This window comes from Arvicanthis niloticus, chromosome 6, assembly GCF_011762505.2.
Source record: "Arvicanthis niloticus isolate mArvNil1 chromosome 6, mArvNil1.pat.X, whole genome shotgun sequence".
Taxonomy (NCBI): Eukaryota; Metazoa; Chordata; class Mammalia; order Rodentia; family Muridae; genus Arvicanthis; species Arvicanthis niloticus.
Window position 1 is genome coordinate 64,988 of NC_047663.1, and position 144,179 is coordinate 209,166.

Consider the following 144,179-nt stretch of genomic DNA (forward strand, 5'->3'; position numbering starts at 1 on the left):
ATTATTCCCATTAGACTTTGTGGCTCTCCTCTCCCTAACTACAGGGTAGAGATCCATTAGATTGTTTGTAATGTTATCCCTAGTACTTAGAACTGTGCCTGGTACCTAGTAGGCTCTTGGTAAAAATTTCTAACTAAATGGATCCTGTAGTTGATTTGAACATGTGACATCTTCAGTCCAGATCCTGCTGGCTCCCATTTACTGAGTGCGTGAGCCTGGACTGGTAATGACTTCTGGTGCTTCATTTTTCAGCTGTATATGATGACTATAGTATTACCTACTTCATAGCATTATAGTGAGTAATTGAGTTAATTCATGTTAAAGAACATAGGTCTGAGTTTTCTTTCTTTCTTTCTTTCTTTCTTTTTTTTTTTTTTTTTGGTTTTTCGAGACACCGCTTTTTTTTTTTTTTTAACATTTGTTACAAAATTTAATAATAATTGGTAAATTACTATGTGATTGGCTGTGTTCCAGAACTCTTTGCTAAGTGGTTTCCCATTTAATATTCAAAAGCACCGTATAAATTCGGCACACTCAGAAACAGGTTTGTAGAGATAATAGTACTTGGTTGGGTCACATGGTACAAAGGAACCAGGATATTTACTTACTTCTCTTTGATTCATGACCCAGGTCCTAACTCTTTTGTGAGCTACATTTTAAAAGGACAAAGTTTTGCATATATTTGTAAGTGTATGTTCCTCCAAATTACTGGCAGTTTTTCATTATTTCTGCCTAAGAAGATGTTGTCTGATTCATGGAAGCTGTAGTCACGGGCGTTTGAAGGATGCTGGGATTTGGACTCCAGGCCACATGAGCAGTGAGTTCTTTTAACCCGGAAACAATCTGTCTAGTCCCCAGAATTGTAGATTATAAAGTGTTTAATATAGATTTAAAAGTGGACATTAAGGGAGGAGAAACACATGCGAGCGTGATAGGCCTGAGGGAAGGAGAGGTAGATGTGGGGAACGAGCTATGTCAACTAAAGACAGAAGTGAGTCTGGGTCAAGAAGAGATGATGGGAAAAACCTTTAATAAATAAAGTAAGTAAGTAATTTAAAATGACCTTATTTTATTCTGTGTATGTATGTCTATATGTGCTCATGTTCATATATGGAGGTCAGAGGACAATGAGTGGGGAGGTTGTCATTCCACATGGGTTCTGGTGATAGAACTTGGATCCTCATGCTTAATGACAAGTGCTTTAAGCCCCTTTAAAAATTACATTTATTGGGCTGGAGAGATGGCTCAGTGGTTTAGAGCACTGACTACTCTTCCAGAGGTCCTGAGTTCAATTCCCAGCAACCACATAGTGGCTCACAACCATCTGTAAAAGACTCTAATGTCCTCTTCTGATATGTCTAAAAATAGCTATAGTATGCACATATAAATATAATAAATAAATCTTTAAAAATTACATTTATTATTTGTGTGTGTGTGAGTGCACAGGAGTTGTATATGTGGATGTTGTAGAAATTATTTAATCTCAACTCAGGGGTTCTACCCTGCCTTTGGCCATTTAGTTCTCAGATAAAAGACACACACAACCTTTATATTTACAATAAGCCTTAATTAGCATAAGAGCAGATATTGATCCTCTAGCTGTTATGTCTCTATCCCAGCCAATAATCCCACTTTATAATTTGCCATGTTTTGTCTGGGCTGCTCTTAACTCCAATTAGCCAACCCACATGGTCATTATTTTACACTCACCTAACTATGGCAGCTTCCTCCCTTTATCTTCTTTTCCCCTTCTGGTTCTCCTCTGATGCTGGGGAAGTCCTGGAATGCTAAAACTTGCCTCTGTCTCTTCTGCCCAGGTATTGACTGGTGGCATCTCTATTCACCAGTCAGAAATAATTTGGGGGCAACATCACATAGCATCTCTTGGGTCTATGTGTGGACTCTGTTTTCTCTGGGACAATCAGGCCTTGGGGGCCTGCAGTTAGCATTACAATACCTAGTGACAGACTAAACTCAACAAATGGTGGTCAGGGGCATCTGGTAGGAGTCAGGTTTCTCTGTAGGTTCCAGGTATTGAACTGATTACATGAGGCTTGGCCACAAAAACATTTAGCTATTGAGCTATCTCACTGGCTCATGAAAAACCTTTTACAGGCTACTTTGATCCCGTGGGTCTGCATATGTGAGCTTACATGTATGGAGGCCAGAGGACAAGCTTGGGTGTTACTCTTCAGGTGCCATCCGCCATTTTTGTGAATCAGATTTTTTTCATTGGCTTGGAATTGGACAGGTAGGCTTGGCTGGCTGGCTAGGTGATATTCATCTCCATGTGGCTTGGAACAGACCACACCAGACCAAACGTTCCAACTGGGGTTTATTCAGGAGATAGGGCAAAGGTGGCAGGGGAGAAGAAGAGGAAGAAGAAGAAGAGAGAGGGGTCAGGGGTTCTGTCTATTTATATGGGTGGTGACGTAGCCTCTCTCAGGTAAGGAAGGGAGGTATCCAGGTGGATTCTGGGAATGTATGGCGGTTGCCTTGGCAAAGATGTGGGGGTCACCTAGGTGTGATGTCACTGGGTTTGGAGCCTGATACCAACACCCAGGGAGGACATGGAGTCTCTGTCTCCCCAGCACAAGTATGTGCCACCAAACCAGGTTTTGTTATTGTTGTTATTATTACAATTGGCTTCTGGTGTTTGGACTGAAGTGTCTGTCCCCATGGCTTTCCATGAGAGCAGGGGTGGACAAAAAATGTCTGATTGATATGTGTGTCATATGTGATTGTACTTGAGTCTAGTAGAAAAGTGAACCAGATTGTTGGTTTCTGGCTTAGTCTTGCTTGATCACACTCAGGGTTTAAGAGGAACTTGAAGGTTTATACAACAAGGGTTGTATAATTCTCTAAACTCCATCTTTCTTACATCTGAGATTACTAAGAATGTACTTCATTTCATTTTTCACTTTTAGGCACAGTCTGAATTATGTAGCTGAAATGTGGAATAAATTACTAACACTAAAATTATTAAATGTTCTTAAGTTTATTTATTAGGGCACAGGCTAAGCTATTGGAAAAGACTGTAGATTCAATGCAAACAATATTGAGACTTTCCTCTTGCCTGTGGTAGTCCAGAGGTAGGCAGCTAATCCACAGAGAGCATCATTTCTCTGGCTGTTCAGGGTCACAGGTTCCTCTGTTTGCTTAGCCATTCTGTAGGGATTACAGTAGAAACTATTTTACTTTACCTTAGAGAAATGGCATAAGGAGACGACTCCTAGCTGGCTAGCTGCACCCTAGGACGGTTCTGTCATTCTCAGCAGACTGAGATACCGAGGAGGTCCATTGCCTCAAGCCGAGGATCCCGGGGTTCTGCCAAGTGAGCTGCACACCCGAGGAAGTGGGCTTCGTGGTCATTTTGTCATGAGAGACTTTGTTTATAGCTTAATTAGACAACACATCACATCTAGCACATCTCAGAGTTGGATGCTGACAGCTTTCTCAGTCTGCAAGGAGGTCTGGGTCACTTTGAGCCAAGATAAGCTATTGCTAGTGAAACAGCAGCTGGTGAGAACTAGAAACTGTGGGAAATTTTTTATTCTGCTTTGCCTTTAAAAGAAGTTGAAACGTTGAATAAACTGTGCATTGGCTGACTGGGCTGTGTATCTCCTGTGTCCAGGTTAATGCAAACCTCACTTGGGAGACACACACACACACACACACACACACACACACACACACACACCAGCTAATTTTGATGTGCCTTGACTAAGTTCAATGGCTGGACATTCTAATCCTCCTGATAGCTAGCATACATTTCTTTTCCGTATCCCTGGTTTAATACCTTTAATATTTATGTTCTATCTTTCCTTTCCTGTTACCTTCTGGGCACCTCCCCCCCCAATAGGGTCCTATTCCCTTCCCACCTACATTGTAGGATGCTTTCCTGCAGCTGATTCTCTTCTTCCCCTTTCTCTCCCAGTCCCTTGCCCTCACAATCTAAAAGTCCACCTCTGTCTTTCTGCCCAGCCACTGGCTATATGGCAAGTCTTTATCATTGAAAGAGGGGGTGGGGGGAGGGCAGGAACCCTCAGGTCTGGAAGTGCAGCTTTTTGGAAGCTGAAATAAGACAAAGCATTAGCACCAATTTCTGACACTAGACGACAATTTACAAATGCATTCTTGATATTTAATTAATCAGCTTTGTGTAAGAATATAGGAATTTGATTCTCAGTACTAGGGAGAGTAAAAATAAAGAAGAATATGGCAGACATTTTGCCTATGGTCTCTGTTCATATGTTACTGGCGAGAACTTAGTCATGCATACTCTTGATTTGAGAGGCACCTAGGAAATGTGATTTACATCTGCCAGCTCTGTATCCTATTAAAGATGTAGGAAATGTGAAGGAAAGATAGGAAATTAGAAGACAATGCCATTTTCTGTTTGTTTTTGGTCTAGATAGCCTTGTTATTTTGGAAAGGAATGGGAGGTTTGTGAGGTGGAACACCCTCTTTCTAATGCCATTTGGAAGTTTGGGGATCATCAGTACTACTCTTTGGTTCAGTAGGTCTCTGCATGAGCTCAGAGAACTTGTGAAAGGTCTTGTGTTTTACTTGGATTTATTGTAGTGAGAGCCCACAGATGAAAATTACCCAAGGGAAGAGATACCTTCATGTGGCACATAGAAGAGCTCTATAGGGGAACTTTGTTTATTCTTTCAGAGTAGAGTTTTGACAGTTTTATGCAGGACTCCAGGAAGCTTTATTATTTAGAGTATTTATTGGATTGGAACACTTTAGATAAAATGACAACTAGCATGGTTGATCATTATTTTGTAGGCCTTCAGGAAGTTGTAAATACATGGTCTGAAGTTAGTGCCACAGATCATATTATTAATGTAATATGACTTGATACACCCATGTCCCCATCAAAAGAATGTTTAGTAGCAAATTCTAAGGATGTGTAGAATATTTTCTAAGTAATTCCAAAGGCCAGTGTGGCAAACCAGCCCCAAACTCAGGAATGTCACACATAGGTGACACCTGTTGCTATGACAACTCTTCATACCTTCTTGGAGCTCACTCCTCACACTCAACCTGGGAACTGCCTACATCACAGCCTAGATAAAAGGCAAACCTTTCCCCACCTTCGACCCCTTTTTCCCTTGTCTTTTCTCTGTCTTCTTTTTGTCTCTGTTCTTCCCCAATAAAACATCTACCACATGGAACTGCTTTGGCCTGGTGTGGTCTATCCTGATGTGAGCTGCCATCCCAACACAACAGCCAGACCTCTCCTTCTATAAAGTTTTTAATGAGTAGCCATGTGTTATGGACTGACAGGTCTCATTTTTTTTGGAAAGGCATAGAGAAAGTTTCATAATATATTTATTGCCTTAAATGCTTTTTGTTTTTATTTTTATATATACATTAAACTTGTATAAATCTGTTAAGGGAGTTTTAAAATTACTTTTATTTTTTATATGTATGGGTATTTTTGCCTGCATGTATGTCTGTAGCACATGTGTCACTAGTGCCTGTGGAGGTCACAAGTGGGCATCTGATCCCATGGAACTGCAGTTACAGGTGGTTGTGAGCCTCCATAAAGGTACTGGACATGAATCTTGGTTTTCTTAAAGATCACTCAATACTCTAAATAGTGGAGCCAGTGAAGAATTTTCTGTTGTTGTTTTGTTTAGATAAACACATGTACAGAATGATAGTAGACTGTAGAGTTAGTCAGGTTCAACTCTGTCCTTTAATGAAATGAGACTTAGACTTAGCTGACTGATTTTTAAGGTCAGTGACAGGACCAAGCTGACTCTCTGTCTTTGTGTCTTTACTTTTCAGGCACATGGAATAGTTGGAATTAGTCTAGGTGGACCTTGTATTTAGGGCCTATTTTCTTTCTTAGTTCTATTAAAAATATAACTACTAATGTGTCTACCACAGATAGATGCTAAATTTCTTGGTGGAAAAGCACCCATTTGTAAAACAGTAATATTTAATTTCTGTGTAAGGCGGGTGGTAGGTGGGGGTGTTAGTATTCTGTGTAAATTCCACCTCCACAGTTACCTGGCAACAGACAGATAGGCCTGGCCCACCATAAAAGGGGCTGCTTGTTCCCCCTCCTCTCTCTCTTGATCTCTTGCCTCTTGCTCTCTCTGTCTCCTCACCCCTTTCCTTTTCCGTCCCCCCTCTCCCACATGCTCATAGCTGGCCTCTAATCCTCTACCTCTCTCTCTCTGTCTCTCTCTCTCTCTGTCTCTCTCTCTCTCTGCCTCTACTACCCTCCTGACTCCCCTCCCCATGCCCTGAATAAACTCTGTTCTGTACTGTAGTGGTACAGTGTGTGGCTGGTCCCTCAGGGGAAGAGATGTCTCCTCATGGGCCCGCTGAGACATCCTCTTCCCCCTACCTCTTTACACCTTCACAGAACATACTCTCTTTATCTCTCTATCTTTTTATAAACACATCAAGAATTGTTTACACAAACCTGGGACAGGAGATTCTTGGTATAAAGCATTATAGTCCTGCCATCTAGATTGACAGAGAAATCAGCATTTGAGTAACCCAAGGGTAAACACTACACCGTGTACAAAAACATTATGCTTACATTTACCTTTTATGGGCAAAATAACAGTCCAGGCAGTCTCAAAATTCTCTTAGGCCTGTGGATTTGTGCTCCATTTATTTAACCATTTTTGAGTGCTGAACATGACCTTTGTAAATTGCTTTTGTGTTTGGTCTCTTATTGCCCCTGATCCCAAGAAAAAAAGTAATAGGCCCTATTGCATACATTTCATGGAAAGGATGACTGCCTAGCTTTGTGCTCCCTAGTCTCTTATTGGCCAGTCTCTGATTCATGCTTTTAATTTTCAGTCATTGAATACAGTATTTAAAACTGTGGTAAAGTGCTAAAGTGCTTACAGCATAAAAATGAACACATTTTGATGGTCTTTTTAAGTTTTATGTGTAAAGGTGTTTTGCTTGCTTGTATGTATCTGTTCCACATTCATGCTTGGTAACCACAGACGCTAGAAGACAGCAGTGGGTACTCCTGGTACTGGAGTTAAAGACAGTTGCAAATCACCATGTGGGTGCTGGCAAGGGAGCCCACCACAGTCCTCTGAAAGAGAAGCTAGTGCTCTTGGCTGCTCATCCATCTCTGGTCCAAACCATCTTTTACATGGTATGTTCAGTAACATTACTACAGTGTGCAACAGACATTACCACCATTCATCAGTGAATCTCTTTCATCTTGACCTAAGATGCTTCTGTTACTACCCCCAGTCCCAAAACACACTGTCCTATTTTCAGTCTCTCTTTAGTACTTGAAGTATCTGGTCTGAGTGGGATGGTAGAGTATTTATCTTTACAAATTGGTGCTTTTTCTTAGCATGGTATTTTCATGACTATGTTGTTGCATTTATTAAATTTCCTAAGTCTAAATAATATTTCATTGTGCTCTTCCCAGCCTTGAGCAGACTGAACAGACCTTGCATGCCACACAGGACCTTAACACCTAGGTGAAGTCAGCCTCTTTGTTTACACTTGGAGCTTCCTACAAGAACTTAGAGGAACAGACTGCCTGCTGAGCCTGCTTTGTGACATGACCCAGCTGAAACAAAGGATGGGTTCAGTGTACCCAGCCATTGTGCTGTTTGAAGTATATTAAATAGAAGGCTCTGTGTGTGTGAGTGTGTGTGTGTGTGTGTGTGTGTCTTTCATTTGTAAATTCAGAGCATTTTGATGGGTGGTGAGGATTGTGTGCTGTTGCCCCCAGCAGGGTGATTTGAGTAGTGATAATTATGATATTTAGCATATGAGTATTTGTCTACATGAATGTATATTTACAGCGTGCATGTAGAGGGCAGAAAATGTTGGATGTCCTGAAACTGGAGTTACAGAGGGTTCCAAGTTGCCTTGTGGGTGCTGGATACTAAACTTGGTCCTGTGCAAGAGAAGCAACTGTTCTTAAGTGCTGAACCATCTCTTCAGCTCCAGTATTTTATTTTTTCTCCCCAGAAGTTTAATTAAGAGTTTTAGTTAGCATACAAACTCATGGGATTTATCACAGAATTTCCACGCATACATATCATTTGTTCATGCCTCCCTCCAGCTCCTACTCCACTGTTCCAGTTGATATCTGTCATGGACCCCTTCTGCTTCCACAGTATTAAATCTGAATATTTTCTAGTTTATCTACTTTTTTTGTTCTTGTGCTTTTCATACCATATCCAAGAAATATTGCCAAGTCCACTGCCGAATAGTCACCTATTTTCTCTTTCTAGAGCTCAATAGTTTTGGTTTTATGTTTAAGTCCATTTTAAAATCAATTTTGAATTACTATTTATATATAGTGTAAGCTAATGGTCCACCTTCCTTTGCACGTGCTATCCCAGTTTCACCAACTCTCTTCATTTAAAAGAATGTCCCATTGATTTTCTTCTGGAGAAACCCCTTTAAATACAGATTCCCTGGATTCCACTACACTTAATGTCCTCAGTTGTAAGTAACTAAGTAGAAAACTGATGGTTAAGGTAAGGGAAAAGGTACTGAGAAGAGAGATAGGAGTGGGCTCACACCAAGCTTATCTCACCTTATCCTCGAGTGGCCACAGGTTGCTTTCTCTGCATTTGTGTCACATTATGAGTTATGTCATGTGACTAAATGTGCACACCAATTAACTCATTGTATATTTGTTTTAGCTAACAAGTATTTCTTGTAACTCTAAGTGAAGGTAAGGTAGCACTTTACATCTGGATGTGATTACAGTAATTGGATTGATTAAACATCACTCAGGGGCAGTTGCACTTACTTATTTTGGTGATTGGTGTGTTTAAGATAGGCTCTGGCTGCATAACTAGCTAGCCTCTGTTGGCTTGAACATAAAACAGATTTGTAATTTGGTTTAAGGCTAAAGGCTTTTATAAGTTAACTTTTATCCTTTGTTTTATCTCCTTGAACATAGCATGGTTATTGAAAAGGCTAATGTTCTCTACCCACTAATTTTGTTCTTAGGTGTTTCTCATTTGTATAGTTTATTTCTTTGTGTTGCAGTTGTATTTGTAAATTGACTGTAGAGTAAACAAAAGTGCTGTCATAGTGGAATACAGTTGCTCTTGCCACTTGCTTCTTACCAGGGTTACTTAGTCCACTTCACAGATAAACTAATGTGAGGTTGTTGGTATCAGGCTCCAGAACCCAGTGACATCACATCTAGGTGACCCCCACACTGTTGCTAAGGCAACTGCCACACATTCCCAGAATCCACCTGGCTACCTCACCTTTACCTGGGAGAGGCTCTGTCACCTCCCATATAAAACAGGCGAAACCCCCTGACCTCGCTCTCTTCTTCCATCTTCTTCTATTTCTCTCCCCGGCCTCATGTTTATCTCCTGAATAACCTCCCTCCCCCTAGGAATTGTTTGTCTGGTGTGGTCTGTTCTAAGCTGTGTGCGGACTTCTAATAGAGGTAGGGGTTAATTTCTGGGAAACTTGATTTGTTTACTTCTAGTTTGTTCGTTTTTTTCTAATATACTAACAAACTAGTATAGAGATCAGTATATTTGGAAGATTCTTAGACTCCAGTTCACATTAATTTAGTGTTTGTTAAAAACATGGCTCACTTTTCAGCCCCTCCTCTGGAGTTGACAGGCTAGTCTCAGAGGGGAAAAAAATCCCATTTGGGGAGAAGTAGCAGATCTTTGTAAATTTTGTTCTCCTCTGATTCTTAACTAATTTCCACTACTTGGGAAGTGTCTTGTCTTGGGACAATTTTGTATAGAAAACACAGTTTTAGTTTCCTATGGAGTTTGCTTGGTTTTGTGTGTGTTTTTTTTTTTTTTTTTTTTTTTTTTTCAGTATTGACACCAAGCCTACCACCTCTTGAATAGCAGGCAAGTGCTGCACTCCTGATCCATATCCATAGTCTTAGTATCTATCTCAGTGTCAGGCCTGTCTACCCTCTTCACTACACCATCAGTAAGGATTTTCATACTGCCTTTTCACAACAGAAACCCTGGTGAGCATAAGGTGCTCTTAAATGAGTTATCAAATGAATGACTATTTTGTATTTCTTACTTATTTTCCATTTATTTATTTATTTATTTATTTATTTATTTATTTATGTATCTATAACTGAGACTGTGTTCCTGTAGTCTAGGCTGGTCTTGAGCTCATTATGTAAATGGGCCTGGCCCTGAACTCCTGATTCTCATTCTACCTCCCAGACACTGAAATTATAGGTGTACTACCTGGCTTTAAATTTGAAGATATATTTTACTATTTGTAGAGAAATGGCATGAGGAGACTGCTTCCAGCTTGCTGGCTTCCAGGAAACCTAGAGTCTTTGTCATTCTGAGCTGACTGAGACTGAGGAAGCTTACTTTCTCAAGCAGAGAATCCTGGTGTTCTGCCAAGTAAGCTGCAAACCTGAGGCAGCGACATTCTCATTCCTTTTCCCATGAGAGAGTAACTTTGTTTACAGTTTAATAGACATCATGATGGGAAGCAGTGCAGCAAGCAGCAGGCTTGGCAGCTGGAGCAGAATGCTGGGAGCTCATATCTTCAGCCACAAAGCAGGAAGCAGAGAGAGCAGACTGGATATGACAACAGTCTTCAACCTCTCAGAGCTCACCTCCTGGGGCTTACTTCCTCCAGCAAGGCCATACCTGTTAATCCCTTCCAAATAGCACCACCAGATAACAAGTGTCTAAGTATCTGAGTCTGTGGGGGAACATTCTCATTCATGTGACTGCATATAGTTATATTTAATAGCTGTGACATACATATTAGCAGAATTCTCAAGTCATTTGCTTTTAAAAGGAGGTGTATAGATTCAGAGTTTGAACCAGTAGTTTTGTAATTGGAATCTCTTTGACTCTTAAGGGATGAAGTCTTTAGGACTGGCAAATAAGCTACTTAAGGAGAATTTAAGAGAAGCATGGAAATTCTGGGCTTGATAATGAGGACACCACTGAATACACATGCCTAGAACGCACATGCCTAGAACGCACATGCCTAGAACACACATGCCTAGAACGCACATGCCTAGAACACACATGCCTAGAACGCACATGCCTAGAACGCACATGCCTAGAACGCACATGCCTAGAACGCACATGCCTAGAACGCACATGCCTAGAACGCACATGCCTAGAACGCACATGCCTAGAACGCACATGCCTAGAACGCACATGCCTAGAATGCACATGCCTAGAACGCACATGCCTAGAGCAAGTTTAAAAGCAGAACTCTTCTGTCCGCAGAATTAGTAATTCTCAGTGTCTTTTACATGTGCCCCTAAAACATATAAATTGTCTTTCTCACTCCAGTGACTTAGTTGTGTGTCTTTAGCCATCTTTCATGTATATAATGTGTCATTAATACAAATGTCAGAAACAGAAACCAAATCAAAGGTGATTTCAAAAACTAAGAGTCATGTGTGTTGATAAAATACGTTTTAAAGATTCTCATAAATCTTACCAAAGCCAATTTGACTTTGATAGTGTACGTAAGGCTTCATATAATAGTCTTTGATATAAACTTACATAATTACAGAAAGCTATGTGAATATTGTATTTATGAACCATGATGCAATGATAGCTTAACTTGTAGCTGGAAGAATTGGACTTTGTGCCTCTTTTGATCAAACAATGACTTAACTGGCTTATGAGTTAGTCCCTAAGCCTGAAGCTTGAGACATGCCAGCATTTAGTAATCCTGGTGTTGCATGGTGTTGTATGTACAGTTAAGTGTACATACATAGTTGGCAGTTAAGAATGCCAGTGTTTTCTGTCCTCTGCCCCCCTCTTCCCTTCTCTGCCCTCATGGCTCTGTTCTTATGTCTGCCTTTACTCAGTCTGCAGGCCTCACCCCTCTCCCTTCTCCCAATAAACCTCCTTATACCTGACCTCTCGCATGTAGTAATTTCTCAAGAGCACGTCTTGGCATGGAGCTGCAGTAATATCCCCTTGCTGTATTATATTTCAGCCTCGTGTATTAAATTTGTTATCATGATAATCAGCCCCTTATGATGTGTTCTTTTAATGAACTTCTTGGGGGATACATTTGTAAGGTGAATGTGTGTGTTTTCTTGAGCGGCTAGTATGACACAATTTAAGAGCCATTTTAGGTCAGATGATAAAGGGAATATTTTAATAGATTGTTTAACTAGTTAACGGTAAAAAGAAAGTGACTGTTAGTTGGATTGATTGATGTTTTATGCAAAGTGAATGGTAAGTGTTGTTATTATTCAGGAGGGCATAGATTCTTTCTCCATTGACCCCTCTGACCCAGTTGAAAAGTTGAGAAGTGTTTACATACGAGGCTTAAATTTTAGGGAGCATGTTCTCCGGACAGATTGAACTGATAAAGCAACCTGAGATTAATGTATTTTGATAAGGTTTACTTGGCATTAATCTTTTGTCTTGCGTTAATTGGACATTTAAATTTTCAAATTTCCCATTTCCCTTTATAGAAGATCAATGAAGAGTACATTATGGTATAAAATTGACTTATTTTTTCTCCCCATACAGAAGTTCCACACGCTATGAGGCAGTGTTGCAGGAAGGAAAGAGAAAATGATGGCTGCTAAATAGTTGTGTTTTAATGATTAAAGATATTTACATGTGTAGATAATGTTTGTTATTTTTATTTTATTATATGGCTTCAGGTATAACATGTGACTTTATACACCAACTCTGTATTTTCACTGTTCATAAACTCTAACCCTTAAATTTTATTTTACTGTCAAGGATTTTGTCCTGAGGAAGTAGATATTCTTGCACAGAACAAATTAATATATTTTAGTTTATCTCAGCATTGCTAGTAATACTGAGAATTGGGAAAAATATGTAGGTATCTAGTACAAGGTGTTGTCAGTTAATCATCTATATAGAGTAAAACATTTTCTTTTTATGTGCCAATTTTTGAGAAAATACGGTGAACAAATAAAATTTTAATAATCAGTAAAAACCAATCATTTGCAGTTTGGACAACACATACCACTGTTGTCACCTGTAGCTTTACTTTAAAGACATGATAATCAAAACAGTGAAGCCTAATTATTTAAATAAAAAATTAATTAAATAAAAAGTGAGACTGTATTTATAAATCTGTCAGGGGGCTTTTAAGTTAATTGTGTGGCAGGGAGCTGTAACTGTTGTTTATTGTCTTGCCTTTTCTTGGTTGATTAGGATGAGTACACAGCTGCCAAGATCCAGATGCTGGAGGAGCAGATCTGCTATGCAGGAGGATGGGACACTGTCTGAAATATTTAGTGGAACACAGAGGTTGAATACATTTTACTTTTTTGGTGCCCAAATTTATTGTGAACTTTTTAGGATTAAGAAAAAAAATTGTTTTAATCCTCAATTATTTATAGTCTGTATTATTTACTTTTTTGTTGCTGTAAAAAATACTATGACCAAGGCAGTTTATGGAAGAGATTATTTTGGCTTGTGCTTCCAGAAGGATGAGACCATCATGGCAGGGAGCTGAGAGATCACATGTTAAACCCCAAACATGAACAGAGAGAGTGAACTGGAATTGAGGCTAGTCTACATACTATCCTCAGAGCCTGCCCCTAGTGAGGTGTAGCCTGTTAAGTCACCACTAGGGTTCAGATATTTGAGCCTATGGTAGACATACTCATTCAAACCACTACATTCCACTCCCAGGCCCCAAAGGCTCTGAGGCCATTGTTATAATGCAAAGTGTATTGAATCCTATTTCAGAAGCCCCCATAGCCTTCCACAGGCTCAACAAAACCCTATGAGTTCGACTAGTGAATGAATTTCAGCATACAATGGCACAGATATGCATTACTATTCCTAAAAGGAGGAATGGGGGCATAGTCAGAAAATGCTGGACCAAACAAGACTGATAATGCAGCATGTAATCACCGAATCCACAGCTCAGCAATTCCCAGCTGTGGGGCATGACCCATGTGATACCAGATATTTACATGACAATTCATGACAGTAGCAAAATGACAGTCATGAAGTAGCAACGAAAATAATTTTATAGTTGGGGGTCACCACAACACAAGGAACTGTATTAAAGGGATACAGCATTAGGAAGGTTGAAAACCAGTTCTCTAGCTTAATATCTGATATCAGAGGGCTTAGAGGACTCCATCCCTCCATCTTTTCTGCCTGCAGAATATATTTCTAAAAGGCTGGTTCCACTCCATGTAAGCCATTCTCCCTGTCAGATGTCTCACAGCTTTGGTGCCTCCAACATCTTGGAGTCTGTAGAGTGACCTAGGCTTCACTTCATCTCTCAGTGTCTTCATGCAGGGACTCAGGATTAGGGTTGGCCCTGAGGTCCTTTCTTGTGCATGCTTGTGATTTTCCCAAGAAAGGATCTGATGTTCTTTCTTGCTTGAGAAAGGGTACATACACAGCAGAAACCATTTGGTTTTGCCAAAGAAGTCAGGAGAGGGCCATATTCTAAGTCTGGAAAGGGTATCACTTAATCACCCCTTTGTTTTTGCTGTCTCTTCTACCAGTTCTATCTACTTTTCCTGGGTCTAATCTCTGCAGTGGTTGAGTAGTTTGTCTTGTGGGTTGGTGAAGATATCTGGAAATTTTAATTTATATGTAGTTTTAGCTATAAACTTCCTGTCTTAAGATTTATCTACTGTGATGGTTTGAATAGGAATGGCCCCCACAGGTTCATGTGTTTGAATGCTTGTCCTATAGGGAGCTGCACTATGAGGAGGTGTGGCCTTATTGGAGTATGTGTGGCCATGTTGGAGGAAGTGTGTCTCTGTGAAGGTGGGCTTTGAGGCCTTAATAGATGTTCAAGCTGTGCCCAGTGTGGACACAGTCTCCTGCTGCTGCTTACAGATCAAGATGTAGAACTCTCAGCTCCTTCAGCACCATGTCTGCCTGGATGCTGCCATGCTTCCCACCATGATGATAATGGACTGAGACTCTGAAACTGTAAGTCAGCCCAATGAAATGTTTTTCTTATAATAGTTTCCTTGGTCATGGTGTCTCTTCACAGCAATAAAACTCTAAGATACTTACGCACCCACTTTCTTTTGCACAGTGAGACTGTTCCATCAGTTTCTGTCTCTACCCCCAAATTATTTATTTATTTAATTTTATTTTCCTTTTTTTTATTCTAAATAACCTCTTTCTGAGTTTTCATTCCCCCAATCTAGATTCTTCCCTTTCTGATCATTTTAGCACTTGTCTTTGTTTATTGGGTATTACTCCCCAATTTTGTCTTAATTTTGAGTCTTCTTATGGTCACATTTGTGTATGTTTATCCCCACAGCAAATTGTTCTCTATATGTATGTCAGTATTACATCTTTTAAACCTGCAGCTGACTGATAAACGTTTAGCATTTAAGATCTCTGTTCATACACCACTGCAAAGTGTCTGTGCTCATAGTCTGTGAAGTGTGGAAGGAAAAGGGAGCTCTAGACAGAGGTGATGAAGGTGGTGTTCGGGGCAAGCAGCGTCTGTTATGTTTCCCAGGATAGATGGGCTGTGTGTGTCCCCTGAGGTTGCAGTGGACATGAAAATTCCATGATTGTCCGACATAGCTTGTTAATCCTGATGGAGGAGGATTGCTTCCTCTCACCCCAGCTTCTTTCCTTTTCTTTGTTCATCTCTGTGTGTGCAGGATGGGTGTGAAGTACAGCTCCATGTGGGCCAGTGTTGCACACAGAAGCATAGCCTCAGATAACGCTGTTCTCAGACAAAGCTGCTAGGTCTGTTTTAGAAGTCAGGAGAAGTAGATTCCACTTACAAACTCATTTTTCATTCAGAACTTGGGATTCGTTCCCCGCTTATCTCGCAGGGGTCTAGTGTGAGGATCAGATATGATCAGAAGTATGAAATTTCCTTAAAGAGAACGAATCCTAAGAAATGTTGCTTTTGCCTATGCTATCCCTTTGCTGGAACTGCACCCCCCCCTCCCATGTTCCCACTCAAAGAACATTGTGTATGCCTCTCCCCACAAGCCACTGTCATGTAGCCTTCTTCCCCTGTTAGCAGGGCCTCTCAGCACTCACAGTGGACAGCAGATGTCCACTCTTTCCCGAGACACAGACTGAGCAGGGATGTTCCCTGATGACACCAAGGTGGCAAACCCAGGATGGGCACTCTGTGGGTGCTGAGGAACTCTAGTGGCCGATTAACTTATGCAGGGTTTCCTTTGTTTCTGTCACACTCCCATGACATACTGGTCAGCTGGAGTGTGAGTGTGAGTGGCTGTTCTGAAGGGTAGTGTCTTCTAGTACATAGGAAAATTCCCAGATCATCTGTCCTTCATGATCACACTCAGCTTCATTACATGGATAAGAAAATATAAGTGTGCTTGCTCACTCAGTCAGTCAGTCAGTCAGTCACTCACTCACTCACTCAGTCACTCAGTCACTCACTAACTCAGTCACTAACTCAGTCACTCACTCGTTCACTCACTTGCTCACTCACTCAGTTACTCACTCACTTGCTCACTCACTCAGTCACTTACTCAGTCACTCAGTCAGTCACTCTCACTCTGTCATTCACTAACTCAGTCACTCACTCAGTCACTCACTCACTCATTCATTCACTGCATACCCTGTGCTCAGAGAACTACATATCTCCTGCCTGGGTAGTCTGGACAGCAGCTAAGGCCCTGTTTCTTCTGTCTGGCCCTCAGTCAAGTGTGCTTGCTTCAAGCCCATCTCTTCAGGAGATGGGTGGGGTGTGGGTGCCTTTGTCAAGGCTTTTATGCTTTGCAGGCTTGGGGAGGACTAGGAGTAGGAGGAGGAGGAAGAAGAGGAGGAAGAGGGAGGTGGCTGCTCAGTGCCTGTCCCTGCTGGGTCCAACCAACCATGGGTGTGGCTGGCATTTCCTCTGGCAACCGTAGGGAAGGGGCAGAGCAGGTGTGCACTGGAGTCTGGTCTGGCTGGGATATTAGAAGACCTCTTGAGACCAGAGCTTGAGGAATGAGTAATGCACAGCCACCTGGACACACAGAGGCTCACAGAGTCCAGGATGGACATTTGAGCTCTTTTATAGTTTCTGTAGATGGCTGAATCTGGAGGTGGCTATAGATGCATGGCCTGCAGAGGAGGCCAAGATGGTAGGGAGGCATCCATTGAGGTAGAGGCATACCAGGCAGGCAGTGGGCAGTACTGTGGGTGTCACAGATGTGTATGATGACTCTGCCCTGGGGCAATGATGCTCAGCACATAGCAGGGTGAGGAGAAGCCCAGTCAGAAGCCTGGCCGGTGGAGGCAGTAACAGGGAGGGAGCTGGAGGCAGAGAGTGTGAGTGTTCCTGTGCCTTCAGAGTGGTGTGTGCGTACAGAACGTGCATTCTGGGCACCTGTGGAGGAGGCATAGCCTACTGGGTCATGGTTGGGCAGATGTCCAATTTGATTGGGCCACAACTGGAATAAATTTCTGTTGACTCAGTCTAAAACTTTGGAAAGATTTTTTAGAACTGCTGGAGGTTTCAAGTGCTGCTTGACCTGAGGAAAACTCTTAGGAGATCTTGGGAGGACCGAGTGCTTTCAGGATGAACTTCCAGCTGGAGGCACCTTCACTGACTTCAGCCAGCCTGAAGAGGGAGGAGAAAAAGAACCAAATGACAGTTCTCAGACATGAAACAGGGAGGCCCACTCTTATGGGCACCATTAGCCCTCCAGTGGAGATGAAACATACATGAATACCTCTGATGGTTTCTGAGCAGGGCAGACATCTGGTACATTTCCATGTTTTTAACTGTAGAGCACTTCTAAGTGCTTCTTCTGTTCTGTCTCCTCCAGGTGACTCCAGCACCATCCCTGTAGCCTCAAGGCACAGTAGAGGGAACCAGGGATGAGGGACAGGAGACAGTAGACCCTGAAGTCAGCAGAAGGTTCCAGCTGCAAGTGAGTCATGATAGTATGTATAATATAGAACTTCAAGGGAGAGAGCCACTCTCTAGAAGATGCAGCCTGCCCTGATTTGTAATGTGAACTAAACAATTAATTCATCCCTTCTTAGAACTATGAGTGCTCCCACTGAGGAAAACCTTATTTGTTTTCCTCATTAGTTTTAGGAAACACACACACACACACACACACACACACACACACACACACACACACAGCAGATTTTTAAAAAGTATCTTTAAACTCCCTTTCCTTCTTCCCTCCATCCTTGCTTCCATCCCCCCTCACTGTGTAGCCTAGCATGGCCTAGAACTCATTGTCCTGACCTAGCTTCCCAAGAGCTGGGATAACTGGAGTATTGTGTGCCCAGCTTCACTTAGCTCCCCACTCTCCACCTCTTCAGTCATTGTTAGCCTCCATTGTGAATCCAAATTTCAGCTGTGGTTTTGTTTCCTTAGCAAATAGGGGAGTGGCCCCTGTGTAGGGAGTCTCCAGGTAGACTTCTGGAAGGTGGGCCTCTGCTAGCCACCACTCACTCACTCCGAAGGAGTTTGCTTGACAGTACTCCTATAGCCAAAGATGCCAAATGTGGAGTTTAGGACCTGGGTCGAGAACCTGCCCTCTATGATGGTTGCCCAGCCTGCCTATTTTTGGCCACCGCAAGCAGCACCTTGGTCTGCCCTCTAGTCTGGTTTCATGGCTAAGCTCAGGGCTGTGAGATTCTGCAACATCCTGTCACATACAGGAGTAGCCATCTTGAGACAGAAGGTATACACCTGGTAAGAAAAACATGGGAGAATGAGCCCGGTCTCACCTGGAGCCAGGGAAGTTCTGTAGAGGCACAGAGTGCTTGGCATTTCCCGGGAAGCCCTTGTCTCCTGGCTGCTTGTCAGATCTGGGATGCCGGCTTCTCACACTTACTTTTCTTGCCCTTCTTTGAGAATTCTGTACTTGCTGCACTCTTTTCTTTTTTTCCTTAAAAAAAAAAAAAAAAGCATGCGGGAGAGGGAAAGCTGGTCTGCATGCAGAGAGGCCCTCAAGGCAGCCTGTTTCTTCAGGCTCTTCTGGACCTGATACAATGCAGAGGATTGAGGGGACTGGGAGAGTAGCTTCTCAAATTCCAAATCTGAAAAACTGCAGCAGCCAGTGCTAGCCTTTCACTGTCTCTCTGTTCCCCCTGCTGCCAGGCACAGCTTCCCAGGCCTCACATAGGTAACTAAGCCCTAAGATTGCCACAGGCTCCAACTTTCACAAAGTACTCAAAGTAGTTTGCAAAGTAACCCTTGTTCTCACCTAGGCCTGTCCCCTCAACTGCTTCCTGAGTGGGCCACATTCAGGACCTTCCCCTACCAACTTCAAAAAGCTCTGGTCCAAGGCAGGGCCACAGGGCAGCTTCCCGCTCAGCCTGCTGTGTGGGCTCTGCATCACTTTGTTGGACTTTCATGGGTACAAGTAGAGCCAAGATAGGAGGCTGGTTTCCAGAGCTAGCTAGCTGGTGAGCTCTTGGGACCCCTGGGTGTCCCATCCATCCTGGTGTCTATGCTCAAGAGCCTGCCCATAGTGACCTATCTGTTACTAGTGGAAGGTTTCCTCAAGGAGATGGGTGTGATCACACTCCATCTGCTTTTGTCCTAGGACAGGGTAAAGTCCCTCTCTTCCTCACTGCATTCTTCCTCACTTCCCTCTCTCCATCCTTTATTACCACCCTTTGCTGATTACCTGTCCTGTCCAGAGTACCACCCCAGCCATCTTCCTCCCTGTTCCCCTAATTCAGCATCCTTTTACCTAATAACCCCACCCCTAACCACAAATCGGGACATGCTACCTCAGGCTCCATCTCGTGCCTTTTCTGTTAGACTGGAAAACTGCCAAGGGCAGCAAGTGTTTAAAATCCAAGAGAGGAGGACACTGGGCTTGGAAAGCTACCCAAGCCAACTGTTTCCTTTTCCATAAAACAGAATGGTCACCACACCTATGTAGTAGGGTCAGCCTGGTGAATGTAAGGGCTGATGAATTGCATTTTCCCTTATTAGTCTGATAGTGGCTCAGCCCAGGTGTCACTGTGAGACTTTACTGTAGCATTTACAAGCATGACCAGGGGGAGCAGGGCCGTGACACTGGACAGCCTTCTTCTCTTGCCTGCCTGTTAGCATCTGGCTGTCTGGTCCCAAGCCCTAGAGGTATATATTCATTTCTAATCAGCCACAATGATGGAGCAGTCCAGGGGCCAGGGGAGACTGGTGTGACCAGTGCAGGTGTGAGCTAGGGAGAAGACATGGGAAAAGATTAACAAGGTAGGGGCTAGCATGGAGACCCTTGGGAACATCTCATTCCACCTGAGATATAATGGTACTATGTTGTGTTCAGACCCTGTCTGCTCTGACTGGTCTCACCCGTGTTGGTTCACTTCATACATAACAAACCTGGGTATCCTGGCCTCCACACTGACAGGAGGAATGGTTGTCATCCAGGCATGAGTTGCCAGGGCAGAGCAGCTCTCCTGACTCTAGTCCAGCTGGTGGGTGTCCACACCAGAAGTAATGCTCTAAGAGAGAATTTGTAATCCTGCATCTTGGAGGTGAGGCTGAAGAGGACAGGAGGCATTAGCTTTCCTGGTCAGACTGCTTGGTATTCTCACAGGACCCAGCTCTTTGTTTTTTTTTTTTTTTTTTTTTTTTTTTTTTTTTTTTTGTTTGTTTGTTTGTTTGTTTGTTTGTTTGTTTGTTTCCTGTAGATCCCAGGACCATTGGTCCCCAACGGAGAGATGTTAGTCACACAGAGCTTTGCTGCTGGGCTCTCTCCTTCAAAAGGGACCCAGAAGAGTCAAAACAGATGTCAGAGTTATCTATCACCTCTAGGGTGGGGTGGGGCAAGTAAAGGTGAAGTCCCCCTAGTTAGAATCACTATCCCCCTCGCTGCACAGCCACAGCCATCTGAGTCTATCTGTGCCTCCAGTAACTTCCTCTCCTAAGTAGATTTTCTGCTGCCCAGAGGGAGGCAGTAGCACTCTTGTGTTTCCTCAAGGGCTCCCTCCCCCTTGAAGCCCAGGTTGAGGGTTCCAGGGTGTATATCTCTACTCCTAGGAAGGGCGTCATCCATCTAGCTGTCCCTGTGGAGTGCCTTCCAGAGCCTGAGCTCCTTGTTAGATGCTGGGAGCCTGGTAAAACTTAGCTCCCACACTGATTCATTGCACAAAGGAGAGATTCGGTCTCTGTCACCCCCCTCCCCCCCAGTCTTTTAGTTTTTATCATTTCCGAACAGTGGTGCCACCAGTTCAGCTATGCAGACTTTCACATAGCCCAGGAGAGGCTGTCTTCCTTGCAGTGCTTTACAAGAGGATCAAGGGCTGTTTTAGATGTTTCCCTGGCAGGCTTTCCTCTAGTCTTTTCTCTGACCTCTGCTCTGAGAGGACCCAGGTGTGACTAAAAGCATTGCTACCTTGCTCTACTGCTGGCAAAAGCAGTGCCCCACTTGAGCCGCCTGCCCCTTGAAGCCTGCTGTCCCACTTGGGAACTGGGAGGCAGGGTTTGCACAGCTGCAGGAGTCTCTTGGAGCTGCATGTAGAGGTGGCAGGGAGGGAGGCGTGCCCCGCGGAGGCCAGAGGGCGCTTTCCTACACCTTTCATCTGTGCTGCAGTTTCTCTACAGGTGCACAGTAGGCATTCCCACGTGTGCAAAAGCGTGGCATGTGTGTGTGTGTGTGTGTGTGTGTGTGTGTGTGTGTGTAAAGGTACCTCTTAAGACCATGTGCCCCAGGCTAGACAGGCCTGATGTTCATAGGGGGGCTGAAGCCAGCCTGGTAGTGGCTGCTGTTTTGTTTTCTTCCAGCCTTTTCCCCTAGATCTATCTTCTGGCTTCCTTGGGTTCTTGGTGTCTCCAGTTCTCTTCATCTACTCACTGCCCTTGCTGGGGCAAGAGACCATTGAGGTATTAGTTCATTGCCAGCCACTGAGCCCTCGACATTTAGAAGGGCTCTGGCACACTAGTTTAGACACACAAGGGGACCGCTAATGCTAGTGAAGATATTGTGTCACTGGGGAAGGGAGTAGCTCCCCTACCGGAGCCAGACAAACCTTGACCCCATCAGTCGGATGCAGAGCAGGGGGTGGGGCCCAGAGACTGGTGATGGGGCTCTAGGCAATTTCAGAGTCTAGAGTCAGAGCTAGGATTTAGCAGGGCAAGCCCAGCTGCAGCTGCAGCAGTTCCCGAGGCTTTCTGCCCGCGGCCCACCAGGGCATTCCAGAGCCGGCAGAGAACAGAACAAGGGAGGCCTTGTGCCTGCAAGGTGGTGGGGCCCTGGGCTGGAAGAGGCGTGCCTGGGGAGCCAGAATCAGGTGCCCTTTTGCCTCCAGTGCTGCCTCTGGCCGGTGGTGCAGCCTCCCGAGAAAGAGCAGTAAAATTGCAGTCTCTCCAAAGAAGCCTAGTTATGTAGGCAAGCCAGCTCCCCAAGCATGCTTATAGCGGTGCCGCAGAGCCCTCCAGGGCCAGCGGTCTAAGGCTGGGAGTGGGGTGTCGTCCCAGAGGCAGTGAACCCCCGAAGCTGGTTGGTCTGCTAATGCTTTCGGGTGCAGAGAGGCGGCGTGCGAAGCTCCAAAGCCTGCTTGCTCAGAACCCGTACCCTATCGGGGTGCCCCCTCCGTCCCACTCTTGGAGCAACGTACCCCTTCCGCCCCTTGTGCCCCCAAGGAATGAGGCGAGCAAGGAGAGATCGAGTAGCAAGGATTCTTTGATCCACCGGAGTCCATCTTTGGACAGCAAGGGCTCAGACTTTGCCAAGTCGTCCACCTCTGGCCGCCTGTTCGGCAGGGCTTCATTTCTGGTACCTTCGAAGGCAACGCTGGTTCACGGATCAGATCCGCACAGAGGCCGGCATTAAGACTGACAAGTACAATGTGCCCAAAGGCAGCGAGTATGTGGGTTTTACCTGGACCTATCCTTTGGTTCCTCCTAAAATTACGAAGTGCAGCTTGGCTGCTTGAAGCACACGATGTTCCTCTTCAATGTGGTATTCTGGGTAAGTCCTTACTGTTGAGTCTTCTGTTGCTTCTTCTCCTTGCTTCCCACACTATGAATATCCTCTACTTCCGCCTTGCACTATCTTACTCTTCTTTGCCGAAAGGTAAGTGCTTTTAAAAATTGCAGCGCCCTCCCAACCCCTGCAGCTTTCTGTTCCCTTTTCCCTCTTGTCCATGGCTGAATGGAGGCTGAATGGAGGCTTCAACTTGTCAGTCTTCCAGGAGAGACATGGTCTCCTAGAAAGATGGCAAAGTTTGCCACTGCCTTCTTCTCCTAAGGAAAGGCACACTGAAGTACCTGCACCAGGAAACCTGCATCTGTGGGTGTGAATCAGACCGAGCAGCTGTGCCCCTCCCTGTGTTGGTCCAGGACAATGAGGATAGTTTCTGAGTTTCTTCTATTGCTCCTGAAAGCAGGCACAGTCTAGCATGGTGAGAGTGGGACAAGGGTGTGGAGGTCACAGTCTCCTGCTCACTTAGGTGGCTCCCAGGAAGAGGAGGAAGCAACCATACAGGATGGGGGTGGGGGGGGAAGGCTGTTGCTTTTGAGGGATTGCTGTGGACTGGGCAGCCAGCAGTTTGGCAACACTTTCCCAGGCTCCAGGAGGCTCCAGGATGAGAAAAAGACAAAGGGAGATGAATTTTTCTAGAGAAAGTATCAGTGGATGGGCTGGCTTGGAAATATCCTGTTTTATGTGTGATACTGGTGACTGTGCATGCACAAGTACTTCCTAGTTACACAAACTGGATGAAAACTTAACTCATATCTGCTTCTTTAGTCCTCACTACTGCCCCTCCCTATCTCTCTTCACCACACCTCAGACTACTCAGCACAGATGTTTAGCTCATCCCCAGGCTCCATCCTGCCACTGGCTTGAGGCTGTCAGCTGCCAAGCATGGTCCATCAGGAGCCTGGGGGCAGGAGAAAAGACATCCTCAGGGAGGCTGCATGGCAGTAGTATGCATCTCCTGTGGAGTGATCAGGATGGATCTGGAATATGTTTACAAATAAGCCAAATACATTTATCTTTTCTACAAGCATGGCAGCAGTTTGTTGGTGCACCTGCCCTTTCTAGTGTGAGGTTAGAAGTTAAAGATCTTACAACCTGCTCCTAATTAGAACTCTTCCCTGGAAGAGAAGAGAATTTTACTATCCCACTACCTGTTCTAATTACTTAGTATTTTCAGAATTCCTATGATAAACCACAAACTAGAGCAAATCGAGTTTTAAAGACACATTTCTTAAATGCCACTACCACGTGACATGCTGAAGGTAGGTGCGGATCTTAGGAAGAATGGGGATTCTAGGAGAAGGGGAATGGTTCCTCGTGTACTTGCCAGTGCTTTCTGGGAATTGGAGGAATGTGGGGATGGTGGGTGGGTCCTCATGCTGCACTCAGGTGAGGACCTCCTCTAGGCAGGTGACCCTCAGCTTGATGTAGTGTGGAGCAGGTGAAAGTGCTGAAGGAGTGGAGACAGCTTAGCCCAGATTCAAAGCTTCCTCACTGGAACCAAAGGGGCAGGCACATCTCATTGTGGGGGGGGGGGGTAGTGCAGGGAGGGAAAGGGAGCATGGTGCTAAAGCCAGATTACTCACCACAACAGCTTGCAGCCAAGTTACAGAGCAAGACCTGTCATGGTGGCCTCCGTCACACACACACACACACACACACACACACACACAGACACACACACACACACACACACACACACGCTCACACACACACACACAGACACACACACACACTCGCACACACACACACACACACACACACACACACACACACACACACACACTGAAGAGTTAATCAACGTCTTCCCTTGCCTGGATCCCAGGCTCACCTGCTCACCCAGCTGCTGTCAAACCCAAGGGCAGCTTGCTGAGCTCTGCTGTCTCTGCATCTGGTCTCTACTCAGCAACATCCAGCAGGCATGAGATGCTGCAGTGTCCTCACCTAGAGTCTCGGGTACCAGGACTCAGACATCTTTTTACATGTTAACTACCCATTCTTTCCCCGTTTTGATTCAGGTCTACCTTTCTATTGATTTGGGTTTTTTCGTTTTTTGGGGGGTTTTTCATTACTTTTTAGCTTTATATTTGTGTATTAATTTTTGTCAGCAGTTGAATGCACCACCAACACTGTTTATAGCTTCCAGTTTTAAATTTTGTTTGTTTTTATTTTCTTTGTGGAATCTTTAGATACACAGAAAAACAAAAACAAAATTGCTAGGTTTTTTTTTTTTTTTTGTTAAATTGGACTTTCCCTGTTATTGAAAGATAGAAAAATCATAAGTTGATCCCCTGAACCCTACTTTTAAAGCAAAGACATAAAAACCTGTAAGTCAAACACTGTGTTGCCTCAGTCCCAGGAAATTAGCTGACCATTTGAACAGATGGCCCTAACTAAACAAATCTTAAGATTCATGGTGTCAGGATGCTATGGGCCCGAGATTAGCTTGGCCGGGCTTTGAACTAACAGCCCTGAGACAGTTGGTGCCAGGATGCTAAAAGTTTGAGATAAGCCTGACCCCCTTGAACTGGAGCTCATGATATATAGTGTGAAACTACTTCGAAATAGCCAATTATAAAGTGACACACCATGCATCTTAGGAATTTGAGATCAAATGTATCCATGACCTAGTGACCTGTTCTCCCTCCTTCCCCCTTCCCTAACTCCACTCTCAGCCTTCCCTCTTCCCTAACTCCACCCCCACCTGGTTTGTAGATGCCCCCTTAAAAGCTGTAAACTTCTTTTGTTCTGCTGCTGAATTCCGCTGCCCCTGCGCGGGCTTGAAGGAAAGACAGCCCTGGCTAGCCAGTAAACCTCTTGCAATTTGCATCAAGTTGTGTTTCTCGTGAGTGATTTGGGGTGCGTCTGCAGTTCTCCACGGATTGGTGAGGCCCTTTTCATTTGGGTTTTACATTTTGGTTCCCTGACCGGGAAACAGCAGCCACCCCCACACTCCCAGAAACAACCTTGGAGGTAAGGGGATCCCCAGTGTGAGTGAGTGAGTGCATGAGCCGGCCGGCGAGTCCATTGTCTGTTTGAGGTGTGTTTAAAATAATCTGTATTCGGTCCGAAATAATCTGTACTCGGTTTGGAGTATTCTGTAAAGCACCGGCAAGTCAGTTGTCGGGTCTGATTCTGTATCTGTACCTGTATTCTGTATTTGGGAAAGCGCTTTTTGGTTTTGCAGCTGCTTCACTGGTCGTAATGACTGGGAAGCTGTAGTCGGCAGACGTGCTTGGATGGCTACAAGCTGCCAACCCTGGAGACGTCCGGGGGGGTTAAGGAGGGCCAGAGGTGTCTGGTGAAAGCCTCCTATCTGAGGAAAGAGGATTGCGGTCTCCTTCTGAGAGGGGAGTCTTGCAACCCCCTTCCATCTGAGTCGGTTGTGTGGTTGGGGAGCACTCGGTGTAGCCAGTGTGTTTCAGGTTGTTTGGTTTCTGCTTGCTGTTTTTGTGTTTTGTCCTTGTTGTGCACGTGATGAGGAGACTCTTGACTGCTGGAAGAAGTTAGAGAGACTTGAGGGGCTGCAGGGCTTTACTCTGCAATATTTGGTGAAAGGAACAGAAAGTGAGAGAGAGAGAGAGAGAGAGAGAGAGAGAGAGAGAGAGAGAGCGAGCGAGAGCTAAAACAGTGTGCTCTCAGGCGTGTTAACAAAAGAAAAGGCAACACAGTGTTTGACTTACAGGTTTTTATGTCTTTGCTTTAAAAGTAGGGTTCAGGGGATCAACTTATGATTTTTCTATCTTTCATTATTTCATGGTGCCCTCACATCCTAACAATACTACGATGCCTGTTATAACATGGGCACTCAGGAAATGCTGACTTAAGTGAGGAGGAGCTTTTATGTTTCTCAAAGTTTTTATTCATGTATTTAAGACCTGAATACATGTGGATTATTATTCATGTTTGACACAGGACAGAACTCTAATTTTTACCCCCTGTGTATTCTAGCTTCATTGATTAGATATCTTCCTTCTACAGATACACAATACTACCTAGGTTTTCATATGTTCCTGGGTCTTTTTTTGTGTGTTACTATAACTTTCTAAGTCTCCATGGCAAGGCAAGTCTCTAGTTTTTCAAGAGAGTTTGGTCCTTCTTGGCCCCTTGTTCTTCTGCATAAATGTTGGAATCAGTTTAAATAGTTCTTACCTGAAATCAGTCAGTACCCTTTCCTTGGCATTTTAATTAGCTGTTCTTTAACTGAGTGTGTTTGTCAACTCCAGAGGATTTCATCTCTGTATATATTTGTGAATGTGAATTATGTAAATTGTATCCAAGTCTTTTGATCCATGAATAGTTCATATTCCTTTACACACTAAATCATCTTTAATGTCAGGGGTTGTTTTGTGATATTTGAAAGTCTTACCCACCATTTGTTAAGCAAAGACTTCTGAACTTTTCTCCACTTTGCCTAATCCCCAGGGTTTGCCTACTCTACCTGCACTGAGTACATATGGAAGTCAGAAGAACCCATAGCTACCCCTTGGCATGTTATGGTGATGGAGGGCATTACCATGCCACTTGATTGGGTATCATGTGGGTCGCTGCCTGGTCGACTTACCTGCTTCAGTACTTGATGAGAATAGCCAGGGCTATCTCATTTAGCCTCTGAGGAGATGAGGGCCTGAGGAGGAGGGATTTAGCCTTGGGTCACTAGGTTAGCAGTGGTGGAGCTGAGGTATGAATTCAGTCTGTTGAACCTTAAAAGCCCACATTCTTTCTTTGACCTTGTCCCGGAGGTCATCCTGATGTAACTCTCCTCCCCAATTAGCTTCTAGTTGTGCTTATCTTGGGTTTGTGCTGGACAATGGGTGGTCCTGTAGTGACAGGGGTGGTTTGTACACATGTGGTATGATTCAGTTGACAGCTTGTTCTCTCCTTCTCCCAGCCCCATTTCCAGAAAGTGGGATAAAAAATTGCTACATATGGTCTTTAGGGACTTTTGTAGTTGTCAGTTGTATGCAGTATAAGCTTCACGAGAAACTTTGTGCTTCTTTATGAGAATATTCAAGACAAAAAAAAAGTACTGCTTTCCTGTCTCCTCATGGTACAACTGCATGTCAGTTACCTCAGTACAGCGGGATTTGCTATCAGAGCTGTTCAGTTTTTGCTTTTGTGTTTTTGCCTATGACCCTGCCCCCACTGCTAACATTTACCTACTTGCCTTTTCAAGAGCTTAGGTTTGTCTTACAACTTTATTTTTCTCGCTCAAAGCAGTTCAGTGCATGTGTGTTGGTTCATAGCTGGACAGTGGCTACACAGTAGTGGTAGGCACAGGACATGGTCTGCTATGAGTCACACCCTTTAAGTCGCTATTTGGACTCATTGGAAGAGAGATTCCTTCTGGGGGTAAGACACCTTTGGCCTCAAACTGGCATAACCCTTTAGCCAACAGGATCCCCTTAGACATTCTCTTTGGGTCTCATCCTCCAGTAATTTGTCTGCATATTCTATCCAGCCACATGCACTTTTGGGTTCTAGAAAGGACCACTGCCGTGGGCCAAACCCCTCGCTCCCCCCCCCCCCCCCCGCTAGGGTTTCTCTGTGTAGCCCTGGCTGTTCTGGAACTCACTCTGTAGACCAGGCTGGCCTTGAACTCAGAAATCTACCTGTCTCTGCCTTCCAAGTGCTGGGACTAAAGACTGTCTGGCTAGATCATACTGTTTATAATTACAGGTTTTGCTGGTAAATGTTACTTTAGAGTGGACCCTCATACAGTTTTTAGAGTTAGTCTTTAGTATATGCAAAATGTTCTTCAATGTATCTTTGCAAATTTAATTTCTTCGACTTTGATCACATATACTCTGAGAAACTAAGAATGTTAAAAACAATAACAAAATCACTGCTTTTTAAATCACTAGTTAAGAAACTCCTTAATTTTCTATAGCACCTTACTCACATGGGAGAAAGTGAAGGAGGAAAAGATTGAAGTAATTACTATTTTAATTCTTATTATTTGGTCTTATTATTTGGTGTCTTTGTTTTCCTCTGGTGTTTGGTTTAGGACTTAGTGGTCCTTTCTGATTCCTTTATTAGTAGGGAGGGGCTGACTGCACAAAGACCCTTAGCTTTTGTGGTTGTGAGCCTTCTGGGTCTTTTGTCTGGGCTATAGCCTGCAGCATGTGTATTGATCTTAGGCAGCCTGCAGTGTAACCATTTGGGAGAGTTGGTTTGGCTGGCCTGTGCCCTCTTTAGAAGTGTGTGGGGGTTGAGGGGGGATATTGGAAATCAGAGAGCCTGCACGGGAAGGTTGACTTAGGGCAGAGATGCAGAGATCAGCTCATTGTGTCTGGGAGAAAGCTTTGGAAAGATAGCTGCTGTTTTTTCAGATGCTGATCCCCAGTAGTGACAGCTGATTCTCTGGCAGCCTTGACTTTGGGTCCCTGGTTTTTCTTTCAGGGAACCCCAACTATGTTGTGATATTGGCGCCACCTTGTGTCCCAGCTCAGGGTTCGGAAGCTACCTGTGGTTGCCTAGGTTTGCTTGGAGCTTGGGGAGGGAGCCTGTCAGTCAGCTCTGGGTAGACGACTTAGACTCATTGCATGCTTAATTTCCACCCTGATGCAGCTTTAGAGTGAAGCCCTTGTTGTTTATTTTGTAGGGAATGGGGGGCGGATTTTCATCTCAGCATAGTTCGGTTCTAAGCTGGACATAAGGTGCGCCAATTTGTTGCTAAACTTTCCAACCCTAATAGCCCATATATATAAATGACATACAATCCAAATATTTTAATTATATGTCATATGTAAAGATTTGGCAAATCTAATACAATACTAACTTATTTCCCAACGCTAAGACTCCTTATTACTTGTGGTTTCTCCCGGTCACGTGGTTCTGGTTCATAGTGGCTTCCTCCTCTCTTCTTCATTCTCTCTTTTTCTCCCTCTACCTGCCACCCTCTTTTGAACCTCCAGTCCCACCTTTCCCTGCAACTATCCAATCACAGGTTCTAACCTTTTATTGACCAATTAAAATAGAGAGAAGGTTTACATGGCATCACCTAAGTACATGATGGTCTGCTTGTGGGGTCTGACTTTTTAATACAAATCCAAATAATGTTAGTTATTTAAATGTGTGTTTTACTATATTTCTTACACAGCTGTTTCCCACATGTGCAGTTATCTAGTCTGCTGTAGCAGCATAGAACATGTATTGTTAATGGTGTATTTTCTTTACAGTAATACATACATTTTTTTTGTTGGATATGGTATTATTGATTATCTAAAGAGTCATAATGGCTTTACACAGGAAAGCTAATTGTCAGAATTTTGTTTTTGAGTCATGGTTTTATGTATAGCCCTCACTGTCCTGGCACTCACTTTGTAGACCAGGCTGCCCTTGAACTCATAGAGATCTGCTTGCCCTCTGTCTCTGAGTGCTGGAGTTTAAGTCCTGCGCCTGGCTTTATTTTTTTTTTTTTTTTTTTTTTTTTGTACTTAAATCATTTTGTTAACTTCTGGGTGTTTGGTGAGGGCTAGTATAATTTGCACTTTAAATATATTTAAGTGGGTCTTCACTTCCTGCTCTATCCTTTATCTTAACAGGCAGACTTCCTCTGATTTGGGACTAAGTAGGCTTTCTTTAATTTTTCCAGTTTGTGTTCTTCTTTCACTGGCCTTTTATGAGAGTTGGATGTACTCAGAATTGGCTGTCATAGTGCCTGAAAGATTCAGCCAGAGCCTGAGATAAGTAGAAATGAGTGGGGATTTTGTTTGATTGTTTTTGCATCTATTCTCTATGATTTTTCTATGTAGTCAGACCATCATTACCAAGAAGGCAAGTTGGCACTCGGGTGAGGACCTTAAGACAACATCTGGTAAGGCTGTAGTCTGACCCTCAGTCTGCAGTGGGAAATATAATTAGAGTAACTCTGTAGATAGACATTTGAAAGAATGAATTACTGGTGTAGTCCAGTTTTGGATATTGTTACTCATATATCTTTATGAAGACAAATGATTTTTTAATTAATGTTACTTAAACAGATTTTGTACTTATTAATGCTATTTAAAAAAACAAAAACAAAAACAAAAAAACAGGTAGAGTAGCCAGGATGTGAATTTAGTATAGCATTGTCATAGATCCTGCTTTTGTAAGCCTGTGACCATATATTTGCCTTTGGATATTTGGAGCATCAAAATACACATTTTTGTGTTAATTGTTCAAGTGTTGTCATTTTTCCCATAAAAAGTTTTACTGAGTTAATACTGCATACTTGATTCTTACATCATACCATCTGGAATAGTAGTAAGCCAGCTGGTTTGTGGTTGAATACAGGACTTCAATCGTATATGAGGTGGTATAGGGTTTAATGTGTTAGAAAATGGCTTTTATGAAAAGCAAATGTAAAACCAGGAGCAGAGACTCAGGAAAAACGTATTGTTCATTTTATGAAAAACATAATGTTATTCACATAGTAAATAAATGACAACTCCTATGTTAGAGATGATAGGTTCTAGTTAATCTTGTAGAGAAAGTTACAGAACACCAGTGGATATGCCTTTGTGTGCTTGTAATTTCAGTGCTTGATAAATGTCAGTAGAAGGCCATGGAAGTAGTAGGAAATTTAGACCCTATTTTGAAAATAGATTGAAAACAAGAAAACAAAGAAAATGTTCATGTCTTTAGTTTGGACAAGAATTATCTTTTGCTCAAACAAATGTAATGTTTATGGTTTAGCTTTCTAGTACTTAGGAGGGAAACAGTAAGTAACAGAGAATTTCTATTTTAAGCTTTTAAGTCAGATACGTTAACTTAAATTCGTATTCTTTAGAAATCACATAATTAAGAAGATTGAGACAGAAAATAAAGGGAAAGCCAATGAGCTGAGCATCTGGACTGTTTTCACCTGATATGTATAAAAGAAAACCCTCGAGGTTCGTTATAGTATATGAAATATTTACATACTATGCATATCTATGTGTGCGAATGTATGGATGTAGTGTATAGGTGAGATAATCTAGTTACACTGGCGTAGTTTCTGGATATGAGGAATAGGAAACCAAAGTTTCTAAAAATGATTAGTAAGGTATTGTTTAATCAAATGGCCGGCAGAAACTAGAAATTTCTTTAACATATTAGTTTTACGTTCTATAGAAACTTCTTGTCTGTTGACTGTTTTCCTATTACAGTGAACTGCACAGCTCTCCTAAGACAAGGGGGATGGACTGCATCTCCCTCACCACTTTCATCCTTGCCGACCCCAGGGACTGTGTGTTACAAGATAATAGGATGGTTTACATTTATTAAAACAGGACAGTTTGAGTTTATTGTGACATGTTTTTATCTTAACTATTACTGAAGAGTAAAAAAAAGAAACAATTTTACTAGTTTTTATACTAAATATAGAAAAAATTGCAGTTCATATAGGTGTTTGAAACTTAAAAATTTGCACCTGAAAATAATAGAAACCATATTTCTTTAATAAAGTTTAAGGAAAATAAATTTTAACATAATGATTAAATCTTATTTTAATTCAGATACACTATAATCATCAGTAAGGGAGAAATCAGGCTCTACACAAAGATATTGCGTTGAGTCTTTCTTTCAAAAGCTGAAATTGCTTCTTGTAGTTATGAAGGCAGGTATGGAGAAGCTAAGTGAGTTCTAGTTCTTAATGGATAGTCAATTCTTATATATTTATAGAAAGATTAAGTGTTGCAAGTTAATTCTATGATTTCCATATATTAAATACATATTATGAAAGGAAATAATTTTAGCCTGAGTTTTTCATTTTTACTACTATGTAAATAATTTTAAATAATATAATAATCCCTAATGATAGAGCCTCCAGTAAAAAACAAAACAAAACAAAAAAAACAACAAAAAAAAAAACCCAAAAAACAAAAAACCCCCAGGCATTGTCATGTTTATTTTCTTTTCAGGTATAAAAAGGTAAGTAATCAAAAGCTACATTTCCTTTCTTTTTATATTTTAATGGCATTGGTGGGAGCCTTATTTTTTTTTTTTTTACAAATAAGAAAAACTTTCCTCACAACTGTCCATGACTGCAGTTCTGGGCGGTTCATCTCTGTAGGACCCCAAAGGGCTGCTGTGCCCTGGCTGAGACTTTCCGTGTGCTGTTGTTTGCAGAGTAACATTCTGCAGTTTTTCTAAGAACAAAACATCCTGTTGAAGGATGATGCCCCAGGAAGGGAATTTACACTTGACATCCTGTGGCCCCCCCAGTTGAGTTCCTGCTTTTTCCTGAGTTTGTGTTTTTCCTTCCGTGGCTTGGTGTATATATTGAACCTGGTCAGTAAAGGCATTGGCATTCTCTCATAACAAATGACCCAAGTCTGAGTCTTTCTTTAATCCCCCAGGCCTATGCCTGAGCTTGGTACTGCAGGCAGGCCGGAGCTGTCAATCTCCTACACAGTTCTGTCTGACAGATGACAATTTCAGACTTTCCCAAGAAAGTAGGCATTCTAGATAATGCCTGTTGCTTAAATGCACACTTTAAATATAATGGAACACTTGTCACTTCCAATCTTGAAACTTTGGGGATACTCCGAAAGTCAAAAGTAAGGCTTTCATTGCACTTTCGGACCTAGTAATCTTACTCCCCAGAACAGTACAGTTGCCAAAAGTGCAGAGATCCATAAATCTATGTAGCTGGTGCTGTCCTCCCCTCCACATATCCCCAGCTCTTTCCCACACTCACCTTCTATCTCTGTGTAGTTACTATACTGTAGTGTATATGTCATATACAAAAATATCCACATTTGATAATGATGCAACTGTTTTGATAATGATGCAACAAAGAATCTAGCTTCTAAGTAATTTTAATTAACAAGAATCTCCCAGGACCTACCAGCATCTATATATTGATGTTCTGAATAACTAGCAGTTTCATTTCCTTCCCATTATTATTTAACTTTTAGCTTCAATTGAGGGCAAAAGTATACAAAAATATTCTGCAATTTATAATAACTTAATCTTAAGATCAATTAACACTATAGAATTCACTGTTTCTATTGACGTTTGTTATCTCTCATCTTTCTATTGTGAATAAGATATTTTCATTGCAAAGTCAATATATAATCTTGGTTTAACATGATACTTCTTGCAGTGTAGAATGTAGCAAAGAGGATTGCCTTGTCTTTGAGATAGAATGTAGCAATATGGATTGCCCTATCATTGAGATAGCCGATGTTAGCAATTTGTTATGCTTATGTGCCCTCTGACCTGCACATTTTGTTTTCTCTTGAGCTCTCTGGGTTTGTTTCACAAATAAATTTTATTGGTTAAGCCTAGGTTTTGTGAGGTTTCACTTGAATATTAGCACATTTTGTTCTGCAATTGTTATCAGTTACTTAGTTTACGGTAAACAGTTTAGATCTACCTATATCAGGAATGTACTTTATTTAAAAGTTTAAGAACTTATGAAATAAGTTTGCGATGATTTAATCAGTATTTTGGTGAGTAGTGCATCAAATTATGTTCGTGTGTGTTACTCAGAATTTGCATTGCTGTTGCCAGATACCTACGAATGGATTTATTTTGGCCAAAGATTTTGCAAAAGATCAGTCCATAGTCACATGGGCAGATTATACTGTGAGTTGAGGCCACATTCTGGAGGAGTTGACAGAGAGAGAACAGAGAATGAGGGAGGCCAGAAGACCTTGAAGTTCATGTTCCTGCCTCTTCCACTGATACCGCACATCCTCCCACAACAGCACATACAGCTGGCTTGACACGTGAGCCTGGTGAGACATTTTATATTCACACCGTAGCCATGTGTATTTGCTTTCCTGCATTCATAGAACATGATTTGCTAGATTAGAAAACCAAAACGTTTATTCAGTTTAAGTACTTTATTGACATTTTGGCTCCCCAAAAGTAATTTTTTGGTTTTAGGTACCTACAATATCAGATGCCTCAAAACTGAAACTGGAGATCCCATGTAACAGTCAGAAATGTTGAATGTTGGATCATTTTGTGTCTTCGAGATACACCTCTATCAAAACTTTCCAAAATAAAAAAGATAGTGGCCGAACAATCGTGGCCTCTAGTGTTTATGGTAAAGAGTGCTGTGCCTAGTGCTTAGGAGAGCATATGTTTAATATTTTAGTAAACTAAAATAGTAACACATTCTAAAATAACACATTTCTTTAGAATGTTACTATGTGGATTGCCAGTAGCACTGATACATCATCTCTTACGTATCTTTCTATTTGAGTTAGTTACTGGGGGTTTTGTTCTTATTTTGGTTTTCAGGAAAGATTGGTTTTTAGACAGGAATTTAACTGTGTAATTCAGACTTGACTGAACCTTGAAGCCAAGGCTGTCCTCAAACCTGAAATCCTCCTATTTCTGTATTCTGAGTGTTGGATTATGGGTATATACCATCATGCCCAATGATTTATCAGTACTTTAATTTTGCTGGGTTTTTACCTGGATGTAGTCCAGTATGGAGAATTGTCTAGTGTCTGGCAGCCTGAGGCTCTTTATTACTCCTGTCCTCGGTGTCCCAGTGTTGCTGAGCTTTCTTGACGGCATCCTCTGGCCATGGTGCGATGGATTTTCTTTGTTGTCAACTTGATGCACCTTGGAAGAGGGACTCACTACTGAAAACCAGCCTCTATCAGTTTGGCCAATGGACATGTCTATGAGACATTTTCTTCCTTGCTAATTGTTGGAGGAGAACCAGGTCCACAGGAGGTTGTATAAGGAGTCTGGCTGAACAGAAGTAGGGAACAAACCAGTAAGCAGCATCCTTCCATGAGCTCGGCTTTAGCTCCTGCCTCTAGGTTCCTGCCTTGAGCTCTTCTCTAGGCATTGATAGATGATGGACTGTAAACTGTAGGCTAAAGTCAACCCTTTCTCCCTAAATTGTTTTGGTCAAGTGTTTATAACAGGGACAGAAACCAGACTTAAATAAGCAGCAAGCAGCCTTAAAGAAAAATTGGCTGTAATTTTAGAAATCCTGAATTTCCAACTTCCCTTTCACTTGTGGCTCTCAACAGATTTGTTAACAATCCAGTGCTTTGAAACTGGTGTTTTTACTTCATACAGATTCTTTAGCTGTCTTCAGAGGAAAGATTGGCCTAGATTAGGTCCATCTATTTTACTAAGAGAAAATCTCTACTTTTTTTTTTTCAATGTGAAAAATGTTTATAAGCACTATATTGATCACACTCCTTCCCTACCTCCAACTTCTCTTCAATCCTGTCCACCTCCCTCACCACACATCTCCATGTTCTTTCGTTCTGAATACACTGAGTCTTGCATGATCTCAGGACCTAAGTAGGAATTGGCCTTGTTAGTATTGGGTGGGAGCTCTCTACATTTTTACATTAAGGTGACAAGAGTCAGGTAGAGTATTTTTAAATCTCTCCATTTCATTCTCCCCTCTTGTTGCAGCCCTTACTGCCCGTTCCGGTCCGAGGGTCAGGGTCTAGCGAGAGAGAGAGTGGGGATAAAGGGGAAGAGATGCGAAGAATGGAGACAAGACAGAAAGTCTGATCAAGTCTGGTTTATTGAAGGGAATTCTGAGCTATTTATAGGCTTTTGCCACGTGCCTTGTAGGCGCGTGGATACCACGTGCCTTGCAGGTGTTGATATGACGTAAGCCTTACAAACATCTATAGCGTGGACAGCACGTGTACCGAAATGCCTTGCAGGCTTGGATAGCACGTGCGCCTTATAAGCATGTATGACGTAGATAGCACGTGGACAGCACGTGAACTGCAATGCCTTGCAGGCATGACTACCACGTGCACCTTGCAGCTGGGGCCAGTAAACAGCAACACAAAATATGTGGGATATCAGAGTGTGCTTTAGCTGTTGTAGGCTATTGAAAACCAAATCTTTCGTCAGGGTATATGGTTCCAGATGGCTGCAAAGTTGATCTAGCCGCTTTCTGCTAAAGTCGGCTCCCAACAGGTCCCCCTTTTTAAATTTTTTTTCAAAAGGGAAGGCTGGGAAAACTTACGGAAACCGTGCCTGTCCTAGGTTGGAACAAAGGACCCCAGCCTCACTTAAGATGGTGAGGCCTCCCTTATTTTAGGGGCAAGGGTCTCGATATGCTCTCTTACCCGTCACTGACTATCCGGCTTAGCGCGTAAGTTAGGGGTTAATCCTCATCAGTCTTGATGACAGAGGTTTCAGAGTCCCCTACTTCCAGCCTGTAATAGTGGACCTGTATGGGTTTCATTTGAATAGTATCTCGTACAAAAGCCATCAGTTTGTTGAACCTTATTAACCCAAGAGACAAGAGACTTAGCGATGCCTGAACAGTCAGTATAAAAGCAACACTCTTTTTTAAGTGTAACACATAACTCCATCTATCAGAGGAGTAAAAAGTGTAAGCCTCTTCTATTCTGTTTATAAATGTCTTATATCAGAATCTAAATCTATATAAATACAAAACTGATCATAGCTTTGATTTAAAGAAAACTAAGGAAATCCCTGTTCCTGCTCTAGTCAATCTCAAACCCAAAAAACAACTATAGTAACTGTAGTAGTGGGTTTTCTCCTAATCTAAATTCCCACTAAATCTAAAACAATCTAGTTCCCCACTAAATCATAAGTCAGGGAATCAAGAGTCCAATAGAGCCACCCTGGAGATATGGGTGGTGATGTCTTCTTCAGCACTGATAACTTCCCAAGTCAGGTTTACTCGTTGATCTGTTCCAATTTGAAGGCAATTGTGAAGCATCTTTATGTTTCCTGTGAAGAAAAAATACGCTTCTCAGGGGGTTTCTCCTCCCTGGATTTGTTATTGTTGTCTATTTGTTTAATCAGTCTCTCTGGCAGCCAACGTGCAGCATCTGCAGTTTGGAATATATGCAAACAGAACCTCTTCCCCAGATAGGCACTGGGTCTGGCCCATTCCAGGTTCCAGTTAATGGGTCTTTCCAGAGGACTGTTGCAAATTTTTTTTTTTTTTATCAGGATGCCAGAATCTATCTGCAGCAGATTTTCCTTCAGAATCCAAATTTAAAAAATTTAAAATGAAGAGTGCATGATGAAGGATATTTCTGGGGGATCCCTTGGTAGGGTACCATTCCCCCTTTTTAATTTTTTCAAATTGACATTTAATGGTTTGATGTGCCCTTTCTACTATACCTTGGCCCTGTGGATTATATGGAATACCCGTTTTATGTAGTATTCCCAATCTTTCACAAAATTGGTGGAAACTGGAGCTTGTATAACCTGGGCCATTGTCAGTTTTTATCTGTTTAGGCACACCCATTACAGCGATTGTAGCAAGCATATGAGCAATCACATGCTTGCTTGCTTCTCCAGTTTGTAATGTTGCATAGATGAAACCACTGTATGTGTCTACACATACATGTATATATATTTGCTTGCCAAATTCATTATAATGAGTAACATCCATTTGCCAGATACTGTTTGGTATCAGTCCCTTTGGATTTACACCCAAATGAGGAACTGGTAAAAGTTTAACACATGATTGACATTGTTTGACAATTTGTCTAGCTTGTTCTCTGGTAATTTTAAACATAACACTTAAGGTTTTAGAATTAAGGTGATGTAACTCATGAGCCTTTATGGCCTGATCCAAATTAGATTTTTTTATCTGATAAAGTCACTGCAGCTATTCGAGTAGCTAGGTCTGCCTTGGTATTTCCTTCAGAGAGAGGACCTGGTAGCCCAGTGTGGGCTCTCAGGGTGTCCTATAAAGAATTTACACTTTCTCTTCAAAATTAATTGTTGGCACTGTAAAAACAAATCAGCTGCTTCTGAGGAATGCTTTATTTGTGCAGCAGTTTCTAGCTGAGGGATAGACTGAGCTATGTATGAGCTATCTGTATAAATGTTAATGGGTTGATTTGGAAATGCTTGAAACACAGCAATAATAGCATGTAATTCAACCAATTGAGCTGACACAGATGATGTAGCAAAAGAGATTACTTGATCCTTAAAAGCATAAACAGCTGTTCCTGATGAGGAACCATCAGTGAAAACTAGCAATGCTTCCTTGATAGGTTCATGTGCAGTACGAGATGGAAAAACAAATTCATGACGATTACAAAACTGAACCAATTTATCTGGTGGATAATGATTATCTGACCAGCAAATGAGGCACATGCAATAGGCCAGACTTCAGAATTCTGCATAAGCCAATCAACCTGATGCCTTGTATAAGGTTGTACTATGACATCAGGATCTTTTCCAAAATATTTTTGACTGTTATCTCTGCCTAACATAATCATATCTGCTACAGCTGCATAGTATGGATTAAGAACCTTCTTGGGGGATGAGGGAAGATGAACCCATAATATGGGTGCAGTTTGCCAAAAAACTGCAGTAGGAGTCAGTTTAGTGTTAAAAATAAGAAAATATAAAGGCTTAGAATAATTAATATGAGTTACAAATTGGGATGAAATAGCACTTTCTACCATCTGTAAGGCTTTTATACCCTCCTCTGTTAGAGCCCTGCCAGATTTAGGGTCAGGATCTCCCTTGAGAATATCAAACAGAGGCTTCAATTCTCCTGTTGTAAGTTTCAAATATGGTCTTAGCCAATTAATGTCTCCCAGTAGTTTTTGAAAATCATTAAGTGTCTTAAGGGAATCAGTCCTCAGTGTGGCTTTACTATTAATAATACTTGGACCATTAATCTGAAATCCTAAATAGGTATATGGGTCTTGTAATTGCACCTTTTCTGGTGCTATTTGTAACCCTGCAGTCTGTAAAGCTGTTCTAAGATCATCAAAGCACTGGAGTAACTGTTTTCCATCTTTTCCAGGTATCAAAATATCATCCATGAAATGAATCATGTAAATTTGCTTCCACATAGTTCTAACACCCTCTATGGCAGAAGCCACAAACTTTTGGCACAAGGTAGGACTGTTAGCCATACCCTGAGGCAATACCTTCCATTGATATCTTTTCATAGGTTCTCTAAAGTTTATAGAGGGAATACTGAAAGCAAAACGTTTTCTATCATTAGGATGTAAGGGGATAGTAAAAAAACAGTCTTTTAAATCTATAACTATTTTATAATAACCTAAAGGTATGGCCACCGGTGTGGGCAGCCCAGGTTGTAAGGCTCCCATTTTAATCATGGTTGCATTAACAGCCCTCAAGTCTTGCAACAATCTCCACTTTCCTGATTTTTTCTTAATGACAAATATTGGGGTGTTCCAGGGAGAGTTACTCTCTTCCAAATGCCCTGCCTGTAATTGCTCCTGCACTAGCAACTGGGCAGCTTGTAATTTTTCGGTGGTTAGGGACCACTGATCCACCCAGACGGGCGAGTCCCCTTTCCAGGTGATGGGATCCACACAACGTCCTAGGGGTGCAGCTGAATCAGTAGCCCCCATCAAAAATACCTCAAGCCTCTTCTTTCATTGTTACCATAAACCTCAGTAGGATGAGTAATTCCATCTTCACCTTTTCCTAATCCTTTGTCTGGGGAAAGCTCAGAGTTTACCATTTGAGCCATGATTACTTCATTAGGGCTGCACATAATCAATCCCAACTGGGATAACAGATCTCTGCCCCAGAGATTAATGGGAAGGCCTGAGATGACATAGGGTTGTATATTTCCTGTATTTCCTTCTTTATCTTTCCACGTTAGCACCTTAGAGCTTTGTAGTGGATTTTGACTTTGGCCAATACCCCTTAAATTGGTTAAGGTTGGGGTAAGAGGCCAGGTAGCAGGCCAATCACTTTGTTTTAGGATAGTCACATCAGCTCCTGTGTCAACCAAGCCTTGGAATGCCTTTCCATCTAGCCAGATTGTCATCATAAGTTTTTGTTTAACTATAGGCTGTACCCAGTATGGATCAGAGGAACCAAAACCTTGATCCCCTCTTTTAGGATTCTTATATTTGTGATTTGTAGGGTACAATGGAAGTAACAGTAGTTGAGCTATCTTCTTTCCTGTAGGAATGGTGACTATGTTCTGAATTGCCTGCACCATTACCTTAATCTCACCCTGATAATCATTATCTATAACTCCAGGAAAAATCTGTAATCCCTGCATAGTAGTACTGCTTCTTCCCACTATCAGGCCAAACACATTTGGATAGAGCCGTCCAAACACTCCAGTGGGTAAAGTCTGAGGTCCCATTTCTGGGGTTAATACTGTGTGGGTGGCAGAACTGAGGTCCAGTCCTGCGCTTCCTGGTGTTGCTCGACTAAGTTCAGAAAGGGATTGGTATTTGCTGGTAGGACACTGACTGCTCCATAAGCCTGTTTTGGCTTGTGTTGGTTTGGGGCCTGGAGCTGGCCCCTGTTCCCGTTTCCCTGATCATAGAAAAGGGTGTTACCTTGTGTGTCTCTTTTAGACATACAATGACTAGCCCAATGCCTTCCACGTTTGCAAATTGGGCAGAGCCCAGGCTGTTTTCTGGGCTGTCTCTGGCTTAACTCATTTTCTACTTTGTAATCTCTTGCAAAGTGTCCAGGCTTACCATATTTAAAACATGCCTTTCTGTCTTTATTTGCCAAAAAATCTCTTACAGATTTTCCTTGCATAGCAGCTGCCATAGCTAAGCCCTGTTGATAAGAGGGACCTATGTCAGAACAGAGTCTAATATATCCCGTAAGGTCTGTCTTTTTCCTATAAGGTCTAATGGCCGCTTGGCAGGCAGGATTAGCATTTTCATATGCAAGTTGTTTCACATAATCTACACCTGCCTCTGCATTACCAAAAATCCTCCCTGCTGTTGTCATTAATCGATGAACAAAGTCAGAAAATTGTTCATCAGGCCCTTGCCTGACTGCTGTTAAAGATGCACCAGGTCTCCCTTTACCGGGAGTTTACGCCAAGCCTTCATGGCTGCATTTTGAATTTGAGCATATAAACCTGGGTCATATTGCATCTGGTTATCACTAGAAGCAAATTGCCCTTCTCCTACTAAGGCATCAAAGGACCAACCATTGTCTGCCTGAATGTTTCTCCTAGCTGTCTCTTTACAATTCTCATGATACTCTGATTTCCAAATAAGATAGTCTCCACCACTAAGAACTGCTCTCACTAATGTATTCCAATCACTAGGAGTTAGCCACTCCTCTGCAACAGATTCTAAAATTGCAAGAGTAAAGGGAGCAGTGGCACCAGATTGAGATACTGCATTTTTAAATTCTTTAATAATTTGAAAATTAAACCCTGTGTGATGTCTCCAAGCAATCCCTTGAGCATCTCTGGTCTCTGATACAGGGAAAGCCTTAGCGTCTCCCTCCTCTGGCTGATCTGTAGCTGAACTAAGGCTAGAGGATAGGGACTGCCTTTGGACACCAGGTTGAGGAACGTGAAAATCCGGGGGATTTTCGCAGTTAGTCTCTTGAGACCTCTTCCCTGTCCTTAATTTCTGTAACTGGTTACTTAAGCCCTGATATTCTTTTTCTAACTCTATCAGTTGTTTAAGGGTAGTAATTTTGTCCTGTAACTCCTTTTTAGGATCTACAACCATTGTCTCCATTGGGGGAGCACTTGGAGGTTTAGGCACATAGAAAGAGGGCATTTCAGCGTCATAAAATTTAACTTCCTCTTCCTCTTGGTCAGCACAATCTGGCTCTGACAAATTGTCATCAACCTTTGGTTGTATTTTGGATTCTAACTTACGCTTCTTTTTATTTTGAACCAAAATGACAGCATTCAAGAACAAAAGCAGAAAATTAACACATGTGAGCAGCAAACAAAACCAAAACAGAGAGTTGAATTCAAGCTGACAAATTTCTTGTCCCATTTTCATTACCTTTCTCGAAACAAACCAAAACGGAGAGTTGGATTCAGGTTGACTAATTTCTTGTCCCATTTTTCTTACCTTTCTCAATGCGGCAGATTCCTGCGGCAACCAACAACAGATCCTTCTTCCGTAAAGTCCCTCACTGGGTCTCTCGTTCCCGCTGCCTCTTGTTGAGCGCCAAACTGTTGCAGCCCGTACTGCCCGTTCCGGTCCGAGGGTCAGGGTCTAGCGAGAGAGAGAGAGAGAGAGAGAGAGAGAGAGAGAGAGAGAGAGAGAGAGAGAGAGAGGATAAAGGGGAAGAGACGCAAAGAATGGAGACAAGACAGAGATTCTGATCAAGTCTCGTTTATTGAAGGGAATTCTGAGCTATTTATAGGCTTTTGCCACGTGCCTTGTAGGCGCGTGGATACCACGTGCCTTGCAGGTGTTGATATGACGTAAGCCTTACAAACATCTATAGCGTGGACAGCACGTGTACCGCAATGCCTTGCAGGCGTGGATAGCACGTGCGCCTTATAAGCATGTATGGCGTAGATAGCACGTGGACAGCACGTGAACTGCAATACCTTGCAGGCGTGACTACCACGTGCACCTTGCAGCTGGGGGCTGTAAACAGCAACACAAAACATGTGGGATATCAGAGTGTGCTTCAGCTGTTGTAGGCTATTGAAAACCAAATCTTTCGTCAGGGTATATGGTTCCAGATGGCTGCAAAGTTGATCTAGCCGCTTTCTGCTAAAGTCGGCTCCCAACACCCTCTCTTTACTCTCAAATAGGTGTGTATACAAATATTAGTCTATTTTCTTTGCTGAAGCATTATCACCATTAGAATTTACCTAGGTGAGATAGTCCAGAAAGCAATATTGAAAATATATTTTCATCTTTTGAAGTTGCTTCTTTATAGTAAATTGAAGATATTGGGAAGGAAGTGGGGTTTTAGCACCAAGACTGAAGACTATCAACCAATGTATACATTTATATATGTGTATACACATATATAAAATAAAATAAGTAACAATAACCATTTAACAGCAGGTGGTGGATGGTCTTAATATTATTAATCCATATCTCACATATGACATACTTGTACAGACTATGTTAGCAATAAAGTAAGACGCTTATTTGTCTTATCTTTCATGTTTTAAAACAAAGACGAAATGTTGTATTTTACAAACATGAATTTGCTTTTAGAAAAATATCCAGTAGGTTTAGTGTTCAGTGTTTTTCTATTGGTTGTTTTGAGTATTTACTTCAACTGATTTCATACATTAAGTAATTGCATGTATTTTTATTCCATGAGATGTATATGTTGCATCCATATATACAGTCTTAGAAGGATAGAATTAAAGATGCCTGAGTCTATTTATAAACACATTTATTAATCTTAGATATATTGAATTATGTTCATGGAGAGGGACAATCAGTTCAGTTTAAGTCCTGTGTATAATCATAAACATTATCAACTGGTTTTGTTCTTAAGTTTAAAACATACTGAATAGTATTAAGCTTGACTATTTTCAACTTGTTTAAGAACCTTTAAATCAGAGGAAGTATTTTTATTTAAAGCATATACAGGACATGCTTTCAAAAGCTGATTAGATTAACCATAATAAATTTAACTTGTACTCTTATTGAACATTTAAAATAATAAATGACAGAAAATAATATTACAAAAAGCAAGTATTTTGATTTCTCCTGGTGTTTATGTCTACAGAAAGAAAGCAGAGTCCTATCTGCTTTCTTCTACCTCAGCTTCTCCGGGTTATTCTGAAGTTAATCCTACATATATATTTTTTTCACTTATATCATTTGTCTCTAAATGGAAATGTCTAATGTCTATACACCTAGTGTTATTTACTATATTACCAGTGTTTACATTTCCCTGTCATAGAAGTGATTTGTTTCTGTATTTGAGGTACAAAGTCAAAAATTGAGGTAGAAAGTGAGGCAAATGCTTAATTTCATCACTGATTAATCAGCCTCTTGTAACTCTTTTTGGCCCAGGGTCTTATTATGTAACCCCAGCTAACCTAGAACTTGCTATGTAGACCAAGCTGACTGAACGCACAGATACGGACTCTGGATCCCCCTTCCAAGTGCTGAGATTAGATGTATACGGCACCCGTCCCAGCCGTACTACCTTTTAAATCTCAGGTTCTGTTGCATTTTTGTATTTGGTAATTGCGTGTTGCTTATTGTCTACTTAATAAGTATTAATATAATTTACATTTTTGCTTCTTAGCATATGTGATTTCTTTTTCCATTCCTTTAAGAGTCTCTTTTCTGTGAATTGCCTACTAATTATTTCAGCACCTTTTTTGTACAATTGCCCTTTGCAAAATATTATTTACAGACACCTAGCTGTGAAGACATTTATTTATTCATTTTTTAATACTGAATTACTAAATGTAAAGTATTTAGAAAATATTTATGTACTTAGAAATACGCACGCAGGCACACACACGGGCACACACAGGCACATGGAAGCAACTAGATTTATTGAGGAAATGAATAAAAAGAAAAGAAGGGCAGTATATAGGAGGAAAGGAAAGGGGGAAATGTAATTGTCTGAAAAAAAATTAAAAAGGACAAAAAGAAAGTACAGCCCTGTGCAGCACAAGCCCCTGCAGAACTTCACTGATCCTCTAATAAGGAGCATAGGTCACTTCAACAGAGATTAGGAGTAGATTGCAGGTAATATGCTGGTTTTTAAAACATAGACTGTTAGTTTTCACTAATAAATTTGAGGCATCTTACACATATAGCCAGAGTATCTAGACTTGTTTTCAAGTAGGGGAAATGAGCCATATTAAATCGTGACATGGGGATTCATCTAACTTGTTCCAAGAAAGTCAAGAATGTTACAAAGGAAAGTAAACGCTAAGAATCAGAGTTAAAAAGAAGGCAGAGCACATGGGATTATTGTTAGGAATTACACATTTATTTTGAATGATACATGTATGTTGAGCATGATCTTAGCATAGATGTGAACTTGGCTGTGAAATAAATTTGACAATGATGATCAGATCCTAATGTGGTAAGGCAAGGTCGTAGCATTAGGAGAGTATTACAGGAGCAATTAAAGATGGAGTTGCCTCAGATAAGAATTAGAATTGCTGGGATCACACAGGATCTGGAGCTGGTGCTGATAACAGTGGAATCCCCCGTCTACCTCTCTCCTTGGTCCTGGAATAGCACTACCGATCTCTAAGTAGCCTTAAGACATAATAAACCTTCAACTGCTCAGTAGTTTTTCTTATGAAACTCAAGTAAAAGGCACATAAGCAAAAAAAAAAAAAAAAAAAAAAAAAAAAAAAAAAAAAAAAAAAAAAAAATCTTTTTTGCATGAAGGATTCCAAAAATAAAATTCTCTGGGGACTGAGAAGAAAGAAAAAAAATGCCAGCTGATATAATGGAGAAAAATTCCTCCTCCCGGGTGGTTGCTACCCCAGCCAGTGTCAACACGACACCAGACAAACCAAAGACAAACCAAAAGACAAACCAAAGACGGCCTCTGAGCACAGAAAGTCATCAAAGCCTATCATGGAGAAGAGGCGAAGGACAAGAATAAATGAAAGTCTGAGCCAGCTGAAAACACTGATTTTGGATGCACTTAAGAAAGATAGCTCCGGGCATTTCAAGCTGGAGAAGGCAGACCTTCTGGAAATGACAGTGAAGCACTTCCGGAACCAGCAGCGGGCACAAATGACCGCCTCGCTCAGCACAGACCTGAGTGTGTTGGGGAAGTACCGCGACGGCATCAACGAGTGCATGAACGAAGTGACTTTCTTCCTGTCCACGTGTGAGGGCGTTGACACCGAGGTGCACACTCGGGTGCTGGGCCACCTGGTCAACTGCATGACCCAGATCAACGCCATGCATGACCTACCCGGGGCAGGCGCTGCACCCCCCCCCCCCCCCCAGGACCTGGCGGTCCCCAGCACTCGCCATTCGCGCCGCCGCCGCTTGTGCCCATCCCCGGGGGCGCGGCGCCCCCTCCCGGCAGCGCACCCTGCAAGCTGAGCAGCCAGGCTGGAGAAGCTGCCAAGGTTTTCGGCGGCTTCCAAGTGGTGCCGGCTCCAGCCAGTTTGCCTTCCTCATCCCCAACAGGGCCTTCGCTCACAGCGGCCCGGTCATCCCGGTCTACACTAGCAACAGTGGGACCTCAGTGGGTCCTAACGCAGGGTCACCTTCCAGCGGCTCCTCGCTCACTGCGGACTCCATGTGGAGGCCGTGGCGGAACTGAGGGGCTCAGGCCACTGTTAACTATAAACTCCCTAGCCCACCACTCTCTTCTGACGGACACTAAATATGAACTTGGATTTTAGGAAGAGATTTTTATAATTCGGTGGTTACTTTGTTGCTTTTTTTTTTTTTTTTTTTTTAATTCTGAAGAGTTACTTTTTGTAGAGGGCCGTATTAAGTGACTGACCACGCACTGCATTTGTATATATTTTATATGTTCATATTGGATTGCGCCTTTGTATTATAAAAGTTGAGATGATATTTCGGTTTTTTTTTTACACGAGATTTCTTTTTTTATGTGATGCCAAAGATGTTTGAAAATGCTCTTAATATATCTTCCTTTGGGGAAGTTTATTTGAGAAAATATAATAAAAGAGTGAAGGCTTTAAAAAAAAAAAAAAGAATTAGAATTGCTGAGAATAGTATGGCTCATAAGATTTTTGAGCCTGACATCTAAAAGGACGGGTTCATGTTAAAACAGTTGGAAAAGACTTCACATGTAACAGGTTTTCAGAGTCAAAATAGTTTATATACAGGAGTTTAGGTAGGGCCTTGTTAAATTTGCCTTAAAATATATTCGAAGTGGAGATGTCATTGTGGACAGTTAAAACTCGGATGTTCAGGAGAGAGGTCTTGTGGTGAACTATAGCTTTGATGGTTAGTAACATTTACATAATATTTAAAGCTGCAGGACTGGATGAGGAGGGCAGGGATGTTAGGCCTTTCTTCCAGTTCCTCCCTTACCTTCACTGGATTTCAGCTGCCGGAATGTCCTTTTGGGTGCTAAAAATTTAGTTGAACTTTTTCTCAATGCTTTTAGAATCATCTCCCATCCATAAATTTTACATTTGTCCTTCCCATCCTCTCCTAATTTATTTTAACATAATAATCTTATACATCGTTTCCTCAGAAGCTGGTTGTTCCTGTTTGGGTTTGTAGTGCACCTTTGCGTTACATGACGTAAGTAGGTGCTTGGGGTTGTGTTTATGAAATCTCTACTCTTCAGAGCTGCTAACTTTCTGTTGATTTGTTTTTATCTATAGTAGTTATGCTAGTTTCTCTTCATCGTAAGTTAAACCCTTGAAAATTGATGGGTGCACACCTTTAATCCCAGAAAGGGGCGGGAGAGCAGAGACAGGGAGATCTGTGAGTTCAAGACCAACCTGGTCTCTCTACCGTGAGTTCCAGGACTACCTGGGCTACACAGAGAAACCCCACCTCAGAGAAAGAAAAAGAAAAAGTGATGAATTGTGACTTTGTTCTTATTCACTACCATATTTTCCCAGGTTAGACCATGTCCGTGTCTTGGTTATTCCTCTCAGCTTGAGCATTTTCTTCACTTATCTCCTGTACATTTGTTTTATTTTTGTGGATTTTGTTTTTCCGTAGTGATTTAACTCATGGCCTTTTTCATGCTAGACAATTATTCTACCACTAACATACCTCCGAGTACCCATGTTTGCTTGCTTGCTTCTTTTGGGTATTGTTTATTATTACTTTGTTGTTGGGAATCTTGGGAGACAGGGTCTCAGTTGTACAAGCTGCAACTTAGAGTATAGGCCAGGCAAGCCTTCTAATTTCTGTGTTTGCCCCAAATCAGCTACATAGGTGTGCACTACTGTATCTGGACACATTATCTATTAACATTTTAAATATATTACCTGTATAATATACATCCATGAATTTCATGAGGCAAAGATCTGTTAAAATAATCCAGATTATAATTAATACTTGTATCAATCCTTTTTAGCCAGAAGTGTCCATAGAAATGTATTTATTACTCCTGGATTTCACTCTACAACGTTGCCCTCTAGTATTATATTTCGCTTTCTTTCTCAGAACACTTCCTCTTGTGTGCATTGTTAGTAGGGGTGCTAGCAAAGGGAGCATCCTTGTCGTCATTTCGTAGTAAATCTCATTAGACCTGATCCCATTCATCAGTGTCTCCCTGTCACGTGCACCTGCTTTACAGCCTATGGCTCATGTTTGCTAACCACTGTGCTCGCTTGTATACTAATGGACGGCTCTATAATAAATCTGAACATTTACAATCTTAAGCTTATGATAAATTAGTTCCTCTGGGTAAAATCATTCAGGACATGTGATTTGGCACATCAAAAGATGACCCCAAAAGGCCTGCCAAATTTTTATGAGAAAAATTTTAAACTCATTAGTGACAAATGATCTTGTCTCTTTATTTAAAGGAACTATCTGTGAACTACTTCAACAAGCTGAAAAGTAAATTTATGGCCCCTTTGCATAAGAAACCATATGAATTGCCAGTTAGTATTTGTGTCTTAAGGAGTTGTTTAAAACAGAAAAAGGAAAGATTTTTTTCTTACTGTAATTTTTTAGAGCATTCAATAAAATTTTGGTACAAGAAATGAGTAATTGTGATAACGTAAATTGGTTCTCATTTTTCTTGTGTCTTGTATAAGTCTAATATCTAATTAATATGCTAATATACTAATATGTAATATATTATATATAATATACTGATATACTAATGAACATTGGGTTGTTGTTGATGTTTTGGTTTGTCTTTTATCTTATTGCTCTCATATGTAAGGCCCCATTAGAATCTCTGTGTATGTGCTTTACAAGTTATTTAATTATCACCTTAAACTGTATATCTAAGACTAAAATAGCTAGATCTGGTAGTTAGTATATGTATCTGCATCCACCACCAAATTCTCTTCTATTAAGTACAGAGATTTTAGAGGCATCTTCAAAGGCTTTCAAGACCCATTGCCAAGCCATAGGTAGAGTTCTACCAGCCTTCCTGTGGGCAGCCTTTCTGAGCCAGGCCTCTGCAATTTCCAAGGGTTTTTGAGTCCCAAATGCTGCTTCATGTTTCTCAGCTCACACCCTGACCTGTTGAGTCTTTCTCTGTACTAAAAGTCTGATGAAAACTGTCCTCTGTTTATGAAATCCCCCCTCCCTTCCTAAAGGGTCAGTGTTAGGGCAGCTATAGCTCACAGTCTGTCTCCAGCAGTCTTTAAGGGTTAGAAGCTGTTTTAAGGAATTCAGTTTTAAAGTTTTTCTTCATTCACTGTATTAACCTTTGTTTTATGTTTTTTTTGGGAGGGGGGATTTTTGGTTGTTGTTGAGGGTTTTCTTGCATCATTTTGTTTGTTTGTTTTTAATACCAACAGATACTTTGAAAAAATTGAGCCATAAGTTATAGTTCATGAACTTGTAACAATACTTTGGTTTAATAGCCTAGTGGGCTTTTTTTCTAAGCAAATTTCTTTTTTCCCAAAAAAAGTGATGTGATTTAGTATATGAGGCTGGTCCCTAGCTTTCTTCCCATTGAACTACATAAATTTATATCACTTATTTTCTGGTGTTAAGGATTGAACACTGATTCCTGTGTATGCAAATAAACACTCCAATGCAGAGCTGTACCTGAGCTACTAACTACTGTCTTACTGTTACATGTTAGAGTTATTTAATAATATACTAAAGAACACTGGGTCGTTGAACGTTTTTGTTTGTTTTTTTACTTTAATGTTTTCATTAGTAAAACTCCATTAAAATCTATCTATATATGTTTTACAATTTATCTAATTATCTCCTTAGACTATATACCAGGTAATTTGTATGTTTTTAAAGCTCTTGATAGTGATCAAATCATTCTCATGTCTAATAAAATTGTACAGTGTGTCATCCACCCTAAATGAGTAAATAAAAGTAAAAGTTGTTATGTGCTGTTTTGTTTAATGTAATTAGTTCTGAATTGATTACCTAATTATTTGTTTTACCTAATTGTGTTAACTTTTCTCTTGTTTTATTTTCATTGTGTGTCTGTGTGATTTTTTTTGTTATTTTCACATATGTACATACATACACATTCTATGTATACATGAATTCTAAACATGGCCAAATATGTTACATGTATTTTTTTCTTTTCTCTATTCTCCTCACATAGACTTTAGGATACCTTATAGGTTTTTAAAAAAGTTTGCTTGTTGTAATGTTCGGGATCCAGGATCTTATAAATGATTAGATTTTTAACCCATCTTGAAATTATAAAGATATCTACTATAAGTACACTCATTTTCTTTCCGGATAATAGACAGGAGACAGCATTTCTGTATAGTACTTTGTAACTAGTGTGGTATCTTCTGTTCATAGTTTGTGGGTCTGTGGAGATAATGTGATTTGTGTAAGTCATTATGTTAATCCTGATGTTACTGAGTATCTACCTGGTAAACTCCTATAAACTAAACAAGAGACTGCAAATTTGCCAACAACACATATTACTGACATTGTAAGTTGAACTATATCCATTTTCTTACTATTGAACAGCAAAGTATTAAGTGAGAAAGCTTAAATGAACACTAGGATTGTCTAATACTGAATTGTTGTTTGAGACTGAAATTGTAGCCCACATGATCTTTCTGGTAGTCTACAACTAACCAGAATATCTCTTTAGTTAAAAGATTCAGTAAAAAAAAAAAAAAATACAGATTGCTGAACCGCATTAGTCTCATGACTAGAAATGTCAATGTTGGTGAAAGTTTATATTACTTTAATTTTTATTAATGTTACTTTTATTTTGCTAGAGCTTTAAGGCAGGCAGGAAAGTTGTTCTTGTTTGGAATGTATTGGGAGTGTTTGGTGGAGTGGCTAAGGAAGGTAGTTTTGTTTTTTTGGAGACAGGGTCTGTATTAGCCTCTGATCTCATCGTGTACCTAAGATGAACTTGAACTTGTAAACCTTTGAGACTCAATTATTTTGCTAGGAGAAACATCTGTACATGAATTCAAGTTTCTTTTCTTCTTTAATAAGAATTAAATAAAACCACATATTTGGTTTAAAATTATTTGCAAAGACTTCTCATTAATATTAAATTGATGTAGATACTTTTCATAATTAACACATTTCACTCAGGTGCTGATGAGAGGTCAGGAGTCAGGAATGTGCACTGTCCTTGCAGAGGACCTGAACTTGGGTCTCAGCACTCACATCAGAGAGCTTACAACCTCCTGTAACTAACTAGAGGGAATTCAAGTTCCTCTTCTAGCCACTGTGGCCAACAGCACACACAGGCACATACACACCCACACAGATTCACATATACATTAATAAAATATAAAGTCATAGCTTTGCGTTTACATTTTAAAAAACTACGCAAAGAAAATAGGCAAAAAAATGTTTTTTTTTCTTTCATTTGTTTACTGGAATATATACCACAGAGCTCATAACAAACATTTTAGTATTTACAGATTGTTTCTAAACAGTATGCTTCTGCTGATGTGTGTGATTCATCTAAGGTAAGTATCATTTTTATACATGAGGAGTGAAAACAGATCACTTATACTATTACCTTTTGTCCTGGATCTAACTTACTACAGCAGAAAAGTGAATATGTGTGGCTGTGTTTCCAAGGTGTCATATACATATACATAAATACTTAACTCTGTAGTTCAGTTACAGATTCACAGAACTAAAAGGAAACTAGTAAGAAAAGATTAAAACCTCTCTTTTTTAAAAGCATTAATATACTAATGTTTCTTTAAACTACTTGTAGATAGAGGGGAAAATTTTCTACCTTCTAAAAGTATTTCAGCTGAGGTAGACTTTCTGAAGAAGTGAAATATGTGAACAATGCAGATGTTTGCTGGGAGCCGACTTTTAGCAAAAAGTGGCTATCAGCTTTACAGCCATCTCAAGCCATATACCCTGACATGAGACTTGTTTTTCAACAGCCTACAACAGCTGAAGCACACTCTGATATCCCACATATCTTGTTTTGCTGTTTACTGCCCCCAGCTGCAAGGCGCATGTGGTATCCACACCTGCAAGGCATGCGGTTCACGTACTATCCATGTGCTATCCACGCATACATGCCTGTAAGGCTTACATAATATCCACACCTACAAGGCACGTGATATTCACACGCCTACAAGGCACATGCCAAAAGCTTATAAATACCCCAGATTTCCCTTAAATATAGGAGAATACGGGAGACAATGAGAGAGGACAATAAAGGAGAGAGAGGCACAATAAACAAGACTTGAGACTTAATCAGACCCTCTGTCTTGTCTCCATTCTTCGTGTCGCCTGCCCCACACTCTCTCGCTAGACCCGGACCTGCGGACCTGCAGAACAGAGCAGGCATTACAGTTTGGCCACACAACGTGGAGCAACTTGGTCGCTACAGATGTTAAAGCAGGACAGGTAGATGATGGGAGAAGTAAGTTATGGACTGAGCAGTACAGGGAATCTGGACGTGGTTAGGTATTTCTTTTTTGATAAATACTGTAATTTTTCTCAAGATATCCTTCATACATTTCTTTGTCAAACTCTCCTATAGTTCATTTTAATGTGTGTATGTTGCCAGTATGTTGCTTTTATTATACCTATATTTTTTCTTCATATTTCTTTAAATATAAATTCAAGAAGTTTGAGAAAGATGGTGAATCAGAGGTAAATATCCAAACTTTAATTTTTTCATTCACCAGTCAACAAATATTTATTCATAACCTTATCAAAAATTTCTAAGATTTTACTTTTAACTATGTGTATTTGCACTTCTGTATGTGGGTTTGTGCCAGAAGAGAGTATCAGAGTGGTTGTGTCCACCTGAAGTGGATACTGGAAACTGAACTTACTTTGTTTTGTCAAAATTAAGATGATGCTTAAAAAGTCTGTATACCTCTTTATTTAAGTTATTGCCTGTGTAACAAAACAATAAAAGATGTCTTTATTTAATAGTGAAAATTTGAATGCTCTGTGTTTTATTTGGCTATTTTATAATTGATTTAATTTTATCCTTGTAGTAGACTCCAGCATGGTGTAATACTGAAAGCTGCAGTTTCTGAATTATCTGCCATTCCTTCATATTTTCTCCTTAGGTAAGATGAGATTGTTTTAATTGTGCTTTTACTTAATGAAAGACTGAGCATAGAAGTATATTCTTGTAGTCCCAGCTGAAACATGAAGATCATCTGAATCTTGTTTAAGTATGATCTTGGACAACATAGTGATACCCATCTCCAGTTACCAACCACATTTTATAGTAGAATTGTGTGGAGGCTAGAACTTTTGGAATCAGTTCCCACTGATACTAAGAGATGACTTACTCCTTGCCTGTACTACTTTGGTCCCTCTGATGGACAGCTAACCATTCCTGCTTTTGAATATGTTATGGATATACTTTATGTCATTTGTTTCTAACTTGGTTCTAACATGTTTCCCACACTTCTCTATCACTGCAGACTGCCCTATCCTGGATGTCATCGTTTTCACATGAGCTGTAGAGGTAGGCTGGTTGCTGACTTTCCTGCTTCTTCCTGCCCATTCATTCATTCGTTTGTTTACAAGATCAGACTGTCTTTGAATTCTCAAGTCTCTTACCTTAGTTTCCTGAGGGCTAGGGTTATATATGAGTGCAGCCTTTTCAGGCCTTTTATGGAGACATTTATAAAAGAATATAATGTGCTTCCAGCTTCATTTTCATCATGTCTACTGTCTAAGTTTGAGAGTTATGGAATCTTGATAGATAACATTATCTCCACTTGGTAGATAACATTTTCTCAGGCTGAGTTAGATGCATCTGCCACAAGACAGCTCTTCTGGAAATGTACTGTACACCCCTTTCGTCTAATGGAAAAGTACAGCAAATTTTTTTGTCAATATAGGCCTAGCATATTGACTGGATCTTAAAGTTACTCCATAGTAACCTTAACCTTACAGTTTCTATTTATTGTACCTTTCTGAAGCATCAAAGTTAGCTAAAGAATAATCATTATATAATGTAGAAATCTTATTCAAAGTGAAATGCCATCTTATGTGCTTTAAGATTTAATTAAGTGGGTCCTAACATTATATATAGTTACTGTAGGTTGAATGTTTAATTTTTATGAAAGTGTTTAAATATTTGTTTTGGTTTTGCTATTTCCTAAAACTTCTTATCAACTAGTCAGCCTAGGTGGTCTTAAATTGACTGCTACTCATTATTTTATCTGCATTAAATAAAATTGAAAACTGATAAGAAGAGCTCTGCATCTCATGTTATATATTCATAGTGTCTCTTCCAAGACAAGCACAACAGTCAGTATGTGGTGATGTTTACTACAGCTTCGTGTGTGTCCTTAACATTTAAGATTACAGAATCATAACTAAAGATGAACCATTATGACATTATTCTTTCTCTAACCAGTTCTGGTCATATAAAATTTGATGTTGAGTCCATGTTTAGATTATCTCAGAAAACTAGGGGCTATTTTTTTTTGTTTGTTTTGCGTTGCCTTTTTAATGTATCTTATTGGAGATTCTCATTTTAATACGCTACTTGCGGTAGAAAAAAAATAGGCCTCCATTATGGTCAGTTGCCAGGTCACACTGCAGAGATTACTCCCATTAGATATATAGAATAGTGGTGATATCTCTTGAGACTTTGTGTGTCATTTCGGTAAGTTTTGTATGTATTATACCTGCATAGCAAATAATACATTCAAGTCCTTTCAAATCTATCTATCTATCTATCTATCTATCTATCTATCTATGTATTGCAATTTATGGTCAATCTTAATAAACTTTGTATCATTTGAAATCTGTTTGAATACATTAGTTTAGAGATAACTAAAATGATTAATGATAGGGTATTGGAGAATAAACCACCACCTTGTTAAATTTGTAACTCTTTACTTGAAGCACTTTTGTATTTCCAGAGCATTGAACACTAAGTGTTCCTATCTGTTGCGCTAACTGGAGCCTGACGTTGGACGCCAAACTGTCTCAGCCTGTATTGTCCGGCTTTGTGGGCCAAAATGTTTCGGCCTGTTCGATCCACGCTTGGCGGCCACTGTGTCTTGGCCCAAGTTGCCGTTTTGGTCCGAGGGTCAGGGTCTATCGAGAGAGAGAGAGAGAGTGGGGATAAAGGGGAAGGGACGAGAAGAATGGAGACAAGACAGAGATTCTGATCAAGTCTCGTTTATTGAAGGGAATTCTGAGCTATTTATAGGCTTTTGCCATGTGCCTTGTAGGTGCATGGATACCACGTGCCTTGCAGGTGTTGATATGACATAAGCCTTACAGGCGTCTATAGCGTGGACAGCACGTGCACCACAATGACTTGCAGGTGTGGATAGCACATGCACCTTATAAGCATGTATGGTGTAGATAGCATGTGGATAGCACATGAACTGCATGCCTTGTAGGCATGGCCACCACATGCGCCTTGCAGCTGGGGGCTGTAAACAGCAACACAAAATATGTGGGATATCAGAGTGTGCTTCAGCTGTTGTAGGCTATTGAAAACCAAATCTTTCATCAGGGTATATGGTTCCAGATGGCTGCAAAGTTGATCTAGCCGCTTTCTACTAAAGTCGGCTCCCAACAGGTCCCCCTTTTTAAATTTTTTTTCAAAAGGGAAGGCTGGGAAAACTTATGGAAACCGTGTCTGTCCTAGGTTGGAACAAAGGACCCCAGCCTCCTTTTCCCGTCCTTGGATACTCAATAGCCATTGGTTGAGCTCCTGTCTTAGGATGGTGAGGTCTCCCTTCTTTTAGGGGCAAGGGTCTCGGTATGCTCTCTTACCCGTCACTGACTATCTGGCTTATCGAGTAAGTTAGGGGTTAATCTTTGTCTGTCTTGATGACAGAGGTTTCAGAGTCCCCTACTTCCAGCCTGTAATATTGGACCTGTATGGGTTTCATTTGAATAGCATCTATCTGTTGTCGTACAAAAGCCATCAGTTTGTTGAACCGTATCAACCCAAGAGACAAGAGACTTAGCAATGCCTGAACAGTCAGTATAAAAGCAACACTCTTTTTAAGGGTATCTCACAAAAATACAGAATTGATCATAGCTTTGATCTTAACAAAACAAGTAAGGAAATCCCTGTCCCCGCTCAATCAATCTCAAACCCCAAAACAACTATAATAACTGTGGTAGTGGGTTTAAACAATATACCCCACTAAATCATAAGTCAGGGAATCAAGAGTCCAGTAGAGCCACCCTGAAGATGTGGGTGGTGCTGTCTCCTTCAGCACTGAGAACTTCCCAAGTCAGGTTTACTCGTTGATCTGTTCCAGTTTGAAGGCAATTGTGAAGCATCTTCATGTTTCCTTCATATTTTTTGCAAAGAAAAAATACGCTTCTCAGGGGGTTTCTCCTCTCTGGATTTGTTATTGTTGTCTATTTGTTTAATCAGTCTCTCTGGCAGCCAACGTGCAGCATCAGTAGTTTGGGAATCTATGTAAACAGAATCTCTTCCCCAGATAAGCACTGGATCTGGCCCATTCTAGGTTTCAGTTAATGGGTCTTTCCAGAGGACTGTTGCAAAATTCTTTTTTTGGTATCAGGATGTCAGAATCTATCTGCAGCAGATTTTTCTTCAGAATCCAAAGTTAAAAAATTTAAAATAAAAAGTGTCTGATGAAGGATATTTCTGGGGGATCCCTTGGTAGGATACCATTCCCCTTTTTAAATTTTTTCAAATTGACATTTAATGGTTTGATGTGCCCTTTCTACCATATCTTGGCCCTGTGGATTATATGGAATACCCATTTTATGTAGTATTCCCAATTTCTCACAAAATTGGTGGAAACTGGAGCTTGTCTACCCTGGGCCATTGTCAGTTTTTATCTGTTTAGGCACACCCAATACAGCGATTGTAGCAAGCATATGAGCGATCACATGCTTGCTTGCTTCTCCAGTTTGTAATGTTGTATAAATGAAACCACTGTATGTGTCTACACATACATGTATATATTTCTGTTTTCCAAATTCAGTATAATGAGTAACATCCATTTGCCAGATACTGTTTGGTATCAGTCCCTTTGGATTTACACCCAAATGAGGAACTGGTAAAAGTTTAACACATGATTGACATTGTTTGACAATTTGTCTAGCTTGTTCTCTGGTAATTTTAAACATAACTCTTAAGGTTTTAGAATTAAGGTGATGTAACTCATGAACCTTTATGGCCTGATCCAAATTAGATTTTTTATCTGATAAAGTCACTGCAGCTATCCGAGTAGCTAGGTCTGCCTTGGTATTTCCTTCAGAGAGAGGACCTGGTAGCCCAGTGTGGGCTCTCAGGTGTCCTATAAAGAATTTACACTTTCTCCTCAAAATTAATTGTTGGCACTGTAAAAACAAATCAGCTGCTTCTGAGGAATGTTTCTAGCAGAGGGTTAAACTGAGCTATATATGAGCTATCTGTATAAATAATAGTTTGATTTGGAAATGCTTGAAACACCGCAATAACAGCATGTAATTCAACCAATTGAGCTGACACAGATGATGTAGCAAAAGAAATTACTTGATCCTTAAAGGCATAAGCAGCTGTTCCTGATGAGGAACCATCAGTGAAAACTAGCAATGTTTCCTTGATAGGTTCATGTGCAGTACGAGATGGAAAAACAAATTCATGACGATTACAAAACTGAACCAATTTATCTGGTGGATAATGATTATCTATCTGACCAGCAAATGAGGCACATGCAATAGGCCAGACTTCAGAATTCTGCATAAGCCAATCAACCTGATGCCTTGTATAAGGTTGTACTATGACATCAGGATCTTTTCCAAAATATTTTTGACTGTTATCTCTGCCCAACATAATTATATCAGCTACAGCTGCATAGTATGGATTAAGAACCTTCTTGGGGGATGAGGGAAGATGAACCCATAATTGTCAGAAGCCAGGACCCTTGCCTCTTACCCTCACCCCCTACTTCTCTCCACCTGCACAATGTCTCCTGCAGCTTCATCTCCCTAGCAACCACAAGGTTCTGCTTGATAGTTACAAATAGATTTTTAGATGTAAAGCAGTGTACCGTATCTTTTGAAGTAAGCAGTTAGACCGCCATTGTTTCAGGGCACAGGCCGAGAAGATTCTGTACTTTCCCATCACCTGGATCCCTCTTACCCCTCCCTTTGAAAAATGTATTATAAATAAGCACTTGGTGCCCAAATATATGACTCTTGACAAGCATTTGCTTCCTTGAGTCCATTCTCTCTCTTGCCCATTCTTCCAGGTTGCAATCCTCCTCGTCCCTCACGAATAACCTAGGGCCCGCAGGTCGGGTCACATAATATGGGTGCAGTTTGCCAAAAAACTGCAGTAGGAGTCAGTTTAGTGTTAAAAATAAGAAAATATAAAGGCTTAGAATAATTAATATGAGTTACAAATTGGGATGAAATAGCACTTTCTACCATCTGTAAGTCTTTTCTACCCTCCTCTGTTAGAGCCCTGTCAGACTTAGGGTCAGGATCTCCCTTGAGAATATCAAACAGAGGCTTCAATTCTCCTGTTGTAAGTTTCAAATATGGTCTTAGCCAATTAATGTCTCCCAGTAGTTTTTGAAAATCATTAAGTGTCTTAAGGGAATCAGTCCTCAGTGTGGCTTTACTAATAATAATACTTGGACCATTAATCTGAAATCCTAAATAAGTATATGGATCTTGTAATTGCACCTTTTCTGGTGCTATTTGTAACCCTGCAGTCTGTAAAGCTGTTCTAAGATCATCAAAGCACTGGAGTACCTGTTTTCCATCTTTTCCAGCTATCAAAATATCATCCATGAAATGAATCATGTAAATTTGTTTCCACATAGTTCTAACACCCTCTATGGCAGAAGCCACAAACTTTTGGCACAAGGTAGGACTGTTAGCCATACCCTGAGGCAATACCTTCCATTGATATCTTTTCATAGGTTCTCTAAAGTTTATAGAGGGAATACTGAAAGCAAAACGTTTTCTATCATTAGGATGTAAGGGGATAGTAAAAAACAGTCTTTTAAATCTATAACTATTTTATAATAACCTAAAGGTATGGCCACCGGTGTGGGCAGCCCAGGTTGTAAGGCTCCCGTTTTAATCATGGTTGCATTAACAGCCCTCAAGTCTTGTAACAATCTCCACTTTCCTGACTTTTTCCTAATGACAAATATTGGGGTGTTCCAGGGAGAGTTACTCTCTTCTAAATGCCCTGCCTGTAATTGCTCTTGCACTAGCAACTGGGCAGCTTGTAATTTTTCGGTGGTTAGGGACCACTGATCGACCCAGACAGGAGAGTCCCCTTTCCAGGTGATGGGATCTGCACAACGTCCTAGGGGTGCAGCTGAATCAGTAGCCCCCATCAAAAATACCCCAAGCCTTTTCTTCTAGTGTTACCATAAACCCCAATAGGATGAGTGATCCCATCTTCACTTTTTCCTAATCCTTTCCCTGGGGAAAATCCAGAGTTTATCATTTGAGCTGTGATTACTTCATTAGGGCTGCACATAATCAATCCCAACTGGGATAACAGATCTCTGCCCCAGAGATTAATGGGAAGGCCTGAGATGACATAGGGTTGTATATTTCCTGTATTTCCTTCTTTATCTTTCCACGTCAGCACCTTAGAGCTTTGTAGTGGGTTTTGACTTTGGCCAATACCCCTTAAATTGGTTAAGGTTGGGGTAAGAGGCCAGGTAGCAGGCCAATCACTTTGTTTTAGGATAGTCACATCAGCTCCTGTGTCAACCAAGCCTTGGAATGCCTTTCCATCTAGCCAGATTGTCATCATAAGTTTTTGTTTAACTATAGGCTGTACCCAGTATGGATCAGAGGAACCAAAACCTTGATCCCCTCTTTTAGGATTCTTATATTTGTGATTAGTAGGGTACAATGGAAGTAACAATAGTTGAGCTATCTTCTTTCCTGTAGGAATGGTGACTATGTTCTGAATTGCCTGCGCCATTACTTTAATCTCACCCTGATAATCATTATCTATAACTCCAGGAAAAATTTGTAATCCCTGCATAGTAGTACTGCTTCTTCCCACTATCAGGCCAAACACATTTGGATAGAGCCATCCAAACACTCCAGTGGGTAAAGTCTGAGGTCCCATTTCTGGGGTTAATACTGTGTGGGTGGCAGAACTGAGGTCCAGTCCTGCGCTTCCTGGTATTGTTCGACTAAGTTCAGAAAGGGATTGGTATTTGTTGGAAGGACACTGACTGCTCCATAAGCCTGTTTTGGCTTGTGTTGGTTTGGGGCCTGGAGCTGGTCCCTGTTCCCGTTTCCCTGATCATAGGAAAGGGTGTTACCTTGTGCGTCTCTTTTAGACATACAATGACTAGCCCAATGCCTTCCACGTTTGCAAATTGGGCAGAGCCCAGGCTGTTTTCTGGGCTGTCTCTGGCTTAACTCATTTTCTACTTTGTAATCTCTTGCAAAGTGTCCAGGCTTACCATATTTAAAACATGCCTTTCTGTCTTTATTTGCCAAAAAATCTCTTACAGATTGTCCTTGCATAGCAGCTGTCATAGCTAAGCCCTGTTGGTAAGAGGGACCTATGTCTGAACAGAGTCTGATATACCCTGTAAGATCCGTCTTTTTCCTGTAGAGTCTAATGGCCGCTTGGCAGGCAGAATTGGCATTTTCATATGCAAGTTGTTTCACATAGTCTACACCTGCCTCTGCATTACCAAAAATCCTCCCTGTTGTTGTCATTAATCGATGAACAAAGTCAGAAAATCGTTCATCAGGTCCTTGCCTGACTGCTGTTAAAGATGCACCAGGGTCTCCCTTTACCGGGAGTTTACGCCAAGCCTTCATGGCTGTATTTTGAATTTGAGCATATAAACCTGGGTCATATTGCATCTGGTTACCACTAGAAGCAAATTGCCCTTCTCCTACTAAGGCATCAAAGGACCAACCATTGTCTGCCTGAATGTTTCTCCTAACTGTCTCTTTACAATTCTCATGATACTCTGATTTCCAAATAAGATAGTCACTACCACTAAGAACTGCTCTCACTAATGTATTCCAATCACTAGGAGTCAGCCACTCCTCTGTAGCTGATTCTAAAATCGCAAGAGTAAAGGGAGCAGTGGCACCAGATTGAGATACTGCATTTTTAAATTCTTTAATAATTTGAAAATTAAACCCTGTGTGATGTCTCCAAGCAACCCCTTGAGCATCTCTGGTCTCTGATACAGGGAAAGCCTTAGCATCTCCCTCCTCTGGCTGATCTGTAGCTGAACTAAGGCTAGAGGATAGGGACTGCCTTTGGACACCAGGTTGAGGAACGTGAAAATCCGGGGGATTTTCGCAGTTAGTCTCTTGAGACCTCTTCCCTGTCCTTAATTTCTGTAACTGGTTACTTAAGCCCTGATACTCTTTTTCTAACTCTATCAGTTGTTTAAGGGTAGTAATTTTGTCCTGTAACTCCTTTTTAGGATCTACAACCATTGTCTCCATTGGGGGAGCACTTGGAGGTAGAGGCACATAGGGAAAGGGCATTTCAGCGTCATAAAATTTGACTTCCTCTTCCTCTCAGTCAGCACAATCTGGCTCTGACAAATTGTCATCAACCTTTGGCTATATTTTGGATTCTAACTTACGCTTCTTTTTATTTTGAACAAAAAAGACAGCATTCAAGAACAAAAACAGAAAATTAACACATGTGAGCAGCAAACAAAACCGAAATAGAGAGTTGAATTCAAGCTGACTAATTTTGGATTCAGGTTGACTAATTTCTTGTCCCATTTTCCTTATCTTTCTCAACTCGGCAGATTCGTGATCACCTTCTTCCAGTAATGTCCCTTACTGGGTCTCTCGTTCCTGCTGCCCCACATTGGGCGCCAAACTGTTGCGCTAACTGGAGCCTGACGTTGGACGCCAAACTGTCTTGGCCTGTATTGCCCGGCTTTATGGGCCAAAATGTTTTGGCCTGCTCTGCTCCACGCTTGGTGGCCACTGTGTCTTGGCCCAAGTTGCCGTTCCGGTCCGAGGGTCAGGGTCTAGCGAGAGAAAGAGTGGGGATAAAGGGGAAGAGACTCGAAGAATGGAGACAAGACAGAGATTCTGATCAAGTCTGGTTTATTGAAGGGAATTCTGAGCTATTTATAGGCTTTTGCCACGTGCCTTGCAGGTGTTGATATGACACGTGGACAGCACGTGAACCACAATGTCTTGCAGGCGTGGATAGCACATGCGCCTTATAAGCATGTATGGCTTAGATAGCACGTGGACAGCACATGAACTGCATGCCTTGCAGGCGTGGCCACCATGTGCACCTTGCAGCTGGGGGCAGTAAACAGCAACACAAAATATGTGGGATATCAGAGTGTGCTTCAGCTGTTGTAGGCTATTGAAAACCAAATCTTTTGTCAGGGTATATGGTTCCAGAAGGCTGCAAAGTTGATCTAGCCGCTTTCTACTAAAGTCGGCTCCCAACACCTATCATCTAATCCTGAAAAATCCCTTTCTATGCAATGACATTATCTCCATTTTCCAACAAGGCATTCATGTGCACACTACTGAAAGTGAGTTGCCCAAGGTCACTCACTGGGTCTTTGGTAAAACCAGAAATAGAATCCAAGTCTCCTTACTTGCAACTCACTTCTCTATCCTCAATACAGTTTTCTATCCTCAATACATGGAGGTGTTGACAAACACAGGGAAGTATAGTTTTCTTGGTTATTGCCTCCTAAACAAGAATGCCACTTAGTCCTAATGAGGTGGTGTTGATTCCCAGTAGGATAAGTATTCATATCTATACCTACAAATATTAAATACTTGTTCTTGGATCTAGAACAAACATGAATGCTGGAAATTGCTTGTGAATTGAAAGAAATGACTGGAAATTTGATATTATGATTACTCACTATCTAAAGATGTCTATTAAGAATTTATACTTTATACACTAAATGTACTATTAAAGTTGTAAATGATTAACAATATTGTATTAGTTTCCTACTTATTTTCTTAAAGATTTCTATCAAATTTATGTTCTTGGTGATTTTATTTTTCTTAACTGTTGAGATTTTTGGAGTGACTATTACATTGAACTTTCTATTTAATTTTATAATTTTATTGAACAGGTGTATTCATGAGTGAACCTAACTTGCTTAAAATTACTCCACAAAGAAGAACCAGAAGAAAATTGATGCCTTCTCTCTTGAAAGTAAAGCATACTCAGAAGTGTACACTGTCTGAAAGTACACAGCTCAATGATTTCTTTCAGCAAAGAACTTCAGCCTATTGTTTATACCCTAGATGACTGCAAAAACTCTCTTCAAAACCTGTCTCCATCCTTAACAGGAGCTTCATCACAGTCTGCAATTGTAATGAATGATAATTCCCTGAGAGCACTGGTAGATTCTCCTCTCAGCAGAAGAGAGTGTAAAGAGGGTCTGCACTCTACATCTACTGTGTGTGATGATATCGGGAGCTTGAAGAATAAATTCCTGAACAAGAAGCACTAGCAAGCAGCAAAAGCAGTTTACACAGGTACAAAAGCAGAGTGCTTTACAGTCATTGCTTTTTCTTTCACCAAAGACTTTCAAAATGTTAACTTTCTCTTCTTTGCTTATATTGGAGGTTTATTTTATAAATCAAGTGTATTCTCTTTGATATGAAAGTTGCTTGTTTACTACATTTAGTTGAGTATACACTAACCCCTTTTTTAGATGACAAAGTTTATATTCTAACTTGATTGACCTTCCTTAAGCTAGAAGAGACCTTAAGAAGTATTTCATTTGTTCTCCATATTCTGATGCTGTGTGCCCTAAGCCATCAATGAAAAAGACTACCTTGCTTACTTATCAGTGAGGATAATCCACAGTTCAGCATAGTCAGGCTTTTAATCTATGATTGGATGAATGTCGTTTAAGCAAGCATTCAACTACATATGACATCTGATCTAAATACGGGAAGAGAAATCCCTCTCCATTTCTTTACTACAAGGAGTGCAGAAATCTATTGGCAGCATTTCTAACTGGTGTTTTTAAAGGAGAAAGAGTGCTGAGGGAATGTTTTCTTGTATAGAGGAATATTTTACTATATATATTAATATCAATGGTTTCCTTATTCTAGAAATGTAAATCACGTTTCTCTTCGCAGTGTAAAGTAATTTTGTTCTCTTTAATTCTTCATTCTTAATATTTAGGATTGAGTCTTCTTCATATTCAACTAAGGATGCTAGGCCTGCGTCAACAAGTGTGCCATCCTACATGGCCATGACTACTTTTGTCAAGAGGAAATGGAGATCAGTAAGGTATGATTAAGCATGGACTGTTTCAGTTTCTATATAAGATCATTTTTATGCTTTTATTTTCCATGACTTTTTATTATTGTTGGACTCAAATTCTTATTTAATTATCTTTACTAAGTGCTCAGTGAAGCCCTGGATTTGTATTATTGAAAGGAAACCTAAATGAAGCCCAAGAATTCCACTTGAAATTTATATAGAATATCCCATATTTTTAGGTTATTAAAAATAAATTGAAAAGTCTAGGTTCCAAAGTGTCACTTAATTCTTACTTTTATTCTGGTATTTGTCCTGAGTTTCTTTGCTCCTAATTTCTATTTCGCCATACACAGTATCTTAATCTAATCAGAACAAGCCACCAAGCAAGAACAATTACAATTGTCCTTCAGCTGTAGTGACTAAATAAAATACAACTAATACTTTGTTGAAGGCATTGGCAAACAACCATGGTAGCCAAAGATTTGAAAATGTAACATTCAAGAAAGCGACATGCTACAGGGAGTCAACTTTAATTTACCACACTCCCTTTATTTTAGGACTTGCCAGTTCATAGCATAGGACTGAACAAAAGGCACTTAATTGATTGGTAGGTATCCCTGAGCTTGGGACCCAAGTCATTCTGTGTGGTCTTTACTTTTAAGGCTTGCTATCTTCTAAGGTCTATTGAGAATCAAACTGAAAGTAGCTGCTAAAAGACCACTGTGTTAAGCAGAACATGACATTCTGGGGAACAAAGGTTTAAGATCAAAAGATATGGAAGAAGGAGACCTTTTGACCAGCCAAGGATTTTATTAGAAAATCTCTGAGGTGCTGTATCCTAGGAGTAGGACAAACTAGAAAGAAACCAGTTTTTGAAAGCCTGAAACAGATCTTAGACCAACTCAGTCTTTGATAAATTAAAGTGTTCTGTATCCATTCATCATGTGTCTAAACTAAAACTTCTAATTTCTAGAATATGATATCTGGCACCTATGCAAATATTTATACATAATATTAAGCCAAAATAATGGAATGTCAAGATACACAAGCAAATGGTGTAAAGAAAGAAAACCAACAAATCAGAGGAGCAGTGACCCACAGATGACAAGGATAAGGGTTAGCAAATGTAACCTATTAATTATAAACCACGATTCATTTCATTAGAGTAGATAAGATAGAACGTTGACCAAAGATCTATATTCTGTCAAAATTTATAAAATGATATTCTAGAACCACAAAGATAGAGTTTACTGAAATCTAAAACTCAGGTCAACTAGTTTAATGGATTAGTCACCGCAAAAGATAGTATGAGTGAACTGGAGAGTAGATACATAGGAAATGCCTAAACAAAACGGGAGAAAACAAACGTGTGAAGGAGACCTGTAGAACCCTACTTTTCTAGAAATATGTATTTTCAGTCTCCAAAAGAAAAAGTTGAGGAAATTTGATAAGATGATGGCTACTATTTTCCTCAATTGACAAAGACCATTAAGTCACCAATTTGAAAAAGTACTATAAATCACAAGTGTAATTAATACAAGAGTAGCCCATGTTTGTAGCCTATCATAGGTACAATCACAAACATACTAAATACGAACTAGTCTTTCTTTTACTATCCGTTTTTATTTCCAATAGAACAGAGAGAATAGTATAACAGGTAATGTTAACTCTTGCAAATTTCTTATTTTCTTCCATGGACTTGTTACATTTGGGCTACAGGACACAAATTTACAACTAGCATAGTTATTCACACTTCATAGTGTTTTCTCATAGTGACTTTAGAATCCTGTCTTGCCTTTCCAAAACACAGAACAAAGGAAACTTGAAGCATATAGATGAATTCATTTTTTTTCCTGACTGTCTATCTGTGCCACTTAACCAAGTAATACAGTCATCCCTTCAACTCATGGCTTTGCTTTCTGTGTTTCAGTGACCAGGTCTCAACCAAGATTTGAAAACATTAAGTGGAAAGTCCCAGAAATTGACAATTTGAATTGTCTTGCATGCCGTTCTGACTAGTGTGATATCTTGTGCTATCTCTCACATCCTACTCCACCAGGCATTCCTTAATCCGGTATATCCATGCCCTGTGTGCTGCCTCCTGTGAGCCGCTTAGTAGCCATTCTTAGAAGACCACCTGTCATACAATAAACAGGCCTTGGTGTTCAGATAACACTTATTTTGCTTAACAATTTCCTATGAATGGAAGACAACTGATTCTGGCAGATGGATTTTCCAAATACAAGTCATAACCTGCTTCCATTAGGCAAAAAGTGAAAGTTTATCATAGGTATTTGTTTAGTAAAAAACAAAGCGTATCTTAGTTTTAATCCCATCCCCTGATTTCAGGACCCCCCCTCTGTCAGTGCTGGAATAGGAGTCTGTGGGCCCGTGAGACTCCTGTCCTTTGCTCAGGTGTCAGTCTAAGTTGGGCAGTTAAGCTGCCTCACAATCTGTGTTCCCCACTGCAGCACTACTTTATAGCGTCTCGATTTTGTCATTCTTTTCACTGATTAATACTAACTTTTCTGAGTCTTTACATGCTCCCATGTTTTAACTCAGATGTTGCAAATGTTTATACCAAGAATGTTCTCAAAATGCAAACACAGTCATTATTACATACATGTTTTCTCAGAAATGTCATTATGTAAATTGTGTATTTGTGGTTATAAATGTTAATGGCTAGCACATGAGAAACCAATCCTGTGGATTAATATTAAAGAATATAATGTAGAAAGTAAGTTGACTGTTCACAGACTATTAGTTACTATTCTGTTACATTCCCTCTGGTATTAATAATTATATCCTACCGCTAACTAAGGTTAAAAAAGATTAATGACAGATGTGTACACAATTACTTTTTCATAACCTTCTTTCCCTCAATTAGATGAGCTTGAGAATAATAAGCTCTGGTATTTTTCACTTCGTAGGTTTCATGTACATATGTAGGGTATATGTGTTCTAACATAGCTTGAAAATATTAAAATATCTCATGTATACTTCATCTACTCTTCACAAATCGTTTCACTTTTTTAAAAAACAAAAATAAAAATTAGAACTTAAAAGCTCTTAATCTTGCAAAATATATCGAACTGAGTTTTATCTGATTAAATTGGGAATGAAATTTAATCTTAACAATATTTTAGTTTTTTTCAATCTTTAGCATCAGTGCGTTTTACTACTTTGACATGTCTCCACAGCGTGAATAACAAGGATGCTGATGTTCATTGTGGCAAAGCACCTGGGGAATAGTCTACAGAACTGCTACCTGGATGCAGTCACTTTATCTAAATTATATTAGCATCATTAAAGTCATAGCTAGATTTATTTTTAAGTATTTTTAGTACCTCCATTTACTTACACAGGATTGCACAATTGTTATTTCTGCATTTAATTTTATTATAAAATACAATACATAAATGAAGATAGTTTTGAATGCCTTAACTAAATTGTAAACTTTTCCCCACAAGTTCTACATCAAATGCTTCATTAAAACCTGATGAAAGTTGTGGATTTGCTGAGCGCATTCGACTGGATAATTCAAGTGTTAAACTCGTGTAAGAAAACAGACTGAGAGTGGGTATGTTCATCTGATGTTTGATTACATAATTAACGGTCATAGCACCTTAGTTTTCTGTTTTCATAGACATCTTTATATTTTATGGTAGGATAGGTATGGTTTTTATATATAATATAAAAGAAAACTTAAGTTACATTATAAAGCAGGTATTCGAGAGTGCACAAATTTTAAAGTAGAGACAGAAATCAGATCTAGATTTCCCAACTTGTTACTCTGTATATACCATTATTGTTGTATAGATTGTTTCATACTGCAAAAAACTAATAACTGAAATAAAGGTTAAATATATTATTATATCAATCATATATATATATATACATATTATGTGTATATTTACTTTTTTGTTTATTTTTGAGGCAATGTTTTAATATATAGTACAAGCTAGTTTTGAACTCCTGCCTCTGCTGTGCAATGCTGAGTTTACTGGCACATGCCACCATGCTTAACAACTATACTTTATAAATAAACTATATCCAATTGACATTTTTTCTCTCGGCCCTTATGTTTTTGAAATTGGGCCTCTGAGTCATTTCTGTAATTACTCTGTAGTCTCTACCATGTTCCTAGTGGTAAGCATATTATGACTCCCAGTGATAAGCTGAAAAAGATATTAATGAAGGACCAGATATACCCTCAATCACATGTGGGAAAGCCATGTGTCCATGGCAGCAGAAGGCTTTCTGTTTGACTATGTATGTATTGTGTCAACCAGTTCTAGACCACAAGGCCCAGCCAGACCTGTCTCCAGCACTATAATTCCTATGGCTTCCTTCAAAAACTACTGATTTATGAAGCATTCATCTTGTGCTAGGTCCTAAAATGAATATGAAGATTAATGAGAAGGTTCTTCTCTGAAGGGACTTAGAGCTCTTTGAATTTAGGGTAGTCTCATGAGATAGCATATATGCCTCTGGATAACATGACACCTTTTTCTTTATTTTTTTTCTCAATAATTTTGCTAATTTCTGTGATAATGAATGATGCTTGTTCACTTTTTCAAAGAATGTATCTATTGTATAGGTCTTAAAATCAGACAATAGGTTAAAATAGAATTGTTAAAGATAATGGAGTGTTTGGGGTACCAAGATAAATTTCATTAAAAATGGAATTATCACTTTGGGAGAGTAAATATGTGATTTTATAGACAACTATAAGCTATATATTTCTTTTATGAACTCGTATGCTGTTGTACTTGGTGCACAGATGTTTACACTTGCAATCTCTTCTTGGTGGCCTTTTCCTTTCGTGAATATAGAGTGTCCTTCCATATCTCTTCTGTTTAGTTTTAATTTTGTCTGTTTATCAGATATTAAAATTACTCACCTGCTTCCTGTTTGTGTCTATTTTCTTGGAATACTGCTTTTCATCCTTTAGGTGATGTCTATGATGGTAAGGGATATTTCTCAGATGCATTTGTGTATTATTAGTGGGAAATTGAGATCATCGATATTGAGAGTTATCAGTGAACTGTGCTTAATGATTCCTGTTACTTCGTTCTTTTCCTTTTTTGATTTACTGCTCTAGGATGATTTACTGTCTTCTTGGGTGTGGTTAGTCACCTTAGATTGAAATTTTCCTTCTAGTGCCTTCTTTGGAGCAAAAATGTTTAAATGTGGTTTTATCGTGAAATGCTTTTCTTCACCTTATTGTGATTGATAGTTTTGCTGGGTACCATAGTCTTAACTGGAATCTGTGGTTTCTCACTTTGTTAAATATCGGACATTTCATTTTCAAAGTTTCCATGGAGAACTCAGGTGTTAATCTAATAGACTTGCCTTTTTATGCCTTTCCTTCTTTCTGTATATTCTGTACATTTAGCATTTTGGTGGATATGTGTCATGAAATTTTTTCTAGTCCTCTCTGGTTGGTTGCTTCTATGCCTATTGAACCTTTTTTAGCCATCTCGACTTTTAGATTGGGGAAGTTTCCTGTAATTTTTAAAAAATAATATATATATAAATAATTTTTGTGTACCTTTGGTCTGGGATTCTTCTCCTTCTCTTTCTATTATTCATAGTTTTTTTTTTTTTTTTTATGGTGCAGCAATTTCCAGGGTGTTTTGAGCTTGTTTTATTTTAGATTTAACATTTACTTTCTTGGCTTGCTGTTCTGTTCTTTTGTTATTTTTATCTACCCTGTGTCCTATGAAAGTGTGGTGGCTGTGGGTCCTTGGTGGAGAGTACTTCCACATTCCTACCCTGTGTGGCTATTGGGAGTCCCTGATAGAAGGTATTTCTGTGGTTCTAGTCTAATTCATAAAAAGGAATGGATGAGAAGGAGAGGCTGAGAGGGACAGAGGGGAAAGACTATGGAAGCCCTGGTCTGAAACAAGGCTTGGAAACTTTAGGGAATTTGTTGTAATTTAAATTGGGTTAATTAACCATGAATTCCAGGAGTAAACTTGTGTCAATGAATTGTTATGGGTGGAATGAACAAGGAGTTTTGAATGACAGTTCTTTATATTTATTCGTTTTTATTTCTTCTCTAGGATCTAAATGAAGCACCAACAAAACAAATAAAACATGCTTAGAAAATTTAGAAGAAACACTTCAAAAGAAAATGTACAATAAGAAGAATCAATGTTCTTTGTGTGGTATTTGTTCCTTCAGAAACATATTTCAAGTCTGGGAAAGAAGTCCATCTAAAACCATTTGCTCAAATAAAATAATTTCAGCAAGCAAAATGAAACTGCTTTTGTATTTGAAGTAAATATAAAATTACAACAGGGTATGTTTCCCATTTCTCAAATATTTGGTACTCTTGAAAATCACTTAAGTCACCATGATGCCAGTTTACTCATGCTTTACCACAACTTGATGAGAACAATGTAGAAAAAAATGGTAAGTTCAATTGCCCTTGTTATTTTAAAAAAATAAGGAGACTTTAGACGTCATAATTATAGCTAAGATGTATTTGGTCTTCTGTTATGTGTCAATATTTTGGCTTAACCGTACACGTGATTTTACTTTCTAAAACTTTGGTGTAAAAATATAGATATATATGTCCATAACATTATAAATATTGTTTAAATACCTTCCATAAATCATATGCTAATCTTTTGTTACTTGATATATTAAAGATGTAGATTTTAAACAGTTTCGTTTTCCTGTTTTATTGCAATCCCTTGTATTAGTTTTTTTTATTAGCATAAGGTTTGTAAATATATTTTTCCTACTAGAACAAAATAATATGTAGTATCTTGACAAAATTTGTAAATAACACATAAGTTTCTTATAAATAGGAATGGTGAGAAAACATTTTAATCATTTCTGTTACTCTATGGATTACACAGAGCTACAACTTACTTACCTAACCTTGTTGACATGTCTCCACTGCAGCCCCAGTGTGTGTTCAGCCAAAATGGAGCCTGAGACAAAGAAGTTTCAGAAACACTCATCCCATCTCTAATTTACACATCGATAGTTTGTGCTGAGAGACTGAGCAAGCAGGCCTTGTCTCTGGATACTAGATCATACCCTTTGTCCAGTTATGCTTCTCTAGTCCATTCATCCAATAAAACACAGGTCTTGGAGTTTGAGTTTTTATTTATCAATAAGAGTCACATAAAGCTTCAGTTACGTGCACAAAAGAGAGTATTGCAAGTTTTGCACCTGAGAGGGTTGGAGGGATGGGTGCAGCTTTGAAGGAGGATGGTGTGGGGGAGGGTGAAGGTCTTCAGGGCAAGGTAAAGTAGGCATAAAGCTTCAGGGATCATCGCCTGGGCCCAGATGTCAGTGGTCTAAATGCTTTCTTAATAATATGCTCGGGAGTAGAATTTAGGGCCTCATGCAGCCAGACAAGAGCTCTACCTCTGAGCTGCACCCTAGCCCAGATGGCTGAAATCTTAGCATTGCCATTCACAGATACATTTGTCCTAGATAGAAGTGAATTATATTTTCATCATAGTTGAGTCTCAAAAGCTGAGCAGGCCGGTGTCACTGGTTTCAAACTTCAGAATGGCGCACTTAGAAAGAGGCCTATTAGAAATTCTGTGGAATGGTTTTTAAGCCTTGGCACAGATAGAGCTTGGCTCTGAGATCATTGCTGCCCCCTGCTGCTAGGATACAAAATCCTCCCCCTTCGCTGCCTTTGATAAGGGTGATGGCTGCAACTGTTTTTTGGGGGAGAAAGGAAGAGAATTTATTCTATACTATTCCATTGTGTGGTTGGTCCCTCAGGGGGAAGGGATGCCTCAGTATGGTACACATGACAGTTTAGCATAGAACAGCGTTTATTCAGGGCATGAGGAGGGGAGTTGAAAGGGTAATAGAGACAGAGAAAGGCAGAGAAAGAGTAGGAGTAGAGGCTGGCCATGGAGAGAGAGTGGGGGAGCAGGAGCAAGGAGACAGAGCAGGAGCAAGTAGGTAAGAAAGAGCCAAGGGGGGCAAGCAGCTTTTTTTAATAATGAGTCAGGCACACCTGGCAATTGCCAGGTAAGTGTGGGGTGGAGCCTACATGAAATGCTAACAATGTGACCCCTAGAGGTTGGGAAGGCAGCCAAAGGCTTCTTCCCTACTGCCTTCTGAAGAACTGTGGGGGCACTTAAACTCATCCCCATGAGAGCTGTCTTGAACTTCTCGCCTCTAGAACTGTAAGATAAGCGTTACATTGTTTCGAGCCACTAAGTTTGTAGTAATGAATGACAGAATCAAAGGGACCCTGAGGTGCCTAGTAAAAATGAAACCTCAGAGTTCCTCTGCCAAGAAATGGCTCTTAAAGACTAACTTTAAGGAATCTATCTATCTATCTATCTATCTATCTATCTATCTATCTATCTATCTATAGTATGAACTTTCTGACTGTCTTAGGGAGGCTTTTACAAAACAAAAATACCTTAACAAAAAGCAATTTAGGGGAGAAATGGTTCATCTTAACTCACAATTCCATATTACAGCTCATTATTGCAGGGAAGTCAAGGCTGGAACTTGAAGCAGCTGGTCACCCAGAGTCCCAGGCAGAGAGAACATGCACACACGCTTACTGCTCAGCTTGCTTTGTGTACCCATACAGTTCAGGACCCAACCCCAGGCCTGGTGGTCCTGGTCTTCTCACATCAGTTAACATAATGAAGACCAGCCTTCCACAGATGTGACCATAGGACCACAGGCCAAGCTGATCGGGACAATCCCTCACTGAGACTCTTCCCAGATGATTCTAGATGGTGTCAAGCTGACAACAATACCAACCACCAGAGGCTGGAGGACGGCTGGGCAATAAAGAGCACACGAAGCTCTTTTAGAGACCAGTTCCCAGCACCCACATCATCCTGCTCCCATCTGCCTACAACTCCAGCTCCAGGGGTTCAAAGCTCTTTATTGGCTTCTGCAAGCATGTACACACATGTGGAGTACATTCACACAAACATATAAAAAGTAAATCCTTTATAAAAAATAAAGAATAACAACCACCATGCATATGATCTAAACACTTTGCAAAATCCTAGCACACACAGAGATACTCAGATTTTTGTGCAAAAGAAAAAACATGCACATAAAAATACTAAAGGCAAATCCAGAGAAAGTGCCCACGTGACCTGAGAAAATGATTTCAGGCTTCAGAGAACTTCCCCTATCTGGTTCATCCTACCCCGATCCCCCCACGGTCCCCAGAGGCTAGGTTTCATTATGTAGCCATGAATTACCAGGAACTCTCTATGTTGACTAGGCTGGCCCTCAAACTCAGAGACTGAGCTGCCTCTGCCTCCTGAGTGCTGGGATCAAAGGTGTCCACCACCATACCTGGCTCTAATTCAAACATTCATACATTGGTAAACTTGGAAAAGTATTTTCACACCATCCATTTTGAAAAATAAGATTACCGGTGGGAAGCTCAACTATTTCACACAGTTCTTGGCTTAAAGTTTGCAAAATCTGGTTTTTGCTTCTTTCTCTTCTTCATCTTCTTTTTAAAAAAGCTTTTAACCTATTGACCTCAGCGTTTTTGCTACATGCATTGCTAGGATCAAATCCTTATACTCACATTTTCACCTGAGATGAATAACAAGCCACAGGAATAGTGTAAGTCTGGTCCTCTCTTTCCTGGAAAGAGGGCTTTGCTATAATGGTATAAACATAAGCAATGAGCCAGTGAAATCTGAGCCCTCACAGAGACACACATAAAACTAGTGCATAGGTAACCATGGCATAATTACCAGCATGTAAGCACTTTGGTAAAAACTTCCAATACACGAATATCCAAAATGTCACTTATTTGCCTAGCAAAGCCCTCACTTTGATATCTAGTATGGGGCAAGTGTGGCACCTGGACACATCTGAATCTGTGGGACAGAACAATGAGGCAAGTCAATTTCAACACATGCTGATACCCATTACTAAACTCTTGCTAACCCTGTGTCTTAGTTAAAATTTCAATTGTTGCAATGAAACACCATGACCAAGGCAAGTTGGGGAGGAAAGAGTTTATTTGGTTTGTGTTTCCACATTGTAGCCCACCACTGAAGAAACCCAGGGCAGGAACACAAACAAGGCCAGAACCTGGAGTCAGGATTTGGTACAGAAGCCATGGAGGGTGCTGCTTACCACTTGCTCTTCATGGTTTGCTCAGCCTGCTTTCTTATAGCACCCAGCACCATCAGCCCAGGGATGGTGCCATCCACAATGGTCTGGGCCCTCAAATATCAATCACTCACAAAGAAAATGCTCCACAGGCTTGCTTATGGTCCAATTAAGGCTCCTTTCTTTTCAGTGACTCAAGTTGTGTCAAGTTGATATAAAATTAGTCCTTTCCACTGGATAATTAATATTAATGCATAGTATTTGTAAGTTAAAAAAGCAATGTATTGAACATTCATAATTTCACACAGCAAAATGTGTGCAATAGTAAATAAATATTTCTCTGCAAGAGGCCTCCCTTCATTTATCTACTACAGCAATTTTCAGAATATAAATTATTCATACATTAGTTTTTTCTGAAACTATCAAAGTTGTTGTCTTCTCAGTAAATCTGTAAATAAGCAAAACCATTTTTAGTGAAATTTAATAAAAGCATAAAATTAGCTATCCTGAGTAGTTGGAAAACATGAGGAAAAATGTGAATAAGTTAATTTATTTGTAATAAAATGATGACTAACATGCATACAGAAAACAGTCCAATATAGTGACATTTTAAAATTGGCCCAGAAAATGTGCTTGTTGGTAAAGTAAGGGAAACAGGATCATTCCAAAGATTCCCATTCTTTCTCATTTCTTGTTTTTGCCTCTGTAAAGTAAAGCACCGGTTACTGTCCCTAATACACATTCTTTACATCTCCATATGTGACTGTAAAAACAACACACAAAGATAAAATAACATCCAATAAACTATTGTATACAAGACCCAAGACAATGATCCATCTACAAATGGAGTATAATCTCAGTGCAAATACCAGCATCTTCTTGTGGTGTTTGTTGGTGTAATATTTATTCTGAGTTTCTATATCCCAGATGGACTTGACTCTATCAGCTAGGGAAGAAAGGAAGGACAAATGTGGGGACACAGAAAAGTTGGAACTGGACAAATTTGGCTCTCAGATGGAAAAGCCTCAGTGCCCACAAATCCCCAACATGTTCATTAAGTACAGGTGAACAAAGAGATGGGAGTGTTGCATACTGCTGAATCCAGCAGGAAGGGTTTACAGTAAACAGCAGAATAGAGCAGATAAGATTAGCCAACCTCAGTGGTAAGCAGTCTGCAGGTCTTAAATATCTGAGGGAAGAGAGCTATGGTGGATGCACACATTTTCAACATTTCCCACCAGAACAAGAGAGAGGCTTTGTTATCCCTCTGGGCTTCCCCCAGGTGTAATGCTTTGCCTTTGTCCCATAGAGGTTCAAAAAGAATGGAAAGTCTATGAAATATATACTAAAGACAGAAACCACAGTGAAAGAAGCAAGTAATATGTGATTTGGGGTAGATGCTTTTGACATGTTCATTGATGTCCTTGACTTACAGAGTGCTGATAGCTCTCTGGCCTTAGGCTGAAGCTTGCCAGCTCCAGCTTCCAGATCAGAGGCAAGCCTAGGTGCTAAATCCCTTCAGTGCTCCCAAGCAAAAGTGTCTGGGGCCACATTTGCTAATTACAGGTTATTTTCTGCTGTTTCTAAATAGGGTGAAAGCCACAGAAGTTGAACTGTAAAGAATTACACACTTGACCTCGTATGTGATTAGCATTATTTGTTGTGGTTGGGTCTGGAGTAATGGGACAAGAATGGAGCGATTGCATTATTTAGAGCTTAATTGTAGACAAGTAATTACTTATGTACAAGCCTGGTGTGGGGTCAGAGAGGACTCTAGGAAAAATGCAGACGATCTGAAATCAAACTTTCCAAATCTGTCACTTGTACTCACTTCCTTAGAGCATGATAAAGAGACTCCACTGTGCATTTATTGAATGAAATGCTTTGGAATGTTAAATATCTTGTTCGGTTACTAAAAGCTTTCTAATAAAATATTATGTTTCTTGCCTCTTTCCTGTCTCCTGGAGAAGGCAGGCTTCACATATTTTACTCAATGCAGTATAATATTGTTACAACTAGATTTATCAGTTTTGGTCAGGTAAAGAGATTTTCTACTATTACCCAACTATTTCCCTTTTAAAAGACTAGATGTAATTAGGGAGTGAAAAGCTGGTTCATGGATAATTTTTTTTGTCTGATATGTTGTAGATGTATTTAGCAACCTCACTACACATGTGATACCAATAGTAGCCTCTTAGTTATATTGCCATACCAGACTGGTTGAGAACCTCCATAGTAATCCCTGCAAGCTTTTCCTTGAGAAATGATTACTAATGTGAAAATCTCTCTCTCTCTCTCTCTCTCTCTCTCTCTCTCTCTCTCTCTCTCTCTCTCTCTCTCTCTCTCTCTCTCCCCCTCTCTCTCTTGAGTGACCTCAGGATGGGATGTGTTGGGTTTCTCAGACTGTGATATGCATGGAAGTCACTTGGGGATCTTGTTAAAATCCTGTTCTAATTCAGGAACTCTGCATTGGTTTCTAATGTGATGCATTCTTAACAAGCTAAAAGTGATGCCACATTGCTGGTTTGCAGACTACACTTTGATTACCATGGTCCTACAGGATCCCAAGAGATTTATTGACTAACTGAATGAATGAATGAATAATTAAAAGCTCTGGATGTCTTTTGTGGAATGTGGAGGTCTTTTTTTTTTTTTTAAACCATGAACTCTGCGTGTATGAAACCTATTTCTTCTTGTTATCACTATGTTATAATATTAAGGAAGATTAACTTCGTTTTACTAAACAGTTTATATGTTTGAAACATGACAAAGATCTGTGAATAGGAAGTATTCTACATTTAGCAGTGCTTTAAAAAATGGCTAAATTTATTTTACTATTTTAGAGTCAGGCTATGGTGCCACAATTCTATTTTATCATCATCATCAACATGATCATCATCTTTGTGTCATTATTTATGCTCGAGTGCTTGCATGAGGTTATTTGTATCATGTGCATGCGAGTTTCAGTAGATGCTAGAAGAGGTTATAGAATCACTTGAAACTGGATTTACAGGTTGTGAGCAAGTCAATGTGGGTATGAACTGAATGTGGATCTCTAAAAGAGCAGTAGGCATTTTTAACCGCCAAACTCTCCAGCCCTCCCAGCATTGGTTCATTCAGCTTTTTTCTTCATCAATTACTCTGTGCACTGCATTGCTGTATAGCAGTTTCCTTGAGATTGAAACATTTTCTCCTTCAGCCAAGTTCTTTAACAGAAAGTGAACAACTCAAAATAGTTTCAGGAAATCCCTGAAACTGACTGGATTCACTAGGCTCCTCCCTCCCAAAGAGTAAGCTGAAAGTGACTCCGAGAGTCACTTTGCAGAAGAGAAGAAGTCAAGCTGCAAAGAAGAGTATTGAAGCTGCCTGGAAGAAGCAGAAGATGTTTGAGCTGTCTTCTTAAATTATTATTAATCATTCTATTCATTTACATCTCAGACCACATCCAGGTTACCCCCTCCACCAACCCCCATCCCACATCTGCCCTCCCCCTCCTCTTTGCCTGTGTGAGAGTGCTCCCCCACCCACACTCTCCCACCCCACAACTTCAGCAATTGGTATAGAATGACTGAGTCACCTGGTAAGGACACTCTCCAACATGTTGAGCACCCTGTGCACTGTGCAGAGTGCTCTAGGTTTCCACCTTTGTGAGCTGTCACCCATGCTGGGGTGGACTTCATTGATACAGCTGTCCTTGAATCATTTTGCTCCTGTAAGTAACTCCTCACTCATATTTCTGTAAGTAACCCCAGTAAATTCATTTTTCACCAAGTTGGATTTTGGTGATATCTGGATTTTGGTTTGTGGTGGGATTTCTATGTAAGGTGAGTGTTGCCTCTACCGAGGGAAAGAGAATCTATCTTCCTACAGGTACGCTGCTTAACTGCTTATATGAAAACATATGTGTGCCATTTGCAGCAAATGTATGCTTAGAGCTGTACGCATTCATCACGTGTATTTTCAAAGTAGTAAAATGCTGTGTTCGATGGGAGAAATAAAGTGCCTTGTAGCCAAAACTGCACATGAAAAACAGACTCCCTGAGCAAAACTAACTTGTTTTTACTGTCAACTCAGTGAGAACCCAGTTTCAAACGATCTTCCTTCACCAAAGGAGAATGATAGCCACTGCAGAACAATAAGGGTGACTTCCTTCAAAACTGAGTACTTGAGTTCTCAGTTTCTCAGTCTTCTGGGAAAAGGTCCTCAGTTCCTCAGTTAATCCACTGATGGATTGGCTGCAAGAAGTCCTAAGAACTTGAAGATTGATAGGGTCGTCTTTAAAAGTACAAGGGCATTTACTGCACTTTTAAACTGAAAGAAAGAGACATATCTACTATTAAATATTGCCGTATATGGAATCACACTATAGTGATGGATAGAGAAACTGCCATATTGGATGTGGTGTTTTGCATCAAGACTAAGGAAAAAAATTATGTGAGTAGCTCCCATTTCAAGAAAGTACTGAGTTCACTGGGATAAAATGTACCACAGTTCCCCATCTTGCTACTGTATCACTCATATACACTCATGCTACAGATAAGTCACTGGCTAGAGCTGATCACATGCCCAAAATATCTTATTTTAAGAAGCATTTGAATTCTCCCATTATACTGTGCCTCTATCTATCTATCTATCTATCTATCTATCTATCTATCTATCTATCTATCTATCTAGTATTTATCTATTGATCTATACAATGATAGGGAATACACCCAAAGCCTCACATTAACCATGCAAGCTCTCTACTACTGAGCTACTAGGCTAACCTGTAACTGATACCTAGTCACAGAAATGTCAATAGGATATATATACCTTACACTTTACACATGGCCTTTTAAGTCCTCCATGAATGATCTATAGAGAGACAGAGGATAACACAGCTATATATATTACAGGAGCATACAAGCATGAAGAGATTTACTATGTGTAAAATATTGGCATGATGTTTTGAACCTAATAAGGGCATCATGAATACCATGGAGAACAGACCACAGAATCCCTTCATTTTTGTTCTTTCTGAAAATGAAAGAAGTTATGCTTTGGTTTAATTGATTCAAAGAGACTGGGTATGAGGTGCTAATTAAGGGCTTGGTGTGCACCATGCTAAACTGTTTTCCCACTGTCCTTTTTGCCCTTTCTAATCAGAGCTGCCAGTCTGGGGCTTCCACTTCCTTGATGCAGGACAGCATTTCTACTTCTGCCCGCCAATAATGCTTTGTAATCTGAAATGTGAACAAGCTTCTCTCAAATGGCCTTTGAAGAGAGTCTCAGAAGTTTAGAACAGCATAAAAGTTCTTTAAAAGCTAATAAGGCCTTTGAACCATTTCATTTTAACCTTCTTGGATGTGATTGGTGTCCTTTGAATACATTAAAAGAAAGAGAGAAGATAATAGGCAAAATTTTCCACCCATGTTAAGAAAAGCCAAGAAAAGCCAAGTTGGAAATCTAAGTAAATACATACATATATCAGTATAAGTTTAAATGTCTATGTAAATTTGGGTAGATGGTTCTTCTTTAGATCCACATGTATGATTCTTAAAAACAAGACTACAGAGAAGTGGATGACCCAGTTGAGGTGTATGTTGCTTATTTGTTATACCGGCGACTGTTCTGCACATATGTTGTCTACTTTTATTTTATTTTTATACATACACATACAAAAGTATGCAGTATACTTATCCCATGAATGAGGAACGTAAATCTGAGGATACAGAATCTTTTTCAATATCTAGAGCTATTACACAGATAGGACAACACTCCCGATATAAGTTTTGTCAATGACCATGGACTGCTGAACTGCCAAGAAGATGTGTAATTTTAAGCAACAAAGAAAATTCCAAATTGTAGATGCCTTTTACACAAAGCAAAGTTATTGGTAAATGAAGAATGCCCGTGTCTCTCTTCTAGAGAACCTTCTTTCTAGAATCTGTTGTCTAGTTTTGTGACGTGTTCATGGTGTCTTGTTTCTATTACTGAAACTGGCTGAGGTTGGAATTTTCATTTAACTGTTCTTTGCTGTCATTAAGTTTTTATACTGCAAGTTATGCCATGGGGCAGGTTATATAGGACATGACAACATATATTTTAGACAGTATGAATAGCTATTGCTAATTGCATTTAAGATAAGCTTCTTATCTTAAGCAAAAACAATCTCCCCTACTCCCTCAAATAGTTTTTCTAAGGTCTCCTTACCTCTAAATTTTCAGACCATCTGTTGTAATGCTATCACTGTAGACAACTTTTGGAAAGGAGTTGAGGAAATCAGAGAAACATGAGCTAACACAGAATTAGACAAGCTTTCGTGTTTTGGGTAAATTTACAAAGATCATCTTATCTGACCTTGTAGAAAATAGTTTCTCATTATTTTCTCAGTCTTTAAGATGATTAAAAATTAATTTTAATTAAAGTGACTAGAGATTATCATATACATGCAAATGTGCATGTCTCTATAGAAAGAGAATTTAATGTGTAGGCTTATTTTTTTATATCTAATCAATTTGCATTATGGAAGATTGCAGGGCATGTATACATTTTGTTTTGAAATAAAATCCCTGAATGTCTAGACTTTCACTATACCTCATACTATTTCCTTTCTTTATCTAGAAAGTGATTGGTTACAGTCCCAAAATCTCTAGAAGGAGAGATGAGAAAGCGACGAAGAAGCAGAGAGGATAATAAAGAGCACACCATGGGAAGACAGGGTACACACCTTCCGTGGTGTCTCTCTACATTTTCTTTCTCCTTTGACCAAAGCCAAGCAGATGCTTTTTCATTTATATTACTTATACCTCATTTTAAAATGCAGAAAAATACTATTATGTTTATTACTGTAGATCTGAAACCGGTTTGACTCAAACTGTGAGTACAAGAAGGGCATAATATTAACATGATTATGTGCACGTATCAGTTTCACATGTCCAGAGCAGTTTGGGGACATATCTCTGTTGTTACAGTTTTTCTGGGCAACATTTCTATATGAATTATTACATAGCAACTAATCATATGGAGATGTTGGAAGTTTTATAATGAGAGATTAAAATAGTATACATAGTTGGCAATGGGATGGTCCTCTAAAGATTTAGAGGGTAGAAATCACCCATGACCATGTAATTAGAAAGGCTATAAGCCCTTCCCTGCAGCTGTCTGTACACCATTCATTTAATAGCTGCCAAGTCTTATTGGGATCAAAGACATGATCGTGTGCTCTCCCAGAATGTGAGAAGGGATATGGAAATGACATCAAAAAGTTCTTCAGGAACCATCAGAAATGAGCACCTTACAAACTCATTTGTCAGTGTTCATATTTTCTAACTTATTTTCATTTTACAATTTATGTAGAATTGTTGAAGATACTTCTAATACCCTGGATTCTTGAACTCTCCTGAGAATGGAATGGCAGTATCTTTCTGTAATTTAGGGGTAGAATTTAAAGAAGTATGCAGGTGAAACTGTGCAATGCATGTGCTTATAACTTCCCAAGTGGCAGCAGAGGATGGGGTTCCAGAGGAAGACAGTGGGACCATCCTGTTACTAATATGTCTGTATTTATAGACATACCAACCAAGGATGCAGTTTGGAATCCTTTAGTTGTGTTTACAATGAATTTGTCTCATATTTAGAATGGGAGCCAGAATGCATACATGATTAAATGCTGAGGGCTATATAGTTTTCAGAATATGAGTAATTGGTAGCTTTTCACTGTTACAGATGGTAACAACTCATTTTCCAGGAACAGAATCAATTTCATGAGTATATGATTATATAAAATACAGCTTTTGTGGATATTTTTATAGTTGTCCTTATGTGTTAGGGTATAGTGAAACAGAGACAATAATATACCTGATATATATTAAGACTACAAAAGATGGAGCTGGAGGGTGAATTCATACCAGCTTGCCTGTTCCAAACTCTCACCTCAAAAGTTCTGTTTCTATAAAATTCGAACATGGCAGAAATGTTTTGGTAAGGCATTTACTCAGTATTTGTTTTGCATTTAGGTTCTAACTGGTGAAAAGCCTTTTGGCTAGTGGCTTTTGACTTATTTCATAAATAATAATTTAAATAGGCAAATGAAGGTGGTATATATTGTGGAGATTAGCACCACTGCAATTGAGAAAGGCCCAGGAGACTCATAAAATACTTCTCTGTGAATATCAGTGATGGCATTTTCAAAGACTATCCATCAACTAAAGAGGAAGTGATGTAACCTCTAATGCTACAACTTTTTAATATAGTCTTTCATGTTGTAGTGATCCCCAAAGTAACATTATTTCAATGCTACTTCATAACTGTAATTTTGCTACTCTTGTGAATTGTAGTATGTAGTATATGATATACAGGATATCTGGTGTGATTCCAGTAGAGCTTACAACACAGGTTGGGAACCACTGCCACAGATGGACAACCTGTATTCATTCTCTGACAAGAACTATCTATGCATGTGTTAAAGGTCCCATTAAAGTTGAAATCATATTAGCCTAGTAAACCTACTCTCCTAGACTCTGAAGAACTCTTATCATTTACAACTGGTCAGTGGTTTTTAGGCCTTCTCTTTACATTCACAGAGGGAAAGAGAGAGAGTCACAGAGTGAGAGAGAGAGAGAGAGAGAGAGAGAGAGAGAGAGAGAGAGAGAGAGAGAGACTCCTGCTGCTATGATGTGAGCCATTTTACTTAATTGCTTAATTTTCAGTTGTGGTATTCTGCTGTAACCCAAGTTACAGTCTTTCCTGTTTCATTGCCCTTAGGATAGACATTTGTGTTCATTTCATCCAGCAAAAACTGAGAATTCCCATAAGGTCCATACAGTACATAAATTCTTATACCAAGACAAATAAACATGGAGAGATGTATATTCAGAATCAAATTATGTGTCAGTGTTCAAAAGAGAGAAGTAGAATCAATAGAATGAGATCAAAAATAGAGCCAATCAACAGACAGTGCAAGTGCAAGCTGGCTGAAATTCTCAGTGGAATACAGTCTGATCTTTTGAACTTGAGTTGTCTCTGTCTTCTCACACATATGCTTGCCATGGCATGTGAGTCATGCACATACAATATAACTCTAGAAGATATTCTATTCTGAGTACTGTTACATTAAAACTAACAGTGTTATAAATCCTAATGTCATTCATTTTATATTGACATACATATAATGCTAATATTACAATAAATGTATAGTATATGAATATATAAGCTATGCTGATTAACAAAAGTGATAGTCTCTTTTTAAAACCCTGTTAAATTTTGCAGAGAAGGCCTTTGGATGACATTAATAGAGTTTACAATAACGGTTTTTAAAAATAAACTTCTAAATAATGGCTTGTATACAAGCAAGTAAAAATGGAAAAAACATATATAGCAATATTTGAGTACATAAGGTCTCAGTCATCATTTCAGAAGATCAAGCCAACGAGAGCTGATGTGCTCACAGAATAAGGAAATCATTTTCGGGTAATGATATGTAATCACCCCATGCAAAAAAAAATCATCTCTTGAGGTTAGTTACAATAATTTTTCTTAATGTATCAAGATATTATGTGGGTCTAATATGTCTTTACCTTTTTTGCATCCTGCTGCTATTTTGTATATCCTTTGTTGGTCCTAGATATTCTTGGAGCTCGAGTTTGAAGTTAACTGTTTAGGTTTTATCAGAGGAATAGTTGAGATATGCTGGAGTATAGCACCAGAGGGAAATCTTTTCAGGCGACAGAGCTGCAAGCTGTAAGTTTGTCCATGCATTCAGTCCATACAGAGTTTGATATGCTTAAAGGCAGACACATATAGGGGGGACTGACGTGTTTGGGATGTTCAGAGGCTACAAAATGTAATTTTGGAAGACTGGAGAAATGGAAGTTTGAGGAAAAATCATGGTGGTAGTCAACTGGTTATGGACCCAAAGAATCAGAATGTTCTCACTTGGTGTTAACATCTATCAGAGAATGTCTTCCAAAGAAGACTGTTCAATACACAGACAGGGACTGTTTGCTATTCACAGAAGTTAAGAGTGAGTGCCTGATGTTTATTCATTAGGACTGTAGTTCACAGCCCAGAAGTCAAGCCTAGTGACTGATAACTATCTATAACTATCACCAAGGACCTGACATTCATTCATTTTGTCCTCCATAGTCAACCACACATGCACACACACACACACACACACACACACTACATAAAAATATGTGCTAATCCAAACAAATACATGCAGATGAACATGGATACACTCACAAATAAACAATTTTTAATAAAACAATTAACCAGAAGTGGGGTGGAAAGATTGCAAGGGCCAAAGGGTCAAGGAGTTTGCTGTGAAAGTGTGTCCCCTAGTGATGTCAGAAGATACATCCATAAAGTCTCACCAACAGACACAACCCGAAGGTGAGCTGAACAAAGATGATACCAGTGAACACGACAAAGTGAATAGGGAAAAGCCCATAAGGCCTCAGTCCTACACCAAGAACTATAGACAGCTAAGATATGCTAGAAGCAAAGGAGGTCCTCTTCCCTAGAAGATTGTCCACTGCCAAATGGTCAGCCCAGAAAACATACATGCATGTAATATTATGTGGCTGAGCAGGATATATATATATATACACACATACATACGATATATACAAATATATATACATATACATTATGTATTATATATATATATACATATACATATACATATACATATACATATACATATACATATACATATATATTCCAATAAAATAAAACCAAACTTAACAAAGTTAAGAAAAAACAAAACAAAGCAAAACAAACCACAATTAAATGTTTAAAGGGAGACTTGTCCTAGAAATCTCTGTGTGACTCACTCCTTTGGTACCAGTGTCTGTGAAATGGGTCAGTGAGCTGTTGAGCCATGCACCTGTGCTATTTCCTCTCAGTTTCAAGTTCACGTTTTTACCCTTGTGAAAATAGGTATAAAGACTTTAAGCATTTCCACTCTGCCTGATAGCACCTCACTGTTCTGTAAGTGGATCAGTATGGGAAGGCACTGAAGGAGGAAACAGGGTTCCTTCCTGGTCCTATTGTACTTGTTTGGCTGGCTCCAACAGATTAATGGCTCTTCCACCTTTGGCCTTGGCAGTACAGAATCTCCCTCTTGTGGTTCTGTAGCCCAGCAGTGTCTTCATGGTATCCCTCTCCACAAAGAATTTTCTCTAGAGCCTGGAAAGGAGGTTTCTTCTTCCATAAGGCAGGTGTTCAGTCAGCTCTGCCAACATGATGCCTACGGTCACTCAGTGAGCAGCAGACATGCTCACATGAACAAGGACATGATCTATGGTGTTACAAGGCCTCGTCTTGACATTTCTTTCTCATCCTAGAGGGAGGTGGCAGCCATTCCTTATACCTACTGTGAATGGACTTCATAGGGTTCTCTTTATTTCATGCTACTCACATACACACTCCAGGTTAATAATTCTCCACATTAAATGTTTTCTGATAAAATTACTGTGTGGTTTCTCAACTCTGATTGAAGTTTCACCACTCTATCATGGGAAAAGTGCAGGGAACCCTGTGTGAGCCCAACAAGAATGATCTCCCTTTCACTGCAAAGGACTTTGCTACTGGTATTTTAAAGAATTACTTCACTAAACTTCTCAGGGAAATCTAAACTGAAGGATTCTTTCTTCATTCCTGGTGGATTGCACCTAGTCACTAAATGGCAAGTTGGTGGCCATTAGAACATAAAGAAGTACACCTAGGAACCTGCTCAGTGGTAACTACAAACTCACATCAGCCACAGTTGCAATAACATTTCAGAATGCTGACATTTAATCTAGATACTCTTCCATAATTGTCTCTAAATTCCATAATTGTTTCTAAAATCTTTATGTATCATAAATTATTTACAATGAAACCTCAATTTTTCCCAATTTAATGTTTATATTGAAGCATAGGACATAAAATTTTTACTTAATTTATTTCACTTAATAAATTTTGATCCTATTTGTTCTCTTTTCCTACTCTTCCCAAATTCTCCCCACATTTTATTTATTTATTTTTCTTTTTTCAAGACAGAGTTTCTCTGTGTAACCATGGCTATTCTGGAACTCACTCTGTAGACCAGGCTGGCCTTGAACTCAGAAATTCACCTGCCTCTGCCTCTCAAGTGCTGGGATTAAAGGCGTGCGCCACCATTGCCCAGCCCTCCCCACATTTTAAACAATAATGCTCTCGTCTTTATTCTCTCTTCAAGACTGATGCATCTATTTCTCTTTTAGTTGAAGAGATCCTTCCTTCTCCTACTTACATAGCTCTCTTTATTGTTCTCAGAGAAACTCATCTATGCTTTAGTCTGCTACTCCTCAAAAATAGACAGAACCTCTTTCCAGAGCCTGAGACTGAAAATAGACTTCATATCACAAGAGAACTATGATGCCAAAGTGGATAATTAAATAAGCACCAGACATCATTGCTCTTAAAGTCAGTACTGCAGTCTGTAATGGAGAATCCCCTAAGAGTGGTTGCTTGAGAGCTGTGGAGTAGTCAGTGATGATGGTCATTTCTATAATGAGTAAAATTAAGAGGCCATTCTCGTGTCCTTTTCCACACAGGGTCATGTTTCATAGAGCTGGTTGGCTGTTTCTCCCATTACCTGACAGCAACTTCTCAGTGTACTCATTTAAACTTCTCTGAACACCATGGTACTTGAGGTTTCTATAAAACTGCAAGCATGTTATAGTTGTTCATTTATCTACTACGTTTTAAAACAGCAGTGTACTGTGAACATTTTTTGAGATGTCAGTGATTATATTTCTAAAGCATGATGTTAAAGAATAGACAGATGGATGGTCGGTGGATGGAGGGATGGATGGTTGGATGAGTAGACAGATAAATAGATAGATATATAGATATATAGATAGATAGATAGATAGATAGATAGATAGATAGATGCATGAATGTGTGAATGGATAGAAAGATGGTGGGTGGACGGATGATATATGTATGTATGAGTGGGTGGATGGATGGGTGGGTGGATTAGGAGAGAGACTGGTGGGTGGGTAAACTCGGACATTCCTTCTTCTAATAGCTCATAGGAAAAATCATTTTATTACCAGACTTCTCTACAGTGATAACCTATCCATCCTGAAGTGAGAACCAGTGGTCATAGTCAGCCCAATGTCAGTTCTGACTGAAGCTCCAGTCTTTGCCCCTCCCTGAGATGCACACCCTCCAATGGTTCACTTGGCTTCTGTCAGGCACCTCAACTTTCTTTTAGAGAATATTTGGAAATGCTAGACAAAAGGGCCTGGGCTCTGCAGTCATTCATGCTGATCTATTTCCTGAAAGTTTGACTGTTCTGAGGAATGTGTGTTTCTGTCTCTCTTTATCATTTCCACAATGGGAATACTGGAACACTGCAGACATTCTCTTGCTCCTGGAGACTGCAGGATTATAGGCCCAAAGCTTTTGAGTGATTCTTGACCCTGCGGATTTCATGCCCAGCATCCCTGGCCTGCTTTAGCTGTGCAATGCATCTCACTTGCCTCCTCTTGCAGGCACTCCTGAGATGGACAAGAAAGGCACCAAGGAGACACACTCAGTGAAGCCCTTGGTTTTCTGTGCTGTGCATCTCTCCAGAAAGGCAACACTAGTCTCAGGTAACAGTCTGACCTTGAGACTGTATATAATGTACAATGCATATAATGTAAAATGTATACAGTATAGAGTATGTACAAGGTACAAGGTATACAAGAGACAGTGTATACAAGGTACAGTGTACACAATGTACAGTGTATATAATATACAGTGTATACAATGTACAATGTATAACCTGTATAATGAAGCTGTTTCAGTTTTTTATGTAGAGTGGTAGACCTCTGCTCTAAAGAGTATTGCAGGGTGTGTCTTCTCCATCAATCCCAGTTGCCTGCACACCAAAATCTCATACAGGAGGACCCAAGGCAGGAGTGCTGCTCTTTCAGTAAAACAATGTTGTCCCACAGTTACCACACAAAGTGTCCCAAGGAGTGTGACAATGGTGCCTCTGTATGTGAACCAACTGTGGCTTGGATCCAGCCTGCTTTTTACCTGACACTCTCCAGCACCACAAGCTCCAGAATCCCAGATGCCAAGCTAGGTGAAGGGCCCATCATTGGGATCTGGAGGTAGGAAGAAATGAGTGTGAGTGGAGAAACCTGCCCACGAGCGACACGGTGGAAAGCACACATGCACATGAAAACACACGTGTGTGGTTTCCATGTCCCAGCAGGTTTTCTTAGCCTGGAACCATCCAGCTGGGATTCAAGAAGACAAGGAAGGTGAGAGACACTAATGACATCTGAAAGCCTGCCTTCCACACACACTGTAAGAGGATGGCTTTGAAAAACAAAGTGGGTCAGAGGACCCACTCCCAGGTGTGCCCTGCCTCAGGCTTTTGACATCACAATAAGATATCATCTGCAATGCTCATTTCTGAGAACCCCATGACTGAATTATGAAAAACAATGTAAAATAAAAACAAATCTAACAGTGTTTTGGGTTTACAGTTTTTTGGTTGGATATTCACAGCTGTACTTGGGTATATGTTCCCCCCTCCCCCCAGACTGCAGGATAGACAGTCCTATAACGACACATGAGTCCTTCCCTGACCCATCGCTAGGCTACTTCTGTGGCCAATATGAAATGGAACCAATGACAGGCTGTAAGACCATATCACACCAGCACCTGTTGCTTCACAACTCACCCTCCAGCAGCCCCAGGTGTCACAGGAGGAGGGGTCACAAGAGCAGTCTGTGTCTTTGCCACACTCTGACAGAAGGAATGCTGTGCTGTGCTGGCAGCACAGTGTCAAAGGCTGCCATGGCATCTGCTTCAATCCCAGTGAGTGCACACATGCAGGGATTCAGGGGTTCAGAATACAGTATGGTCAACTTCTGAATTTCTTTGGGCTCCTGTCACCAAATCTGACATCCCAGTGTGGAGTGCCAATCACTCCCCAACATGAGTCCATTCCCAGAAATGCCCAAGGGAGCCCACAGTTCACTAAAATGCAGTCCTATCTGAAGCACCGGAAAGTGCTGCTTATGAGTGGCCTTGAAGGAATTGAGGATACTGGAAGGATATGGTGCACAAACAGGGGGCCTTTCAAATTGCCCTGCTAATGAGCTGTGAAGATTGCTGTGGTTAAGAGCACACACTGGTCTTGCAGAGGACCTGAGTTCTTGTTGAGTATCTCACAACTGTCTGGAAAGAGATGCTGGGGATCTAGTGCAGACTTCCTGCCTCTATGGGTACCATACTCAAATATAACATTTCCCCCCGCCCTCCACTGCCCTCCATCATGAAGTCATCAGAGTCATCACTGTACTAATGTTAGGCTAAGGTTTCCTCCTGGAGAAACAACTTAGAGGGATTTTTGTTTTGTTTTGTTTTGTTTTGTTTTGTTTTGTGTGCTCTGAGGTTTTTCTATCCCACCTGTATTCAGAGCATGTCTTTTGGTTTAATTTTCCACTCATTTACCCACTTGGAGAATTCTCTCTATTCAAGACATATAATGACAAGCAAATTCATCACGGAACTCAGTGAAGAGTAATACATGGCTTTATGCTTTACTATTGGATTTTTGATTATTAATGATGCTTTAAAAAGTATATACATATGCATAAAACACAAAGGAATATACTATTTCATAAATATTCATACATAAATTTATATTTTGTATGTATTTACTACATTGCATTTTATACTGATTTAAATGAAATAGAAATATTAGTCAATGAGATCATTTTTATAATATGTAAATGAATTATTTAAATATTTTAAAGTTTAACCAGGTATATATCTAATCATTTAGGAAGTATATCAGTAGCAGTTTAAGAAAAGGTTGTTTTTGTCAGTCAATCTTTACATTACAATTGCAAAATGATTAAAATGCCAGAATGCTTGTAGACTTTACTTTTTCCTCTAATCATGTTTATTTTACAATAAACAGAAATCATATAGTTCTAGCCCATTTATATTAATATGTGATTAAGTGGTCATAAAGAAAGAACACAGTAACTGGAGAGCTCAGAATGAATACTTTTTTTCATCATCAGTATTATGGCATTAGAGCCATTTGCAGGTTTCTCATGATGGAAATTTTCTCACTTTCAACAAATAAGAAAGATTATCTCCGGTGGTGAATCCCAAAGCTAAAAATGACAGAAATGATCTCATGCATAGCAAAGTGGAATTTATCCAGTATGGTATCCCACAGTTAGGATACTTCACTCCCAACACTTTTCTTCTGATATGGATGTATAGTTAGTACTGCTGCCACATGATACAAGTTAATAGGAGGAGGTCCTGTTGGGTCCCAGTTCATAGTTCATCCACATTCAAATTAGACGGATGCAAATTGAAGGACTTAAATAAACATTTCTTCCTTTCAGCCTAGTAAGTTGTCTTCACTGAATTCCCACACAATCCTGTGTGTGTGTGTGAGTGTGTGTGTGTGTGTGTGTGTGTGTGTGTGTGTGTTTGTAAGTGGTCAGAATCCTGTCACTGGAGTGTCACTTGGACCTGTAGGGGAACTACTGATTGATTTTAATTCCATATGAAATTCTTTACAATGCAAAGGACTGAAGCAAGGAGTAGCCATTGGTAATCTTTCCCTTGGAATCACAACACTGTAGACAATTGTGTTATTTCTGTTCTCCTAAGAAAGCTTAGTTTAACATAGAGGCAGCAATAAACACGTCTTTGATTTATAGTCTGCCACAGAACTGTTGAATGTTAAAAAGATGACATAATGGTAAACATGTGATATTAATAATTGAATCACTACTCCTTTATGTAATTTTATATTTAATCCATAGACACCCACATATATTTTCATTTTGTGATTCAGAGTATTAAAGCATACTGAAATATCTAGGAAACTAAAACCTACAGTCATGTCTTGTTTGGTATTTGTAAGTGGGAAGTTTTAAGACATGATTCCACTGATGCCAAAATCTGTACATGCTCCGGACCTCTGTTATGCTCAGTAAATAGTTGGTATATCATTGAATTTTTAAAAAATATTTTGATCTATAATTTACTGAATTTAAAAATTCATAACTAAATAAATATGTGCTTAAAGATTTTTAAAAGGAAGTAAAAATCACATAAAGAAAAACTGAAGAGGTATGGTATAATTATTTAAACTAATTTTAAAAATTTTTATAAAAGTATCAATTGGGTCTCAAAAGGAAAAGTCATTTTTACTAGCTAGAAGCTGTATTTCTTAATTCCCTCTTTCTCCTTTTTTTTTATCTGAAGAGATGAAAGGAAAAATCCTTTGTTTGTTTTTTAATCATTTATTTATTTATTTACACTCCAGATTTTATTCCCCTCCCAGTCCACCCTCGGACTTTTCCACATCCCATACCTCCTCCCCGCTCCCTGTCTCCAAAAGGATGGCCCGACCCCCCACCCTCCACCACACCAGACCTCAAAACTACCTGGGGCCTCCAGTCTCTTGAGGGTTAGGTGCATCATCTCTGTCTGCACCCAGACCCAGCAGTCTTCTGCTGTATATGTGTTGGGGTCCTCATATCAGCTGGTGTATGCTGCCTGGTTGGTGCTGAAGTGTTTCAGAGAACTCGGGGTCTTTAAAGAGTTTCTGTTCTGTGTCATGAAGTGCTATGTGCCATAGATATAGCAGTGAAAAATAACAGGCATGTCTCAGAACTCATGCCCCTGTACTCTGATGCAGAAAAGAAGAGATGAACAAGTGAACAAACAGTCTCAAACAATGATATGTAGAAAGTTAAGTGTGTCTTGAGACATAACACCGTTAGTCGAAGAAACTGAGATTCTGAGTGCTGTACTTTTAGAAGCAGGGCCCTGCTTACCTAATGGAAGAAATGGTCTCAGAAATGATTGCATTTGCAGAAGGGTCTGAGGAAAGGGCAATGGGTTCAGGCAATTCTGCAGGCAAGGTGTGAACTCTTACTTAACATCCAAGGTGCTCAAATGTAGCACTTGGCACAGGAATAAAATGGCTTCCTGTTCAGCAAGCTGCCCAGGACCAGATTATGAACAGAAGTCACTACAGCATGACTGCTAAGCTCATGTGCCACTCCAGTAGGTCACAGCCAGCAGCTACACTCCCTGGACACCAAGACACTCTGCCTTCTGCTTCATTCTGTCTTTGCAGGAGGCATTTCGTCCATGAGAAAGCAGTAGTGCCTGAGGCTGGCAGACACATAAATAGGAGTTGGATGACATTAAAAGAGTGTGTACTTCTTTAAGTCCTGTGCCCAATATGGGTCTCCAGTTGTCTCATCCAAGGATCAAGAAATCCAATTCCTATGCATTTATTACCAGTAGTCTGCCCTCTACAAATACTTTATTTTTGACAGTTTTATACATGTATATCTCTTGATCATAGCCACCCCCAATTCTGCCCAGTACGTCCCTCTCATCTTCATAGCTTTTGTCTCTCGTGGGTTCCAAAAGTCCCATTGCACCATACTGAAAAGTCAGGAGCACTTGCTCATTCCACAACATACAGGGCACCTTACTCAGAGCAACAGCTCTGCTGTGCAAAATGAACTAGTGTGGGGTTCAGAGAGGATGGATACAGAAGCCCCACCTGTACCTGCTGCACTCTCTCCCTTTGCTTCTGGGCATGAGCAGGATGTGAGAGGCCTTGCCTGGTCTGCCCTTCAGTGGACAGCTCCCTTCCTAGGCCAGACTCAGGAGAGACAGCAGATTCTTATTTGGGTTGGAAACTGGGGACATGACTGAGAAGAGAGTTGTGGCTGAGAAGAGAAGCTGTGGTCAGCCCTGTGCTGAAACATGGTGCATTTAGGGAAGGAAGAGGAGGAGAAGCAGAAGTGTGATTTGATCCCAGAGGTAAAGGGAAGGTTTTACGGTCAGCGGAGGTCAGCTGCTGCTCTTCACAAGGGGATGAGGATGAGCATGGAGACGTGACCACTTACAATAGAGACCCCTGTCTTCTTTTTCAAATAACACGCTAGACCCCCCCTGTTGTGATAGGCACGTGGTTACTCAGAATAAAACCATATTTCCCAGCTTCCACTGCATTCCAATGTGGTTCTGTGTGGCCAGTGGAGGTAAGCAGATTTCCAGGAGTGACCTAAAAGGGATGGGCACACTTTATTCTGTAATTGTAGGGAGATCATGTAATGGCTGGATGTAGTGTAACTATGTGGAAGTGTAGCCTCATTGGAATCTGAGATGACCTTAGACTGGCAACTACTCAGGACACAGCAGAAAGACCATAGTGTTACGCTGCTCAAATGGATTTCATGTAAAATACATTTTTTCATGTTTAAATCATTTAATTGTGGAATGACACCATACTGTTTTTGGGATTAACAGTCAAACTTAATTCTAATCCATAACAGTATTCGACCTAGTAACAAAGTTGGAGGCCACACAGTTTAGGCAAAAGGAGATGATACAGATGATGATGTTGATGATGATGATGACGATGATGACGATGACGGAGGAGGACGACTACTACCACTAGTACTACTACTATGATGATACCTTCCTACACCTTTTGAGACAAAACTTGCCATCTGAACCATCGTGCTCTACTGGACTTGTACAGGATATAGAACTGCAGCCAAACTACTGACTGGACTCCAGGACTATTAAGAAAAGCACCATGGTCATTTAAAGACTCATTCTTTCCCAGACCTGCCTTAGTTGGAAGTTGATTTGAAGTAACTATAATGGCAAATGTCCATTTTTATCTCAGGTCTCATTGAATACAAACCCCATTTAGGGCTGCATTGAATTGTTTTTTCAAAAGTTCTATTCAATTTAAATTTTTATTCTTAAAAAGTTTTGGTATATATTAAGATGAAATTGAGATTTTTTTCTCATTAGATTAACCTTCCCACTGTGAAAGTTGAGAATTTGGTATTTGGGGTTGATACTGACAGTTATAAAATAACCTAGTTTACATGTGATAGTTTGTATTTAACTGCAACCAACAGTTATCAAATAACCTATTTTACATGTGATAGTTTGTATTTAACTTTTCTATTCATTATATATGGTTGTATTTATGCAATTTTTACTTAATAAAGTTTAAAGTTTTTTAAACACTTCACAAGTTCTGGTGTCTCTGTTGGGAGCCAACTTTAGCAGAAAGCGGCTAGATCATCTTTGCAGCCATCTGGAACCATATACCCTGACGAAAGATTTGGTTTTCAATAGCCTACAACAGCTGAAGCACACTCTGATATCCCACATGTTTTGTGTTGCTGTTTACTGGCCCCAGCTGCAAGGTGCACGTGGTAGTCACGCCTGCAAGGCATGCAGTTCACGTGCTGTCCACGTGCTATCTACGCCATACATGCTTATAAGGTGCATGTGCTATCCACGCCTGCAAGGCATTGCGGTACACGTGCTGTCCACGCTATAGACGCCTGTAAGGCTTACGTCATATCAACACCTGCAAGGCACGTGGTATCTACGAGGCTACAAGGCACGTGGCAAAAGCCTATAAATAGCTCAGAATTCCCTTCAATAAACGAGACTTGATCAGAATCTCTGTCTTGTCTCCATTCTTCGAGTCTCTTCCCCTTTATCCTCTCTCTCTCTCTCTCTCTCTCTCTCTCTCTCTCTCTCTCTCTCTCTCTCTCGCTAGACCCTGACCCTCGGACCAGAACGGCAGCTTGGGCCAAGACACAGTGGCCGCCAAGCGTGGAGCGGAGCAGGCCGAAACATCTTGGCCCACAAAGCCGGGCAGTACGGGCCGGGACATGTCTCCTGTTTCTTTTATGGTGTAGTAATAAAACTTGGATTGTGAGGTGAAAGCTGAAAGCAGGTGTCTAGGGCTTTACTCACCAGCTTAAGCCTTAGATACATTGTTCATATCAGTGATTGTTACTCTGTTCTGGGCCTCTGCAATGGAGTTAGAATGTTCCAGAGAGCATCCACTCCTTTATCTTGGGTTGTAGAGGGAGAATATACATGGAGTTTAGTTGAGCAGTGTCCAGCTGAGCTGTAGAGTGGTAGTAATAGACAAATGTATTGATGCACACAGGGACACTTGTCATTGAAGTTACTCTGTATTACTGTAAAGGGAACTCAGGGAGGTCCATTGCTCACTGCTAGCACAGACTGAGACTGACCCTGGAAAAGGAAACAGTATCTTCATAGTTTTGCCCAGATGTTGGGAGAGAAAATGTCTCAATTCTCTTTTGTCTATAGCAAAGAGATGATGTATAGAAAAGACTAAACAGAGTTTGTGGAATGGATCAGGTGGCAAAGAACTTGCCAGTAAGTGTGAGGATCCAAGTTTCACAAAGAACCCCATTAAGATAGATGGTGGGTGCCATGAGAAGGAAGAGACTGGGTTCTTTATGGCAGAGTGGTTTTCCATCTCATCTCTTTCCTCCAGCTCTCCTCCTTCCTTGGGAGTATGTTTTTTTTTTTTTTTTTTCCTAATCAGCCATTCTTGCTTTTTATGCAAATGGAAGTCTACAACTCCTCGAGGACAGAAGATCCTAGAAATCCTCCCAAGAGTCTTTTGAACCTTGTTACCATCTAATATCAGTGGTGTCCATTCCCAAAGCTTAATGTGTACACTTTCGTAAAGAGCATCACATGAGCTGGAGCGATGGTTGAAAAACCTGAAGCTTGGTGGTAGATGGGCGAGCTTACCCACTTATGATGTTTAAGTCTATATGTTCAGTTCTCAGGACCTGCAAAAGGAAGAAAAATAAGAGTTTGGAGGGGTAACATACATAATGAAGGAAGTTTTTTCAACGTCAAATTGGTAAATAGTAAAAACTACAAACTAAAGTGTAGCAGAATTTTCCCTGTCCAATTTAAATATTAATACAACAAGTAGCCTGTGATTGGACAGGGAAAAGGCGGGAGGAGAAAAGATTTGGAGAGACAGGTGTGACACAGGTGACAGAAAGGAAATGGAGGATGAACAGGACAATTCAGATTCTGCGTGGCTTTAAACATCCGCAAGTAGCCATAATATCATATAGGAATAGAATAATTGGAGTGAGTTGTTGAGTCTGGGTGGGCAGCTTGTATCATTATCATTTGGCCCTGAATTCATTCTGTGGGCATCTTGTGAACTGAGAATTTACTGATATATAAATCTGACTGATTAATTATAAGCGTCTAGAGTTTTGATTTACTGGCTTACTGGGATTTGGGATGGTGAAACACAGGGGGTGGACAGCTGAGTCGGGACAGGTGGCTCTGAGGCCCGAGAACCGGAGAAGGAAAAACTGCCAACTGGGGCTAACCAAGAGGCAGCGCGACTGGCAGGCAGAGAGTAGCCGTGCATAGTGTTGGAACTTGCCATTCATTTTTAATATTTTCTGCAACAGGTAATGAATCAAGGTGTTCGCAAGAATCCACTAAGTCATTAGCCTGAGTGTTAGAGTTTTATCTTTTTAAGTGAGTAGCTGGTTAGCTCTGTGACAGTCACATGGACTCAAACACTTCTTGAAACAAAGAAGGCTCTGAGGTATCCTGCTGTGGGGAGTGCAGGCTGCTCTGAGTCAGAGACTAGAGAATGAAAGCTGTCCACTTCTTGAGGCAGAAATTGATTGAACTGTGAATTTATAAAATTGGGATTATTTGCTTTTTAGAATAATTTATATATAGATTTTGTCTGAATCATGTGGGAAATTTCACCTGCCGTTTGAAACTATCACAAAGCTACAGCTTTGTGAAAATTAGTCACTGACCCTAAGCACAGCAAGCAGTGATCATTACCTGCTATGCTCAGGTATTAATTAATAATGTCTGTGGCTCCAAAGAGCCAAAGAGATAGATGGTATAACCAGATGGCTGCTCTAGACAGAGAGCTGAACAAGTTATATTGCTCTAATACGCCTTACAGGATACTCAAATTTTGTGTAACATGGGTTACTGAAATTTGAGGCAGCCGAACACAGGGTGTGGACAGCTGAGAAGGTACAGGCGGCTCTGAGTCAGGTGAACCAGAGAAGGGAAGACTGCTGACTGGGGCTAGTCAAGAGGCAGCAAGACTGCAGGGCAGAGAGCAGCTGTGTGTAGTGCAGGAACTTGCTGATTATTTGTATTATTTCTCACAAAACTAAATTTTAACCAAATAAAAATATAACACGCCAGTAAACAGATCATCCAATTAATATATAAGCACTTGATAACAGAAAAGAAAGTTAGGCTACAAGTGGGGGTGAGGAGGCTGGAGAGATGGCTCAGCAGTTATGAACACTGACTGCTTTTCCAGAGGACATGGGTTCAATTGCACATGGCAGCTTACAGATGTCTGTGCCTCTAGTTACAGGGGATCTGACACACCCACACAGAACTACATTCAGGCAAAACACAAATCAATGCTCATGAAATAAAAATGAATTATAATTTAAAAAGAGGGCTGATCATTATAAAATATTTAAAAACCAGGCATAGCCCCATGCCAAATGGCAGAGAAGGAACATGTGGAATTGTCAGACTAAAGAACCCTTGTTTATAACACATCCTTGTGAGCCAAAAAAAAAAAAAAAAAAAAAAGCTGTCACAGTATTCCAATAACCAAGAAACATCTGGAAACTTGCTGATGTCTCTATTCCCAGGATAAGTCCCAGACAGCCTGTCCACTGAAACCAAAGACTGCAATGTTATTATTAGCACTGAGGCCTGGCAGTTTAAGAGACCCATGGATGAGAACCATTGGTGGGTCACAAAGCTGTAGCTTGAAAATGCTCGTGGCTGTTCCACTCCACAGGGAGCATGTAGTCGACAGCCAAATTCAGTAAGGAGATGAAGTTTCCAAACTGCGGTTGTATTGCAGATGGCTCTGTTCTCTCACATGGTGTGCCATTCAATGTAGCTGGCCTTCAGTAAAGGCAATGTAGTCTTTGCAAGAGCCAGGTGGGCCTGCCAGTGTAGCCATGATGTTCCAGTTATGATTTCCATGTTCCAAGAACCTTGACAGGAGCCTCTGCCATAAAATCAGTCCCTCATCCTTTTGGAATATTCCATCATGAGTTTTGGAAGGACAAGTAGTGATCTGGGCAGTGATCATTACTGGGTCGGAAGAGCCAGCACACTGTTGACCATCAGTGGATAAAGTGCTTGCCCTATAAGCATGAGGACTTGAGTTTAGACCCTTAGCATTTGTGTGAGAAGCCAGGCATGGCAGCCTGCAGTCTCAGCATTGGGAGGCAGAGATAGGTCAGACAACCTGTCAGTCAGTGAGCACCAGGTTTAATGCACAAGGCATACAAACATACACTCAGGACCACACACAAGAAAGAAAAGTAAACAAATCTTTAGAGACAAAAAGCAAGATGAAAAGTCCAAAGGGGAACAGTTACATGCCTTGTAGCAGAGCTTATTTGAAAGCAGGACATGGTGGCCTCTGCCTTTATTGCCAGCACCCAGGACAAAACAACACAACCAAACAAAATGAAACTGGGTGGCAGAGATGGCCTAGCAGTTGAGGGTACTTGCTGCTCCTCCAGAGGATCCAGGTTCAGTTCCCAGCACCTACATGATGACTCACCACTGTCTTAACTCCAGTCCAAGAGTATGTGATGCACTCTTCTGGACGCTCTGTGCATAAACACATACAGAGAGAAAACACTCAGAAACATTAAAAACACAAAAAAATATAAATATGAAACAGGCTCAGAGGAGATAGCTCAGCTGTATTCACGCTTTTTTTTTAAATTGGATATTTTATGTATTTACATTTCAAATGTTATCCCTCTTTCCATCAGTATTAACTCTTTTTTTCCCCAAATACTTTATTTATCAGTATTTGTATATACATACATACTTATACATGTATACATATATACATACATATATGAACAATAATTAAGTAAGATATATTTGAAAAGTATTGGGGGTTGGGAAGAGTGGGAGGAAGGAGAGAAAGAAAAAATATGTAAATGCAATGCTCATATATGAAATTCTCAAAAAGGAATCCATTTTTAAAAAAATGTTCAACAGATTAACTTGCATTTTACAATATGAAAATAAATATGACCTATAATTATGTTGAAGGACATTTTAACTCACTACAAACTTTGAAATTTAAAATGAAATCAATAAAAATTATTTTACCCAGCATACTAACAAAAACCACAATAACATTTTATAATTCAAAGTATTTCTGAGAACAAGAAAATGGATTGTCAGAAGCTAAGTCAGCAGAGCCAGGGGGACACTGTGTGTTATTTCTTTTCTTTTCATTTCTTTTTTTAAATTTTCTTATTATTATCAAATCATAATTTTTACTTTTTTACACAGGGGTTATAAACACAAAAATGCAGGATGTGGGGAAGGGGATGACACAGGAGCATAGATGTTAAGGGGGAGTACAGGCATCTTTCAGAACAGGGTATCAGCTGGGTGTAGGTTCAGGGGGTCAGGTCACTATGACTCTGCCTATGCTTCACTTGTCCTTATCTAAGTTGGTACTATCCGCCAAGGCTGCCTATTTACAAGGTCTATAACTATTCAAGCTGGTAGATTTCCACAAAAGCTGCCTGTTTACAATAGTTTATAGACATCTGTTTCAGTGTTTTTTCATAGAGACCCAAGACTTTGTGTTAACAAGCATGTATGTCAGGCCTATTGCTGATTTTAGGCTTATGGCTGATTTTAGGCCTTCAGTGTATAAGCAGGGCTGCCCCTGACATCTCCTCCCTTCTCCAAATATAGAAGGGTTGTGGCGATTCTAATCTTGCCAAGACAGGGATAGAGGCCTGACCTCCAGTAATTAAAGGGGACCTTGTAATGGCTCCAGTTCTCCTGTCGTTGTCCAGTGAGGCATGAAGGCCATACCCATCCCGATGTCTTTTTCCTGGAGAGGGGATACTTTTGACATCAACCCCTATACAGTCAGGCTTGTCCCTCAGGGAACCCAGAAACATATTTTTAACTTTTATTTATATTCCCTTGCAGTGCTTAGCCTCGCAGCCTAAGCAAGAATTCAGATCACCAGACAGAGGGGGTTCTGGGTGGCCCCTCACTGCTTGGTCTAGGGGCAGAAGTCCCCTCTTTTAGGTTGGGTGGAGATGGGACTTGGGAGCACCCTGGATAGAGTAACATCCTCATCTAGAATCTCGTGGTCCTCCATAGCTAACTTATAATAATGTATCTGAATAGATTTTGCTATCAGATTATCTATCTGTTGTTTCACAAAGTTAGTCAGCCTATTTAAGGCCCAGGGACCCAAGGAAATAAGCAAAAATAACCTAATTATTGGTCCCAAGATGGAAGGAAGTAGGGTTAACAATCATGGAGAGGTTGAAGACCAATTCTTCTACAAGCACTCATTTTTCTCTTTCTCTCTCTGTCTTTTCTCAAGACCTTCTCTGGCCTTTTTCATGCTCTCTTTAATCATCCCTGTTTTGTCTATGTAAAAGCAGCATTCTTCTTTAAGGGCTGTACACAGTCTAGAGCTGTACACAGTCTTTTCTATTGTAAAAGAGAAAATCAAGTCCAATAAAGTCCTTTGCAATTTGGGGGGATTGCATCAGACAGCGAAAGGAGGGATTTCTTTAGTGATGTCAGTCTATAGCTGTTTGACGTCCTTGTCAAAGGCCCATCAGAGGTCTGAGTAGTATAAGTCCAGAAGCCAGCATCAGGATTAGAACTCCTAACAGCAGACATCACCAGTGATTAATTTTTTATCTGGAAAGGAAAAAAGAAGGGAATTCACAGTGGATGTCAATTGTTATTCATCTTATTTATAATTGGGCCTGGTTTTGTGGGGGTATCTATTTAGTTCATTAATCTTTTTGGTGGCCATTTAGCTGTGCCTTCTGTGGTATCAAATATGTATATCAATCCTCGGCCCCATGTAGGAACTGGGTCCTGGCCATTCCATTTAAGAGTAAAAGGGTCCTTCCATATAGTTGTGGCTTAGTTTTTATTGGTCTCAGCGTTGCCAGAGGCAATCAGCAGCAGATTTGTCATGAGCATTCAGTTTTAGAAAGTTAAGAGTAAACAGGGCATGCCCCTTCCACCCTCAGAGAGTCATGAAGACACTATTTAAAGAAATATAATTCTTTATTAATAATTTCCTTTATCAAAGGACTATTATAAAACAGTCAACAATTAATCAATCTATATCAATCTATATAATATATAAATTAATGAGAGCTTCTACTTTTTGTAAAATTACTCCTCTTTTGTCAATTAATTGTTGAGAGAAATTAGGATTTGCATCTCTCTTGAGAATATTAAACAGAGACATAAATTCTTTTGTGAAGAGCTTAAAATAAGATTTTAGCCAATAAGCATCTCCTGGAAACCTTTGAAAATCGTTTGAAATAAGTAAACTATCTTTTTTTTTTCCAGACCCATTATCTGGGGTTTTTTTTTTTTTTTTGGATATTTTACATATTTACCTTTCACTGTTATCTCCACTTCCTTTCTCCCCCCAAACCCCTTATCCCATACCCCCTCTTCCAATTTTTATGAGGTTGTGCTCCCACCATTCTCCCAATCCCGCCTCCCTGCTCTCAAATTCCCCAACATTATGGATCCAATCTTTCGGGGGCCTACTTGATCATGGTGGATGATTGTTTTGATGTGTTCTTAGATTCGGTTTTTGAGAATTTTATTGAGTATTTTTGCATCAATATTCATTAGGGAAATTGGTCTGAAGTTCTCTTTCTTTGTTGGGTCTTTGTGTGGTATGCACATGATTATGGCTTCATAGAATGAATTGGGCAGTGTTCCTTCTATTTCTACTTTGTGGAACAGTTTGAAAAGAATTGGTATTAGATCTTCCTTGAAGGTCTGATAGAATTCTGCACCATTCTGAATTCTGAATTCTGAAACCATCTGGTCCCAGATTTTTTTTTTGTGTGTGTGTGACTAGATTTTTAATGACTGCTTCTAATTTCTTTCAGGATTATGGGACTGTTTAGATGGTTTATTTGCTCCTAATTTAACATTGGTAACTGGTATTTGTCTAGAAAATTGTCCATTTCATCCAGAATTTCCAATGTTGTTGAGTATAGGCTTTGTAGTAGGATCTCATGATTTTTTGGATTTCCTCAGCTTCTGTTAGTATGTCCCCCATTTCAGTTCTGATTTTATTAATTTGAATACTGTCTCTCTGCCCTCTGATTAGTCTGGCTAAGGGTTTATCTTTCTTGTTGATTTTCTCAAAGAACCAACTCCTAGTTTTATTGATTCTTTGTATAGTTTTTTTTTGTTACTATTTAGTTGATTTCAGTCCTGACTTTAATTATTTCTTCCTGTCTACTCCTCTTGGGTGTATTTGCTTCATTTTGTTCTAGAGCTTTCAAGTGTGTTGTCAAACTGCTAGTGTATGCCCTCTTCAGTTTCTTTTTGTAAGCACTTAGAGCTATGAGTTTTCCTCTTAGCACCGCTTTCATTGTGTCTCATAGGTTTTGGTATAATGTGTCTTCATTTTCATTAAATTCTAAAAAGTTTTTAATTTCTTTCCTTAGTTCTTCCCTGACCACATTATCATTGAGTAGAGTATTGTTCAATTTCCATGTGAGTGTGGGCTTTCCCTTGTCTTCCTCTTTGTGTATCCAGCTGGTTAACCTATTTCTTTTTATTGGGGAATTGAGTCCATTAATGTTAAGAGATATTAAGGAGAGGAGATTATTGCTTCCTGTTATTTTTGTTAACAGCAGAGGCATTGTTTGTGTGTTTATCTTCTTTTGAGTTTGTTGGAAGAGGCTTGCTTTTGTGCTCTTTCTGGGGTATAATTGCCCTCCTTATATTGGTGCTTTCCTGCTATTATTCTTTGTAGTGCTGGGTTTGTGGAAAGATATTGTGTAAATTTGGTTTTGTCACAGAATATCTTGGTTTCTCCATCTATGATAATTGAGAGTTTTGCTGGGTATACTATCCTGGGCTGGCATTTATGTTCTCTTAGGGTCTGTATGACATCCGTCCAGGATCTTCTAGCTTTTATAGTCTCTGGTGAGAAGTCTGGTGTAATTCTGATAGGTCTGCCTTTATATGTTACTTGGCCTTTTTCCCTTGCTGTTTTTAAAATTCTTTCTTTGTTTTGTGCATTTTGTGTTTTCTTTGACAGTTGTGTTAATATTTTCTATGGTATCTTCTGCACCTGAGATTCTCTCTTCTATCTCTTGTATTCTGTTGGTGATGCTTGCATCTATGACTCCTGATTTCTTTCCCAGCTTTTCTATATCCCTGGTAGTCTCCCTTTGTGATTTATTAATTGTCTCTACTTCCATTTTTATGTCCTGGATGTTTTTGTTCAATTCCTTCACCTGTTTAGTTGTGTTTTCTTGTAATTCTTTAAGGGATTTTTGTGTTTTCTCTTTAAGGGCTTTCACCTGTTTATCTGTGTTCTCCTCAATTTCTTTGAGGGTGTTATTTATGTCCTTCTTAAAGTTCTCTATCATCATCATTAGAAGTGATTTTAGATCTGACTCTTGCTTTCCTGGTGATATGGGTAATTCAGGACTTTCTAATATGGGAGAACTAGGTTCTGATGAAGCTGAGTACTCTGGGTTGCTGGTGGTTGTATTCTTGCACTTGCCTTTCCCCATCTGGATCTCCTTGGTGCTACCTGAGCTGTCTCTGACTGGAGCCTTGTCTTTCCTACTATCTTGGTTGTGTCAGAACTATTTGGGATGAGTGTTGCTGCTGGGGTTAGAGCTGAGGAACAGGACGGAACCAGTGCTCTGGGCCAGGAGTGAATTCCTGGGTCCCTGTGGGTCTTGGTTGCTCCCTGTTTGGGTAGAGCATTGCTATCTCCTGACCTGAACTCCGGAGAGCCCTGCCACTCTGGGTTCTGTGAGGTTGGGTACAGAGCTTCCTCCTGAGATCTGCTCTATGCTCGGGCCCAACAGGAAGGAACCGGTACGCCCACCCAGGAGTGAATTCCTGGGGCCCAGTGGTCCTAGTTACTTTCTATTTGGTGTGAGTGTTGCTGCCTCCTTACCTAAGATACTGCCCGGCTTAGAGCTCTTGAGAGCCAGCTTCCTCTGGGTTCTGTGAGATTGGGTGCAGAGCTATCTCCAGGGATCTGCTGAGCGCTCAGGCCCAGACCGGAAGGTGCCAGTGCTCCTGGCCAGGAGTGAATTCCTGGGTCCCTGTGTGCCCTTGTTACTCCCTGTTTGGGGTGAGTGTTGCTGATTCCTTACCTGAGATACTGCCCTGGTTAGAACTCCTGGTACCCCTGCTTCATCTGGGTTTGGTGAGGTTGGGTGCAGAGCTGCTGCTGGTGGTCCGTTCAGTGCTCGGGCCCTTAACTCTTAACTGCACATTTTTGTACAGTTTTACTATATGTAATTAAAATGTTCTACTATAGATATCTATTGTTTTGCATTGAGGAACAAACTTTACAAAAACGACTGTCTCTTTTCTGAATAGGACACAAATATGCTTTCAAATACAGAAAAGTGAGTACAGTCTTCTTGCACATACAGATCAATACTGTCTGCCATGCTCCACTGAGGATATGCCATACACACTGTATGGGTTCCTTGGGAATAAAGTGAGGTTTGCAGCAGATTTTGCTTACACAAATGTGCCTTAAGTGCTATGTTTACTACAGCTCACATACTAGGTAATCAGAGGAGCATGTCAAAACTGTTATGTAGCAGCTTTCCTTGAGATTTGTCATGTTTTAAAATCTGCCTGCTTGGAAAATTTTTTTCTCACTCAATGTCACAGTCATAAGTGAGTTCAAGGTTTGCATGCTCTAACTCTCAAGCAGCAGTAGCCTGAAACTGATCCACGCCGGCACCAGACATGCTTTGCTCTACAAGGAGTCTGCATACTCAGCTCAGCCTCAGTGAGTTTATGTCACCGTCTGACATTTGGAGCAACATTACTGTAGGATCTTTGAAATCAAAATGCCAAACTGACATGAGATAGAATGGTGCTGGTTAAAACAAGAGACAAACTGCAAATTGACCATACACTGGTGTAGTTAGCATATTACAGTTAGACCACTCAGACATGCTGGGACCAGCGAGGCTAACCAAGGTGACTGTCAATCTTCTTCTGTGCATATTAAAATTCTATGTGCATATTCTTTGCTTTTACAATTTGCAGTTCCCATCATGCACCTGACACCACGGTTCAGCAGCATCTCGTGCCCATCAGTGTAGAAAAGGGAACTAAACCCTATTTTGGAAAATCCCAAACCCATTCCTGGATTTCCAATCTTTCCTCACTTCAACTCACAGTTTCCACCATTAAAGGCTTTCCCATAAGCTGGGCTACTCAAAATCCTAAGATACACCTCATTTGAGAAACCTAAAACAGGCGGGGTGGAGGGTGGTTCATACCTTTAATCCCAATACTTGGGAGACAGAGGCAAGCAGGTCTCTATAAATTCAAGGCTAGCCTGGTCTACAGAGCAAGTTCCAGGACAGCCAAGGTTACATGGAGAAGCCCTGTCTTGAAACATCTTCCCCCACCGCAAAGAAACCTTATCCAGCTGAGCCATTGTGGGTGGCACCATTCCCTGGGCAGGTGGTCCTGGGCTGGACAAAGAAGCTAGCTGAGCATAGCTGGAACAGCATCCCTCCACAGTTCTTTTCTCTCGGTTCCTTCTGACCCTGACTTCATTCAATGATGAATGTGACCTAGACATAGAGCCAATCACACCCTTTCTTCCCTGGACTGATTGTGGTCAGAGCTGTTTATCACAGCAACAGAAAGGAAACTAGGACACAAATGTTTAAAGAAGAAGTTAGAAAGAGGCAAAAGGAAAATAGGCTATTAGGTTTCTTTACAAGTTGAAAGAAATAGAACTGCCTTACTGTTTCTTTGAAGTCATTCTTCCATAACAATTATTTTATATAGCATATATTTAAACACACATAGATAAATAATATCGAGGTTCCAAAACAAGTTTTCAAGTACAACTGTTTTTCTTCAGTTCTGGGATTGAATCCAGGACCTCACATATGGGGAGCAAGCACTCTGCCAACCTCCAAAACAACCCACCAGTAACAACAAAAAAGTCTTCCAATAATGAAAATGAAATGATAAAACAAAACGTCAATTCTAGTGGAATATCAAGCACATATTTCAAAGCAGAACACGATTATGATATAGGCTGCTTCTAGCTGGTAATTTTCAAAGTGAAAAAAACTGGCCCAACGAATCTGTGAGTTTTACTAAGCTCACATAACTAGGGTACAGCGCGCCCCCTACTGGGAGTTCCTGACAATTCAAAAGCTCACTCTATTAATTTAGACCTGAGTTTAACACCAATATGTGAAACTTTAAAGGATTTTACAACTAACTCATCAACCTATAGGTATTTGTTTCTTGTACCCATGCTTGTCTTGCAATGCTCCAAGAAGAATTAGAAACAATGCTCTTAAACCTCCAGTAAACAGTGAGATCTCAACTAACATCAGTCAATATCACTCCAGTTAACATCTGTATTAATGGCATACAAAAAACATAAAAATAATGTATTGAGGTGTCATTCGCATATTATTACATTAAAAATTTCCAGGGAGGCATCTTTTTATAGCTCACGCTAACTTTGAACTTAGAATCTTCCTGACCCAGTCTTCTCAGTGTTAGGATTACAAGCCTGTGCCAGCACACCCAGTTTAGTTTTCCAAATAAAAATATATTTTGAAGGTTAGGCATTGAAGTGGACATTTCTGGTTTCTTTGGAGACTCATTTATGTTTTTCTGGAAACTGTCTTTTGAAAGGATCTTTTGCTGAGAGCAGTCATGTGGTGTTTTTCTGAAAGCTGTCCTGTGAAGTGACATGTGATGTTTTTCTGGAGCAGAGCTTGAGAAGACACATAAGGTTTGTAATGAGTATAAGTGTAACCCAACAGTCAGTGGATGATGCTCTGGCATTGGTTCACCTTGCAACTCCTTGCTGGTCTTCATTGGGCTTCTCTGAAGCTGGTCTTCACTGACGTAAGTCTTGCACTGGTTCATTTCTTTTTTGACTTTAGAAAGAGAAATGCATCAAAGAACTTCTGTGGTATCCCAGATGCTTCTTGCTGCTTCTGCTGACTCTTGTCAATTGATCAGCTGGCAGAGCCTTGAGGTTTCTTCTGGATGGAGCCAGTGCTACTGATTTGTGTTTGGTGTTTGCTGAGTGGACTGTACTGCTGACTATGAAGATTGGAATCAACCCAATGAACTATTTCTAAACAGATCTATAACCCTATTTTCTATTAGTCTTTCTTTTCCCCTACCTCTGGTGGGTGAGGGGCTAGAAGGGAAGTTGAAGCATTTTGGAACCATCATTAAAGTAGGTTTTGAAAAAAATCTAAGCCTAAAAGGCACTGTGCCTTGTGTCTTTATTCTCAGTACTCAAGAAGCAGAAGCAGTTGGATCTCTGTGAGTTCAAGCCAAGCCTGGGATACATAAGAAAACTTAGGACAGCCAGGGCTACATAGAGACATTGTCCTTCAAAGGAAAAAAATATATTGAAAATGTTTAGCTAGGTAATTTACTTAATGAATCTTGATGAATGAAATTAATATTTAAGTAAGTTACCATTAGTGTCACAGGTACCTAGAAAGTGCTTATGCTATAAAGTATTGACATGTTCTTTGGGCTCCCTAGGCAATAAAAGCCTGACATCTCTACTTTCATTTGTATTTGTCCCCCTAACTCTGCACACTTTACCATCACATGCTTTAACCCAGTATTAGCTATGCTAAGTATTAAAGAAGTATCTGTTTAAAGACCAAGGCTACCTAGCCTGTCCCCAATAGTTCAAGAAACAGAAATATCTTATCAAAGCTTACATGATGCCCTGTTCTGGACTCTGAAAGGATGCCTGAATGTCTCCAGATATGGTTTTCAATCTATAATTTTCTTGAATTCCAGGAACAGCAGTGCCTCAAAGACAGTGAGAACTTCTATATGTCATATGGAAGCAGAGCTCAGATAATGGTCAACCAGACCACAGAGATAAAGACCAACCAGGCCACACAGTGACAAGCCTGCTTAGCCATGCTTTTTAAACACTTCCTCCATATCAAACTACAGTTCATACCAGTGCCCTGGTGACGGACTTGTAGTCACTGAGCCCCTTTATCCTCACCTCCTAATAGAACCACATTGCTTAACCCTTTTCTGCCTGTCACCACTATGTGTCTCTGTAAGTGGTGTGGCAGGCAACTGAGTCTAGTCCCTTGAGACTCCCAGAGCTCTTGCCATCCTCCACTGACATCACCATGACAGCTTTGCCTGTGTTCCTCTAACAACTACTAATGCTGAGCGTCCCTTCTGTGCACCTGTGCTCACTGTCTCTGAAGCCGCCTTCTCATCATCTGCAGTGATCCACTGGGATTTCTGCCTCCCCACTGTGAGCCCAAAACTCACATTCCCACTCTCTCTCAGAGGCCTAGCATCAACATGCCTAGCAGCAATTCTTTGTGCCACTCAATAGCTGCTTGATGAGATCCTTTTATGTTATATCATTATTTTGGAAGAAGGGATCAATTTATTTTGTCTAGCTCAAGACTGAAATTCTAGAATATATGTAAAGTACTGATAGAAAACACCTAACAGGGTCCTACCAGAGTGATAATAGAGTGAACAGCCTTGTAAACAATTCAGATTTAATGGAAACATTATGAAATCTGTCAAGAATAGAGCTTTTCTCTCTGAACATCCTTTTAACTTAAAAGCACCAAACTGAAAACTTATGGTAATTCATGGCTCAACACTGATCAATATCTTCTCAGCAATTACAGAAATGACCTTGTCATTTCAAACACAATCACTGACTTAGTAGCTCTCAGTATTAATGAATGGGATTTTAAATTTTATTGAATGAAATATGGCAGTGTATGTAAGGATTGCATAAATCAATGAACCCATATTTTCCAGAAGACTTACACAAGATGCTGGAGAGCTAGCTTCACAGTTAAGAGCACTCTCTGCTCATCCAGAGTACCTGGGTTCAATTCCTGGAACTCACATGGTATTTCACAAGCAACTATAATTCTAATTCCTGGGATCAAATATCTTCTTCTGGCCTTCTGTGTACTGCACGTACCGGGTGCATAGATACACATGAATGAAAAAACACCTATGTACATAAAATAATAAACATTAAAAAGTTTTAAAAAGACCACTACAAATTTAAGAATGTTAAAATTGTGTATATCCTTTAAATGTGAGTGATTCAAATGCAAAATATTACCAGACCTGCAAGCTCACTGGTAGGGTTTATCACTGACTTGGTAATTCACTTTAAGAAACTATCACTCCCAAATAAAAATGTTCTAAAACTGCACTTTCACCTTTGATAAGGGTTTTTCTTCATTTCATTAGTTCTAATTATGTGCATTTGTGCAAGCCTGTGTGTGGGTATGTGTATGCATGTGCTGTTACTCACAAAGGCCAGAGGTATTGGGGTGCCCTGTAACTGGAGTGACAGGGGGTTGTGAGCCACCTGTCATGCGGACCAGAAATGACCTCTGATCCTCTGCAAGAGCAGCATGGCTTTTCATTGCTGAGCCATCATCTCTCTAGTTTCCTTGTTTGCTTTTTAAGACAGGGTCTTTACTATGTAGATAAGGCTGGCTCTATCCATGTTCTAAAACAACCTTTACACTAGCTTGTTATAAAATAGTATGAGTTAGATGTTAGATTATAATTTTTTCTCATGTTTTACCTATAATTATTTTATGTGCATTGGTGTTTTCCTGCAATGTATGTCTGTGTGAGGGTGGTACGAGTATGCTTGTACTGAAATTTCAGACAGTGTTGAGCTGTCCTGTGAGTGCTGGGAATTGAACTTGGATCCTTTGGAAGAGCAACCTTTATTCTTAACTGCTGAGCCATCTCTCCAACCCCAGATTATAATTTCTTATATTATCACAATTAAAATAGCCTAAAGTATTATTGCACAAACTTCTGGTAGACCAAGAAATACTGATTGCATTCAGGAAAGTGAGGACAGATTTTCTTTTGTTTTGTTTTTTAGACTTAAAAACCCATGCTTATTCGTTTGTTTTATGTGCCTATTCGAGTGTGTGTGTGTGTGTGTGTGTGTGTGTGTGTGTGTACACATGTGGCATGGCTCTAAGATGAAGGTAGAGGACAGTTTATTGGAGACAGTCCTTTACATCCACTATGTGGATTTTGAGACTAAACTCAGAAGAGGCTTGGTTGCAGACACCTTTACCAGACTCTCTTGCCAGCCCCACTTTTTCCTCTTTTACTTTCTTCTTTGGTAGGTATATTGCCTGAAAAGGAACAGAACCAAACCCCTATAAGATTTGGTGCCATAGGTTCTCCAGCTGTTTTGAGGGCAACATTCATGGCCCATCACTCTTTTGAAATACGACCTTTCGATCTTCTATCACACCACTTTGAAAATAAAGATCATTTTCAACATTTTCCATCAGAACCATCCTAGCCTCACCAAAACGTCAGGACTCCCATATCTCTCTGCTTTACCACTACATTGCTGCAACATCACATCATGCCTTCCATTCCCTCCACCCTAGGTGAGACTCCATGTGGGTGCTGAGAATAAAACCCAGGTTCTTTGCAAGAACAAGTGCTCTTAACCACGGAGCCGAGTCTCCATCCTCTTCCCACATTAAAGTCCGCACCTTCCAAACCCGACTGGAGGACCTCAACCATGACCCTCTGAGCTCCCGCGAGTTCCTGGAGCTCGGCTGGGTGAGTGGGAATGTGGTGCACTTGGAGAGGTATCCATCCCTTTGGTCAGTGCCTGCAGAAAGCAGCACCTCCAGTTCTGCCTTTTCCAGTTGTCACTAAGAGCAACTAACTACCCTTGGCAAAAAGGCAAAAGCTTGAGCACTGGCCTCAGGCAGGGAGCGACACTCTGGCAGTTCTAAGCTCTGCTCCAAGCTGACCACTGAACAGCCGGGATCCGCCTCTCGCACATTTTTTAAGTTTATCCTTCAGGATTTCTCACCACTCCAGAGTGACAAGCCCCGCCCTCAGTCTGTTGCTTCACGCCCAGGCTCCGCCTTCTGCGCTCCTAAGTTCTGCCCTCTTCTTATTGCTCCACTCTCCGCCTCCCGCGCTCCAAGCCCCGCCCTCACCCTTATTGCTCTAAACCTGGACTCGGCTTTCTGAGCTCCCAAGCTCCGCCCTCAGCCTAATTGCCTGGGCTCCGCCTTCATCGTGTCTAAGATCCGCTGTCATTTCTGTTTCTTCTCTCCCGACTCCGCCTTGCTCCCGCCAAGCTCCGCCCTCAGTCTGTTTCTCCACATCCGGGCTCCGCCTCCTGTGCCCTAAGCTCCGCCCTCAGCCTGTGGCTTCACTCGGAGGCCCCGCCTCCCACGTGTGCAGCTCCTCTCCCAGCGCTCACCGTCCTCTCTGAAGTCCCACAGTTGCAGAGGACCGAAGTGCACTTCACAGGGCAGGGCGGGGAAGCCGGTGGCTACGGGCAACCATAACAATCAGGCAAAGAAGCAGAGTCGCATTTCAGAGCATCCACTCATAACGCATCCCCTCATACACGGGCCCGTAGTCCAGGGCAGAGGAGCCGAGGGCGGCCTGGAGAGGTTGTAGGCGCGAGAAAGGCGGAGTCTCAGCCTCAGGAAGGCACTGCGAGAGGAACGGAGGGAACCCCTTTCCCAGACATTAGAGTCACCCCGCCCCCGTCGCCTCCTGAAGGATGGATCTGAGATTGTTGCTAACGTTGCCTTAGGCACTGTTTGTCTAAGGGCACGTGGCTGTGGTCTCAGAAGGCAGTGCTCTGGGCCATTGCGTTGTCCATGGGACACACCGGGCATGACTTTTATTGTGCTCAGGCTGGGCCTGGGCGGGAGCCCATCCACAGGCAGGGCCAGCAACATGTCAAATGCAGCAAGCACCAAGGCAGAGCCACAAGGCTGCAGCTGTCTTCTTTCAGGCACCCCAGTTTTGTGCTGAACCTCAGTAGGCTTTCTTTTGTCAGGACCATGCAAAGAGCTGGACAGCAGCCATTCATTCAAGGAGCTCCCGAAACTAAGGGTGCTGTGAATTATATGTAGTCCCCGCCTCCAATAGTTTATTAAGATCACTTAAAATGCCTTGAAGATGACAAAATTAAGACTCATCATTTTACTTAGATTCGCCTCCAACCGTTATAACTTTAGGCTTCCTAATAATCCTGTTAACATTTTCCTATCTGTATTATTTTTTTCATTCATTCACCAATTTCTTTTCATCCCGGCCAGGTTCTTTCCTCACTTGCTTCCCAGCATGCACTTGGACCTGCTGTAGACTCCACTCCCTTCAGTACTGCAGCACGACTACTTAATCCTTAGAGGATGTGCAGCCCAACAAGGTGACTAGACACCTGCCAGGAGAGTCTACTAAAAGATTTCATTTTGGGGGTATCCAGGTAACTGACCCACGAGCACTCATTCTTTTTTTCTTTTTTTAATTTTAATTTTATGTATATTGGTGTTTTGACTTATATATGTCCGTATGAACCCTTGGAACAGGAGTTACAGACAGTTATGAGCTGCCATGTGCTGGGAATTGAACCTGCATCCTCTTTAAGAACAGCCAGTGTTCTTGAGCCATCTCTCCAGCCCCTGGAGTATTTTTCAAGACATTTCTCATCTGTGCCTTAAAGAAAATAGAATTGCAACTTATAAGTATATCTTAAAAGACATTTTTTCCCCTGGAAGATAATTAAAATATTTCAATTTATGCAAAATTAAATTTATGCAAAAGAGGCTCATGTGTCTGAAAGTTTTCATTTCCTGCATTATAGTATTTGAGAATTTTTGGAGACTTTCAGATTTTCAAGATTAGAACCGTTTAATCTTTTTGGTTTTCTAATTTTTGTTTTCTTTGGAGATTTTTGGTAAGTTTACTTTCTATTACTTCCAGTTCTGGAAGGGGGTGTCTCAATATATTGCCTGTACCTGTCTCTAACTCTAAGGCACAAGTAATTCTTTTTCCCCAAGAATCCCATATGCTGGAATTACAGGATTGTGACTTCGTACCTCCTGATAAGACTTTGGATTTAGAGTTTGATAATGACATCAGATAAGAATTTGGGGAATGTCAAAAAATATATATGAGAACTTAGAAGTCAGGAGAATAGAGTGTTATGGATTGAATTAGGTTCCTTTAAACTTTATATATTAGCCTGATACAGTGGTCCATATCTGTAATCCAGCATTTGGGAGATATAGGTAGGGAAATTAAAAATTCTCTGCCATTCTTGGGGATATATATATATATATATATATATATATATATATGAGAGAGAGAGAGAGAGAGAGAGAGAGAGTGAGTGAGTTTGAGGCCAGGGTGGACTACATGAAACATTGTTTCCAAATAAATAAATAAATAAATGCATGAATAAGAAAAAAAATTTTTATACTTTCCAGTGAGGTTATACAGTTTCTATGGTTGCTCTCACAGACTAATATAGACATTGTCAAGAAAGCAAAATGGCCCAAGTGCAGCTTGCATGCCTGTAATCCCAGAACTCAAGAGACCAAGTCAAGGGGCAAGAAGATCTCAGGTTGGGAATTAGCCTAAGTTACAAAATGGAACTATCTGAATAAGCAAATGGAAAGACAGTACTGAGGGCTGGAGAGATGGCTCCATGTTAAGATCTCTTGCTTTGACAGGCATGGTAGCACATCCTTTAATCCCAGTGTGCAGGACACAGAGTCAGGCTGATCTCTGTGACTTCAAGGCCAGTACATAGAGGGACTCTTTTAATGACCCCCAAACAACAAAAACAACCACAACCAAAACAACAACAACAATGGGCATCTCTTGTTCCTCTTGCAGAAGACCTAGCTTAGGTTCCCAGCACCAGCGTGGTAGTTTACATCCTTTTGTAACTATAGTTTAAGGGGATCTGATGTCCTCTTCTGACCTCCATGGGCACCAACCACACTTGTAAAATGCACAAAGATACATGTTGGCAAAACACTCATACACATCAAATCTTTAAATTTTTTTTTAAAAGACAATACAGATTGGGAAAACAATTTGTAAACTTTGTCTTTTACAGTCTGCTTTGAATATATGAATAACTCTAAACTCAATCAAAAATGATAACCCTGCTTAAAAATGAGAAATGATGCCAGGCAAGTGGTTAAAGTCTGTAATTCTAGCTATGAGAGAGGCTGAGGCAGGAGGGTCACAAGTTCATGGCCTACCTCAGCAATTTAGCGAGACCCTGTCTCAAATTTTAAAATGGAAAATGAGGACTGAGGGCATAGCTCTAGTAGAACACTTGAGCAGAGAGAGAGGAAGGGATGAGGGGAAGGAGTTAAAGAGATATTTCTTTAATGATATATAAACAGCAGTAAGAACATGGAAAGTTGACTGCATAGTCATTAAGAAAATTCAAATCAAAATTTTACTAAGATACTCCATCAAACATGTGAAGATGTCTGAAAGAGAATGTTTTGAGGAGGGTGTGATGGGCTCCCTCATACACTGCTATTGGAAATGCAAAATGATTATGCAAATGGTATTACAAAGAAAGCCCCTTTGTAAAACTATGGACTAGTTCTTTGAAAATATAGTTACCATGTGACACAGAAATTCCACTCCTAGGTGTATAGCAAGGAATAAAAACATATGTCCACTCCAGATTTGGTACACAGATTATTTCTAGGGAGACATCTCAGTGATGAAGCACTTGCCTAGCACACATGAGGCCATGCGTTCAAGCCCCAGCACCAAAAAGAAAGAGATTAAAACAAATTGGTCTAGAGTAGAGACATGGCTCAGAGGTTAAGGATACTCACTGCTCTTTCAAAGGACCTGAGCTCAATTCCCAGTAATTACATGGCAGCTCACAACCATCTGATGCTGTCTTCTGGGTGCAGAGATGTACAATGTACATGCAGACAAAGCACCATTTACATAACATACATAAACAAATAGCACATGAGTATTGTAATAGCATTATTTATTCATCACTGGTAAAGAGAAAATCAGAGTCAAGAAATTTAAAAACTCTTAGTGATTAGCCCCTGAGAATTGGGCTTACAAATTCAGTGGTATATAAAAAGCTTGTTTGGTTGTTTCTTTTCACTAGTTAAAAATTGGAAGCTGGCAGGAATGAGCACTTGGTATCTTAGTAGCATTCTAGATGCAACTCAAATTTAAATCAGTTCTATTCATCTTCCACACAGAGATGCAGAATAAAATAGCAGTTATCACTAGGTTATGATTTTCTTATAGTGGAAAGCAAGCACACATGAGATCAAGTGACAAAAACTTAGGTGGTTTCTCCACTCCCTTCCAGGAACCAAACCCAGGACCTTATGCTTTGTAGACAAACACTCTACCACTGGGCTCCTGTACCAATGCCTAGGAACTTATGGGAGGCCTCTGACTGAGTGTGTTACATGTCCTACATGAATACCTTCATTAACTAAGGAAGCTGTGTGAGTAAAAGAAATTATATAAAATTTTCACTAAGCCAAAGTTATTGTGTATATATAGCTAGAGGTATCCAGATGTAGCACCAGCAAAGGTCCATTTCTGGATCCATTCTTGAGGATACAGAGACTCCACTTGGAGAAATGAGATACCACTAAAATGGCCCCTGGCTTGAACTTAGTAAAAACCTTCACCTAGCTTCCATAACACTAGATAAACCTTTATTTTAGGGTCCCTATGAACCACATTCTTCTCTGACTTTAGTGTCAAAAGTCCCTTCCCATGTGTAAATACTGCTGCTCACACACACCCATTGCTGGTGACACACCCATAGTCATGCCTCCCAGACCTCAGGGAGCACATCACCCACAAACCATCGTTTTCCCAATATCCATACAGCTGCCCTTTTCTCTCCACTAAGAAAGCTAATGCTGTGTAGAGGCCACGTTCAAAGTAAGAAAAGGCATTTCTAGAGTTTGTTCTTAGCACAGACACCTTTGAGGAGACCCTCGCAAACGTTTTCTTCTTTCTCCTACAGCTGTTTCCTGGCGCCTTTGCAAACCAATTCAGCACTCTGGGAAAACAAGTCAGCCAAAAACGTGCTTTAAAAACTGTGCTGTAAAGCTGAGTACAATGTCTCATACCTGCACTTGGAAAGCTGAGGCAGGAGGACTGCTAAGAGTCTCAGGCCAGCTTGGGCTACAAGTGAGACTGTATCAACAAGAAGAAAGGAAGAAAGAAAGAAAGAAAGAAAGAAAGAAAGAAAGAAAGAAAGAAAGAAAGAAAGAAAGAGAGAGAGAAAAAAACCACCCTCCCCCCACCAAGAAACCCCCAAAAATAAAACAAGGAAGAAACAGAATAGCGGGATGTCCTGGTGTCAGTGGCTCTTGGAACACTCTAGTTTTCTCTACTCTGACTATATCAGCAAACAAATTCCTTAGAACTACCATGTGGTCATGTGACAAGCAGATGTCACAGAAAAGGCTACTGTCTGGCCACCCGGGAGGGGTTTTGCACGATTTTCTTTATGACTGTACATGCTTTTCTTCTTAAAGCTTCGGCCTTGCCTACTTACTAGAAATGTCCAGTCGCACACAGATGCTTTCTCTGTACTGTCTGCCCGCATTCAATCCAGTTCCTCATTTGATGTCCCCATCTTCTCCAGATACTAATGTCACAGAGTGCTGACATAGGCAGAGTACACCTGTAGAAGATCCTTTCTCTAGCCTGAGTGTTGCCAAGGCTTTATTAGGACAAGGCTTCCAAATGTTTCAGGCTGGGAGTTTTAGCATGAAAATCTTGTCAAATAATCTCAGTAAAGAGAATTGTTTGTCCCAGGTATTAACAATGATACTCCTCCTATTGCCTATCCCAGCTATCTTATGAAAGGGATCACAGTAATTATTTTCTTTGTGTTATTATTAGCCAAGTTCTGGTTTTTTTTTTTCCACAAATTTTATTCTGCTTAAATGTCTTTGGGTAAATGCCTGTTCACATGATCCCTCGCCATTGTAGGGCCTGCATCTAAACTGGCCAGAAAGTCCACAGTCACAGAGCCCAGTGAGGATCTTCGTCAAGGTGGGACATTATGAGGACACTACCCTCTGCTTTCTTCTCCCTTGTAGAATTTCATGAAAACTTGGCTCTTCTCTGTATTTAGCTGAATACAGAGGTAGATAGTTTCTCTGAGTCCTGATAGGATAAAAACCAGGTCCTTGTACAGTCTACACAGCTCAGGTCCTTTGTCTGCCCTTAGTGATATACTTGCATATTTTTTTCTTGCCAGGGTTGGAAGCCCGGAAGCACTGTCCTTTTTAGAGAACATATTCTGTTTTCTGGTCTGACTACTTTTGTTCTTTCTCCTATCTCTTTTATGTTCTAGCCTAGGACATAGGATTTGTCATCCTGTGGCCACTGCCTCCTTAGTGACAGAACTGCATGTGTATACCAGCGTGGTTTATGGGTTTGTGTGTGCTCAACAAACACTCTACCAACTGAGCAGTATCTCAACCTCCCTTTTGCTTTCTTTCTGAGGGTCCAGTTTTTCAAATTGGCCAAGCTGCATGTTTGTTTGAAGAGTCACAGAATGCATTGGTCAATGCCACGGTGCAATTTCCTTTCTTCAAAACTTATAATACAGTTGATTGTTGGCTTGCTTTGGTGAGAAACCAGGTAGTCCAGAAAGGATATTGGGTCTGTTAAAGTCAATGGGATACTCTTTATTTTTAGTTTGAGAAGTGCCATCTATTGGAGAGAAAGTTTCAATTGCCCAGTGCTCAGCAATCTGAGAGAAAGTGCTTTCATAGGTGCTGGCTGGTAACTCAGACCGGCATGTGTCAGGGAAAGATAAGCTGGAGGAGGTCGGTTTGCCCTCTGGCCAAGGGCAGTGCTGAGGGAAGCAGCCTGCCAGTGTTTGGGTTTGGGGCCGTGCTCTTGCCCACCTCAATTTCTGTGATTGATTGTGCTCAGGTTTTTCTTCTCTGTTTGAGACAGTCTTCCACTACTTGCAAAAACCAAACCAAACCAAACCAAAAGACAAACAAAAACAAATGAACAAAAATGCCAACAAACAAAACAGTAGCTTTATAGCTAGATTGTGTTGTTTCTTTGAACAAATATTGAAATAGGACCATTTCCTTCACTTCTAATCATCTGGACCTGAACAGCACCCACAGGTACTTGAACACTGAAGGGCATCTTTTCTCTCTGCACTGAGAGAGTAGCTACACCAGGGTTTGGTGCATGGAATAATTCTGGGAGGTCAAGTGACTGGTAAGACACCATTGAAATGACCACTGGCTTGGACGTAGTGAAAGTTGTCATTTGATTTTTTTAAATCTGTAGACCTTTGTCCTTACTGCTTCATTAGTGACATTTTTCTTGCTGGTATAAGTGCTGTTTCTATTTCAGATTGTCTCCATGTTTGGGGAAGGCACTGCATTGCTTCTATAGCCTATTGTGGTAAAAAGCACAGAGATAGGAAACTTTGTATCTATACAGCTGATGCTGGGCTCCAAGCAGCACTGATGTTGCCACAGCTCTTTTGGAGCTGCTGCTGTAGCCTGGTACCAGTAGCTGAATATGCACCAGCCAGATGAAGCCCTGAGATAGTCCTCTGTTGATACTTCTCTTAATGTTAGAGATACATTCACTGGCTTGGACTCAGGAGGCCATCTCATTTGAATGTCTGCATCTTTAGGATGATTGGCGTCCGTATTACTCAGGGTTAAAAGGCCTTCCACATAGGCTGATTGACATTATAGTCCCTGGGGGTTAAGGCAGAGTCCACGCTTCTCGCAGCATGGCCTGATTTCTTTACCTAGCCAATGCATGGGTCATCAAAACCAGTGCTCCCTTCACTTTCCAGCATACCATACAGGACTCATCCATTTGCAAGCAAGACGTGTGTGAGGCTTTTTTTTTCTAGGATCACATTTAATTGAAGCCTTCCCCACACATCAAGTTATTTCTTTTATAAATAACATACAGTGACTTTTGCTCAGAAATTATAGAAGCAGCAAAACCATATTTTATGAATTTATTTTCTAGTTCTGAGTTGGAGGAAGTAGGATGCCAAAGAATGCTTGGAGGTACATACTGCTAAGTTTAGTCACAGTCATCTGATTGGATGAAGAGTGTTGCTCAGTCTTGTGAAATCCTTCAGACAGGTATCTCAGGATCTAACATTGGTTTTGGGAAGCTGGTCTAATATTCTTTGGATCATGCTACTTTTCATCATGTTGACCTGTGTATCACACAGTCTTGATGAAGCTATTCTTCCTAGAATAGTTTTCAGGCTCACACTCTTGGTGCACTTGGACTCTAGATTTTAGTTTATCCTTTAGCTCTCTGCAGCAATCCACACTGGCCAACAGCCTGAAGATGCCTTTTGTGAAGGGAGTTTTTGATTTTTTAAAATTCAAACATCCAAACATATCCAAAAAAGGTTTGGTCAGATGTCATTCTCACGGATTTATAGTTCAGTATAGGGGAAGGCTGTGTGGGCAAGTTGTGCAGGGGAGTGCCAGGAGCCCAACCCAAGGCCCAGTTCACAGCAGGTATGTTTAACACTCTTCTGACTTGCATTTCTCTGGTGATGGGCTGTCATCAGATGGGTGAGCTTCAGGATGAACTGGAACTGCATCTCTTGGGCAGCTGTTCCATGAGGAAGGACTCCTGGGAATTGGGAGGGGTTACAGCGTCCTTTGATTCTCATGGCAGGAGTGCAGAGTCTTGAAGTAGCTTGCTTAGATTCCATAGTTGATTGAAGGGAGTGGGTATGCTGCTTCAGTTTCCAGGATTGATCCATAACTGGTTATCTTCTTTAAATCTGGTCACCCATAATAGTGCTGAGTGTCAGGAGGGTGGACCAGTCTAAGGCTCCAGACTCCAGTTCTGCTTCCCTGGCACTGGTAATTCCATGATGATCACATCATTTCCTGTGTCTGAATCCATCCCATTGTAGCTTGGCAGTTAACCCACTTCTGAGATGGTTGGTGAATATTTTGAGGTGAATACCCTTTTGGGGGTTGTTCTCTGTCTAGACAGGTTAAGACTGTGGATAATGTAAACCAAGATCATTAGGGATTTCCTGGGGCAGCAGAATTGTAGGGTAAGAAACTAGGAAGGCTGAGAAAGCCAGTTGTCTTTCTATTCTGGAGAATTAAAAGTGGCCACGATGTGTACATATCCTACACTCCCCCAGTCAAGGATGTTATAGCGTGGGTGCTGTGTCTCCCACTTTATCCAAGGATGGTATGGAGTGGGTGCTGTGTCTCCCACTTTATCCAAGGATGGTATGGCGTGGGTGCTGTGTCTCCCACTTTATCCAAGGATGGTATGGCATGGGTGCTGTGTCTCCCACTGTATCCAAGGATGGTATGGCGTGGGTGCTGTGTCTCCCACTTTATCCAAGGATGGTATGGCATGGGTGCTGTGTCTCCCACTGTATCCAAGGATGGTATGGCGTGGGTGCTGTGTCTCCCACTGTATCCAAGGATGGTATGGCATGGGTACTGTGTCTTCCACTTTATCCAAGGATGGTATGGAGTGGGTGCTGTGTCTCCCACTTTATCCAAGGATGGTATGGCGTGGGTGCTGTGTCTCCCACTTTATCCAAGGATGGTATGGCATGGGTGCTGTGTCTCCCACTGTATCCAAGGATGGTATGGCGTGGGTGCTGTGTCTCCCACTTTATCCAAGGATGGTATGGCATGGGTGCTGTGTCTTCCACTTTATCCAAGGATGGTATGGCATGGGTGCTGTGTCTCCCACTTTATCCAAGGATGGTATGGTATGGGTGCTGTGTCTCCCACTTTGTCCAAGGATGGTATGGCATGGGTGCTGTGTCTCCCACTTTATCCAAGGATGTTATACCGTGGGTGCTGTGTCTCCCACTTTATCCAAGGATGGTATGGCATGGGTGCTGTGTCTCCCACTTTATCCAAGGATGGTATGGCATGGGTGCTGTGTCTCCCACTGTATCCAAGGATGGTATGGCGTGGGTGCTGTGTCTCCCACTTTATCCAAGGATGATATGGCATGGGTGCTGTGTCTCCCACTTTATCCAAGGATGGTATGGTATTGGTGCTGTGTCTCCCACTGTATCCAACGATGGTATGGTATGGGTGCTGTCTCTCCCACTTTATCCAAGGATGGTATGGCATGGGTGCTGTGTCTCCCACTGTATCCAAGGATGTTATAGCATGGGTGCTGTATCTCCCACTTTATCCAAGGATGTTATAGCGTGGGTGCTGTGTCTCCCACTGTATCCAAGGATGGTATGGCGTGGGTGCTGTGTCTCCCACTTTATCCAAGGATGGTATGGCGTGGGTGCTGTGTCTCCCACTTTATCCAAGGATGGTATGGCATGGGTGCTGTGTCTCCCACTTTATCCAAGGATGGTATGGCATGGGTGCTGTGTCTCCCACTTTATCCAAGGATGGTATGGCATGGGTGCTGTATCTCCCACTTTATCCAAGGATGGTATGGCGTGGGTGCTGTGTCTCCCACTTTATCCAAGGATGTTATGGCATGGGTGCTGTGTCTCCCACTGTATCCAAGGATGTTATACCGTGGGTGCTGTGTCTCCCACTTTATCCAAGGATGGTATGGCGTGGGTGCTGTGTCTCCCACTTTATCCAAGAATGTTATGGCATGGGTGCTGTGTCTCCCACTGTATCCAAGGATGGTATGGCGTGGGTGCTGTGTTTCCCACTTTATCCAAGGATGGTATGGCATGGGTGCTGTGTCTCCCACTTTATCCAAGGATGGTATAGCATGGGTGCTGTGTCTCCCACTTTATCCAAGGATGGTATGGCATGGGTGCTGTGTCTCCCACTTTATCCAAGGATGGTATGGCATGGGTGCTGTGTCTCCCACTTTATCCAAGGATGGTATGGCATGGGTGCTGTGTCTCCCACTTGATCCAAGGATGGTATGGCATGGGTGCTGTGTCTCCCACTTTATCCAAGGATTGTATGACGTGGGTGCTGTGTCTCCCACTTTATCCATGTAGCTTGCTGTCTACTATCAGCCAATTGCACTTTTTTTCAAAGTTGTTGTGATATTCTATTTTGGCCACAGAAAACATATCTGAATGGAAAAGGTGCCATTTTCCTCTAAGGACACTTTTGGGTTCTACATAGCTGTCCTATTAGAGCAGAAAGGAAACAGCAGAAATGGCCCCTTGACATTCCTGGAAGAATGTTCTGTGGCTTCTACAACTCATCTGTTTTGGCAGGGTTTTTCTTGATTAGAGGATATTCTTCCTGTTTTCAACAAATGTTTTTATTTTCTTCCTCAGTTGCTTGTGGCCACATCAGGCCTGTACCTGTTTCTGATAACTTTGGAGCTAACCATACTAAGGCCACCTTGGGGGGACCTGTGGGAATGGGGAAGGTGATTCCTTAATCCATGTCCTCTTTGGGGTGAGGGCATCAGGTTGGGGATCAAGTGGCAGCTGGAAATATCAGGGAGGCTCAGAGGTCACTTCTATTCAGGTTAGGAATGTAGATACCAGAAAGCAGAGTTACTGAGAGTTATCTGGGCTGAGGAGAGAACGTAGGGTAAGAGGCAGGGAAGGATGGAAATCCCTGTATGGTTTACATGGCCAATATTTATAGAAGCTTCAGAGCAATGGTACATGTGTATGGAAAGGTTGCACATTGGCCTCTGGACTATGGCTGTGGAATCCAAGGCACGAAGCACCCACTCTCACTTTCCGGATCTTGCCATCTTTCTTGCCACCTGTACCTCTCAGGATCCAAAATATTGCTTCCATGAAGACTATCTTGCAATAAATCTGAGCCAGATTGAAAGGCTACGAGGGTATGTCCACAGGCTAGTCGATAGAAGCACCAGGTTTCAGAACATAGTTGGAGAACATTGATATTCATTTTTCTCTGTTCAACCTGCAGGTGATCACAACAGGAACTTGAAGGAGACCTTGCAGTAAATTGCATACACTCATGAACACACTCAGTGGGACTGGCTCCAGTCTTCTCTCAGGAGGGTTTCTCAGCCCTTTCCACACTGCAGTCCTGGCCAGGGATTTCAGACTTTCTTGGAGAGTGACTAGCTGTGTCATTCTGGTGGTGGCCCCTCAGGCTTTCCTGGAACCCCTGGTGCCTGCTCACTGCTTCTTCACCCACATATGGAGCATCTCTGAGTTGGGTCCAGTACTCATGTCTCTGTATTCTTTTCTATTCTCTTCTCTCTGTCCATGCTGTTGCAGTCTGCACTCAGATCCACCTAATTCTTGCCCAGATTACTGCAGTCACCTCTTCACTGGCTCTCTGTGATTCTCAAAGCATCTCTCTGATTATGCTGTTTTCAGCCTTAAGGTACTACCAGGCCCTGTGGTTTTTTATTAGTGATCTCTGAGCTCTGCAGTAGATCTTCTCGACTCCTGAGACTCAGCTTACTGTGCACCCTGCTCTGCCTCTAGGCTGTGGCTAGAGTGTTCCTCCCGGACCACTTACCTGGATCCCACCCAGGTTAGGGGCCCTGTGTTTGCCCAGCCAGGGCTCTGCAGACCTCTGTCTAGTAGGGGTGTTCTTTATTGCCATATCTGTTTGTACCCAGACAATGTATCTGCGTATCCTGTGGGTTCTTACACTATGCACACATTACTGGGTGCCATGGGGCTAAAGGAAGGAAGAAAAGGATTTGATGGATGCCCTAAACACAGGCTGGAGTGTTCACCAGGGTTGTCTTCTCTCCTGGACTGTTCTTACTTGGTCTCCTCTTCCTTTTATTTACCCTGTGCTGAGTCCACTGCTTCTGCCCAGAATGCTAGAGGCAACCAGGCTCCCAGAAGAAAACCCTGGGTGATCTACAGTTCGTCATGGGCTGCTGCCACCACGTGTTGAGTTTATGCCTTTTATTTTCCTCTTTGCTTCATGGTCTGACATTACTCCTCACTTGAAAAATTGCCAATTCCAGGCTGTCATGTACGAAACTAGAACAGAATTGCAGAAAAATGCAAAACTAGCCTGGGGATAGCCCAGTGACAGGAAACTTGCCTTGAGTGCTTGTCAAGGCCATGGGGTCCATCCCTGGTACTACACGTTAATAACATCAACAAACCAGTGCTGGCCATTTCCCAGCTCTGCTTAATCATTGACATAAGGATAGAATCTGTGGTGTTTGGTCTGCACCCTTGGCTGGCCCTGTACTCTTGGTTCTTGCCAGCAGCCAACATTTGCGCTTCTCTGACCTTTCCAGACTCACACAGCTAGGTCCCAGGCACTGACCCTTGCTAGTTTTAGACTTGGGCTAGCCTTTTCCTGTCTCCAGCCAGGACTTGTACTTGAACTTCATGCTCCTTTCTAGCCTCACCTTCCTGACCAGGGGCACTAAGACCTCTGTTGTACTGTGGATGCACTTGAACAACATTGTCTCCTTCGTCCTGTGTGTCACGTGGTATTCTATGGATTTGTGGCAACACCGAGCCCTCCAGGAAATTCCCTGTTTCTAGGGCCTCTGCAGTGTTCTGAAAATTGAGTCAGTGGACTGTCTTCCTCCCTAGACTAGGAAAGCCTCTAGGGTAGAAAATCCTTAGTGGCTTCCCAGTCTGCCCTTCAGTTCAGTAGACCCGAGACCATGCAGAACACATCTGCCTTTAGTTTGGGCCCATTGAATGATGGTGTGAGCCCTTCTTACTAAAGGCTGCTTCCCAGTGCCCAAGCTCAGACTTGGCCCTGGCAGTCAGGGCTCTCACTGTCATTCAGTACTCAAACATGGGATTCCAGATTCCAAGTGCTTGTCTCACCTGTGTTGGCTGTGAGTGTGCTTCTGGATTTCTCTGCACTTCTGGCACCCCAGTGGCAGGGCAATGGTGCAGCCAACTCCACATTCTGGATTCTGGATTTTTTGTTGGTTTCTGGAGCGCCAGCGTGACCTGCACAGGGTAGGTTCCCAATCTTTAATTTCTTGCCCGTTCCTCTTTATGGTTTATTTTTGCTTCCTTGATCCTTTCCAGCCTCCCCTTGCTGTTCTACCTTCTTTCTACAAGCTTCCCCTTTCTCTCTCAGCTCTCAGGCTCCTCCCATGTTTCTTATTTTCCCCTCTTTGTCTCATGTCCCCTCCTCCCAACACTGCTGTTTCTTTCCTTCCCTCCACTCTAGCTTTCCCCCCTAGAAAGCTAAGGAGCTTCTGGTGTCTGACCCATGTCTCCTGGGACACTAACAGGGTACAGAAGGCTGGCCCTGCTCTGTCCCCTTCAGTGCCTAGGATCTTGAGGAACCAGAGTCATCTGTGAAGAGCAGAGCAGCATGTGGAGGAGTCAGGCAGTCACAAAGGGATGGTCTTACATTCTCTAGCTTAGTTTATAAACTGAGGACTTTATTAATCAAATACAAATTTCCTCAGAAAACTCTATGTGAAAGCAAACCTTTCCTATCTTTCTTTTTCCAGTAGAGGAAGATGAAGAAAGGTGAAGTAATTTGTCCCAGGTCATAAATGGGTGGGTGCTAGAGCTGTCTGTCTACCCTGCTACCCTCTGGGTATCAGTCTCAGACCAACTACTCTTTTTTCCACAGTAACACAAGCACCTACGAAGCATATCAGCCTGTCAAGCCCAAGCTACAGTTACCATTATGTGGAAGCCCCAGACATCTACCAGATCTATGACAAACTCCCAGAGAAGGGAGGCCTCAAGGAATTATTTGAACAGAGATTCTCCAATGCCTTGGTCTTCATGAAACACTGGGTAAGCTACCCGGGTTTCTTCTCCATGCAATCCCCCCAGCTGAGGCAACCAGTAGAGGGGCACACACAAGAGTCCAAGTGTTGGAATGGGGCCAAGGCTGGAGAACTGGGGGAAGGAAGGACGTCTTCATTTTGGTGATTTTCTTCTTCTCTGTGTCTTATTCTCCCATTCCTATTCTTTCTCTCTGCACTGGGGTGGAACCTACCACCTCCATGCTTGACCAGCTAGCTAGTACTCTTCCACTGAGGCACATTCTGAGCCCAGAGGCTCTGGTGATGCCTGTGGCATCTAGGCAGGAGCAGGAACTAGTACAAAGGAGGTAAGAGTGCTGGGATCACGAGGGGAGCTGGCACAGAGCATGTCAACTGAGTCCTGGGTTCCCTGTCTAGTGCTGGTCCTTAGCTGTCCCTCCAGTGTTCATCTTGAAGTGTTGACCTGGACAGACCTTGGAGAGGAAGAGTGTAGCATCTTGTCTGTCACTGTTGCATTTCAGGCCTCCTAGAAAAAAACCACCATGTCCATCACAAGCAGTGATGTAGGTCTCCTGTGGCAGTGATCACTATTTCCTGAGGTTGTACATCTCAGTTCCATGTCAGGTGCTTGGACAAGTTTGGGATCCTCATCTCCGTCCTACCCACTGACTACTTTGATCTCAATTATAAATGTTTTCAAAGTAGGAAAAATAATCTTTTGCCTCTTTCAGCTCAATGGCCCCCAACAGTGCTGGGCTGGGACTGAGTAGATGGATGTCTTAAATGGGTTTCAGGGTAGAAGGTGATGACCAAAGGTCTAGAGTGTATTGCAGATGGGGTCCTGAACTCAGGGAGGGTTCGGTGCCTCTGCACCAAGGGGCCTTCTCACAGCCACCCAGAGGTAAGAGGTCCAACAGCTGCATGTAACATTTGCTCAAGGCCAGGAATGTCGGGCACTGGGGTTTGAGAAGACTGTGGTTCTTGTCCCAGGGGCCTTCTGCTGGTCAGATCATAAAAGCATGTAGATATTAAGGAGATCCTGCAAGTAACTCCAGAGTATCTAGATAGGAATACTGCCCCCTCTCTCTTTGTGTGTGTGTGTGTGTGTGTGTGTGTGTGTGTGTGTGTGTGTGTGTAGCAGCCGTTGTTTTGTATAGGGTCTCCCTGTCATTGTGCACACAGGGGCCTTTTAGATCCACAGCCACTGCCATTTCTTCTGTCATAGTCACACAGTTTTTACAGAATCTTTGCCGTCTTTCCATTGCTTAGCATGAAATTTAAGTTAAAAACCACCATAACCAAGCTCATACCCACAATTCTATTATTTGGGAAGCTAAAAACAGGAGTCTGAGCCCAGACTGAACTACAGAGCAAAACAAGGCCTGAAAAAAAAAGAAGAAAATAAGATACCAGGAGGGCATAGGAGAGTGTGTGTCAGACCATTAGTAATGGAGAACTGGCAAGAAGCCTGGAGCCCTGTGATCACAGCCCATGAATTGGCACCATTTTAGGCTCTGAGCTCATTCCTTGAAGCCTCTACCTTCTCAGACAGCATCAGCAAGGTTTTGCTGGCCTGTAATTCACTACCCAGCCTGAGTCAGCCTCAGACTCATGGCAGGTCTCTGCCGTATCCTCCTGAGTGCTGGGATTAGATGTGAGTCACTGTGACCAGCCTTCCTACTATCATTTTATAAATGATGTGCTCCACAGTTGTGCTCTGTGTATCTAGTCACAGCAGACTCTGAAGGCACAAACCAGCCTTGAGCTCCTTGCAGGCCAGTGTGACAAACTTGGTCCTCTAGGATTGGTCTAAGAATTCAGTAGGAGAAAGACCTGGCTCTGGGCCTCATTCATCACCTGAAGAACTCAGCCAAGGTTGATTGAAATCTGCTGGAATTCACTGTTCAGCAGTCCTCCTGTTCAGGATCATGATGGAGACAGGGTGGGAGACTGAGCCATCCTGGGTAGGGAGTGGTGGGTGTATAGTAGAGGGGACTGTTTGTTTCAGAGGTGCACCATTGGCCTGAAGGCTGTTGTAATTGCTTTTCCCTTCTTCCACCTAGTGGCTGCATTTGATCCATGCATGGTACACAGAGCCACTTGCCACTCCATTTCCTCCTTTTCCTGGAGGAAATACTTCCTCTGTTCTATAACTGCTTTCCTCGCTCAGTCCACGTGTTCCTCTGCAATAGTAAATGCAGGTCCTTCTCAGCATTTTTGTTGCTGCATAATCTTGCATTGTGCCTTAAGCAATTAACATCACCACCCCACCCTGGCAGTCTGCAGAAAGACCACACTCCAGGGAAACTGCTTCATAGGATAGGGAAGTGATGTGTGCATGTGCCCTGGAAGGCACTGGTGACAGAACTGCTTGTGTCCTGTGCCCTGTGCCCTGTGCCCTGTGCCCTGTGCCCTGTGCCCTGTGCCCTGTCCCCTGTGCCCTGTCCCATGTGCTCTGTGCCCTGTACCCTGTGCCCTGTGCCCTGTACCCTGTGCCCTGTGCCCTGTACCCTGTGTCCCGTGCCCTGTGCCCTGTGCCCTGTGCCCTGTGCCCTGTGTCCTGTGCCCTGTGCCCTGTCCCCTGTGCCCTGTCCCCTGTGTCCCATGCCCTGTGCCCTGTACCCTGTGTCCTGTGCCCTGTGTCCTGTGCCCTGTGTCCTGTGCCCTGTGCCCTTTGTCCTGTGCCCTGTGTCCTCTGCCCTGTGCTCTGTGCCCTGTGCCCTGTGCCCTGTCCCCTGTGCCCTGTGCCCTGTGCTCTGTACCCTGTGCCCTGTGCCCCGTCCCCTGTGCCCTGTGCCCTGTACCCTGTGTCCTGTGCCCTGTGCCCTGTGCCCTGTGCCCTGTGTCCTGTGTCCTGTGCCCTGTGCTCTGTGCCCTGTCCCCTGTGCCCTGTCCCCTGTGCCCTGTGCCCTGTACCCTGTGTCCTGTGCCCTGTGCCCTGTGCCCTGTACCCTGTGTCCTGTGCCCTGTGTCCTGTGCCCTGTGTCCTGTGCCCTGTGCCCTTTGTCCTGTGCCCTGTGTCCTCTGCCCTGTGCTCTGTGCCCTGTGCCCTGTGCCCTGTCCCCTGTGCTCTGTACCCTGTGCCCTGTGCCCTGTCCCCTGTGCCCTGTGCCCTGTACCCTGTGTCCTGTTCCCTGTGCCCTGTGCCCTGTGTCCTGTGCCCTGTGCCCTGTGCCCTGTGCCCTGTGCCCTGTGCCCTGTGTCCTGTGCCCTGTGCTCTGTGCCCTGTCCCCTGTGCCCTGTGTCCTGTGCCCTGTGTCCTGTGCCCTGTGCCCTGTGCCCTGTGTCCTGTGCCCTGTGTCCTGTGCCCTGTGTCCTGTGCCCTGTGCTCTGTGCCCTGTTCCCTGTGCCCTGTCCCCTGTGCCCTGTGCCCTGTACCCTGTGTCCTGTGCCCTGTGTCCTGTGCCCTGTGTCCTGTGCCCTGTGCCCTTTGTCCTGTGCCCTGTGTCCTCTGCCCTGTGCTCTGTGCCCTGTGCCCTGTGCCCTGTCCCCTGTGCTCTGTACCCTGTGCCCTGTGCCCTGTCCCCTGTGCCCTGTGCCCTGTACCCTGTGTCCTGTGCCCTGTGCCCTGTGCCCTGTGCCCTGTGCCCTGTGTCCTGTGCCCTGTGCTCTGTGCCCTGTCCCCTGTGCCCTGTCCCTTGTGCCCTGTGCCCTGTGCCCTGTACCCTGTGTCCTGTGCCCTGTGCTCTGTGCCCTGTCCCCTGTGCCCTGTCCCCTGTGCCCTGTGCCCTGTGCCCTGTACCCTGTGTCCTGTGCCCTGTGCCCTGTGTCCTGTGCCCTGTGTCCTGTGCCCTGTGCCCTGTGCCCTGTGTCCTGTGCCCTGTGCCCTGTGTCCTGTGCCCTGACCCCTGTGCCCTGTGCCCTGACCCCTGTGCCCTGTGCCCTGTCCCCTGTGCCCGGGCCCTGTGCCCTGTGCCTTGTACCCTGTGCCCTCAATCCTGCTCAACCTGGTTCTAGTGCTGTCTTTGTTCTTACAGGAGAGTGCTGGGTATCAGGGCCTGTGTCTGCCTTTGTGTGTGTACACCCTGTACTTTGTGGCAGTGATCAAAAGCCAGCTGTACTGTGGTGGAAAATGTCTCCCTGTCTTCTGAATGCCGTTTGCAGGAAGCTGGGTAGAATTACCATACTGTGATAAGCCGATTAAGGCAGACTCATCTCTGGAACCTATGTTTGATATATATGAGTGCATGTATACATATATTTATACACATCAAAGACAGAGTAGAAGTAGGAGCTATTTGGTGGGAGGGGCAACAAAAGACAGTTCTAGGGATAAACATGAACTGACCTGAACCTGTTGTCACCTTAAAACACTTCAAATGTCAGCGTTATCAGGTATGGTAGAGCATCCTTGGGATTCTAGCACTGGGGAGGCAAAAAGTGGGAGGATTGCCACAAGTTTGAGACCAACCTGGTCTGCAAGAGCAAGTAAACAGTCCATGTTCCCCAAACAAAAGGAAACCAAACCTCTGCTCTTTGTAGTGCATCTGCATATGTCTTGTAATTGTAGCAGATGGTGATTTAGTTAATGTAGAGCTAAGTTACAGGGTGAAGAGTCCTAAATGTTAGCAGACCTACAGCTTCACAGATGCCACTCCCACTGCTGAGTGTCGAGGCAGGAAGCTGTCAGATGCAGCACTTCTCTCCACCTGCTGGGCTGAGGCAGCATCAGACTTAGGGCCTCAGACTTAGACCTGGCATTATCGCTGGCCAGCTGCATGGCCCTGGGAAAGGCCCGCCCACATCACTGAGGCTCTCTGATAAACCGAAGCTGCTGAGAGGGAAACATGAAGGGTACAATTCTGTTCAGCTCAATAGATGCTGGGAAAGGAAGGACGTCTTTTCTGGAGCATAGCAGTGAGCTCTGGAGAGTGGCAGGACTGGCAGGTTTGGACTAGAGGGATGCAGTCAGAACTGTGATTGGAAGAGAATGCTTAGAACAGTTGGAATGAAGCAGAGGAAGGGAAGATAGCACTGAGGACATTGAGCCCAGCGTCTGAGTCAGAGATTTGAAAAGAGCGATGGTGACCTGACCCAGTCGTGCCAAGAGTTGTGGTGAGGGGCCACCACAACTAAGAGCCTTTTCTGGAAGAGCATCAGCAGGGACCAGTGACTGCAAAGGTCCTGATGTCTTGGACTATGAAACTGTCTCTTAGAGACAACACTGAAGATCACATTGCTAGAGGTGTTAGCATTTATTGTTGTTTAAATCTTGACTTTCACCTTAGGCTCATGTTTTGAATGCTTGTCTCCAATTTGTGGCAATACTTTGGGGACTGCAGAGACTGAACAGTGGGATCTGGTTGGCAGAGACAGAGCATGTGTAGTTGGCCTTTGAGGGTTACATTCACCCTGGCTGTAGCTACCCTCTGCTTCCTGGATGGGAACACGCTTCTCTCCTGTGCCCAATGTCTTCCCACATTGAGACCTCTGAACTGATGAACAGCTTTAGTTCTATCAGGTCACAGTGCAGAGGATCAGTACAAAAACTCGCTTCCAGTGAAGCGGGGTTGTTTCAGTGTAAGCCAGACTAGGTGGTTCTAGGCCTTTGGAACCCACTTGTGGAAGTAATGTAGAAGACTCTGGAGGAGGCTTAGTGTGTTGTAAGTGTATTTTAATGGCTCCGGCAAGGTATAAATGACCAGGACACCTATAGAAGTACAGGCAGTAGACTGCTCATAGGTTTCAGATGGGGACAGGATTCTATTGGGAATTGTCAGGGTATTTTTGTTACATTCTGGTAAAGAGTATCTATGTTCTGCTGGTATTTGAGGAAATCTGAATTCTAAAAAGCAGTGGACAGATTCACTTGGCAGAGGAAATGTCAAGGCAGTGTAATATTCAGGCTGTGGCACCATCATTGCTGCCTTTTAGCCAGGTTTATACTGAGAACTAAAATCAAAGAGTGAGACAAAAGATTTGAATGTGTGTGTGGGTAAGGACAGGTGTGCATTCAGCTCAGGTTACACACAAATGGAGACCAAAGGGCTGTATGGCTTTGTTTTTAAAGTTTTATTTATGTGTGTATGTGAGTACAAGGTCACTCTCTTCAGACAAACAAGAAGAGGGCCCCAGAACTCATTACAAATGATGGCAAGTCACCATGTGGTTGCTGGGAATTAAACTCAGGATCTCTGAAGAGCAGCCAGTGCTCTTAACCAATGACCCATCACTCCAGCACAGGGTGTATTTTTTTTAAACAACAAAAACAAAAACAAATGTTTTTGTCTCACTAAGAGCGTGTTTTCAAAATTGTCATTTTAAAATCTTTAGTTTGTGTGTGTGGTCAGAGTGGTGTCCTATTGCCTGGAGCTGGATTCACCAGCATTTCTGAGCTCCTTGATGTGGGTACTAGGGATTAAACTCAAACTGGAGGCCTCCGTAAGAATAGTTTGTGCTTTTAACCACTGCGACATTCATCTCTCCAACCCCAAGGCCTGTAATTTTTACAGAGATTTGCACAGTGCCTTGCACTTTGCACCGGGACAATAGGAATGATATCCTGAGGGCACAATCCCTCTGAAAGTAAGCTGCAGGATCGAAACATCCAAGTCCTTTAGAAAAGGGTTCACCTCTAAAAAGAGTGCAAGCTGAAGGGGTATCCTGGTCTATAGTCACCCAGGGAAGTGTTTCCTAGTCTCAGCTGTATAGGGCACTTGGAAAAGAGGGGCCTCTTTAGCTCTCAGGCTGGAAGCAAAACTGGGTACTGTCCATGTGGTGCTAGTGTTTCAGTATCATAGAATTCCAAGGTTATTTCATCATGGGGCCTTGCATCAACATCCCAGAGATGAGCCTGTGAGCCCAGGTGATATGCAGCACAGTTGGACTCTCTGTAGGGTCCTGTGAGCCCAGGTGACATCCAGCACAGTCAGACTCTCTGCAGGGTCCCTCTAAGCAGCATGCACATGAAGCTGTGAAGGTGAAACCTGAGTTACCGTGGAGACTCCAGGATGTTGGAGATGTGAGAGTGTGGGAAAACATCTGTCAAGAAAAGCAGCATCAATGGGTGGAGCTGGTCTAAAACATCATGGGTGCTGTAAATGGCAGGGCCATAGAGCCTGAGTTGCCCAAGTTTATTGGAGCCCAGATGGGGCCACCATCAGTCCCTGATGTTGGATATGGAGCTACAGGATTTACTGTTTCCCTTGCTGGGGTCCTGTTTTGCTTTGGTCAGTTCTAAATTTTGTTTATCTTTATTTGTTGCTATTTTTCATTTTTCTTTTGAATAGGAATGCTTACTTAGGGCCATTGTATAGCAGAATGATGTCACCTTCTTTTTATTAGACAAGGGCTAATAGCTAAGAAAAGACACAGACTTCAGACACAACAACAGTGTTGGGACACACTAGGCCTGTGGAGGTTTTTGAAGTCACACTAAACGCATTGCATTGTGAGATGACCACACGCTTTCCAGGCTAGGAGTAGAGCGCTTTGGTTGAGTCTGACATCTTTCCCACTCCACACTCATTTCTTGGATGTTTATCCTCACTTGGTGGCACTGTTTTGAGGGCTGAGGAGACTTTAAGAGGCAGGGCCTGGGAGGTGACACTGGGACACTAGAGCCTGGCCTTTGAAGGTTCTACCTGCCCCTGGTTGTCTGTTCCTACTTGTTGTCCTGTGACCAGATGCCCACTTATGCTTCTGTTACCATAGGTAGAATGTGGTGACGTATTCTGCCATGCCTGTTCCACTACGAGAACTGAAGCTGTGAGTCAAAAATAGATATTTCCTGACATAGTCTCAGGCATTGAGCCATGTAGTGGAAAAGTTAAACAGTGCAACATCTAAGTAGGTGCCAGAAGCCCACGTGAGCATTTTGTTTTCTATTATTTAGGGAACAACCAGATGTTACTCCAGGCCTAGAGTGGCAGGGGTGAACTACTCCCAAATCTTCCTTATAGGTATCTTACATCTTCCACAGCCAGACCAAAGCATCGGCCAGTGCAGAGATGTCTCCATAATCCTGGGGAGAGGAGAGAGACCCTCAGTCACACCGCTCTCTAGAGGTGGAGGCAGATGAGGATGGATGTTTAAGGTCTGTTCCCTTCTCACCTTTTACTGCACAAATGCTGAAAACTGGTCATGGATCTGAGAATACAATTCCCTGGTAGAACACTTGCCCAGCATTTGTGAGACCTGGGGTCATTGTTAAGAACTGACAAGACAGGAACAACAACAACAACAACAACAACAACTGCATCATTGTTTTTTCCTTGTTTGTTTTTAATTATTTTGGAGACAGGTTATGTCTCCCAGCATGGTCTCAAACTTGGTAGGTAGCCTGTCAATGACCTTAAGCTTCTGATCCACATGCCTCTACTTTCCTGATGCTGGGATTACAGCACTGTGTAACTACATCCAGTTTTGCATTGTACACCTGGGGGTCTAATTCAGACTTTCATTTTCATGCATGGAAGACATACCCTCTGCCAGTGAAGTTCTGCTCACACCCCTGGCTTTAATGCAATTGGTGTTTTGTTTTTGTTATGGTTTTGTTTTCTATTGCTTGGGATAGAACATGGCCTTCTGTTCCCTTGATATTCTTTCTTTCTCTGTTTATCTGTCTGTCTCTCTGCCTGTGTGTCTGTGTCTCTCTGTGTGTCTGTATCTTTCTGTTTGCCTTCCTCTCTGTCTGTCTCTGTCTGTCTCTGTCTGTCCTTGTCTCTGTCTCTGTCTCTGTCTCTGTCTCTGTCTCTCTCTCTCTCTCTCTCTCTCTCTCTTTCTCTCTCTCTCTCATAACTGGGTGTGTGTGTCCATCCCTGCGATTGCTACCAAGCTTCAGGCATATGGGAGTTCCACACTTATCCCCTGGGTGCCCTTCTCCACATCAGCTTCATGTTCAGTACCTATCACACCTCATCTGTTGTACTAGTCCCAAGACTAAGCCTTTCTGGAACAGTGTCTGCCTGTCCTGTCACTGATGAAGCAGAACAGCCTTGTTTAATGCCCATCAGCTTCAAAGGATGGTTGGACTCCCAGATCCCCCACCTCCTGCCTTTTCTTCCTACTTGACAATGATTGGATTGTAGCACATGCCATGGACTTGGATTTAGACTGGAGGTGAAGGAATGAATCCAAAGTATTGTTCCTGGATGCTACAGACAGAGCTGTTGTATGTTTGTCTCTTTGGAACCAGCCTCAAGCCAACTAATGTCCTTCCTGGGAAAGAGCAAAAGAGGAGCAGAACTGAACAAGTTTGGAAAGAGCCTACTAGGGCTTCCCTGGTTTATTGAGAACAGTAGGAGTTTGGGTAGGTAGTCCTAGCTTGAGTGCTAGTATTCAGTGCTTAGACTGAGAGTAGCCACTACTCAAATTACATCCATTGATCTCTTCCTGAAAGCCTATGCTCACATTCACTCACAGGGTGAAGAACCTGCTTCAATAATCCACAAGGGACAGTCTGATGGAGAGCTTCACTCGTGGCATCCCTGTTTCTGGCTTCCACCATCACATCTTTGTCTGCCCTGTAGGTTATCAACAACACAGGCTAGCAGGAGACTTTGCTGGGGATTTCACACAGCTTTGAAGTATTAACCAAGCATCCTGGAGTTCATCACACTATCTACAATCTGCTGACAGAAAGAGAATCAGGGAAGAAATGAGGGTGGTTATTAGGGACTTAGAAGCCCTGCAGTGACAACCCCTGGAAGTGCCCAAAATACTAAGCAGAAAGTACACCACTGGGAGTAAACTATCTGATCCTGCCATGCCATTGATCCCAAGGTATCTTGCATTTCTTCAAAAGAACTGAAATGTCTGAATGAGCTGGCAGAGCTGAAAAGAAAGATGTACCTGAGAGCCCAGTGGACTCAGCCAGGAACATCACCAGACACTGGGAATCAACACCCAAGGGTCCCTGTGCTGCCACTCTAACCTGTGCTGTTGCTGCTGGTTACACTGGTTCAAGTAATCTGGAGCAGAAGTAGAAGGTCCAACCTGGGAATGCAACATGTGCCCAGCACTCACAGAGGTATTCTGTGGGAGTACAGACATGAGCAAGGCAACAGACATGGTGTTACAGAGTGGAGGTGAGCAGCATTCTGGACTCAGACCCCACCACCTCAGTGCAGTGTACACCCTTAGGGCAACACACTTAATTGTGCTGTACCTCAATTTTCTGTCTACAAAATATGTACAAGGTTAATCAACCCCATGTATGAGCAATGCCTCCCAGGGCTGAGCACATCCTCCAGTTCCAATACCTATGTATTGACACTAACTCTGACTTCACCCGAGGAGACAGGCTAGTGAGCTATGAAGTTGGGTGGTTGAGCTATGGGTTGGATGGTCCGCACATTTGGCCACCACAGATGGGAGAGATCAAAGCATGAAAGACTTGGAAGGGCTTTTCCTTGAGAAATAGGAACTCTTTATTGATGTTATTTCTTTATTTTGAGGCACTAGGAGTGGCCCCCAGGCTTGGCACAGGCCGGGCAAGTGTGTTCTACCCATGAGCAACAGCTCCGTCATGTTGTAGGTGAGCACAGGCAGATGGGAGGAGTCTGACTGATCCTAGCTGGGGAAAACAAACAGGCCTCCCCAGTCCCTCTCACCCATGTTCTTGACCATACTCTTAACCCTTCCCTCACCCTCTGCCACACAAAACAATTTAATGGTCTCCAGCTGAACCTCAACCTGGCCCTAAGACTGTAGCATACAGAGAAACCTGCTCTCAAGGAGAAGAGGGGAAACCAAGAAGCCTGGCCTAAGTTTCTGATCAGTGGCATAGAACTGCCTGTGAAGATAGGAGGCTGTGTTTGCAGTTCCCAGACAGCCCCAGTCTTTTTCTCCCTACCTGGTGTGGGTTCAAGGTCAGACGGGCTCCTGGAGTATCGTGGAGGCAGCCTCTTGGCTGTAGGAATGTTGCAGACACAACCCTGTCCCCCGAACACAAGCTGTAGGTTGGTAATGATGTTGAGTCCTAGTGTTGTTGAGCAGAAGCTTCCCCTCTAACCTGACCTCAGCGTCCTGAAGAGCTTTTCTTACTTAGAGTCCTACTGTCCAAAGAGTTGCCCTAGAAGAAAGCAGCCTTAGCTTCCTCTCCACTGGTGGAGTGCCATCTGGGCCAGTGGGACAGGGAGCTGTTTCTGTTGTTCCTCCTTGCTCCCCACACACCTGACTGTAGCCTTCCTGACTCACTGACTGCCTTCCGTAACTAACATTATTCTTCCTATTTTCTGATGGCTACCTCTGGCTAACTTCCTAAGAGATCACTAATAGGTACCTCCTCCTGTGTCACAGTTCAGACATGCCTGCCTTTACACCCCCTCCATGAGAACTTACATTAAATTGTCCAGAACAGTGTGTCTTCATGGTCCTGATAGTACCACTGATGGAGTCCCACTTTCTTTCCTGTGCTGGTCTTAAGCTCTGGGTTTCTGTGAACCTCGCCTAAGCTTTTCAAGAAGCTAGGACTTCAGGCAAGGCTGGTTGTTCATTTTAAAGAAGAAAGTGAGGCCTTGAGAGTCCAGCTAATATGTTATGATTGGTAATGCATTTGTTTACTTGCTTTGCCATAGTTAACTTCTGAAGCACTTCAGACAATGAGAACATGCCAAGGAGCAGGAACAAGAGGCCCTGGAGCTTCCTTTAGACTGAGGAAGAAAGAGGAGGTGACCTGTTGGTTGTGGGAATTGGGACATGAAGTCATCAAGGTTGCCCAGAGGGGGCTGCTGAGGCCCAGCATTGGTGTCAGTTTGTGAAGATCATGCAGAATCGTGCTGGAAGGGCGAGGGGACACCGCTTCATGTTGAGAACTGTGGGTTCTAGAGGCAAGAAGTGGATGGAGGTTTCTCAGGGATCCAGAGGAGACCCTGAATGAAAGAGGAGGTTGGGTCCCAAAGAAGCTTTGGTTTTTGTCTACTCGCTAAGAATGAACAATGGCCTTCCTATAGGGCCGGAGCCCAAGTGGTGGAATTGACCACACTTTTTATTTTCTTTAAAGCTCTTCAAAGTCTGCTGGAGCATTATGGTTTTGCTATATAAGGCCATGTCATCTCACTCATTTTTAGTAAAGGCTGCTAAAAACATGAAGACCATTGTGCATATTTCTTTGTAGAGGAACGACGGAATTCTGCACTTGTTAATAGATCACAGACACCAGCAGTTGGCATGTCCTAGAGCAGGTACAGAGAGGAACAAGTGCACACCAGGGAGGCACACACTGTGCAGGTGCACATGAGTAAGGCTCACTGAACCATGGGAGCAGCAGTAGGCCACCCTAACTGTCCTCTGCTGACACGTTACACTGCTACTGACTAAGGGTACAGGGTATGGCCAATACTGCTCAAACACTACAGAGTTCCTGACAGTTAAAGCCACCACTGGAAAGCCCTTGGAGGCAAACAAAGTTCCAGCCAGCATCACTGTGTTATCCAAAAACAAGTGCATTAGGAACTACACAGACTCTGAAATTCTTTGGTCATATACTCATTCTCATGAACGCCCACTGAAACATGCTACCTTCTGAGAACCGATCGTCAAGTGAGCCGCTGTTCATGCATTCTGCACTTTGTGACTCTCAGTGGTGTTCTAGACACAGTTTGGGCCAGCGGGCACAGGCAGTGTGTGTGAGTGGAGTGTGGAGCTTACTTGTGAGGCAGACAAGAGAACACATAGCTAAAATGCAGAGTGAAAGGTGGGCTGCTGGGGATGCTCACTGGGTTACTGCACTCACTTGGTTCTTTCACAAGGGGCAAGGGATGTCCAGAGAGATGGAAATTTAGCAAAAAGGTACCAAGGAGTTTGATGTTTGTGTTTGTTTGTTGTTTTGTTCTTTAAGGGGAGCCAAAAAGTGTTCACTTTGAGATAAGTGGTCCCAGAACTGTCTATAGAAGATGGGGGCAGCAGATAGGCCTGGTGTTTGTTTGTCTTGGTTTGTGCCATGTGATTTCTTGGGTCCCAGGTCTTACCAATTGTCAGGAGCCAAACTCATGAACTTACCTGCTGTTCTGGGAAAACCTAGTCAGTTAAAGTACAAGGTTAAGAAAAGACATTCCCGTTTCAGATTCCAGGAGCTTAAAGAACGTCTGGCATTTCCTGGGAGCCAGTTACAACAGTGGGATTGTCTTGGGCAATGAGGATACAATAGTGGGAGAGCTTTAAGCAATGACCCTTGCCTAAACTTCCCATTTTGCTGTATCTTTATAGCCTGCTGCCTGAAATTAAAGTTTGAGAGCTTGATCAAAATCCTCCACTTGCTCTCCTTCTTTCTGTCTCTTGTCCCTTCATTTTTTTTTTTTTTTTGCCCCCTTCTCTAGGGTCTCGTCAAATTCCCCATGGGCCAGGGCAACCAATAGTATGAGGCTCCTAAACAGCTGACCCACGACAGCTGCTCAGTGAGCCTTAGCTTTTCTTCCCTCCTTATTTTACTGGGTCTTTTTTGATGAGGACAGTACATATTTGTAGTTCTCAGTCTTGCTGAGCTCTCCTAGCTGGGAGTTGCCTAGTTTGTTAATTCTCACATAAGGGCAGACTCCAATGTGCCATGTTCTAGACACTACAGGTGAGAGAGGGTGGGTACTACCCCTTCACTCCCTCAGGCTTGCTCTGGACTTTGGGGACCCAGCTCTCTCCTGTGCCTTTTAGCTCAATGTTCCCTGCTAGGCTTCCAGACACATTGCTGGTGTGCTCAGCACACCCACTTCCTCAGGAAGCTGCCTTAACCCAAGCCTTCATCCTCTACTTGACATTAAACTTTGTCAACATTTTTCCCCATGAAGTTCTTCCTTCTCCTGCACAGTTCCCAGTCTCCAGCCAGCTTCTATGTGATTGGATTGCAGTTGCCAGCGCTTCCTAGAGCTAGGTCCCTGGAGAGCCATAAAAATCCAGGAGTGTTTCTGGCCACCTTTCCATGTAGTCTGTAGTTCACTGTCACACGCCTCGGAACACGTGAGTGTTTGCATGTGTAGTTTCATGTGTGTACCTGTTGTGCACATGCTCATGGGTGCATGCCCACTGTGTGTACTCAGCTTTGAGGGAGCTTTCACATTGGGTTACCTATGCCATGCATCCCTGGCTGCCAATCTGAATTCCTTAAGTGGATTTTTTGATTCTGGGCTGTAAGGGCCAGCCCCCTGTATGTCATTGGAGTGGGCATCGAGCCCACAGCAGAGTGTATTTGGGTCTTGGCCGCTCACAGGAAAAGTGCCTGAGAATAACCCTGGGTTAGGATTGCCTGTGTAGAGGAGGGGCTGTGGCTTCCACCTCGCCTTCACATTTGGTCCCTCTTGGCCCCTTCAAGCCCTTCTCTCCTACCTCCTCTTAATGGCAGATGCAACCAGCTGGGTGGTCCACAGGGCTGCACATGTCTGTCAATAGTTTAATGAGCTGACCAGCTCAGCTGCTGCCCTCTTCCCACCCTTGGAGGCTGCCACCCAGGTGCCCATTCCTAGGATTTGTTCTCCACACCCAGATATGGAACCAACTGGGATGGCAAAGAATGACATCACTCTCTTTCTCTCTCTCCCTTCCTGCATCATCCCTCTCTTCTTCACTTTCTTAAAAACAAAAACAAAACCCCTTGAGCCAGCCTGTGGAATTGAACAGACACAGCAGCTATCAGGTATAAGTGAATCTGCTTGCAGATGGAAAAGCCCACTGGGTTGGTGTTCGACTGGGGCTTTTGGCTCAGATGCTCTCCACTCTCAAGTAGGTTTTCCTCCTCCTCTGGCTTCTTCTCTCCTCCACAGGGACTGTATAGTGGAAAATCTCTCCCTGGGGGGTCTGATCTCATTAGAAACTGGAGGCAAGGATGTTTCTTTCTGTTTTCCAAGGCAACTATTTTTTTTCCACAGGAAGGCACTTGCCACTTCTCAGCCCCTTGGTGCTCAGCCACCCAGGAAGCCACTGGAGATTCAGTTCTGGTTGTCTGCTTTCCCCCAACACCCACCTCCTCTGTCACCTACCCATGAAGCCTTTGCTGAAGGATTGGCTTGAGGCCATGATGGGCTGGGCTTTGTGTTCCTCCAGTCCTTCTGCCTTCATTTGTGTTCAGAGGCCCCAGCAGCAGAGGAGACAAAGTGTATCTTGAAAATGAATGAATGAAGAACAGTCATGGGGACTCACAGGGAAAGGGACAGGTCATGACATCACTGTGGGTCCACTGGTATGAGATGTCTGCTGTTCTGGGCTGTCTCTAGCCTGGAGGCCATAATCAGAGTCACTTTCTTTCCTTACATAGCACCAGAAGGCACACTTGGAATCCGCTGTGTAATCACAAAGACATAGAGGGTCCTGCACATGTGGTGGGTGGGGACCCCAGGGTGGCAAGAAGTCTGTGCTCAGTGTGGAATGCCTTGCCTCCTTTGATAGAACATGGTGGGGGTGGTGTGGGGCATGCTTTCTTTGAAGCTCTCAAGACTGCAGACTGATTGATGACACTCTTAACTTTGCTCCCGACCGCGTAGCACCCCCTACTGGCCCAAACATGGGAAAGATGTCCCACCTCTTTCTTACCACGGTCTGTTTTTGGATCATGCTAGTTTATTTCAGGGTCAGAAGCAGCTGGGCATTTTTAAAGAAAAGTATTATTGTCTAAATCATGCTTTATAATAAGAATGCAAATCAAAGAGACAGAGAAAGCCTCACAAGTAACTGTCATGATGAACCAACTTTCTGTTAGTCCATGGTGCCTTCACCCACGTTTGCTTATGAACATGTTGCTGTAGTCATAATGTGCACAGGATTTTTGCATTGTTTGCTTTATTTAATATTCTACCACAGGCTCCATAATCATCACAGGCAGACTTTTAAATGAATAGACTTTTAAATAGACTCCATTTCCCAGTAGCTTGTGGAAGATCAATTAGTATATGTTGCTGTGACATTACATGTGTGAGTGTGCATGTGTGTGTGCATGTGTGCACATGTCTCTTTAGCTATCTGTCTCTACTATCCTTTGTGCTATTTGTCCAGGACAAATTAGGAGGCCTGGCATTCCTTCATTCTTTCCTAGAGTAATGGAAGAGCTTACTATGGGTTGTTAATACCAGGCAGAAGTCAGGTGCCTGAGAGCAGCCCCAGATTTAGCTCAGTTCATGGGCTGATCAGTGTCTGTCCTCATGGACTGCCCTTGGGAAGTAAGTCTGGTGGCTGAGACCCCATTTTAGAGGCTGGCAACTGCATTTTTTGTTGTAGCTTTGGCTTTGAAGTCTCCTGGCCTGGGTGTCTATATCCAGAGTGTGCTGCTTGGCTTATTCAGGAATTCTTTTTGATTTGTTTGCTTGAGACAAGTCTCCTATAGCCCAGTCTGGTCTCAGACTTACCATATAACTGAGGATGGACTTGAACTCCTGCTTCTTCTGCCTGCATCTCCTGATCAGGTACACTGTGGAGGCCAGCTTGAGTAACTCAGGATTTTTTTCTCATGTGCTTTCCTGTCTGATGCCATTGATGACTATTGGAGAGACTGAGCTAGCTTCCACCCACAGGGAACATGAAGTCTCAGATGCCTATGTGTTCAGCCCATTCATCAATAGTCAGTGAACTTGATGCAGGGCTGAGAACGCAGATAAGGGATCCATGGTGCCGTGGTGGGGCCTGTGACAAACTGAAGATACTTTGCATGCTCACTCTGAGCGCTGCTCTTCAGGTTCAGCTGATTGTTTATGGAGCCTGGCATTGCCAGAACTTACATTTCTTTTTCTCCCTCTCTGTGTCTTGCTCTTCTTGCTGTGTAGCAGAATGCCCAAACTTGTAGAACACAATTGCAAATATTTGGCTATGCAAAAGAGGAGCTAGTGCTTAAAGTCCAAATGGGAAACATGATTCTTCTGTTTAAAATAAGTACTTCCAAGCAGAGCTCAGTTCCTGCTGGCATCTGGGCTCCAGGTCTGTAGCAGGAGTTGCCACCACTGTGGACCTTCAGTGATTCTCCTTGTCCTTGGCCTCAGGGGTTGGGGTGCCAATGGGCAGACATGAACACTGAAGTTCCCTTTCTAGAGCCTTCCCCAGACCTCTGCTGACATGACATGGTTGGTAAACATAGTTGGAATTCCCCAGAGGTCAAGGGTCTGGATCTGTTGAGGAACCTTATGTTTCTTTTGTTCCCAGGATCTTCTGATATTCTTCATCTCTGTTTCTCTCCCTTTTTCCTTCCTTCCTTCCTTCCTTCCTTCCTTCCTTCCTTCCTTCCTTCCTCCCTCCCTCCCTTCCTTCTTCCCTCCCTTCCTTTCTTTCTTTTTGGCAGGGGGGAGGGGTTCTTTGTATAGCCCTGGTTAATCTGGAACTAGCTCTCTATACCAGGATGTCTTTCAACTCACAGAAATTCACCTGCCTCTGCCTCCTAAGTGTTGAACTTAAAAATGTGCACCACCACATTCCCAGCTGTCTTCTGTTTACAAAGGGAAGTTTGAACTGATTTTCAGGTAAAAATCACTTAGTTTGATGCTCAACAATTTAAGAGAATGATGTATAAAGAACCAAACTTGTCTATACTGGATTTGCTTAGGAGTATCAGTCTGTGACCCCTGGTTGGTCTTTTTGGTAAGTTGTTAGGTTGAGCATAAAGTGATAAGATTAATAGAAAGCCATGAAGGTGGAGGGATGAGACATTGCACAAGTGTGAGGAAGCCAGGCTGTTGTGGAGAAGCCACAGTGGGACAATACAGGAGCTCTGGAGATGCTCTGTGGACCATGCTCCTGTGTAGCTGTTCCCTCTGTACCTATTTAGTGGTGATAAGGAGATGAACATATCTGTGCTTGTCTGTCTGTCTGTCTCTCTGACTGTGTGATACCACACTGCTCTTTTTTAGCCCCATTGAGTGAAGCTAGACATTGGTTGAGCAGCCATGTGGAGCCAGGAGTTGGTTCTGGGAAGATCAGCTGGGGCAGGTGTCCTGTA

The 144,179-nt window shown here is 41.8% G+C and overlaps 1 long non-coding RNA gene and 1 pseudogene across 3 annotated transcripts; both read left to right on the forward strand.

The window, feature by feature from the left end:
• The first annotated feature begins 34,266 nt into the window (after positions 1-34,266).
• LOC143442569 (uncharacterized) lies at positions 34,267-71,859 on the forward strand. 3 transcript variants are annotated; one of them, XR_013110810.1, is made up of 8 exons: positions 34,267-34,575; positions 53,571-53,645; positions 54,009-54,052; positions 63,835-64,023; positions 64,682-64,789; positions 68,233-68,342; positions 70,831-71,182; positions 71,681-71,859. It is a non-coding gene; the product is annotated as an uncharacterized LOC143442569 (long non-coding RNA). The 3 variants fall into 3 exon arrangements; XR_013110809.1 differs by lacking the exon at positions 34,267-34,575 and having other exon boundaries at positions 49,272-53,645; XR_013110811.1 differs by lacking the exon at positions 34,267-34,575 and having other exon boundaries at positions 49,272-53,645; positions 70,831-71,069.
• Positions 45,896-46,916, forward strand: LOC117711714 (transcription factor HES-1 pseudogene; annotated as a pseudogene).
• Positions 71,860-144,179: the final 72,320 nt, after the last annotated feature.